The following is a 144,179-nucleotide window of genomic DNA, read 5'->3' as shown; positions in this document are numbered from 1 at the left end:
AGTAGCGGCCATCGAAGCCAGGAGAAGAACGTTGGTTTCCTGACTTCATTACGCATCCCTTCCATCACACAGCACATAAAATGCTATTATAACAGAAACGACTTTTGTTCTTATTATTAGCCAGGAAAGTTCAGCTGAGAAACAGATGACTGGTTGGGGAAGTTTGCCTACTGTAGGCACGAGGAAATCAAGTGACTTAATTGAAAATAGCCAGTAGCTCTCTTCTGTGTCTGAAAAGAGAGTGAGAAATGCAAGGGGAAGCCAGCATAAAGATTATTTCCTACAAGTGATTCCATTTTAGTTTGCTAAGGTGTGCTCTACTAAAGGATACTGGCTCTGCTACTCACTGCCTGTGTGACCCAGAGCAAGTCACTTAACTTCTCTGAGCCTTCCACAGCTCACCTCCTCTGAGAACACAGCAGAGGCACTGGGCCGGCCATTGGACACCATGATGATCTGTTGTCTTTTCTGGATGGACATACCCCAGATCAGTTCCTCCCTCCCTCCCTCCCTCCCTCCCTCCCTCCCTCCTCCCTTCCTTCCTTCCTTCCTTCCTTCCTTCCTTCCTTCCTTCCTTCCTTCCTTCCTTCCTTCCTTCCGTACTTCTTATAGAGCCAGGACATCCTTAATCTTATGTATTTTATTTTCTGTAGGTATTTTGTATATTGAATAATTGTCTTCCTGCTGGACATTCTTTTTTGTGTGTTTTTTTCAAGCATGGCTGTGTCTTTTTCTTTATCCTCACCTGAGGACATTTTTGCATTTATCTTCAGATAGAGCGGGAGGGAGAGAGGGAGGGAGAGAGAGACACATCAACTGGTTGCCACCCACAGGACCCCAACTGGGGCCAGGGACAAACTGCAACCGAGGTACGTGCCCTTAGCGGGAACCGAACCCAGGCCTCTCTGGTCCGCTGAGCCAAATTGGCCAGGGTGTGTCTTTTCATTTCTTTTCCTCCCCTATCAGTGCTGTCTTACTTATAGTGCAGGAGCCCAGTCCTGGGAAGACTCTCCCTCCGATATTTCCAGAAGCCTTGGGTGTCTCCTGTGGGCTTCCGTACCCCTGTTCAGCTCTCCTTTTCTCCTTCCTTCGCCCCAGGCCTCCCGGGACGGCACTATGGCCATTCAGCACCGTTGCATCTGCCTGGCATTGCTGGCACTTTACTGGGCACTGTTGTGCTCTCCTGTCACTGCTTCTTACAAGGGGCAGAAAATGCTCCAGTAGCTACCTATGTTTTCTTCCTTCCTCTGATGAGGGTGTGTGTGAGTTTGTATTTATAATTTACCCTCTCCCTTGCCCTCACTATTTATTTAGTCTCCAGGCTACTGGATCTCTAGATAGGATTGGGACCGCACCAGAAAAGGAATGAACATCACACAGAGGTGGAGGCACTGATCGATGAGACCTTGAGTCCTTCCTTTTGGGGAGAGGGTAAGTGCATTTTCATGTGTATGAGGATGAGTTGCATGACGTTGGGAAAACACATGCTATTTCTGTCGCCGCCATCTAAAAGTTTAATTATGGAAATCAGGCTATATGTGGATGTTGATTAACAAAGGAGGTGGAATGTTGCTCACTCAACACCTGTTCCAACCCCCTTTAGCGTGCCTCCCTGAGACTAGGAAGACGGGAAGCTAGAATTACATTTCCCACATTCCTTCCCGCTAGGGACCTTGCTTGAGACATGGTATGGCACAAACCTGGAATTAGATTCACTATTATGTGCTGCCTTGACATTTGGTAAAATTGAGAGGTCCTCAGAAGGTGCATCTCAAGTCTTCTGCCCATCCTGCCTCAGTGAATAAGGTCCCTTAACCAATCAGCCTTCCTTGTCCTGGGACCAGGCCTAGTACCTGCTTTGAGTCTCAGTTTCAATTTCCTGCCAGCCTGGGCACTTTTTCAATCAAGACAGTCACCTCCTCCCCTCACTGTCTTGTCACGAAAATCCTGTGTCCCACAGTCCCTCTGTTTACTCTGTTCCCAAGCACAGCCCCCGTGTGGCCTTGCGTGCTGTGCGGTGTCCTCCTAGCCCTGACTGTGTGTATGTGACTAAGAAACTGCTGTCCAGTTTATCTCTCCAGCACATGTCATGTGCTCAGCCATCCTCACAACCCTGGATCAGCCATCCCTCCCTCGCCAGCCTGGAGGGGAACAAACCCGTGGTTCTACCAAGTAGGCGCCCTTGCACGAGATTTTGAGGCAAGAGGGCGTGGTATGGGAGTAGCTACAAGTGGAGAGTGCAGACAGAGAGTACACGCAGAGGCGTCTGCTCTCCAGGTGGCCATGGAGGAGGTTCCCACGGTCAGACCCTGATGCCGGGCAGTGGGCGGGGCAGCACTCGCTGTCCCACGGCAACAGCCTGCCGTGTGGTGGGACTTTTCTCCTGGCTCTGCTGTGTCTGGCTGCCCTTTTCCTGGCTAAGCAGAATCCTCAACAGGTTCTCCAGATTTCTCGAGGTTCTATAAGCTAACTAATGTATTAAAATTTTTTTTTTCTTTATTGATTTCAGAGAGAGAGGAAGGAAGAGGGAGAGGGAAAGAGAGAGAAAAATATCAAACTGGCGACCTGTTGGTGCATGGGTCGACGCTCAACCCCCGAGCCACACCAGCCGGGCTAACTAATGCATTTTAATAAACCACTTTTTACTTAAATTGCCTGAAGTAGACTCTACTGTCTGCAATTAAGAACTAGATGATAGAGCCCTGCTTGGTTCGGCTCAATGGTTAGGGCATCGGCTCTAGGACCAAAGAATCTTGGGTTCGATTCCTGGTCAAGGATATGTACCTTGGTTGCAGGTTCAATCCCCAGCCCTGGTTGGGGTTGTGCGGGAAGGCAACCAATAGATGTGTCTCTTTCACATGGATGTCTCTCTCTCTCTATCCCTTCCCCCTTCCACTCTATCTAAAAATCAATGGAAAAAAATATCCTAAGATGAGGATTAAAAAAAAAGAACTAGATGATACAAGTGGCTTAACAATAGAGGGTTGATTGTTCTCATAAAACACCAAATCTGGAGGCAGGTTACCTGGGATGGTACAGCCCTTAGTTCTACAGTGACATCAGTTTGCCAGTCCCCTTCTGTCCTTCTGAAATGCATTCGTCCTCACGGTTGCAAAGGTTGTTGCTCCTTGTCCAGCATTATGTCTGCATTCTGGGCAGGAAGAATAAAGTGACCTGGGGATATCCCTTTGCTTTGGATGGGTAACAGACAAACTCCAAAATCTAGTGGCTTAAGACAATCACAACTTGTCAGTAGCCGGGTGGTTCTTCAGGTCTGGGCCAGCCCCGCTGATCTCTGATGCATCCACGAGCATCTGCAGTCACATGGCGGGTTGGCTGGAGGCTGGATGATCTAGTAGGCTCATTCATAAATCTGTAGTTGGCATGCCGATGGCCAGAGCACTGGGAGTACTTGGGCTACATGTTTCTCATCGTCCAGCAGGCTAGCCCTGGCATCCTCCCACGGCAATCTTAGGTTTCCGAGAGCAGCAAGACAGGGCAAGCTCCACTGCGCGGTCACATGTCTCTTTTGGTTTACATCTTGTTTCGCTATTGTACACTGGCCAAAGCAAGTCACAGAGCAAGCCCAGAGTCAAGGAGTAGAAAAATAGCCTTATCTCATGATGGGAGGGGCCACAAAGTCAATTCCACAGGCACAGCAATAGGAAGAATTGTGGCCATTCTTGCATTTGACCATGGAGAGGCACCTAATCAGAAGACCAGAACTTTCTCCAAATCTCCAGTAGTTCTAACGATCTCTAACTGGTTAGAACTGCAGTTTGCCTGTGATCATCCCTGACAGCACGGGAGACTGTGAATATAGTTTATCCAGGTTGTTCCTCCTCCTGGAATGAAACTGTAGTTCTCTGAGTAATAAAGGGTGAGAGGATGGGAATTGGGTTGGTGTGAAATAATAAGAAATATGTATGTATTGGTCTCTGCTGCTGATTCTTGCTACCATTTGGTCTTTGACCCTGGTTCCGGACACAGAGCTCCTAAAACCTTGTAATTTCCTAAGTGATAGAAGTGTCAGATACAGTGCTCCTAAATCCCTTGGAATTACCTGATTGACAGGAGTGTTCAAATTAGGTGGCTCTTGGTGGGTTCCTCTATGGGGACTGGTCACCAGAAACACCAAACCATGGTTGGAAACTTGGAACTTTTCAGCCCTACCCCCATTGACCAGAGCGGGGAAAGGAACTGGAAAATGAGTCAATAACCAATTATGCTTATGAGATGAAGCCTCCATAAAAACCTCAAAAGTATGAGGTTTAAAGAGCTTCTGGATTGGTAAACACTTCTACATGTTGGGAGGATGATACCCTCCAATTAGTGAGGACAGAAGCCATTAAACTCAGGACCATTCCTGATCTTTCTCGTGTATCTCTTTATCTGAGTGTTCACCGTAGCCTTCATTATATCCTTTATTATATGATAAAATGGTCAACATAAGTAAGATTTTCTTTGAATTTTATGAGTTGTTCTAGTAAATAAGGGAACCCAGGATGGGCTCATGGGAACCTTCCATTTATAGCCAAGTAGGTCAGAAGTTGCGGGTAGCCTGGGACCCACTACTTCCGACTGGTGTCTGAAGTGGGGGTGGGGGGAATCCTGTGGGACTGAGACCTTAATCTGTGGGATCTGCCCTAACTCTGGGCAGTTAGTGCCAGAACTGCTTGGTGTGGAAAACCCACACATCTGGTTGCAGAAATGTCCTGTGTGAGTAAAGGAACACAGGACAATGCATTATTTCTAGACAGTTCGATATTAGCAGTGTCTGCCATACGTAATATGAGGAGCTTCTTTGAAACTACATTTTGCTCTATTTTCCACGGAAGACTGAGTTGGTGGAGAGACACCGGGTCTCTTCCTACCACTCAATGGCAAAGGCTTTGCAACTGTGCAACTCTCCTTGGGGCCTCAGGTATTTGGTTCACCAGACAGGCTCAGGTGTCAGAGTTGATTGAGTTGGTCTCTCTGCCCCCCAAAACACACACAAGATACATCTGCCTCCCTTCTACCTGCCCTCCCACAGCTGGCACTCGCCAAGCACACGGCCGTGCACCAGACCTTGATGGAAGGGTGATGCTGCCACGTCGGTGCCATCACATTCATGGCACAGGCCTGAGGCTGACGCTAGTGAGTTCAGACGTTATTGTTAATCCTGCTGTTTCACAGTTGAGACACACAGCCTCATTCGATCCTTATGAGCTAGAGGAGCTGTGTTCTTTTGTCCCAGAATCCAGCCTCTTTCTTTGTGTGCCCTTTTGAAAAATTGAAATGTTCTCGAAGTCTGGAGACAAACTTCCGAGTGAACTGCGTCTGAACTTTTAAAATTCTTTTTTCCCCCCTTGGCTAAATCTCAGTGGAGCTGGAGATGGTCATAATTCTCATGAACATAAACTAAAGGTTTTGCTGTCTGTTGAGCAAAGTAGCTGCTTCCTATTGCAAAAGAACTGATTCCAATTCCTATTGCGTTGGCGTTTTCATTAAAATTTCCATTATCCTCTTCCTTCCAATGTAGTTTTAGATGAAATTATCATGACCATGCTTCGCAAGCAAAATCACTCCTGACTCAAAATATATGAAAAGCACGTAGGAGAAGATCCTCACTTCCCCAAATATAGATCTTGGTAAGGAAAAAAAATGTTTTTGTCCTGGCCTTCATAATCATTTTAGATCAGCATTATTAGCTTCATCAGGCACACAAGGCCAAGGAAAATAAATCCGGGTTCAGATACAATGCTGGTGCAGAGGTAGAAGGGATGATACCTAAAGATGCTCTGATAATGATGGCAACCTGTGTGTTGAGGGTCTACACTGAGCCAGACCCTGGCTCCGGAGCCCTGATCTCAGAGGTGCAGACCACGGCACTTCATACGCTTTGAACTGGCCTCTAACAGGCTTCTCAGGGAACTGGAGGGGTAGACCTGTCATAGTATCGAGTGACAATTCTGACTCTGCCTTGTGCTAGGTGACCTTGGCCAGTGTTGTACGCTCTCTGTGCATCTAGAAACCAACGCTAATCCAATGCTCAGGATACCTTCCCCGTCTTCTGCTTTACAGGGTATCATCAAGCTGAATGCCTTTGAAAGTGCTTTGTCCCCTGGAAAGCTCTACTCCAACATTAAAAAGATGGATTGCCGAAGGTCGGAGCCAAAATTGGTGTGTGAATCAGACACCCTCAACACGACCAAAGTCGAGTGTCATCTCTTCCTCTACTTGGAGAGCGGTGCCAGCCCTGTGCTCCGGCACCTCTACCGGGGAGTGAGAAAGAGGAAGTGCGAGCCCTCTGCTTCATGCTACCTTCGCCATGGCTCCGAGCGCTTCCTCCCAGCCAGGAAAAGCATTAACATGCGTTATTATATAACCCTTAAAACAAAACGACTGTTCCTGTCATGTAGGCAAAGACACCGAGGCTCACACAAGTTAGGCAACATCTCATTCTCAGAACACAGCTAAGAGAGGGGCTGGGTTTCCAACCACTGCTTGTCTGGCTTTATAGCCTGTACTTGAACTACCATGAAGTACTTATTTCTACTGGGGAAGGACAAGAAACTACTGCTTTTGGAGAAAGAACTCAGAAGAGCAGAGTCCAACTCATTCTGGCTCAACAAAACAACAAACTCTTCTACTCCATCGCCCTTTGGAAACAAAATCCATAATGAATTTTTTTCTTTCAAAATCTCTTTAATATAGTCTCATTTTTACCAACACTTATTGAGTGCTTATTAAGTATCAAACATGAATTCTGTGTGTGTGCGTGTGTGTGTGTGTGTAAATCTATTTAATTCCCATGTTAATCTATGAGGTGGTACTATTGTCCCCACTCTATGAATGGCAAAACTGAGGCACAGAAAGATTATGAAATTGTCTAAGGCAACACAGCTACTAAGTGACAGAAACAGGCCCGAATCCAGATAGTCTGGTTTCAGAGCCCGCGTCACTACATTTTATGCATAGTGAAAGCTTGAAAGAATACAGGCCAAATTATTAGCAGTCATCTCTGGCCATTGGAATTGGATGGGAAATACAAACAGATAGGCTTTCATTTTATTTTGTCTTCACATAGGTACTCTTAACATTTTTACAATGTATGTATATATGTATACTTTTATAATTAAAAAATATACCTTTATAAATGTAAATATTTTTGCCCTCCATATAGTTTGGGCATTAAGTACAAATTACCGATTTGCAATGAGAGGGCTGACATTTTCTAGGGTGTTCCAGAACTCTGGAAAAGCTGCCGAGAGTGGCTGGGTTGTAATGGGGCCAGAGTCTGCATCTGTCAGGATCCAATGTTTCCTTCCCCCACCTTTATCCCAGCGGGTGGCCAGCAGACAGGGGGCTCTATAGCTGCATTCTGTGGATTTATATCCATTCTGAACCAGAGGGCAAATGGAAAAATGTAAATTTTGGCAGCTGCTTTTGTGGGCACAGACCTCACGGGACTCGTTCAGTCACAGACCTCACCCTGGGAGATTTCCCCACATCCGCTATAATTTATCGACATGAATTGTTTCTCTTCCTGAGGCTGGAGGAATCGCCCAGGCACCATTTAAACAAAGCTGCACAGGTCAAAGCCATGAACTGAATCACCACTTCCTCGTACCACCAGCCCTGCCCAGGGTAATATCTCTCCCTTCATCCTCATTTTTGAAGATGCTGGCAACACAAATCATTTCCCATTGTCCCTCTGTCAGCCTCAAACAAAGACAAGTCACCATCTCCCAGCCTTGACCCAGCCAGGAGCTGAGGCCACACACCGCTGTTCCATGGCGCCGCAGCACAATCTTGTTGAGATAAGTGATAAGCGTTTCCAATAGTACATGATGTCAACTTAGAAATACATAGGTTTCAAATTTCCCTGCTGTCCCAAATGTCGTAAAATTGAGAAGACTGTATCTTTCTATGTTTTGGACTAATGGAATCACAGGACATTATTATCATTATTTCCGGGGAACCTCAAGATATGGCTCCCTGTCCAGGTTATGATTGTAAGTTTGTTTTGTTCTAATGGGGACAAATGCTACCATTTGAGTGTTTCTCTGAATGTCACTAGGCATTCCGTAAATGACCACATTTTCTGGTAAATCGAAACCCCATTCTATGTCACTTGACACTGTGGGAAGTTGGGTTCATGATGAGGAGGAGGATGATAATTATGATCGTTACCACGCAGTGGATTCTTATGGGTGCCGGGCAGAGGGCTAAGCACTTCTACCGAAGGTCTCCCAATCCTCACAACAACCTTTTGAACTTGGGGCTAGTATTTCCATGTCACAGATAAGGAAGAGGGGTTCTGGGAAGTTAAGGCCTCCCAAATTATAAATCACTTGTTTCAGAGAGGGACCAAATGGGAGTTTACCTTCACACTATGAAGAGTTTCGGATCAAGCATTTAAAGGTGCAGCCTATTCTTATGTTCTCTTAGAATTCAAGGTGTCCCATCATCTGGCTTCCTCTCTCTGCCCCTTTGTGGCAGGGGACAGTTCAGCATGTCCTCCAAGGCTCTATGGCTGTGCTCATACAACTCCCTCTGCCCGGATGGCCCTTCCACTCCCTTTCTGCCTGGGGGACAGATTCGTCTCTCAAGACCCAGCTCCAGCACCACATCCTCTAAGAAGCTGTATCACTGTCTCTCCCACACGTCCCAGTAGACTTGACCATGTTGTTTTCTTGTACCATTATCCTCCACACAAAAGTTTATTACAAAAACCATGACACTTCCTGTTGGTGTTTATTTTTATGCCTCTCTTTGTACAAAAATGTCAGCCTTTTCAGACTAGACTGTATTGTCTTCATCTTCCCACAGCCTAGACTGATGTCTGGTAATTAGTAGGTTCTCTACAAATATCTGCTTTATAAATGAGTGGATGGATGAAGGGATGAATGAGTGAATATCACCTAGAACTTAAAGGAATTAACATATAGGCAATCAACACAGTAATGTACATTTGCTGTATTGTTTGAGAATATTCAATTCTACTTGAGAAGACCAGAAAACAGTAAAATGGATGAAACTCATCGGATACCTGAGAATAGATAATGAATAGCGAGTTGCTCATGAGACATAGACAGAATTCATAAAATGGGTTAGGTGTAGATTAATAAGTTAGTAACCCATGAGACAGATTTTACATGGATGAAGATAGTATATCATGGATTACTGAACATAGCCAGATAAGGCTGGATGGATCAAGAGGCAACAAATCTTCATGAACCTCTAAATACACGTGAGGAATATGAGGCATTCAGTGTTCATGTGGTCTTAATTTGACCACCCATTAGTGACATCCTGTTTGGCATCACGTACCCTTTGCCTGAGAAATGTAGATAAAATTCACAGCTGCTTATGGGCTGGTGGGAAAACCACAGCTATTGGTCAGGGGACTTGCCCCGTGTCTCTCTGACTGAGCAAACTTTGTTGGTATCAGACACCTTCGGGCTGAACTCTCTTGCTTAAACCTCATCTCTCATCTGCAAAACTCACCGTCAGTGGGGAGGGCTGATGGGGGCACAGAGAGAGACAGGGTGTATGAGCATTGTCTAACTGAGGATCAGGTAGTGTGGTCCCTCCACCCCACCTGCACACTACCTTAAGTGTTTCCCTACCTTGTATGTCCCCTCTTGCTTCTAGCCATGTAGTTAAAAGAATTCAATAAGATATGTTTCAAGAGTATTAGTTTGGCGTGACCCCTCTCTGTTCTGTGATCTCTGGGATAGCTTGCCTGGTAGCAAGCGTACTTGTAGGCTACCATTGCATCCAAGAAATTTCCAATGGCAAGTATGTTTCCTACCAACACCACTAGAGTTTCCCTCCTTAGGAAGCCAAACATGGTTGCTCCTTGTTAGATGGATGAATCTTTTCTACAATGTCCATAAGAAAAAAGAGAATTCACAAAATAAAGATCTCTATATCCGGAGTGCACAGCAGAAATATTGAGGTTATAGACACACTAAATAAACATTCTTTAGAACTCAGGCAAGGGTTGTGGTCCTATTTTTTATGCAAAACATTTTTTGAGAAATCTAAAAAGAAAATTGTCAGGCTCAGATGCTTTATGATTAACTAATGCAGATGTGAGAGACTCAGAGTCTTTTCTCCAAGAATCAGTAAGTAATTTTATTTTTTCTCAGTGTCCAGGCAGCCCACACGAGTATGCCCTTGCAGAATTCCACAACTGCACTCAATATAGCCAATTTGAATTCTTATGCATGTGGACCAATAAAGACTTATTATCTGACTGAGTGGGATATTGGCTGTCTTTGTTGGTTCCTTGTGTGTGGTATTATTTCAGACTTTTATTCTTGTTGATTGGCCATTGATAGTATTATAAGTCCTGTTTATTGCTGCTGGTTCACATAGCTCAAATTCATGTATTAAAAAAATGCTCTATCTCATGAGTCACATTTAAATTTATTCATATTGAGTTCCAGGACTTTTCCTTTCTTTGGACAAGAGCTATGCTAAATGGATCTCTAGAGCTATTCTTTCCCCCTAATCCTATCAAATTTTTTTTTTTTTTTGGTGTGTGTGTGTGTGTGTGTGTGTTTAATGAATTTGTTGAGCGTCACATTGTAATGGTGCTCATGAAAGGTTAAAAGCTCTTTACATCCAAGATCCGGTTAGTAACTGAGAAAAAGGGAGGACGGAGACAAAAAAAAAAAAAGAAGAAATGTCTGCATTGGATCTTGTATATTGAATTTACTTTCCATTTTGTAATAATGGGATGATATTCAATCTCTGCTAGAACAGCACTGTGGCATCTATGACCTGGAGGATGTATAATGCTGGGAAAATAGCCTATGGGGCCTCAGGGACCACTGATGTGTCAGTGATTGTGTAGAGCTGCTTATTGGCAATACATAACAGGGTTGGGGTGCGCTTTTATATGTATATTGGTGAAAATAAATGGCACTTGGTGTTACTTGGGACTTTTCATCTTCAGATCTCCATGGGTTTGAAATGCAAAGACCATGCAAAATATCCATTTGGAACATTTCTCCTTTGGTCGAAAGGTTGTGTATTTACAACCCAGTGAAAATTCCTATGGCTGAGAGGCAGACCTGCATGCACACTAAGGTCCGCGCGGCCAGCTGCTGAGGTGATGTGGAACTGGCTCCTCTATAGACCTCAAGAAGAAAGACTGAGTTAGAGGGCACGCCAGCTCACCCTGGACCAGAGCCTGGATCCCACTCAGTGGATACTCTCCAGCAGCATCCAGACCAGAACCCAAGTCCTGCGGCCTCCCAAGACACAGCCTGACCCCCAAGGCCGCCTTGGTACCTGGAAATGGAAGTAACTGGCTGCCAGCTGAATTCCAGTGGCCACCTCCCCTTTCCCAGCATCTGCCTAAGTGCTCCGCCCAGCCGGAATTTCCCTGGAGACTAGTCTTTCACTCTGCCCTTAGAAATCAGCCTTAAAATTGAAATGTGCTGAGGGAGGCAACCCATTGTCTTTGCATCACATTAAGATGTAAATGACGGACATCAAGTGCTTTCCTGACAGCTGATTTGCTGGGTGCCTCTGGGCTCTATGAGGGACGGCATATGCAGAAATGGATGTCCCAGGTTGAAACAGTTAATGTTGCCCTCTTTGTTCAGAACTTCTCTGGGGTGTGTGGGAAAGGTGGGGTGAAGGCAGGGTGTAGGAGTCTCTTGGTTACTTACTCTTCCCTGAATTGAATGCTCTGTTTATGGCATCAATTTTACAGCCTCTGTTTGAATCTCTGCCCTCCCTTGCCCTTCTAAAGAGGTCATTTTGTAAATGACCAGATCTAATGTGCACAACCTGAAGCATTTCCCCCTTAGATTGCATCTGCCTCCACACCAGTTCTGCCTTCCTCTGGGATTTCTCTTGCTTTGGAGATTTATGGTTGAGATTTTTACTTTGTTTAGACAGAGGCTGACATGACTTCTCAGGAAGAGGGCTAGGTCTCAGTTCATCCTCATTCTACCAGGGTGTGGGGACAGGAACACTGGAGGAGGGAGCCTCCCTCCACTGCTCCAAGCAGGAAGGAGGGGTCTGTGGTCTCTGAGCTGAGCTAATTGGTGCATTTCTCAAGTGCAGGAAATATAGTGAATGGGGCTCCCACTTTCAACTGGTTTGCTCGGAAAACTGTGGCTTCTCGTCCATTTAAATTAAGCTGAAGAAATCAGCCCGCCCCAGGGCTGCCACTGTGAGCCACGGTGCTCCCAGGTCTCTGAGCACCTTCCCCACCTCAGGTCATCCTTTTTCTCCTCTGGGTGCATGTCCCCTTGATCCTTCTCAGACACTCACTGCTCTGTCTTTTCTTGTCAAATTATGCTCACAGAATAGGATGTAAAACATGTTCTAGTTACATTATAAATCACCCCAAGAGCTTCAGCACTCACCTCTCCCAGGTATTACATTTTAACAAGGAGCAAAGGCTTAAATTAAAAGAATTAATCTCTCCTTGGGGGATTTCAGCCGAGGAGATTTCAATCACCAGGCCTTCCCAATGTTGCTGAAATCATGGACTTTCGAGGTGACGTGGAAAGAGGGAACAGAAGCTTTGCACTGTTCCTCATCCCTGTATCTGTGATGATATTTCCAACCTGTAGTCACTTACAGCCCCTGCTTCCCTTAAAAAAATCATCCAATCCCAACTCCTAGACGATGCCTGAATCTTAACTAGGACATTTCAGATTTGTGTTTAATCTATAGTGCAAAAGTCAGAGAATTCACACTTTTCCTCACCAGGCCAGCCATTCACAGACATCCCTAAAGATTAGTTCATTCTCCTCAGATATTTACTCACTTGTCCTTAGTTCTATGCTTGAAGCCTCGTAGGTGAAATCTGTTCTCTCATGCACGTGACAGTCTTCCAAGAAGTTGAAGACAATAGTCACAGCTTTTTCCTTCTACAAATTGGGTTACTCCAGCAGAGTGAATTGAGCTAAAAACCCACAGAGAGGACATGGTTCTTGGGGTTGCAATTGCTTTTAAATATGGTCACACATTCACTGACATATATCTTATCATAAGATGACATCTATGTTACCTCCTCATGCTCTGGACAGGCTTTGACCAGTAGAATGAGGTGAATGCTCCGTGTACCTTTCATCTTGTTCTCTAGAACACTCGATCTTGGAGCCCCAGGTTGCCGTGTAACAAATCCAACTATCCTGAGCTACCATTCCATGAGGAAGCCCAAGCCGCATGGAAAAGCCCAGTGGAGAGTTCCAGGTGAGCCCAGACTTAGGTCATCTCAGCCCGGACATTAGACCGGTGAGTGAGGAAGCTTCTGGGTGATTCCAGCCCCCAGACATCTGAGTCACCCCCAGCCATTCCAGTCCTACCATATGAAGCCTCATGTATTGTGAAGTAGAGACAAATCATTCCTGACATGTGTTGTTCAAATTCCTGGCTCATAGAATCCATGACTATAATAAAATGATTGTTGTTTTACCTCACTGGGCTCGGGTTGGTTTATTATACAGCAAGAGATAGCTGGAACAGAGATCAACCCCTCAATCACCTTGGCTATGGCTGCTTCTGCCCTTGAGTAACATTAACACTAAATTCCCTTACCTCTTAAGTTTGGCTATTAAATTTATTAATCTAGCATTTAAATGGCAACTTCCTCTAGAGGACTAGGGAAAAGCGGAAATCTCATAAACTGCAGGAAGTAATCACAGAAATAGATAATGCATCAAAAATAGTGCCAAGAGGTTTCAAGTCTCTAAATGCTGTATCTTAGATCTTTCGGCTTTATATTACACCCTCAGTGCAAACTGGAAGCTTGAGCTCATTTATTCAGAGAATAAAGACTTTTGGAATCCTCATTCAATCATCCAGTGTTAATTATGCCATCTTTAGCCTTGTATCTTCAGAGAGAGGGAAGTCAATTTGGATGCAAAATCCAGGTAAGTCCAACCGCCTGCTGTGCTCTAAAATGAAAGTGATGGTAACACCCACCTTGCAGAATCATGGTGAGGGTGAGGAATCAAGGAAGGAGGTGGCTCGTTCCTTGTAGGTACTACTGTTGCTCTCTGCGCCTTGCGTGTCTTCATCCAGGTTGTTGAAAAAAGCACTGGGCAGGACATGGCCAGTGCAGGCCCACTGTGACCATCTCTGAGGCGGTCATCAACTCTTTGGTTCCATAACTGAACCAGCTTCCAACAAAAGCTCCACAGGGGCGGGGATCTGAGACTGTTTTGTTGAATGACGTCCCATGTAATTAGAACAATGCTCAGCACATAGTAGGCACTCAGTAAAGGTTTGTTAGATAAATGGATGTAATTCTGTCAGTAGCTCTGTCCTTGGCCTCATCACATGCCCGGGAATTCCAGGCTATGGGAACAGCCTCCCTCAACCTCTCGGCTCACAAAGGGACAGGGCACAAAGGTCACACACAGAGCTCAGGAAACTGACAGCTCCCTCTGCTACACCTATTTTCCACTTCCTAATTGCCAAGATGTTGAAACTATCACATGAATAGCCACATTAAAGCCATTTGTTATATGTAAAGCAGGGGCCTAACACTCAGATAATTAAGGCCTCCCTGCGTGCCAACCTACCCGCTAGAGGTATAATTAAGTATAAGTACCTTGTAGTTTGCTAGCCATTATTATTGGGCTTAAACATATATTCAGACAGTTATTAGTGAACTCTATAGCGTCCTGAGGAACTATTGTTCTAACGAAGGGAGTAGGAATTTTCCAGCGGTGCCATACTTGCTCAGCTGATCCTCGTGGTACAATGTTCTGGTGTCTGCATATTTTCCACGGTCAGTGTGGAAAACTCAGCTCTTGACCGCTATGAGACGACAAGAACAGCCTCCTGACGCCCCTTCTGAGTCACCTGGGCCATCCGAAGAGCCGGGTCCTTCTAGATTCTGCTGCTCAGAGCCTCTGCTCCATGCAAAACAGGACACACTCCAGGATCCCAGTGCTCTTCACATTTGGTTCCAGGAATAACGGGCTTGCAACCTCGTGAACAACATGTATTAATTAAGGCCTTGCTATGTCCAAGGCCCTGAGCTAGGGCTATGCTGAAAAAGTATGTTTTTTACTTGAACTAGCATTATAACCAGCATATTTTAATATTTCAATCTCCATCCATTTGGAGGGAAGCAGAAAAGCAAAGACAGTGAAAGAGGCGAGGTAGCTGACTCCTTATTGAGGCTTCTACTAGAAAATGGGAAGAGTGAGCCTTTGAAATGAAGGAAACCCCCAGAGAGGAACGGAGGCCTCCCCATCCGCTCCGAGACTGGCAGTGCCAATTTCTCTTCTCAGAAGCTCAAGATGCAGCCCTGGGACTTCCCTGTAGGGGGCGCTCTGCAACGGTTATCAGGAGACGATGTGTTTTGAAGCAGCAGTGCTCCAGTGAGCACCACGGTGAGTACTTGAATCATTGCTTGGAGTGACTCGTTGGGTAACAGAATTTGAAGGAGTTAATGGGGCTCAGGCCACCTCTTAGAACAGCTACTACAGATCCCTGGCTGCTGGGGGACAATGGACCAAGCCACCCATCCTTGGGTACTCTATTTCCAGTGCCAGTACTCAGCGGAGGCTAACTCCACATTTGTGGAAGGAACCATACCTCCCATGAGTAAAGTGGTAGCATTTCTCCCATCCGCCATCAGCGACTTCAGAGATGTGTGTGCAGATGGCCACCCTGCTTCCTGGAAGCTCTGTTGCTTTAAGAGCCAACGGGGGAAAGGGTGCTAGGGGACAGAATAGATACTGTGCTATTGCCTAAAAGGAAGGCCAAAGGAGAAGTGGCTTAGAGAATTGAGTTCAGCAGGCATTGGGAACAGCCAAAATGTGCTGCCCAGAGGTCCCCTGAGGCTGAGCCCTAAGCCGGTTCCATGCGTCAAGGCTGCATCATGAAAATGAGAGTAGTGACCTGGAAGGATGGAGCTGGAGGCTGCTCGCTGGCCTAGGAGTGATCTCTTGCCACCCCTCGCAACACCCCTTCCACGGCCTCTCTCTGGGGCTGGCTATGGGCTGAAGTCTTAACTCCTTCAAATACTTCCACCATCCTCCACCTTACAGAAGCCATCGCTAATCATGTTCTCTGTGTGTATCTTTTCTTCTTAGAGACAAACAATGCTCTGCTCCCATGAAGAACTTGGTCCCTTGTGAATTATGTGCTAAGAAACTGAATTACAGGAAGTGGGATGGAAGGTGAGAAGACACCTTAATATATGGCAGGACTCCGTTCTGGGAGTTCCACGGGGATCATTCTCTTTGATCTAATCCCACGGGATAACTGGTGTCTTCTTGACATGTCAAAAAACTAAGCATCATCAAAGTGACTTCTCCCGTCCACACGACGAATGTTGTGTGTCTGAATATGCCAAGCAAACGGCGAGGTGCTGGGGAGGCACCTTTGAAGAAGACAGATGCAGACGCCACCCTCAGAAAATGTATGGTCTTGCAGGAGATGTGGACAGGGACACTGTCGTCCCACCGAGCGAGCGGAGGGCGCTGTCACAGAGAGCTGTCTGCTGGGCCGCTAGCCCACAAAGGAAGTGGTATCAAAACAGACACAACAGGGCAGAGTTTCAGGGGCATCAAGGGCGAAGAGCGGGACAGTGAAAAGAGGAAAGGGCAGCGAGTTTTCCAGGCAAAGGAAAGCTCATGCAGAGAGATGCAGGCTTGAGGGAAAGTCAGGGCAGAGTCGCTCAACCACCCCTCTTTCACAAGGCTACGAAAGCCGGAGTAAGAAGGCATAAATCAGAGGAAGGAACTTAAGAAACTAAAAACAGTTTTAAAGGTGGAAATTTCGAATGAAGCCAAGAATAAGACTGAAGACTGCATGCAGTGATCATAAGTATGATTGTTACAAGGGAGCCACTACTCCGACCCTGAACTTTCTAGGAACCAACCCTGGAAGGAGAAGCTGGCTGCCTCTCCAGATGAGCCTTCCTCAGGGGAGGAGCAACCACTGGACCAAGAGACCTACAGGCCCGAACTAAGCCTCAGGATACTGTCCACCGACGGGAGCCTCAAGAGCATCTCCGTGGTGGATGCCCTGCCTGTTACCCCGAGGCACCTCTCATGCACACAGTTCCGCCAGTGGCCATGCAGCATCATTCAGGAGCCCTGCTCGTGGCTCCTGTGACTTAACCCCAGGGAAGACCTTAAAATAACCATAGAACTGAAGAACTGCTTTGTCCTCTTCTTGCCAAGGTTTTGGAGTTTATTAGTTAATGATAAGCTACAAAGTATGCTTTCCTAGAAATAGTTGGGATTCAGCTCACCTATGTTATCCATGAACTGCCGAGCCATACAGCCAAGCGGAGGGTAGTGTGTGCCTGGATGAGACAGCCATCTCTCTCCTCTCTTCCTTCAAGTCCCTCTTAAATGTCATCCTCTCCACAGAGCTTTGTATGTTTCCAAACCAAAAACTACTCCTCCACCCCCTAGCCCAGTGATTTTCAACCGGTGTCCACAAGAGGCACACAGGTGTGCCGTAAGAATTTTTAATACATGCGATTCCTGACTCTTTAGTCAGGGGCACTGACTTCTTTTCCCTTAGACTGTCAAAGAAAAAAATGACACTAGCTATCCGGTGTGAATGAATAAAAATTATACTGGTTTTATTTTTTTGTCAGATCAACAAAAAAATACAATATATTTTTTGGTGTGCTACAGAATTTTGGTAATTAGTTTGTGTGTGCCACGAGATGTTAAAGGTCGAAAATCGCTGCCCTGACCTCTCAGTGGGTTGTACCCTTTTAGAGGCACTTATCACACTGGGTCTGGTGCTGTGTGCTTCAGAATTCACCTCCCCTGAGGTGCTCAGCACAATGTCATCTTCATACCCATGATCAATAAAATCTCGTCGAAGGAAAGCAACACCCTCCAAATAACAACTTTAAAAATAACCTGTTCTTCACATCACTACCTTTTATTGAGCGCATAGATTCAGCCACTTATTGGGAAGACATACACAGTGGCCTTCAGTTTCTTTTGTGCAACGGTTTGTGTTGACTATTGAGCTTCTTCAGTTTGCATGAGACCTTCTGTGACCTCCTCATCTACAATGTAAGGTCATGAGTAAAGGTCATATCCTTTGAGGAAAATGTAAGAGCAGATGGAACAAGAAACTGGAAAAAAATGTAATGCAGGAAGCAGCCTTGACCTCTGGCCCTGACACACAGACTGACTGGATTAGAGATGCTTATCGGGCAACTGGACCTGATGTCTTAAATTCAAAGGCTAACATTTAGTGAGCCCTTGGTATGTAATAGGGATTGTGCTAGACTTCTTAAAAAGTTTTAGTAGTCATGAAGTATACTATTCAACCTCCACGATAACCTTTGCATTATGAGCATTTTTTAGGTGTGGACAATGAGGTTCAGGGTAGTTAAATAAACTACTCAAGGTATCATAGTAAGTAATTTGCAGAACAAGGATTTGATCTCAAATCCATCTGACTTCAAAGCTCAGGTCTCTTCCAGCTGAGAGGGGTCAAATCCCAGTTCCGCCAGTTGGGAGACATGGGACATGTTATTTAACCCCTTAGTCACTAAAGCCTCCGTTCCCTCATGTAAAAACACAGGCATGATACAGTATTTATCTCATAGGATTATTTTGAGGACAACAATGAGAAAATACATGCACAGTACTTGGCAAATAGTAAGTGCTCAATAAAATTTTGTTATTAATATTACTAAGCTCTGCTATCCACTTTAACCAGGAAACTTGTATGCACTCAGAGTGAGCCGTTCTAGCCAAAAAAAGAACCCAAATTCATCAACATCTTAGAGGGTGTAGTGGTTGCCATAACAAGGTAACACGGACTGGGTGGCTTAAACAACAGAAATTTATTTCCCCACAGTTCTGGAGGCAAGAAGTCTGAGATCAAGGTGTCTGCAGGATTGGCTTCTTCTGAGGTCTCTCTCCTTGGTTTGTAGACAGCTGTCTTCTGGTGTCTTCACACGGTCTTCCTTCTGTGTGTGTCTGTGTCCTAATCTCCTCTTCTTATAAGGACACCAGTCATATTTGATCAGGGCTTACCCTAATGACCACGTTTTAACTTAATCTAACCTCGTTATGTTTTTAATTACATTTTGGGGGGTGACATTGGTTAGTAGGATCATATAGGTGTCAAGTATACTACATTTCTATAATACATGATATTGCATAGTGTGTCCAACACCCAAAGTCATATTATAATTACCTCTATAAAGACCTATCTCCAAATATAGTCACATTTGGAGGTGCTGGATCATTTGAAGTAGAGCCATGTCGCCCCAGCCAAGGCCGTCTCAGAGGACCCACTCCCAGCTGGTCTTCAGCCGACCTCAGATGTGCCAACATGCCGAACCCAGACCTGTGTGACCTTGAGTGAATGACTTAACTTTGCAAAGTATTCCTTTTCTCTTCACACACACACACACACACACACACACACACACATACACACACACATACTGGAACAACAACCTTTTTCCAGGCCCTAGATACAGTAATGGCATTGAAGAGGGAACCTGGTGGATGTTAGATGACAGTAGAAAGCAATAAGGAATTTGTTTGTACTTTACAAAGAGTAAGATATATCCTCCCCAAAAGATGGTTTGTAGGACCATAGACCTTGGCTGGGCTGATCATTGTGAAGTTTTTATGCACAGGTTTTAAATTTCCCTTGTAAGACATCAAATGTAGTTTTGATGGTAGTACATCCATCCTGAAGACTTCTTCCAAGTTCCATTACACAGGAAGTCAGCTGCCCGAGGCGGTTGTGTCCCCTGCACCAGGAACTGTGAACCAGAGCAAGTCTTCAGGATGTGTGGTCACACACCTTGACCTCTTTATGGCGAATCTGAGGCCAAACCTCTAAAAAAAGTGTTCCCACAGAAACCAACTAATCCATTCCCACCCCAGGTTGTCACAATACCTGGGACTTCTAGGTCTCCAGCTTCTCTCTTTTGTGTGGAGGTCCTGGGGTTAATCAGTTTGACAGACATTTTCTAAGCACTCAAATCTACCCTTAAAGGTCCCTAGTGTTCCTGGGACACCTTGCTGGCATCAGACCAGGGCCTTGCACTCTACCACTCTACCTAGCCAAGGTGAAGGAAAGTTGTCCCAACAGGGAGCGCGCGTGTTAAGGAAGCTGAGGCTGTGAGAAAGTAAGAAGGCCGGGACATCTGAAAAACTCTTGTGCTGTTACCATAGCAACCCCCATTGTTCCTGGACCAGCTGTTTCTCTTCCCGTCTGCATGTGCCCCAGAGGGTCGAGCTGTCGATTCCCTGGTTCCATCCCCTCCTGCGCGCCCCTCCACACTCTGCCTGGGCTCTCTGAGCAATACCCACGCCCATGCAGAGCCTCTGGCTGCCGGCCACCCCTCCCCCCTTCTGTTTCCTCTCTGTGCCTCTGCATCTTCGCTCAGACGTCCCCACTGCCTGGATTCCCCCTCTGCAGCTCTTCCGGGCAAACTCCCACTCAGACTTAAGACGAGAGTCAACTGTCAACTCGGTTCCGTCCTCTGTACTATATCACCTCTGTTCTAACATATTCCAAGATACACATCATTTTTCTGCTTCCATCTCTACCTCTCCTCCCAGATTAGCAGCTCCACAAAGACAGGAACTGTCCTTTTTTACTTTTTTTTTATTCCCAGATCCTACTGGAGCCTCTGAGATTGAGGAGGAACTTGTCCAAGTTCACAAAACAACTACAACGGAGAGTCCAGTTCAGGATTTCCTGCAAAGTCTTAACTGTACCGATCTCATCCTCCTACCCTGGCTCTCATCACTAGCAGCACATGCTTCCCAATAGTATACTTCTCTGTGAAACGGAAATGACTTCTGAACAGGAAGGGACATTCATAAGATGCACCCTTTTCTTATTAGCACCCCGTCACTACCTTTGTTGCAGGGAAAATTGCAGGTGATACAGTAAAGGAGAAGATAAACATTTGTTTAATACATTTAAATTCTGCCTGAAAAGCAAAAAGTGCTTGCCTCATAGCAAAACCCTAGGGCGACGTCCTGCACGGTCAGCCACGTGATGTTGTGCAGTTCGTGTGTGCTTTCAAAGAAGGTCTTCTTACTTGATGTGAAAGCAAGTAAAAGTGGAATTCTGAAACCAAACAGGGTCTAAAGTAAGTCACTGGAATAGCATTAAGGAACTCAAGGCTGAGGGGTATGGCTGGTGTTAGAAAGCCTGAGTCTTTGGGAAAGTAGGTGTCAAAATTTATGGCCAGTCACGCTGCAGAACAGTCTGAATGGGAGCTGCTGCTTGCCCTGTCCTCGGCATCCTGAGTGGAGTGAACATGCCCTCCTACAATAACTGCTGTGATAAGGGTTTTTGGGAGCTTTTAGCCAGGCTTCCTCCCCCAGGCGTGGAGGATCAAAGAGGCCAGGGCGGCTGAGACCTGAAGGCCTCACAGGGTTGGCCTAGGAGTGTGGACAGGTGTGTGTGTGTGTAACTGAGACCTGAGGCCTCACAGGGTTGGCCTAGGAGTGTGGACAGGTGTGTGTGTGTAACTGAGACCTGAAGGCCTCGCAGGGCTGGCCTAGGAGTGTGGACAGGTGTGTGTGTGTGTATAACTGAGACCTGAAGGCCTTGCAGGGTTGGCCTAGGAGTGTGGACAGGTGTGTGTGTGTAACTGAGACCTGAAGGCCTCACAGGGTTGGCCTAGGAGTGTGGACAGGTGTGTGTGTGTGTAACTGAGACCTGAGGCCTCACAGGGTTGGCCTAGGAGTGTGGACAGGTGTGTGTGTGTAACTGAGACCTGAAGGCCTCACAGGGTTGGCCTAGGAGTGTGGACAGGTGTGTGTGTGTAACTGAGACCTGAAGGCCTCACAGGGTTGGCCTAGGAGTGTGGACAGGTGTGTGTGTGTAACTGAGACCTGAAGGCCTCGCAGGGCTGGCCTAGGAGTGTGGACAGGTGTGTGTGTGTATAACTGAGACCTGAAGGCCTTGCAGGGTTGGCCTAGGAGTGTGGACAGGTGTGTGTGTGTATAACTGAGACCTGAAGGCCTTGCAGGGTTGGCCTAAGAGTGTGAACAAGTGTGTGTGTGTGTGTAACTGAGACCTGAGGCCTCACAGAGTTGGCCTAGGAGTGTGGACAGGTGTGTGTGTAAAACTGAGACCTAAAGGCCTTGCAGGGTTGGCATAGGAGTGTGAACGAGTGTGTGTGTGTGTGCGCGCGCGTGTGTTTGTGTGTATAACTGAGACCTGAAGGCCTCACAGACTTGGCCTAGGAGTGTGAACAAGTGTGTGTGTGTGTGTGTTGGGAGGTCAGTTGATAGGAATTACTAATGAGCCTGACCCCAAAGGACCTTGGGAACCATGCTCATTCATTCATTCCATGAATATTTACGTTGCTACTATAATGCCATATACTGTGACCAAACATGTTACAATAACTGGGTTTATTCCTAGAGCACGTGGGTAGCCCCCAAGATTTGCACCCCCTGGAAGCTTCAGTGTGGGAAGAATCTGAGAATCTGAGGGGATAGCACTCCTGTGTGATTGATTATATTATGTCACATAACAAAGAGATTTTGCAGATGTCATTCAGGCTTCTAATCAGTTGGCTTTGAGTTCATCAAAGGGGGAATTATCTGGGTGGGCTTGACGCAATCACATGAGTCCATTAAATCTGGATCTAGAGACCCAAAGATTCAGTACATGAAAAGAATTCAATGCAAGGAAGCGTTTCCGTTGCTGTCTTTGACCATGGAGGTGAACTGAATGTAGCTTGTAGGAGCCAAGAGTGGCTCCCTGCTGACAACTGGCAAGGAAACAGGGATCCCGGGCCTGGGACCACAAGGAATCAAGTTCTGTCAACAGCTTGCATGGGCTTGGAATAGGATCCCAAGCTCCCGATGAGACTACAGCCTGGCCTACATCTTGATTTTCGTCTTGTGCGACCCTGAGCAGAGAAACCAGGGATGTCATGCCCAGACCTCTGGCCTGTGGAACTGTGAACTAAAAAACAGGTGTGGTTTTAAGCTGCTAAGTGAGTGATAAATTGTTACGCAACAATAAAAAACCAGTACAGAACACTTCACCACACATTCAGACTTGACGAATTTTTGAGCATCTCCTGTGTGCGAGAGGTGGTGTTGGGAACGTTCATATATGCTAAATTACTGAATTCTTTTAATCCTTCGTGGATGGCGCTTTAGTTAACATCACCAGCATGCCCTTTCTCTACCGTGAGGCAGCTTGCTGGTTGGATGGAGTCCTCAAAACAACCATTCAAACTCAAGCAGCAATTCCTTCTCTTGCTACGATGGCTGGTATAGAGAAGGACGTACGACACGGACCTACGACCACTGGGGCATGGTGTTCACCTGGCCACATGAACACATGATGTCAGTCCAGTCAGTGAGGTCCAGTAACTGTGTTCAGTGACTGGGGAAGAGAAATTCTCTGCCTTATTCTGGGCAAGCTGGGAGGCCCAGAACCGTGGCCACCATCTTTTTTCCAAGAGGAAATCCAATGAAGAAGGGCAGAACAAGAGACTCAAAGAGTCTGGAACCCTGATCAAACTATGCCTGAAGCTTCTGCCACTTGTGGACTTTTTGGTAACCATTAGCTAAATCATTTCCTCCCATATATAAGCCATTTTGAATTAGATTTTCAGTTATTTGCAAGGAATACCATCCTTATGCATTACATTCCTGTTGGCTAGATGATGAACTGAAACTCAAGGAGGTTATTCTCAGAGGTCACGGAGCTGGTGACAGAATTTGGATTTTAAACCCAATCCTTCAGCCCCCATTTCATTACACAAACTGCCTCCCCTGATTAATCTTTGTCCCACCCTAACTGGTAGAATACCTTCACTTCCCTAAGAAAAAAAATCACTCTCATTCGAGCAATTTGCCCCTGCTCTTCATTGTTACGAAGAGACCCCTCCCAGCTCCACACTCTAAATGTTTCCTCATCTCGGTTTCCAGTACCACCTTCTCTCAGGCCCCCAACCACATTTACATCCAGTAAGGCCGGCACATATCCAGGAGGAGAACTCGCTTTTGTTCACTCACTGCTTTTTCCCTCCAGGGGTCACAACACTGACTCTTACGGAAATAGCATCGCACTTTCCGGTTAGGTGGACAATGGGGTCTTTGCCAAGCACAGCAGGTGAGGAGAAGCGCCTGGCTCAGTGGTCCCTAAACACCCAGGCAGCCGAGGCTCGAGGCTCGGGAGGAAAAGCCTCAGGAGGTGGGCAGAGAGCGAACAAGAGGGAAAGCCCAGAGATAAAGGAGGAGCCCACTCTTTAGCAAGAAAATGTCCCATTAATCAATGTCAAGACCTCCCACAGGACCGCATCTGAAACAAAATCAAGTAACCAAATACAAGTTCCTTCCTGTCAGTTGAAGGCAATATTATTAATGAATTAGCAAGCATCAATGGTAAAAGAAAATCAATGGATGTGAGAGTTTTACAAAAACAGGAAAAAGGATGGAACTAGCCACAGAAAGGAGAAACGTCCCTTACAACGCTTGATGTTTCTTCAGCGGAGGTTATGGCAGCACCGGCTTGACAGCCCCCCACGCCCCCACCCTCCTCACCCCCTTTTCAAACGCTGCAGTGGCCCCCTCTGCGCTGCCCTGGGAGCTGAGCTGAGAGTATCTTGTTGACTGCGGGATGGCTGGGCCAAAGTGCAGGAGCCCCCTTGCCCTGGGGGGTGGGAGGTGAGACTTTTTTGGGACATCTTGTGAAGTCATCCTGGGCTGCGTGTGTGGTGCTGGGGGAAAGTGTTGATCTGATGCCCCAGTGATCTCTTCTTCCAGCATATCCCCCGACCCCCACCCCCACCCCCACCCCCACCCCGAATGAATGGCCCCGAAGCCAGGAAAGAGCCTTCAAATGACTAGTGCCAAGGGGGTCGTCCAGCTTCCTGTTTTGGGAGAAGTCGGTGGACATCTGGGTTGTACAGGGAACAGCGACAGAACAGAGACTGAGCTGTGAGTCAGCAAGAGGGGCTTTGCTTTCCTATTCTTTCTCTTTCTTTCTCTTTAAAAATCTGATAAAAGTCACAGACCCTATTGTTAAAATTTTTCCTCTGAGGATTCACACACACTCTGGGGGCCCAATTACTTCAAAGGGGCCCGTCTTAAGAAAAATCACTTGGCTCTGGAGACAGGCCCACCTGGTATCCTTCTCAATGAAGTGCAGCTCAGGGCGTGAACCTGGCACTCGGCATCAGTGAGGCTGAGGTCGCTTTGAACTAACAAAGGGGGGCTTAAATCACGGAATGGAGCCTACCTCCTTCCGACATCTGGAATTTTAATGAGGTAGGATCAGGCAGAGCTAGAGAGCACGCTTTAGGGCTCATAGAAAAGGAAACTGAGCACCTCGGTTGATTTTTCAGGCATACAGCAGGAACTCAATAAAGGGTTTTGAGAATGAATTTGTTTCGTTGACTCACAGAGACCGTTAGCAATGGCCTCCTCTGGGGATTGGGAAAGACACTAAAAATCCCCGCCTTGTTTTGCTTCTTCATCTCGATTTTTTGCCTCCTTTTATGCCTGGCTTTCCAGGTGAGCCCAGTCCTCTCAGAGGCTGACTGGCACAGGCAGAGGGACTGGCACAGCTCAGAACTGCCAGCCCCACACACCTGGAATTTCGTTCTGTCAGGGGGACAATGTCAGGAGCAGGCCACTTGTTCTGACCCAGCCCCGTCACCAGGATGAGAACAGAAAGGCAAAGACTCCCAGGAACTCACCCTTGCCCTCTTCGGTTCGCGCTCTCTCTGAGAAATGCCCACACCACACCGCCACCCTTTCTTCCGCCTCTCTGCGTCCCGACTCGGAATGTCCCTTACCTGACTCGGAATGCCCCTTACCTGCGGATGAATCACTTCTGTAACGGGAGTATGCAGAAGGGCGCTCTGCTTGGTTTCCCTGATCAAACCTCCTCTCTGCTCAGAACAGGCTCTTTCCCTCCTGCACGGCCAGACTGGCTCAATGCCCCGCCAATGCTCCTCTCCCCTAAGGGCATCAGGGCAGTGGGAGGGGAGAGAAGGGCAGTGGGCATCCCACTGGCTAATGATGTCCCACAGGCATCCAGGAATGGGGACAATTTCTGAGGGCAGGTGCCAAAAAGCTGGAGACTTTTCTCTTCTTCCCCCTAACGAACGCCCAGGTCTGGTTCTACAGGGCATGTTATCTGGACTGCCGTGTGTGTGACCCAGTCTCTGCGTCTGAGTCGAGAGATCTGGGGACCTGTCAGCCCCTTCCGGGGCACGGGGCTCCCACAGGAAGAACGGCACTCACTCCCCGGTGATGATACAAAGCTTTGATAGATTCAAGACCACAGAGCCTGAGAACAACTCTGCAAATTGCCTCCCTGGAGGTCTGCATTTGATGGGTGAGGAAATTGAGGCCCAGAGTGCTTAGGAAGGAAAATCTATTTCAACCTTTGACATAACCACTCACCTGACATTCACGTGCTTTCCAGCGCCGGGCTCAGGTGCTACATCTAGGTCTTTTCATTTAAAAAATGTTTATGGTGAGCAGATTTGCTGAGATGGCTGAGGGGCTGGGTGGAGCTTTGTAAAATATTATCCAGTGCAGTTAGGAGACTGGCCCAGAGGAGGGGAGATGCCTGTCTCTCTACCACAGATAAAATATAAGGGACAAGAATGAATTATAGTCAGGAGCATGTTACCAAGAACAGCCAGTTAAGCGGAATCTCGCTTCAGACTTCCAGTGGAGTTTTTCATATATTAAAACAAAAGAAAACAAAACAAAACATATCTTTATTGTTGAAAGTATTACAGATGGCCTTCCTTCTTTTTTTCTCTCATTGACATCCCCCCCACCCCTTCACCTCACTGTTGTCTGTGTCCATTGGTTGTGCATATAGGCTTATAAGTTCTTTGGTTTTTCTCTTCCTACGCCCCCACCCCCCTTTCTTCTGAGGTTCATTAGTCTATTCCCTACTTCAGTGTCTCTGGATCTGTTTTGTTCAACAGCTTATTGTGTTCGTTATATTCCACAAATAAGTGAGATCATGTGATACTTGTTTTTCTCTGACTGGCTTATTTCACTTAGCGTAATACTCTCCAGGTTGCTCCAGGTTGTCTTAAAGGGTAAAAGATCTTTCTTCCTTATAGCATAGTATTCCATTGTGTATATGTTCCACACGTTTTTTATTCACTCGTCTACTAGTAGACACTTTGGATGTCTATCATATCTTTTGTATGGTTAAACTGAAACCAAGGTCTTGGGCAGCCACTGTGAATGTAGTTATTTTTCAAATGGAAACAATAATTCTCCCTGTGAGTAGGAAATGAATGATCACAGAATCTGGTCCATTCCAACAAGGGCAGTGCAGGTAACCATGGACCTTTGGGAGTTGGTAATAAAACCTCTAGATGAGTAAAAGGAGTTTTAATGTACCAGTGAAATGTTAACAACAAGCTTTAAAAAATAAAATAAAATAAAATAAAATAAAATAAAATAAAATAAAATAAAATCTTGTGGTTTAGCCAATAGAACAATCTAATCAAGAGCACAAAACACTCCCAACTGCTTTCGCTCATTTCTATGGTGGCAGCACCCGGTCCCAGCCAAGGTCAGGCGCAGTACATTCTCCTTGCTCCCGTAGACAATTCATCTTTTCTCTTCTCACTCTATCCACAAATGTTTGTCTGGCTCCAGACCTTTAAAACAGCTTCTCAGTTTGGTCTTCAGTTTTCTCCATAAGAGTTTAGCTTGAGCTCAATCACCAGAAGTGCAACGAGTTGGTCCTCACTGTCCATGGCCTTTGGCCACAGCTTGGGAGAGTCCGGCTCTTTATAGGAGGACTGTGGGCCTTGGGACATGCCGGGGGTGGGGGATGGGGGGGAGCCTGCAGTGTCCACCCTTAACCAGCTTGGGAGTGAATAAAGAACAGCTGGAGCCCAACCACAGGCCTCAACCTGGCAGCCACATGCCCCCGTGGTGTTGACCCTCCACCCTCCCGACCGGTTTCGCATTCTGTCTCCTGAAGGGCAACCCTGCGGTTTTCACTAACACTGACTAATAGAAGTGAGAGGTTTCCAATGTAATCTGAAGAAGGAAAAGTGTTTCGGATGCTTCTGAGTCAGCATCAAGAGACCTGCAGGCTCACCCCCATGCCAGTCACTGACTTAGTTGCGAATCAGCGTCTACGTGGGTATAACACCTGCCGTGTACCAGGCACTGTAGACATGAGTACATGGATTGAACAGATCCTGCTTCCAAGTGTTTGAAATCCAGTGAAGAAGATGGACAAGCATGTCTTTGTAGCATCTGGGGATTGCTACAGTAAAGGATAAACAGAGCATAGTAGGACCCAGAGCAAAGACCTCTGCCTGTTCGGGGTGACGGGGGGCATCTGAAGCGGGTGGCACTTGCCCCCAGAATGAAAGGGTGACTGAGGCTTCAGCACACAGAGGGGAGGAGGATGTGGGTAGAGCAGGGTGTGGAGGGCATGCCAAGCCAAGGAAGGACACGACACATGCTAACCCACAGACATGACGTGCATGACAGCGAGAGTGAGCCCTGTCCTCTTCCTCCTCTCCCTCGCCATCTGGCTCCTTCCTGCTCACCTTCAGGTTTTGGTTTAGAGAACAGTTTCTTGGAGACGCCTTCTCCGACCATCCCCACCCCACTTCTTGGGGCTCCCTCCGAATCCCTCTCTTCCTACTGCCCTGCCCCTCCCTGGGCTGTGTTCCCCGGGAAGACAAATAGTTTAGCTCTAGCGCTGAGCACGCTGGCGTGATGAACATGGTGCGCAGTAACGCCTCAAGAAACAGCTCTTGTATGATTAAACCAAAACGGCTGCAAACATTGCATTGTACACGTTTTCTAGCAGAGCAACAACCAAAAAAAATCCACTGTGCTCAGGAAGTTCGTGGCTACATACAAAGTAAATGATCAAACATTTGCAATCCCCATTATGTGAGCTCTAGCTGGGAAAACAGTCTCGACACCAGTCCTCAGAGCAGGTCCTGTCTCCCACCAGGCAGTTCTGGAAGCAAGGGCACCTCCCTTCCCTGGGACCCTTCTCCTCTGCAAAGTGAAAGGATTTCAAAACTGTATTTACCGTCATTCCCACCCTCACCCATGACTCTTCACTTGCGTATGAAGCCTGTTGGACATGAGTGAGCTGACAAAAGTGCCTGCACCGGGGTGATGGCACCAGGAAGCAGACATCCTGGGAAGCGGCCCTGACTCGCTTCCTCACTGCCACACGAGCTTCCGGGGGCCGCGGGGTGAGGGGATCCTTGGCAGGATGTACATTCCAATGTGTTTTCTCCGAGAGGAAGTAAGTTTTCTAGAACATTCTCCAAGGGGATGACTGAGAAAGAACCATATTCTTTATGGATAAGAAAGACGATATCCCTGATGCTCTTTGTCACTTGCAACAAGAGGACTGAGCCACAGCCGTCGCCGTGAAAATCTTTTACTAGATGTTTATGCAGCATCTACCACGTGAGGATAATGAGCAGATACAGGTTTCCTTCCTGGAATGTCCAGTCTCGGAAAGGAGAGAAGATAATTTGTATAATAAAAAGTAGAAACTGATACGCCCTGTAAAAGATACCATGGAAATGCTATTAATAGTTCAAAGGAAGAAATTTTTTTTTTTTATGTAACAAACATTTATGTAGTACCTACTGTGTGCCCAGGCACCGTTTTAAGCACTTAATATGTAATAGCTCATTTAATGCTCCTAATAACTCTTGAGGTTACTATTCAGCGTACTATTATTATCCTCATTTTACAGATGGGGAAACTAAGGCACAGACCTAGTGAGAAGCTTGACCAAACCCCTTTGGCTTGCAAACGGCAGAGCTGAGACGTGAAGGAACTGTGGCGGCCGGGCCCCAGACCCTTCCTTCTGCCACTGCCCGGCCACCTTACAGCTGAGGACCCAAGGAAGCTCTCGGAAGGGGAGATATCTACGCAGACCCCGAGGAGGGTAGTGGCGCTGGGTGTGCAGACACGGGAGGAAGCTGGGCAAAGTGAACAGGGAGAGGGAGGCAGGGGTCCCGCGTGCTTGGGACTGTCGTTTCCTGGTAAGGCCACCAGTAGCCCTGCAGCCTCAGCACCCGCTCGGGTTCAGAAAGGATAACTCACCGGAATAAAGGACCCAAGTAAGGGTCAAGTATGCGGGACAAACAATGGCTGAGAATCTAGTGTCTTGAACTTCAGTCTTTATATATATATAATTCTATATATCCCAATCCTTAGCTGAATAATTGACTCCAGAGGGGGACAAGGGTTGGATAGGAGCAGACTTACATTCGGGCACAGTAAGCAGAGTGGTTCAGATCCTATCCCGACATGGCCTGGACCCACAGGCAGGGTTAACCGTTGTCCCAGAAGCTCCAGGTTTGGCATTTCCTGATCTTTCAGGAGCGGTAAACAGACCACCTTTATTTTTACATATCCTAGCGCAAAGAGGGCAATGCTGGGAGACCAGGGGTAATGTTCTCTTTCCTAAGAAAAATTCAACCCTATTTCAAAAGTAAGATCCATTCTCTGCTACCAGGGCACCTCATGGGGCTCTAGAAGCAACCAGATCATAATGGTAGCACGCTTTATGAGCAACGAGATTACTCAGAGTACTAAGCTTGAAGAAACTGCATGATATTTCCTTTCATTGGTGCTGATTCGCTTCATATCCAGATTCCGAGTTAGGACCATGATTAAAAACCAGGAAGACTGAAGAACAGGGACATGATCCCCCCAAAGCTGGGTCAGGACAGTGAGTCAGTCTGCTGAGGTTCTGGACCCTTCCCTCCTGGGGTGAAGTGGGTAGGGCTGTACTTCTTCTGACGTGGGTACCAGCCTCCGGCTTGTGTTTCAAAGCCCAGAGAACGGCCAGTGGGCCTGGGCTTTGCCCCTGCAGCGCGGTCCAGCTCACGACCACCCAGGCCTTCTCCTCGTTTGTTGATTTCACCTCTGTAGAAGCTGAAACTGCTGTTTTCTCAGGAGCTGTTGGAGCCAGGAAGTTTCTGACAAGTCGCTGAGTGTTTATCCCTTACCCAGAGTCAGGACGCCTGGGCTATCATTCCTTCAAGGTTTCTTACACCTAGGGATGCTAGGAAGGCAACACAGCTAAGGGGAAAGCATGGCTTCTTTGTACGCCTGGCTGAGGAAAGAAAACGCTGAATTGTGAAAGTAGGTACACTTGCGTGACAAGCACTTCTCAGAGTGCAAGGACCAGAGCACGTTAAAGGTGAAGTGAGTTTACAGTTAGCTCGAGTGTATGAGCCTGGGGACGAAATGGCTAGTTCGAGGCCCAGAAGAAATACCAAAATATTAGCATAAGAAAGATGACGAATATAAAATCAACATTCTAATTTTCTATAGGATGTTTATCAACTGCGCTCAGGAAAATTTTCTGTATTTCTGATTTGAGAACCAAGAAAAATGTACAGTACATTGTTAAATATTTCTAAATAACTTAGCTTTTCCATTATAGTAAGGATAATACATGTTTACTGGTAAAATTTGGAAAACAAAAAAGCACTGTTAAGAAAGTAAAAATCGGCTGTTTTTCCTCTTCTCTGGGCGGTGACTTCACCTGTGGTTCGCGACGATGCAGCTCAAACCCATGGAGATTAACCCCGAGATGCTGAACAAAGTGCTGGCGCGGCTGGGGGTCGCCAACCAGTGGCGCTTCGTGGACGTGCTGGGGCTGGAGGAGGACGCGCTGAGCTCGGTGCCGGCGCCTGCCTGCGCGCTGCTGCTGCTATTTCCACTCACCGCCCAGCATGAGGACTTCAGAAAAAAACAGATTGAAGAACTGAAGGGACAAGAAGTCAGCCCTAACGTGTACTTCATGAAGCAGACCATTGGGAACTCCTGTGGAACCATTGGACTTATACATGCAGTGGCCAATAATCAAGACAAACTGGAATTTGAGGATGGGTCAGTCCTGAGACAGTTTCTTTCTGAAACGGAGAAGTTGTCCCCCGAAGACAGAGCAAAATGCTTTGAAAAGAATGAGGCCATTCAGGCAGCGCACGACGCCGTGGCGCAGGAAGGCCAGTGTCGGGTAGATGACAAAGTGAACTTTCACTTTATTCTGTTTAACAACGTGGATGGCCACCTCTATGAACTTGATGGGCGGATGCCTTTTCCGGTGAACCACGGCTCCAGTGCAGACGACTCGCTGCTGCAGGACGCTGCCAAGGTCTGCAGAGGATTCACCGAGCGTGAGCAAGGGGAGGTGCGCTTTTCTGCCGTGGCTCTCTGCAAGGCCGCCTAATGCCCTGTGTGGGCACTGAGCTCTTCTCCCCTCTTCCCTTCACCATCGAAATGTATCCCTGCCCAAGCAGTCTTAAAAAGCTTCGGTATCGTAGAACATAGCTATTCTCCTTTGGTTCTGTAGCTATAGCCCTCAGCCACACCCAAGCGCTAGTGGAGCTCAGCTGTCCATTGAGCAGTTTGGTGTAAGCTCCAGACGGAGAAGCATCTCCCCATTGTATGTCTGTACCTCAATATATCACGCTTTAAATGGCTACTTTGGTTTGTGTCTGGAAGTTAAGGTCTTGGATGTGGTTTAAATTGTTTGTCCTTATAAGGAATAAAACTTTTCTGCTGAAAAAAAAAAAAAAAAAAAGAAAGTAAAAATCAACCTTAATTCTAGAACACCAAGATATAGTTGTTAGCATTGCACTCATTTTTCTGCTGCGTCTATGTATACATAAATGTACTTACATAATGGAGGTTAAAATATACATAAAATGCTATCACTTGAACTTTTAAATTGATATAGCATTAATAATTTTGCATACAATAACTGCCATTTCCAATTTAAAAAGTAATGCATTCTTTTGTAAATAATTCAAAAATTAAAACATATAATCAATTCAAGTAAAAATCACATCATTGATGAAGGTGATATTTCAGCTGAGGAAAATAATAATGTATTCGATATCTATCAACAATGGAATTTACAAACAAAATGAACAGGTAAAACAGAAACATTCTCATAGATACAGAGAACAGTTTGTTGGTTACCAGATGGGAGGGGGGTTGGGGGAATGGGTGAAAAAGGTGAAGGGATTAAGAAGTACAAATTCATTGCTAGACTGACAAACCTCAAAGGGAAAGGGGTTGGGAAGGGTGGAAGAAAATAACCAATGGACACAGACAATAGTGTGGGAAAAGGCGGGAGGGGGGCGGGAGTGGGGAGGAGGGGGTCAATGGGGGAAAAATGTGGAACATCTGTAATACATTCTACATTCAACAATAAAGATTTTTTTTTAAAAAAAGAATAATATATTCGATTATTGGTGTTAGGGCAATTGGCTATTCATTTGGAAATTTTTAAAATTAAATCTTCATCTTACACCATAAACACAAAGAAATACCAGATGTATTATATACTAAGTATAAAAAGCAGAACTATAAATACCATTAGAAGAACACATAGGGACCTATTTTTCTGATCTTGAGGAAGGAAAATGTTACAAAATTTTAAATATGTTACAAAATATCAACAATCAGGTTAAATTTTGTTAAAAATCCTACAAATCATTAATGAAAAAATAAACAACATGACAAGAAAATGAACAAAGAATAAAAACACTGATTTCCCAGAAGAAATGTCTAATAAACATAGATCAAAGTGCTCAATCTTGCCAGTCATCAGAGAAATGCAAATTAAAACAACATAAAGACATCTTTTCCTCTCTGTCCAACCAGCAGCACATTACAAGATTAGCCATATGACAGATCAGTGTTGACAAGAGACTAGAGAAATAACATTCTCACCTAATATTAGTGGAGGAGTAAGCTAGTGTCACCTTTGGAAAAGACAGTCTGGCAGAAACATCAATATTTAAAATGTATATATTCTTTCATGTGGCAATTTCACCTCAAAACATTTATCCAGAGAACTCACAAGGTGGCCACAAAGTGAACCAGATAAGATGTTACTGCAGCACTGTAGTTTGTGATAGCAAAGGTGTGGCCCCACCCTAAATCCTCATTCATGGGCTGTGATAAAATAAGCAAGAATAGATCTATCTAGGTAGCACATGCATGTTATGAACTATTGTGCAGTAGCTAAAAGGGACAGAAAAGATTCATACGTACTGATATTAAAAACACTGATATGATATATTATATTGTTAAATAAAAAAAGCAGCCCTGGCCAGTTTGGCTCAGTGGTTGAGCGTCGGACTGCGGACCAGAGAGTCCCAGGTTTGGTTCCTGCTAGGGGCACGTACCACACACACACACAAAAAAAGCAAATTGCAGAACAATGTGCACAGACTAGTCTAGTCTTTGTTTAAAGAATGTACACTAATAAAATTGTGTCTGTCTACATGTGTATATGTTTTTACAAGTCCAGACACAGACACACAAAGCTGATGGCTATCTCTGGGAAGAACAGCAGTGTTTGGCGAGGTGGGAGGGGGAGAGAATGAAAGGGAAGTTCTACTTTTTATCTACATAGTTTTCCCCATATTGTTGGAAGATTATACAATGAGAATGTATTCCTGTGTTATTTTTATAGTTACGGATATGTAGCTGGGGAGGAAAGAATTGGAGACGAGGGAAGGGGAGCATCCAATGCGCAGAGCCAACCACCGCCAGCCTTCAGGGGAACTATCTTTCCCGATGTCCCTCTATAGTACATATACAGATACAAATAGAGATGCATAGCATACAGAAATAAAATTCATTTATTTATTTGTTCATTCAATAAGCATCTTTGAATTCCTATGATGTTCAAGATTCTAGGTATGGCAGTAAACTTATTTATTATTATTATTTTTTTTTATCCTCACCAGAGGACATTTTGCATGTATCTTCTGATAGTGCGGGAGGGAGAGAGGGAGGAAGAGAGCGAGAGAAACTTGATGTGAGAGAGACACAGAGACTGGTTGCCACCCACACAACCCCAACTGGGGCCAGGGACAAACTGCAACTGAAGTACGTGTCCTTAGCGGGCACCGAACCTGGGTCTCTCTGGTCCCCAGGCCAACACTTTAACCGCTCAGCCAACCGGCCAGAGCAGTGCAGCAGTAAACTTAAATACCTTGATCTTACGTTGGTGAGGATTACAGATAACAAATAAAAAATATATCATTTTGAGTGGATATAATTTCTATGAAGAAAATAAATGAATGCTTGGGGTACTAGAATACAACCAAAGTAATCTATCCAGTGATATGGGACTCTTTCTCTTTTGTTGAATGTAGACACACAGCAATATATTTATGGCTATGAATTCCATTATCTAGATAAACCATGGTCTATTTAAACAATGGATCATGGGTGTACACTTGAGTTGTTTTTACTATTATATGCATCTCTGTGCACTGGTTATTACCTTCAGATAATTTCTAAAAGTAGAATTGCAAGATGTTTTCAGTAGTAAAAGAACTTCTTAGTTCTGAAAGTGCTACCAAGAGTAAATTCTTTTTCTCTAAGCACATGGGTCCTTACCTGCATTTCTTTAAGGAGTTTTGTGTCTCCATTATTCAGAACAGGGACAGAAATTCTGTCACCCTGTTTTAGCAGGTGTAATGGCGATGGTACAGAATGGAGGGCATGGCCTGACCCTTTGGGTTGGCCCTGTGGCAGGACCAGATGGCTCTTTTATTTATGGTGTAAATTGAGCATTAAGAACATTATTATGGCTCTTAAGTGATCTGACATTTGTAGGCTAAGATACAAGTAAACCATCAATTCTCAAAATGTCAAGCACATTGATAAAAGTCAAACATCTTTGCACCATCATAATATCACATCATCTCACTTACAGTTTACAACCTACAAGTTCAACTAATTTAAGTGACCATCTGGTGGTCAACAGAAAAAGAAAAAAAACAAAACCCTTACAAGGTAATTTTCGGTTGGATGACCCAAAGATTTCACCGAGGATTTTCATGAAGATCACTAATGATTATACCAGCAAACACTCATATTGATGCAGATTCAAAATGTGCCATTCACTGTTTTATTTTATCTTATTATTTTTTAAAATCTTTAAAAATTATAGTTGACATACAGTATTATATTAGTTTCAGGTGTCTGACATAGTGATTCAACAATTATATACCTTCCAAAGTGATTACCACAATAAGTCTAGTAACCATTGGAGGGCCATTCACCATTTTAACTGCTTTACAGATATTAATTTATTAAATTCTCATGACAAGCCAATAGGTAGGTACTTAATATCCGCAACCGACAGACACTAAAAGTGAAACAGATTATTTAAATTGTACCGTATCACACAGAAAGTATGTGGCAGAACCTTAGAACTCAGGCAATCTTATGTGAAATCCTACCTGCTTAACTACTGCTCTGTGCTTCCTCTCAACATATTGGGTCAAAGAGGTGTATACAGAATTTTAAATTTTTATTCATTTTGCCAACTGGCCTTTCAGAAGGATATTATCACTTTAAAACTTACAAAAGGTGCTTGAGAGAGTTAGTTTTCTTAATCTCTGTTCAATGTTGAGTATTGTGTTGTTTTCATCTTTACCAATCTGATTAGGGTTTTCAATAATCTCCTTTGTTATTAGCGTTCTATATAATAAAGACAAACAACTTTTCAAAGGTTTATTCACTTTTTTACATTACATTTTTTTACATAAATAAAAAAATTTTATTTATTTATTTTTTAACTTATCTTTATAGTTGAATGTATTACAGATGCCCCTCTTATTTCCCCCTTGACCCCTCCTCCCCAGTCTTGCCCCTGCTTCTGCTTTCCCCACACTATTGTCTGTGTCCAGTGGTTGTGCACATATGCATAGAAGTTCTTTGGTTTCTCTATTCCCGCCCCACCTCCCCCTTCCCTTTGAGGTTCATCAGTCTAACAACCAATTTGTACTTCTTAATCCCTTCATCTTTTTCACCCAATTCCCCTCCCATCTGGCAACCAATAGAAAGTTCTCTGTATCTATGAGTCTGTTTCTGTTCTGCTTGCTCACTTTGTTTGTAGATTCAATTGTTGATAGATATGTATTTATTGCCATTGTATTGTTCATAGTTTTAAAATTTAATTAATATATTTATTTTGTTACAGATGTTTCTCCTTTTTCTCCCACTGATAACCCCCACCTCTTCCCTCCCGGCCCTGTCCCCAGCTTTGTTGTCCATGTCCATTGTTCATGCACACATGCATACAAGTTCTGTGGTTTATCTCTCTCCCACCACCCCCTCTTCTGGGGATTGTCAGTCTGCACCTCACTTCCACGACTCTGGGACTACCCCACTCCTCAGACTGTTATGTTCATTATATTCCACAAATAAGTGAGATCATATGATACTTGTCTTTCTCTGTTTGGCTTGTTTCGCTTAGAATGACACTTTCCAGGTCCCTCCATGTCGTCTCAAAGGATAAGAAATCTTTCTTTCTTACAGCTGTATAGTACTCCATTGTGTATATGGACCACTGCTTTTTTATCCATTTGTCTACTGATGGACACTTGGGCTGTTTCCAGATCTTAGCTATCATAAATAGTGTTGCTATGAACATGGGGGTACATATATTCTTTCTGATTGGTGTTTCAGGCTTCTTAGAGTACATTCCTAGAAGTGGGATCACTGGGTCAAATGGCAATTCAATTTTTAATTTTTTGAGGTAACACCATAGTGTTTTCCATAGTGGCTGCACCAGTCTGCATTCCCACCAGCAGTGTACTAGAGTCTCCTTTTCTCCACACCCTCGCCAACACTTGTTGTTTGATGATTTGTTGATGGCGGCCATTCTGACAAGTGTGAGGTGATACCTCATTGTTGTTTTAATTTGCATCTCTCTGATGATTAGTGATGTTGAGCATTTCTTCATATGTCTCTTGGCCATTTGTATGTCCTGTTTGGAGAGGTGTCTATTTAGATCCTCTGCCCATTTTTTAATTGGGTTCTTTGTCTTCCTTTTGTTGAGTTTTATGAGCACTCTATATATATTAAAAATTAACCCCTTATCTGATATATCATTGGCAATTATGCGCTCCCACACAGGAGGTTGCCTTTCCACTTTGATGATTGTATCTTTTGCTTTGCAGAAGCTTTTGAGTTTGATGTAGTCCCATGTGTTCATTTTCTCCTTTGTTTCTGTTGCCTTAGGTGATGTATCAGTGAAAATTCTGCTGCATATGATGTCTGAAATTTTGTTGCCTACAGTTTCTTTTAGGATTTTTATGGATTCATGAGTCACATTTAAGTCTTTTATCCATTTTGAGTTTATTCTTGTGTATGGTGTAAGTTGATGGTCTAGTTTCAATTTTTTGCATATAGCTGTCCAATTTTCCCAACACCATTTATTAAAGAGGTTGTCCTTACTCCACTGTATGCTCTTGCCTCCTTTGTCAAATATTAATTGAGCATATTGCCTTGGGTCCATTTCTGAGTTCTTTGTTCTGTTCCACTGGTCTATATGCCTGTTCTTGTGCCAGTACCAAGCTGTTTTGGTTACATTGGCTTTGTAGTGTAACCTGAAATCTGGTAATGTGATCCCTCCTACTTTGTTCTTCCTTTTCAAGATTGCTGTGGCTATTCAAGGTCTTTTTTGGTTCCATATGAACTTTTGAAGTATTTGTTACAGTTCTGTGAAGTATGTTGTTGGTATTTTGATGGGAGATTGCATTGAATCCATAGGTTGCTTTGGGTAGTATGTATATTTTAATGATGTTAATTTTTCCAATCCATGAACAAGGTATGTGCTTCCACTTTTTCATATCTTCCTCTATTTCTTTTTTCAATGACCTGTAGTTTTCTGCAAATAGGTCCTTTATTTCTTTGGTTAAGTTTATTCCTAGGTATCTTAATTTTTTTTGCAGCAATTGTAAATGGGATTGTTTTCTTAGTTTGTCTTTCAGTGAGTTCATCATTGGTGTATAAGAATGCCATAGATTTCTTGACATTAATTTTGTATCCTGCTACTTTGCCAAATTCATTTATTGAGTCTAGTAAATTTTTGATGGAGTCTTTAGGGTTTTCTATGTAGAGTATCATGTCATCTGCGAATAATGACAGTTTCACTTCCTCCTTTCCAATTTGGATCCCTTTTATTTTTTCTTCCTGTCTGATTGCTGTGGTTAAGACTTCTAGTACTATGGTAAATAAGAGTGGTGAAAGTGGGCATCCCTGTCTTGTTCCTGTTCTTAAGGGAAATGCTTTTAGTTTCTGCCCATTGAGTATGATGTTGGCTGTAGGTCTTTCATATATGCCTTTATTATGTCGAGATATGATCCCTCTATTCCCACATTGCTGAGCGTTTTTATCAGAAATGGATGCTGGATTTTGTCGAAGGCTTTTTCGGCATCTATTGATATGATCATGTGGTTTTTATTCTTCATTTTATTTATGTGGTGTATCACATTTATTGATTTGCAAATATTGTACCAGCCTTGCATCCCTGAGATGAATCCCACTTGGTCATGGTGAATAATTATTTTGATGTATTGCTGGATCCGATTTGCTAGTATTTGTTCAGGATTTTGGCATCTATGTTCATCAGGGATATTGGTCTGTAGTTTTCTTTCTTTGTAATGTCTTTTTCTGGTGTTAGAATTAGAATTGTGCTGGCCTCATAGAATGCGTTTGGAAGTCTTCCTTCTTCTTGAATTTTTTGAGATAGTTTGAGGAGAATGGGTGTTAGTTCTTTTTTGAATGTTCGGTAAAACTCCCCTGTGAAGCCATCTGGACCTGGGCTTTTGTTTGCTGGGAGAGTTTTGATTACCTTTTCAATTTCCTTAGTTGTTATTGGTCTGTTCAAGTTTTCTATCTCTTCCAGGTCCAGTTTTGGGAGACTATGTGTGTCTAGAAATTTATCCATTTTGCTTAGATTGTCGAATTTGTTGCCATATAATTGTTCATAGTAGTTGTTAATGATCTTTTGTATTTCTGTGGTGTCAGTTGTTACTTCTCCTCTTTCATTTCTGATTTTGTGTATTTGGGTTCTCTCTCTTTGTTTCTTGGTGAGTCTAGCTAAGGGTCCATCGATCTTGTTTATCTTTTAAAAAGACCAGCTCTTTGTTTCATCGATCCTTTGAATTGATTTTTTGGACTCTATGTCATTTATTTCTGCTCTTATCTTTACTCTTTCCTTCCTTCTACTTGCTCTGGGGTTTTCTTTTTGTTTGCTCTCTAGTTCTTTAAGTTGTGAGGGTAGATAGTCTATTAGAAATTTTTCTTGTTTCTTGAGGTAGGCCTATAGTGCTATGAACTTCCCTCTCAGAACTGCTTTCGCTGCATCCCATAGATTCTGTGTTGTTGTGTGTTCATTTTCATTGGTTTCCGGGAAGTTTTTAATTTCTTCCTTGATCTCCTCAGTAACTCACTCATTGTTTCATGACATGCTACTTAGCTTCCATGTGTTCAAACGTCTTTGCATGTTCTTGTTGCAATTGATTTGTAGTTTCATGCCATTGTGATCTGAGAAGGTGCTTGATATGATTCCAATCTTCTTGAACTTGTAGAGACTTAGTTTGTGTCCTAACATGTGGTCTATCTTTGAGAATGTCCCATGTGCACTTGAGAAGAATGTGAATTCTTTAGTTTTGGGGTGTAATTCTCTGTAGATATCTATTAAATCCATTTGGTCTTGTGCTTCATTTAGAGTCTCTGTTTCCTTGCTAATTTTTTGTCTAGAGGACATATCCAGTGATGTCAGGGGGTGTTGAAGTCCCCTGCTATGATTGTATTGCTATCAATTTCTCCTTTGAAGTCTTCCAGATTTTTAATATATTTTGGTGCTCCTATATTGGGTGCATATATGTTTATCAAAGTTATATCTTTCTATGGATAGATCCTTTCAATATTATGTAGTGCCTTCTTTGTCTCTAGTTATGGCCTTCATTTTGAAATCTATTTGATCAGATATGAGTATTGCTACTTCAGCTTTTTTTTCTTTCCATTTGCTTGGAAGATTTTTTTCCATCCTTTCACTTTCAACCTATGTGAGTCTTTTGTTGTGAGGTGGGTCTCTTCTAAACAACATATAGATGAGTCATGCTTTCTTATCCAATCAGTTACTCTGTGTCTTTTTATCGGAGCATTCAATCCATTTACATTTAAGGTGATTATTGATATGTATTTATTTATTGCCGTTTTTGTTTAGTGTGGTTATATTTTTCTTCCTATTTCACCTGCTAATTACAGCAGTCCTTTTAACATTTCTTGCAGTGCTGGTTTGGTAGTAAAGTATTCCCTTAGCCTTTTTTTTTTTTTTTTTTCTGGGAAGTTCTTTATTTGACCTTCTATTTTGAATGATAGCCTTGCTGGATAGAGTAGTCTTGGATTCAGATCCTTGTTTTTCATGACTTTGATTACCTCATGCCATTCCCTTCTGGCCTGTAGTGTTTCTGTTGAGAAGTCAGCTGAGAGCCTTATGGGATTTCCTTTGTAGATAATCTGTTGCTTATCTCTTGCAGCCTTTAGGATTCACTCTTTGTCTTTAATTTTTGGCATTTTGATTATTATGTGTCTTGGTGTGGGCCTGTTTGGGTTCTTCTTACTTGGGGCTCTCTGTGCTTCTTGAACTTGAATGCCTTCTTCCTTCACCAAATTTGGGAAGTTTTCTGTCACTATTTCTTCAAATATATTCTCTAACCCTTGCTCATTTTCTTCTTCGAGGACTCCTATCATGCGAATATTATTACGTTTCCAGTTGTCCCACAGTTCTCTTAAGCTATCTTCCTGTTTTTTAATTGTTTTTTCCTTTTGGTTTTGTGATTGGTTGATTTTTTCTACCCTGTCTTCTAATTCACTGATCTGGTCCTCAGCTTCCTCTACTCTGCTATTCAGACCTTCCAATGTGTTCTTTATTTCTGATATGTCAGTCTTCATTTCTTCTTGGTGGTTTTTAATTTTCAGCTGGCTGATTTTCAACATTTCTATGTCTTTACTCATGGTGCTCATGTCTTTACACATGCTGTTGAGCTTCTTCAAGATCATGACTCTGAATTCTAGTTCTGTTAACTTGCTTAACTATACCTCATTTATCTCATCTTCGGTAGAGGTCTCTTGTTCTTTCATTTGGCTTTTATTTCTGTGTTCACCATTTTGGCTATCACAGTGGGCTTTGGAGGCTGCCAAATTTTCCCTGTGGGTGTTTTTTTCTGCTGTTTGTAGCTCCCTCTCCTGGGTTTGGATGAGCCAGGGAGGACCCACCTTAAACACCACTGTCAAGTATTACTTTCCTGGTTAGAGTTGCTAGCCCAGTAATGATACAGTTATCCTCTAGCCTTTTGCCTGGAGGCTATTAGTAGAGGGTACTTGAAGAGCCTTGGCTTCTCAGTTGAATGAAAAACTCCCTCAGGTGTTCTGCATAAGGGGATTTCCTGAGGGTGGGCAGATACTGGTTGTTAATGGGCCTCAATTTGCATTTCAGTGGCAACTGGGTGGGGTTGAATCTTCGAGGGAGGGGCCACTGCCTCTTCCCAGAGCCCTGGAAAGGAGTAAGATGACCACCGTTCTTTGTGGCCACAACTCAGCAAAAGCTCTGAGCGCCCTCCAAGTCCCGAGTGTCCCCACACAGTTCCAGTCCAGTCTGCCCTCCCTCTGCCTGAGTCCAAGGTAAGTGGCTGTGGCTATTTTAGCCTCTGTTCCAGCTTTGCACTGTGGAGCTGCTTGGGAGTGTAACCTGAGGGCCCTGCTCCCAGCTAAGGCTGCTGCTCCTAGCTAAGGCTGCTGCCGAGCTGCTGACCATGGGCTCCCAGCCTCCCTCTCGTGCCTCTGCAGTCCTACCAGGATTGAGTCAGTGTCCCTGGTTACGTGGACCTCCAAGCTGCCTTTCTGTTGCTTTTTCCTGATGATTTGTCTTTATTTTTATTGTAATTCCAGTTTGGTCCTAGGAGATGGTCTGTGTAGTTTCCATTCACTCCACCACCATTTTGGAATCCCTCTCTCTCTCTCTCTCTCTCTCTCTCTCTCTCTATATATATATATATATATATATATATATATTTTATCTTCTTCTTCAAGAAGTTCCGTCAACATTTCATATGATATTGGTTTGGTGGTGTTGAACTCCTTTTGCTTTTTCTTGTCTGGGAAACTATTGATATGTCCATAGATTCTAAATGATAGCTTTGCAGGATAGAGTAATCTTGGTTGTAGTCCTTGCTTTTCATCACTTTAAATATTTCTTGCCACTCCCTCCTGGCCTGCAAAGTTTCTTTTGAGAAATAGGCTGATAGCCTTATGGGAGCTCCTTTGTAGGTAACAAACTGCTTTTCTCTTGCTGCTTTTTGGATTCTCTCTTTGTCTTGAACCTTTTGCATTTTGGTGATGATGTGTCTTGGTGTGGATCTCTTTGGTTCATCTTGTTTGGGACTCTCTGTGCTTCTTGGACTTGTATGCCTGCTTCCTTCACCAAGTTAGGGAGGTTTTCTGTCATTATTTTTTCAAATAGGTTTTCAATTTCTTGCCCTCTCTCTTCTCCCTCTGGCACTCCCATGACGCGAATGTTGGTACACTTAAAGTTGTCCCAGAGGCCTATAGACTATCCTAATTTTTTTTTTTTATTCCTTTTTCTTTTTGCTGTTCTGATTGGGTGTTTTTTGCTTCCTTATATTTCAAACTGATGGTTTGCTTCTTGGCTTCACCTACTTTACTATTGATTCCCTGTGATTATTCTTTATTTCAGTTATTGCCTCCTTCATTTCTGACTGGTCGTTTATTATGCTTCTGAGGCCCTCAATAAGTTCATTGAGCATCTTTATAAGCAGTGATGTGAACTCTGCATCTGTTAGATTGCTTATCTCCATTTTATTTAGTTCTTCTCCTAGAGTTTTGTTCTGTTCTTCATTTGGGACCTGTTTCTTTGTCTCCTCATTTTGGCTGCCTCCCTGTGTTTGTTTCTATGTATTAGGTAGAGTTGTTATGTCTCCTAGGCTTCCTAGGGTGGCCTGTAGGGTCCAGGCGGACAGCCTCCCTGATCACCCAGATGGGCCATTGGGGTGCACCCATTGTGTGGACTCTACACCCTTCTGCTGTCATTGAATCTTGATTGCTGTTGGCATGTCAATGGGTTTTACTCAGGCTGATCAGCTGCAAGGACTGGCTGTGCCCACTAACCACTGACCTCTGACTACCTCGGATGATCAGCTGTGGAGGGGCCCCCATACCCAGAGCAAGACTTACTTCAGCAGTGCTCTGGTACCCCCTGAGACCATTCCTTAATTGTGTCCTTTGTGGAAGTGCTTGGGTGGTGGTGCTTTGAAATGGTCTGAAGCTATCCACTGGGTGTGCTAGCTCTGATGTAAGGTCATCCATCCACTGCCTGTGTTCTATCCGGGGCCCCCAGGCATAAGTTACAAGGCGATCTGGTGATGGCTGCTTCTTGTGCTGGCTTGGAGGTGTCCAGGTGAAGCCAAGTTGTGAACCAAGGCTGGTTGCTTCTAGTGCCAGGCCTGGGGTCACTTAGCTAGAAGTATGGGGCTGGCTGAGGCCAGAAACTGCTTGTTTGAGAGAATTTAGGAAAATCTGAAGCAGAAGCCAAAACAGACCAGACCTATGGTAAAGCCACTGGAAACAGCTTGAGTGGGCCCGGAAGTTGGGTGGGGCAGGGCCTCAGGGAATCACCAGAGTAGGGCAAACAGTGTGACCTAGGTTGCTGGAATCCCAGAAATGGCCACTATCTGCTTGACCTGTGTAGGAAGGGCTCATCAAAGGAACAACGACCTCCGCCAGCACATCTGTCCAGGAGAAAGCTGCCTCTCCAGTCTTCACCAACAATGCCAACTCAGTTCTTCCTTGTTTGTCTCTGGTGCCCCTCAAGTTGCCTCCCCCATGCTGGAGCCCAGAAGGAGCAAGTCTGAGTAAGATTGTGTGTGGGCCCTTTATGAGGAACTGCCTGGGGCTCCAGCAGCTGCAGCCTCCCTCAGCCTCAGTTCCACAGCCAGAAGTTATGGGAACTTCTCTTCCTGGCCCTGGAACCCTGAGCTGGGCACCTGGTGTGGGATGGGGACTGCTCACTCCTCAGGGAGGACCTTCACAGCCGAGGTGTCCTCCTGATTTTTATCTGCCACACATGGATGAGGGACCAGCCTGTCAACCTCTGCCCTCCTACCAGTCTCCATGTGGCTACTGCTTTAACTCTGTAGTTGTAGGACTTCCATTCAGCTCAATGTCAGGTGGTTCTGCAGGATGGTTGTTCTGTAGTTCAGTTGTAATTCTGATGTGGTTGTGGGTGGCGGTGATACTGCGTTTACCTACTCGCCATCCTGACTAGAAATCCCTGGGATTGTTTTTTAATATATTCCATCATTTTCTTATTTCCTTCTACTGTTTTTACAGTTTTATATTTTTATGCATGCAAACTTTTAATACATCTAGAACTTATTTTGATGTAAGGAGCAAATCAAAGATTCAGCTTGATTTATCACAAAATCGCAAGATAGTTGACTCAATGTTAATTTATGTGAAAGAAAAAGAAAATTATGAAGACAAGCCAAGAAAAAAGACACATTAGAGAGGAACAAAGATAAGAATTACAGAAGACTTTTCATAAGAAACTATACAAACCAAAAGATAATATAAAATATCAAAAGGGAAAAGCAAAATGTATTAACCCAGAATTCTATATTTAACAAAAATATCTTTCAAAAATTGAGGTGTAATAAAGACCTTTTTAGTAAAACAAAAGCTGAGATTATTCATTGTCAACAGACCTACACTAAAGAATTGTTAAGGAAAGTTCTTCAGGCCCTGGCTGGTGTTGCTTAGTGGTTAGAGCACCAGCCCATGCACCAAAGGGTCAGAGGTTCGATTCCTGGTCAAGAGTAGTACCTGGGTTGCAGGTTTGATCTCCAGCCCCAGTTAGGGTGCTTGCGGGAGGCAACCAATTGATGTGTCTCTCACACATCAATGTTTCTCTCTCTCCCTCTCCCTCCCTTCCACTCGGGTGCGAATTAACAAACAAACAAACAAGCAAACAAACAAAAAAGAAAGTTCTTCAGGCAGAAGGAATATACTAACAGGTGGAAAACTGGGATCTACACAGAGAAATAGAGTACTGGAAGTTGTAAAAATGAAAGTAAATGTAAAATACATTTTCCTTATTTTTAATTGCTTTAAAAGATCATTGATTAGATAAGGAAAAAATAGTAACAGTATTACAGGTTTATAATATATGTAAAAGTATAATGTATGACAAAGATAGAAGAAATTAGTTTGAAAGTAAACTGTTGTCAAGTTCTTACACAATGCAATAAATGGAAGGATATTTTTGGAAAGTAGACTGTAATTAGAAATGATGCATGTTATAAATCCTAAGGCAACCACTGAAAATTTTTTAGAGAGGTATAACTAATAAGCTAAATATTAGAATTAAATATGATCATTTAAAAATATCCAATTAATGCAATAGAAGGCAGGAAAACAGAAATAAAGGAACAACGAACAAAGGGACAAATGGAAAACAAATAGCAGGGTGGCAAACCCCAATCCTACCCTGCCAATGATTCCGTAATTGTAAATAGTCTAACACACCACTTCAAAGAGATTGATTGGAAAAGCAAGAGCCAAATATACACAGTTCAAATGAAATGAACTTGAAGCATACGGATACAGGTAGGTGAAAGGTAAAAAAGGATACACCATGCATACACGAATCAAAAGGAAGCTAGAATCACTATATTGACTATTGTAAAGCAGATTTCAGAATAAAGACTATTGCTGGGGATAAACAGGGACATTACTTCATGACAAAGAGGTCAAGTCACCAAAATTCTATGTACGTTGAAGCTCTGTCGTCAGGTACTTACAGATACTATTTCTAGGCTTGTTATAGTCTCTTGGTGAGTACACCAAACAACGAAATCTCAAAATACGTGAGGCAAAAAGTGATAGAGCTGAACGGAGAAACACACAAATCCAATTATAGGGAGAGATTTCAATATTCTTTTCTCAATAATTGATAGAAAAGTAGACAGAAAATCAGCAAAGATATAGGAAACTTAAACGATTTGATCTAGTGGACATTTATAGACTACTCCATCCAACAAAAGCAGTACACAAATAAGCTTCAAGTGCCATATAGAACATTCACATAAGCCCTTTTCTGAGCCATAAAATAAACCTTAACAAATTTAAAATAATTCAAATCATACAAACTCTGTTTGCTGGCTACAATACAATTAAGCTAGATATCAATATCAGAATAATATCTGGAAAATCCCCCAAATGTTTAAAAGTTAACCAAAATTAAATTGCCCGTTTGAGAACAAGAAATCCCATCATTTATTCAGGCCTTCTTTTATGTCTCTTTGTTTGGTTTTATTATTCTCTTCATATATCATGCATATACTTTTAAAGTTTATACTAGGTATTTCATTTTATTTTATTGTTATGGTTGCTTTGGTGAATAGGTCTTTAATTACATTATATTTTCTAACTGGTTATTACTTGGCTCTAAGGACATTGATTTTGCTTTTAAAAAATTACAGCCACCTTATTGAACTTAATATTTCCAATAATTTTATTTTATTGCGCTTTTCAACTTTGCGATCAGATCGTCTATAAATAATAATAATTTCCCCTACTTTAAAGACATTTATATGCTATTCCTTCATTCTTTTGTCTCATTGTATCGACTAACACTTTTGAAACAATGTTAAATCAAGTCACGGTGTCTGGGACATTGTTTTTTGTTTTTGTTTTTATCCTCACCCGAGGACATTTTTTGCATTTATCTTCAGGTAGAGCGTAGAGCGAGAGGGAGAGGGGGAAGAGAGAGATGTCGTTGTTTGTCCCTGGCCTGGAAGGGCTCCGAACTGGCTGAGAGCAGCCCTGGGGGAGGAGGGCAGAAAGGCTGCGAGGTACTTGTTGCTGGCTGTCAGGAGTGGGGAGAAGGATGCTCTAAGGACTCAAATACAAACCTCTTTCTTTTTAAAAAATTTTTTTTCTTTATTGATTTTAGAGAGAGAGGAAGGGAGAGAGAGATAGAAACATCGATGAGAGAGAACATCGATTGGCTGCCTCCTGCAGGCCCCCCACTGGGCTTTGGCCCACAGCCTGGGCATGTGCCCTGACCAGGAATCAAACAGGCCACCTCTTGGTGTGTGGGTCGTTGCTCAACCCCTGAGCCACAGCCGCCGGCCTAACCTCTTTCATTTCACAGTGTGTCTGAGGCTTCCCCACCCATCCCGGGGCCCTGGAACATTATCAAACCTCGGTGAGGAAAGTTCACACCCCAGAGGATCTCTGGGTGGTTTGATCAAAGAGCCCACAGCGTCGCTGACGCCAGCCGAGCCTGGCCACTCTTCCAGGTGAGGGCCTGCGGTCTGCGGTGCTGCAGTGGAAATCGTGAAACGCTCTTCACAGGAAAGGCCTGAGAGTAATTCCATCACACAGTCCCCAGGCCAGTGCTGGGCATGCTGTTGCCTTGCCCTCCCCTGTTGACTAAGCGGAAGGACTGTCCCGATCCTTTGTGAACATGGGTCAGGGCCACACGCTGTGTGCACAAGTCTTTGGTTTCTGTGCAGTTCCTAGAACTCGGTGGTTAGTGTGGGGCCAACCCGGGGTAGTTGCTACAGTAATGGAGGGGATGAGAAACATCCGCTGTGTTACTACCTCACGTGATACAGACTGTGACAAAGCCACAGTGGGTGAGTTGTGTCCACTGGGGCAGTGGGACAATCCTAAACCCCCTTGTGTTTCTCTGTCAAGCTGCCATACTACTCAGGAGGTTTCTGGGACAGAATCTCGCTCTCCTACAGGGACAGCAGAGACAATGGTTAAACAAAAGAAGCTCCCCTTTGGGTCGCCGAGTTGCTGCATCCGACCTTGGCCTGGTCTCGGTTGGGATGGTGGCACCACAACGTCCTCAGAGAAAGCACTGGCTGTAGCTGCACTCTGTGCAGTGACACCAGTCTCTAGCGAGAGATAAGAAATACCCCCGCCCCCCGCCGATCTTCTCTCTCGGTAACTTTTCTTAGGGGAAGACTGAGTTCCCTCAAAGAGGGGATCACTGGGAGCACTGGATGAAATGGGAGAATAGCTCCCCGGCTTGGGTCTGAATAGCACAGTGTTGGCCACGTGAGGAAGAAGGTTTCCCTTGTGACCTCCCTGTGCTGTGACAGATGCAGCCAAGAAGGGGCCAGACCTGGTCAGAAGGCGGCTCCGTGCAGAGGAGGAGGCGCCCATCAGTGGGGGACCGCAGCCAGGTAGTTGGCAATGAGAGGGGCGCAGAGGGGCTGTGGTCACAAAAGACCGAGCTCTCGGAGGTGCTATGGGCCACCCCCAGGCCCCGGCGCAGCCAGAGGGCCCCTGAGCAGCTCGGATGCTCTCGGGCTGGTCCGACCTGAGAAACATCTGGCTCACACATCTTCCAGGAAAAGGCGATGTCAGTCTCTAGAGGCCATGCATAAATTCTCAGTTTAATAACTCCCCCGCGAAATGAATTCCTGTTACAGTAACATTACTGGTACTCTTTTATTATTCCTAATGTTTCAGGGGCCAAATTTGGAGACAGAAAAACCCTCGTATCAGAAACCAGCCACACAGGAAAGCAAAACACCCCGCCGGCCAGAATGTCACGCGAGGTGGGGCCACGCCTTCCTGACTTGGTTTCCTCAGAGGGAGAGCCTGTGGGGTCAGCAGGCCTACCTGCTACCAAATGACCCAGAAAAGGCAGTAGCAGGAGGCAGAACACACATCACTGAGTTCCAAGTGTGTCTAGAGGCTGACAGGCCTGTCACTTGCAGTTCTCACCTCTTTCCCCTGGCACAGCTCCCCTAACAGTCCCAGGGACCGGCGGTTTGACACAGAGGACACCGGACGTGACAGAGCACAGGTAGGTGGTTCTGCCCCCACATGGGTTTAGCCTGTTATACGAAGCAGCCACCTCTGTGCCTGCCGTGAACGTGGCCCTCGGAGCGCACCGCAAAGAGAAGGCTCGAATGGAAAGAAACACGTCATCCTCCTGAAATAAAAAATAGAAGACAGAATAAATGAATTCTCCTCCACACGCAAACAGCTTTTCCCTGCACGGCGGCCCAAAGACCTGTCTGCCTTGACCACTTCTCTGTTTAGCCCGGAGAGCAGGCCCCGGGTCGCTGTGAGCACTGCGGGGGAGCAGCTGGGCAATCTACCAGTGAGTGTGGAGACCTTCGATCCGGCTGATCAAATCACTCCTCTGGGAAGCAGGCAGCAGGCAGCCGGAGAGGTGGCCAGCCAGTCCTCAGGGAGAGGAGACGGCCGTCCCCCCAGAAGACCACCCCGCTCAGGGACAGTGCCCAAAGATTTTCCATGTCCCTGGATCCAGCTGAGCTGGGGTCTGTGAAAAACCCCTGACTCTTTATAAAAAATAACCCTCATTTTAGGAAACATACTTAAAAAAATAGCCAACCCTGTTGAGTGTCGAAGTGACTGTGAATTGGGCATCTGTTTGCTACTAAAAAAATCTTAGCTAAGACAGAAGTGATAGTCCTTTAACCGGCTGCTCACCCACGTCCTTGACTTCATTTCCCTTATGTGTGGGGTTGGACCCTCCACCAGCCACTTTCACCTTTTGGGGAGGAAGGTCCCCAATTCTGAGTCACCTCTGACTCCGTAAGACAAGGAAAAGCCACTTGGTCTCGTCACGTCTGAGCCACTTCTCTGAGATGACAGGTGGCCCTGTGCACACACGCTGGTGGGAGCGCTCCTTGGCCCTCGGGACCCGTGAAGCGGGATCTCGCACAGGCAGGATCGCTGTGCAGAGGAGCCCGGCATTTACTGCACTAGCCAGAGGATCTGCGCTTCCACCACCGCGCGCTGGGACCTCTGTAACCCTGCTTCTTTCCCGACACCCAGACCAACGGCACAAGAGCCTCCTTGTAAGAGGGAAGTCTAGCGACCCGAGAAGTCGATGGACGGTCCTGCCCTCTCCGCTGGCCTGGGGCCCATGGACGGGAGTGACGGAGTTGAAAGAGAAGAGAGTTTGGAATCAGGAGCCCTGGTTTTCAGAGCTGCCTCCCGCATTTGCTGGAAGTTATGACCTTGGGTGAGTCAGACCACCGAGCATCTGTTTCTAACTCTGTGTAATAAAGGTGGAAATGATCTCTCCTCTGTGGCATTGTTGAAGATGCAAAGGGACAATATTCTAAAGTACTTTAAAAGCCACAAATCCCTACTCAAGTCCTGGTGTTGTTATTAAGTGTTATGGTAGCAAAAATTACTTTTCACACTACACTGAGATGTGCAAAATAAATATAACATCTTATTTTCACAGCTGACCTAGTCACCCCCAGGAATGCCACCTCTCTGGGGACCAATAGTCACATGAGTATCAACCTGTCAATTCCAAACGTGTTATACATACTACGGAACTCGCACAGCAATCTATGGTTGCAGAGGGGCCTCCGATGCTGCTGTGCCCTCGTGCCACTCTCTGTCCTGTGGGGCACAGCACCTCTCTTGGCCTGACGTTGCCAACACCTGGCAAGGAGGCTGTGGTGGCTCCTAGTCAGCCAGGCCTGGCATCTGCCCTCCTGTCGCTGTCCCACATGGTCTCTCTGGTGCTGAGGGTCCTCCTGACACTGGTTAAGGACATGATACCCCCTTCAGTCCAGAGGGTCCTCCTTGCAGTCTCCATTATGGCCACACTCACATTAGTTCACCATTCAGTCCCTCCACTCATCCACATCCCTGCCGTAGGACTCAGATACCTGGATGCCCTCCAGGCCACATGGGGGAGCTCTTTCCAGAGGCAGCATCCTATCAATTTAACTAAGGTTCACCCTAGAAATATGTATTGAGCACTTACTATGTTCCAGCCACTGTTCAAGGCTCTTGGGATTAGTGGAAAACAGAAGAAAAAAAAAAGATCCCTGCCCTGGTGGAGCTGACATTCCATGAGAGTGGAGGGGACACCCTTAGAGAGGTCTCCTCCCAGATTCCCAACCATAAGTGGAGCAAAAGCCCATCACATCTTGGCCTCTCTCAACCTACATCTCCCCTCTCCTGGAGAGAGAAGCCAGAGCATCTCAGACCCACATCCTTCCCACCCTTCAGAGAGCCAGAAGGGGTTGGCATTTTACTTTATTGTCCTCCCTGGCAAGGACTTTCGCTGCCCCAAATCCCCCTCCTCTGGACAGCAGGGCTTGATTGTTGACAGGACAGAGGGAAATCCCAGGAACTACAAAACAGTTCCTCTCTCCACAGGCCTGACCTTCATGAGTAGCAGCCTGAGACACAGGCAAAGAAACTTTGAGACTCAAAGTTAAGTGGAAGTTCTTTGTTCTAGGGGTCCCACCTTGTCATTCCCTGGGTGTGTTGCCTCAGGGTTCAGTACACAATGACAGGGAGCAAAAGCTTTAAGGGGAAAGTGAAAATCCATGGCCAACCTCAGGGACTCACCAGGACAGAGACATCATGGAGCCTAGCGTCTGTCTTCTGACACTTACGCTGAAAGTAGTACTCAACACAGCTTCACCATAGCCCTCATGACAACGCTGGCGGGCTGTGAAGAGACTGACCCAGAGACCCCTCTGTCGAACGAACAGAAGAGCTAGTAGGGAACATACTCGATGTTATTCATATCAAGGAATAAAGGCTGAAGGCCCCAGACTACGGTCATTTCACAATGTATTTAACTTCTACCTTATGCCCAGCCTGGAGGAGCAAACACAGAATCTTGCCTATGAGGAAAGAGGGAAAACTAGCACATACATGAATCAATCGCTGACCTACTCATTCAGTGGGATGGACTGTTTGAGGCTCTTCCTGGAACGGTGAGACCAGATACGCAGGGAAAGGAGGTAGAGGCAGGCGGATGAGCAGGCACAGAGCAGGAGGGCAGGAGCGGGCACGCTGAGCGTTGACAGAGACCCGGTGACTGGGAGCGGAGTGCCGGGAGATAAAGCCAGGTGGGCGACAACTCATGAGGGACCAGAACCATCAGGGAGAGGAATTTAGACTCCCAGTGGGTTAGGCTAGTCTAAGGGGTGGAAATACATAGACCCACATATGTTCAAACACAATACAAGTTTACTTCGTGCTGACACAGATAGAAATCCAATCTCATTGGGATGTCTTTCCTCCTCGCAGTCATTCAGGGAACCAGGCACCTTTCATTTTTAATGCCGCCCTCTCTGACCCCTTGATGTTTGCTTATAGCAGTGCTTCTCTTAAGGTGTTGGTCATTTTATTCATGTCCCACTGCCTAGAACCCAGTTATATGCTACATTTAAATACATGGGAGCTGGGGAAACATAGGCTAGCCGAGTGCCTAGGAAGAGGAAATGGATTTTTGGTGCACAGGTGGAGTTCCTGCTGCATATGACAGTCCTGAAGAGCTGCTGTAGCAGTTCTTGACGCCGGTCATCATCTCGTCATCCTAGCATGACTCAGTGAAGTTTGGGAAGGGACATCTCAGATGCAAATCAGCAGCCAGGAGATCATGCATGATGTTATGAAGGCCCGATGCTGTTTGATGGCAGCAGAATGCACACACACACACACACACACACACACACAGAACAATGGAATCGGGAGGGAAGGGGCAGGACTGCTTTTAAGAAATAAATAAAGAGTCTCCATGAATTTACTAAATCCAAGGGGACTTCGAGGTCTGTGACCCCAGAGCCAGAGAGAGATGGTACCTATGCCAGAAACATGGATGGTAGATACTAGACTGAGGGACTCCGGAGGGAAAGAAGGGTGATGAGGTGGGAGACCAGGTGTCTTGCGAAGCCAATAAGAGGCCATTTCAGTGAAAGAGATCAATGCTCACTTATCTCAGCTTTCTTCTAGGGACTGAGACTTCAATCGCTTGGGACTCTGTTCTCCTGTCCTCAGTTGATAAAGGAAAAGGTCATAGATCCACAGAGCTACGTGTGAGATGAACTAGTGCCACCTACACCTTCAGATTGGCCCTTGACAATTAAAAAAAATTGTTTTTCTTTTATTTATTTTAAAGAGAGAGGAAGAGAGAGATAGAAACATCGATGAGAGAGAACATCGATTGGCCACCTCCTGCACACCCCCCACTGGGGATTGGGGCCCACAACCTGGGCCTGTGCCCTGACCAGGAACCTAACCAGTGACCTCTTGGTGCATGGGTCAATGCTCAACCACTGAGCCACACCACCTGGGCACCCCTTGACCATTTTAGACACAGGGGATACTTATGCTCTTTTTGGAAAAGGTCAGAAAAATAGATACTTCTTTTACCATAAAGTCTAACACCACTCCCCCACTGCACTGGTAGCCTCTTGCTCAGCATCCTTTCCAAAGGCAGTAGTTCTGTAAGGCACCCAGGGGGCACCAAGCAGAGTCGCCCTCCGAGAGAGCCCTCACTGAAACACACTGATGACTTTCCTGAATCCAAATGATCCATTGTTTGCTCCCAGACCATACTTAGCAAATGGCTCCAGGAGGTGGTAGGTCGGTTTGCTCTCTGAGACCTCTTCTCTCCAACCCAGTCCCAGCAACGCCCGCATGCACACAGGCACCGCCCCTTCAGAGAGGGCCTCCTTCTCCCCTGGTTCAATGACTAACGCTTGATTCAGCTGTACTCTCAACCTGAATGTCATTTTTTCTACCAGTACATCCACACATTCTTTTCTCCCCACGTCACCCTGGGAGATGACTCACCTGCTGTTAGCTGTGCCCCAACTCCATCAACCTCCTCACAACCCTCAAGGCTGAGTGCACTGGAGTGAGTAGCAGAGGGATGGACTCCCTGAGGATAATGGTGCCCACAGCAAACCCTCCACAGAGAGAGGCGTGGCCTGATGTGGAATGAGTGCACCTGGGGAGGCTCCGGGCGAGGAAGGGGGTGGATGGCAGGGAGGCAGAGGAGAGCTAAGGGAAATGCAGGGACAGAAGCCTGACTAAACCATGAGCACATGAGATGGTGTGAGCGTCCTTCAGGCCCTGCCTGGGCCTCTCCACAGTGCCTGAAACAGCCAGGTAGGCTCAGTCCCGCGATTCACTGTGTGCATTTTCATGGTGGTTGTGCGGAGAAGATCTGGAACAATGGGAAAGCCAAAAGGGGAACATTCGAAGGCAGCCTGTAGGATGCCTTGGCCATAGCTTAGGAAGTTTTATAAAGGTGACTTAGCTGTCACAGTTACATGAGAGTTGTATAAGCTGTCCAAGCTCTGCTGTGACCTGCCCAAGGGTAAACCCATGCCCAGGGCCAAGGTATAATAAAGGAGAAACGCTGCACCCCCCTGGGCAGGGACCGCATGGCCTGTTCGTGGCACCGAGCCCTTGCTGGGCCGGGGAGTGACTGGAGGTCCGGTGCAGCACCTGCAATCACTCAGCGTGCCTGAGCGCTTGGTACCTACCGGGCACACATGCAGGGAGCCGCACCAGGGACCACATGGCCTGTTCGTGGCACCGAGGCCTTGCTGGGCCGGGGAGTGATTGGAGGTCCGGTGCAGCACCTGCAATCACTCAGCGTGCCTGAACGCTTGGTACATACCGGGCACACACGCAGGGAGCCGCACCTTCAGAGCTGGAAGAAGCTTGGAGACATGCGCTCAGAGGGGCCTCGAGAAGCCGACTCACTTGCCCAGAACAACTCCTGGTCACCGAGCCGGAAGCAGGGCTCCCACTCTCTGTTTCTCTGCATGACCTTCTCTACACCGTCTTCTCTAGGAAATGATTTCATAATAAATCCAACATGTTTTCCCAGGAAGCCTCAACACTGAGGGCAGCAAAGAGAAAATGACTAGGAGCCCTGGCCGGTTTGGCTCAGCGGTTAGAGCGTCGGCCTGCGGTCCTGAGAGACCCGGGTTCAGTTCCCACTAAGGGCACGTACCTCGGTTGCAGTTTGTCCCCGGCCCTGGTTGGGTCGTGCGGGTGGCAGCCACTCGATGTGTCCCTTTTACACTGATGTTTCTCTCTCTCTCTCTCTCTCTCTCTCTCTCTCTCTCTCTCTCTCTTCCTCCCACTCTACCTGAACAAAAAATGGAAAAATATCCTCCGCTGAGGATTAAAAACCAAGAAAATGACTAGGAGCTGTGCCGTGAGTCACAGGGGCACTCAGGTTGACCTTGCCCATGAGGAGAGGCCAGCAGCCCCTGACCTTGTCCTTTCTCGTTGAACACAAGCAGGCCCCTTCCCCATGTTCTCTGCAAGGCCATCTCCGAAATTCATCGCTATCCCTAGCATCAGGCAGCCAACCCCACCTGCTTGTCCCTTAAAGGTGACCAACCATGGAGAAATCCAGGAAGGAAATCTGGTTTCCATCTCCCCAACTTTCTCTTGTTGCTGTGTCCTTGTGCTCACCTCACTCCCCCATTCCCCCCAGTTAGCGGAGCTCCGATACAGGCAATGAGCATCCAGTCATGACTCTCGGAGCTCACGCCATGAAGGAGCCGCATCTACAGCAGGCAGGAGCCGTATGAGCAGGAGCCAGCTATTCAATCTCCCCGCCTGGGTGTTATTTACAGGTTGAAACTGATCATATCTGGAAGTGCGGTGGGAGCCGTAGCGCGCGATGGCGCTCAGTACGTGAATGCAGCGCAAAGGAAATTCGATGATACACTCAGTTCTTAATCCGACAGTCTGCTCCAGTCTAGTCTGGCGCTCTGTTGTTGTTTGTTAAACCACAAGGTCAGGGCTAGAGCAAGAAGGAAGGTAGAGATGACGAGGAGGAAACGCACCCTTCAGCCTCCTGACCATGGTGCCGTTCCCAGGTGGCGGCTGGCCTCCCCCTCACACCATCACCAGTCGGGCTTTCTTTTCCCCTCCTGACCCCCATGTCCCACGTGAGGCGGCCCAGTCACAAAGGCCCGAGTCTTCCTGTGAAGTGGCCATGCCCTGACTGGGGCCTCTGTACTCCCGTAAGTCGCCATTCGCATCTCTGGGCTCCTTGAGCACAAGGCCCGGTCAGGAAAGGGTGGGGGCCTGAGGAGGAAGTGTCTTTGTCTGAACTCAGTGGGCTCTGAGCTTGCCTGGGGCCCAAAGGCGTGGTGCTCTGTTCCCCTGAGAATGTGGCAGTTGTGTTTTTCAGAGCGAGTTGTGATGATTAATTTGATGTGTCAATCTGACTGGGCCATGGGGTGCCCAGTCATTTGGTCAAACACTACTCTGGGTGTGTCTGTGAGGGTGTTGCTGGACCAAGTTAACATCTGAATGGGCAGACTGAGCAGAGCAGATTGCCCTCCTGTGCGGTCAGCCTCACCCAGTCCCGGAAGGCCTGAAGGAAACAAAAGGCTGAGGAAGAAGGAACTTTGCCTGTCTGACTGCTAAGCCAGGACGGCAGTCATTTCCTGCCCTTGAACTAGAATTTACTACTACAGATCCCTGGACTTCTCAGCTTCTGTAACCATACGAGCCAGTTCCTTATCATCCATCAACTAATCAATCTCCTATTGGTTCTGTTTCTCTGGAGAACCCTAATACCTGCCAGCAGCTACAGCCATTAGGACTTTTGATCCCATCCTACTCTCTGTCCCTACTAGGCACCTTTGACACTCGTCCCCAAGAGGTGGAGACTATATTTTCTCCCTTTGAACCTGGATGGGCTCATGGTTGCAGCAGAAATGACACTGCAGCTTCTGCCTGGTTCTTTTATGATCCTTCTCTTCCGTGTAGCACAGGGAGGTTCAGAGTCCAAAGGTTCAAGGAAACTGGAGGCAGGGCAGGATCCAGGTGCAGTCCCCACTTCCCACAGCCTGGCCCCGCCCCCACAGGTAGCTCAGTCAACCTCTCCTCCACCTGACCTGAGTCCTGTAGGGGCACAATACCATGCGGAACAGAGGGCCGGTGCCCAGAGTCAGTGTGGGGAATGGAACATCTTCCTGGGACAACGCTACCCTGCAGGAGTGATGATGTGGTCTTGGAGCTGGGTCCTCTCACATTCATTCCAAGGCGTCTGCACGCTGCCCTTCCTCTGACCTTGGCCTCTCCTGGGATGCGCCTTCCACCAAGGAGAGGGAGAGAGAGAGAAATGACCTCCCCGTGGTAGGTCAGCTTTTATGTGTCCGTCAGAACACTGTGGCAATCCAATTCAGGGAGGCAGAGGCAGAGACAAGAGGAGACAGACAGACAGATAGACAGAGGAGAGCACGAAAGCTGAGAACCAGAGGCCCAGGAGATGAACTGGACTCAGCCAGAGTTGACGCAGAGCCTGCCCTTTGCCAGCTCTGCTGCACTGAGGGTAAAAAGATGCCAGAGCCCCTGTTCTGCCCTCGGGGCACTTGGAATCTAGCCAGGATTTGACCCCTCTGTGAACAAATTCAAATGACGTGCTAAGCCTGCTGAGGTCTGTCAGGAAGGCTGCCGGTAGGGACAGCCTGGCTGCCTCAGGGCTCCGAAGGAGGAGGTAGAGAGATGACTTTGAGCTGGTTTGAAGTTCTGTCAATGTCTCTCCCAGCCCTGCCTTTGAAGTTTTAACAAATGTACCATATTCCTGAGCCCTTGCTATGCATCAGGCACTGTTCTGCACCTGTACTTATTTGACATCATTTAATCATTAAAAAGTCGACATGAACACTGTCTGGTTTGGTTCAGCGGTTAGAGCATTGGCCCGTGGACCGAAGGATTGTGGGTTCAATTCCTGGTCAAAGGCACATACCTTGGTTGCAGGTTTGATTCCGCCCCTGGTAATGGTTGTGCGGGAGGCAACCACTCGATGTGTCTCTCTCACATCGATGTTTCTCTCCCTCTCTCTCCCTTCCACTCAATCTAAAAAGCAACGAAAGAATATCCCTGGGTGGGGATTAAAAAAAATAATTTTTTAAAAGTCAACATGATTGATACCTTGTGATGCCCATTCTACAGACGAGAAAACCAAGGCATAGGAAGCATGAGATCACACTGCTGGCAAATCAGAGAGCCAGGATCTGAACTCAGGCATTAGGGCTCCAGGGCCCGTGCTGCAGCCCTTCCCTACTGGCCTGTTGGAGATGTTCACAGGAGAGCAAGGCAGAGGGACCTTGAGAAGTCTTCTACGTCTGTTTCCCACACTGCCTGACCCTTCAGATCACAGCAGTGCTCATAAACAACTGAGATGCCCGAGGCCCTCTGCAGAAAGTCGGATCCAGGTGGTCTGACGTGAGCTGGATTTTTACCATTGACCTGGATGGTTTTTCTGCTCAGACACTGACCTAATTCCATCTGATTTACCACTGAATTTAAAGGTGAGGAAAGCAACTCAGGGGAGTTCAGAGCAGGGCCCAGGATCACATGGCCGGTGGAGGCTGAGCCAGCTCCAGAAGCAGGATCCCTCAGCTCCCCCCACGCGCCGCCTGCTCGATGAAGGAGGCCTGCTTCAGGAGGGCTGGAGCCAACGTTCCTCTCCCCGGGACTGACTTCTGGGGTGACGCTGAACAACCTCTGCGGACCCAAATACATAATTCACTTTCGATGTTGGTCCCAGGTCCGCTAGTCCACGGGGTCAGCCAATCACAAACGTCCCATGATTCAAGGGCTCTGAGGGACATGCCCCCAGCACGCAGTCCACCACAGTTCTGAAAGCCCCTCCATCCCAGAGAAGGCCACCAAATGACTTCCCTGGAAATAGTAGGATGCTTATAGCCGATGGGGCCTTTGTCGACAGATCCAGACCTCAAAGAGTCAAGGCAAAGCTTAGCTGAGCTCTGATAGAGGAGAATGAGGAGGTGGAAGTATGGAGGCTGAGTATGGACACATGAGCTGGGTTCCCAGGAAGGGGGGAGGAGGCCACCAGAGACAAATGTCCCTCCCAGTCTTACTTGGAACCCTGTCTCCTCTCCCAGCCGCAAAGCCAAGGGGAACAGTACACGTAAAGCCTCCGCCGCAGCATCCCTCCCGCGGACCCCGACAGAGGGCGCAGAGCTGGGAACGCGGCCCAGGCGGCCCGTGGAGCTGCGGCGTCCCGAGCGTGGCCAGTGCTGTTGACCAGTGTTTCCTGGTATCTGCAAATAACCCCCCAAGGAGGGCCAGCTCTCAGGTAACTGCAGGAGTAGCTAACGCTAGACAGTTCCTAGGAAGACTCACGGCCTCTGGGAAGGAGACCCTGCCGGTTGTCCAGTGCGTCCGGCGGAGAACTGAGGGCGACTCCGAACCACCGCACACGCCTCGTGCACCTCCCATGGCTGCCGGCGACCCGATGGTCTACACCCCGCCGCAGGCCTGTGTTTATTCCTTCTGTGCTGCAGGGGAGGCCTCTCACCCACAGTCCCCCCACACCAGTTCTTCAGTCACACCCTCCATCCTCTGGAAGGAATGGCTGAAACCTGGCCAGAACGCAATTCATTACTTCATTAAAAAAGTCACTAAGTGCTCAGTTCTGAAAAAGGCATCTTGCTCCATTTCAGGAAAAACATTCCTCCTTCATCCATAGTAAATCACCCAAGCGACTCAAAGGACGGTAGACTGCACCGGCCCCAACCCTCCAGGGGTCAGGGTTACAGCTCAGCGCCCCACCCCTTGCTGGAATGTCACCATGTCCAAGAAAGGGAAGGCTTGAGAGAGCTCTGGACCGAGGGCACGAACTCAGGGCTCACCGGAGCCAGGTGGGGGCCGCTGTGACCTGCAGAGTCCACACCCCATTCAAGGGACTAAGGTGCTCAACGTACAGGTCCTCTGACTCGAATCCCACGGCCTTTCGCCGTAGGCCAGGCGTATTCCTTTCCTACAGCGTCCATAGCAAAGTACACAAACTTAGTGGCTTAACACAGCAGAAATGTATCGTCTCGCAGTTCTGGAGGCCGGAATCAAGGTGTCAGCAGGGCCACATGCCCTCTGAAGGCTCCGAGGGAAAAGGCTCTGGTTTCTGGCAGCTTCTGGTGGCCCCCAGCATTCCTCGGTGCCCCGCTGTGTAACTCCAACCTCTGGCGGCTCAGCCTTCCAGTCGCCTCCTCCGTGCGTCTGTCTCCTTCCGTGTCATAAAGACGGGGCAACCTAAATAGTCCAGGATGATGTTATCTGGAGATCCTTAATTACATTACTTCTGCAAAGACCTCCCCTCCCCCAAATAAGGTCACGTTTCCCATTCTGGGAGTTAGGATAGGGACCTATCTTTTAGGAGGCCAACATTCAACCCACACCAGGCTAGAGTAGATTGAAAAGAAAATAAATGAACCCCTCTAGGACCTGCAGATGAAGTTTAGCAATGCAATTCCCTTTCTCTAATTTTTAAGAGGAATTTTTCTCCACATTTGTTCTTTTACCTTTATTAGCTGAGTGTCTCCTTAAAACTTCTGCATGACGTCAGTGGTAGTAGGCATGGGTTAACTAAGAATCCAGCTATCTTGAACTGCTACAAATCTTTTTTTCCCCCCATTATTTTTATTATTCCAAAACATCATAATCACCCCAAATAAAACACCATACCCATTAAGTAGTTACTCCCCATTTCTCCCTCCCCTCCGCCCCTGGCTGCTATATCTTGACTCACATTCTTCTCTGGTTCTGGCAGCCTTCATCACTTTTCCTTTTCATGGAGAACGCCTTTCTGCTTTTCAGTCCATCCCCCACTGTTCCCTCCTCCATCCTCGCCACTCCTCCCCCCACCCAGGGCTACCAGGACTGTCTCTTCCTCATTCCAGAGGGCTCCTAACACATTTTAGCATGCATCAGAATCACCAGGAGGACTTGTTCAAGCAGATGGCTGGCTTCCCCCCTCAGAGTTCATGATTCAGTAGGTCTGGGGTGGGGCCAAGAATCTGCACTTTTATCCCAGGTGGTACCGGTCCAGGGGCCACGACGGGAAGCACTGCCCGGGCTCTGCACCATTCTCTGCTCTCCAAGTAATGTTCAGCTTTTACTCTTACCCCATCACCACATCTACCTTCCTCTGCACCTGATGGTCACTTAATCCATCTGTTGGAGTTATCTCCCAAACTGGAGGCACAGTTGATCCAGTTTCCGTCAGAACTTACCACTTCACACCTTTGATACCGATCAAAACCCCTTCCTCCATTCCTCCGCCCTCTTACTTCTCCAAGTCAAAGCTAAGGGAACCCAAGTGACTAGGACTTATAATCAGGAAGCAGGAAAATCCAGTCCCAAGCAGGGGACATGCAGCCTTGGTGATAAGTCTGACTTGAGATACTCTCAATGGACTGAGAAAGTGGGCAGTCTGAAGCTGGCTCCAGGCCGGTCTGGGATGATTGCAGAGAAAACATTCAGCCCCATCCCCACCCACCCATCCACCCATGCTCCCCTGTCCTCACCAGTCCCACGTGCCCCAGAGTACTGCAACACTTCCCCAGGGGGAGTGTCCAGATGCCAGCAGACTGTCTTCCCAGGACGTTGAGCAATACTGGTGAGGTATTTCCAGCACTCATGCACTCCCCAACAGCCTGCAAGACATTTTCTCTAAGGAATTTCAACACACATAACTAGTGCTTTGTGCCGATGTGAATGAGGGTTTGTCTGGGTGCCAGTATTTCACCATACAGGAGATTAACAAACATGAGCTGAAGCCTCTTAGCAGCCACATTTCAATCTCAATGATCTTTCTTCAGATCCTGCAAAAATGTCAAACCACTCTGGAGAAAGAATGGGAGGGGGCGCCCATCCTATTTGGAGATCTAACTCATCTAGACATTCTACTGTTATAAACCCCTTTCATGTCAAGTGCTCACTGTCAGTTTTGCTGAAGACCACCTGAACTCAGCACGAGGCCGCATACTCTAGCCAGAATCCTGCATATACTGTGTTGACACTCAAAAATTCCCCACGTTTTCCCCGTGCCCTCACAAATGGAATTTTTTTTGAAGAACTAAGGGGTCAAGAGCTAATGGTGCTAGTTCACATACAGCTGTGCTGTCCCAACTGAACAGTTGGCTGCTCGCTGAATTGAGACCCAAGAGGCACTGGGTTACTTGAATACAAGGGACCAGCTGAGGTTGGGCTGAAGGTCTACTGCTAAGATGGAATGTCTGTCCCATATCTCATTCCTTGTCCTGTGGTCTTAGAAAGTTTTATGGAGGGATCTATATGAGTTTCTCTGGCTGCCATAACAACGTAGCACAGATGAGGTGACTTAGACAGCAGATATGTATTTCTCCACAGTGCTGGAGCCAGGAAGTCTGAGGTGTTGGCAGGATTGGTTTCTTCTGAGGCCTCTCTCCTTGGCTTATGGGTGGCTGCTGTCTTCTGGTGTCTTCACATGGTCTTCCCTCTGTGTGTGTCTGTGTCCTAATCTCCTCTTCTCAGAAGGACACCATTTATATTGAATTGAGGCCTATCTATATGGCCTAATTTTACTTAATTACCTCTTTAAAGACATTATCTCCAAATACAGTCACCTTCGGGGGTATTGGGGGTTAGAACTTCAACATATGGATTGGTAGGGATGTAATTCAGTCCACACGTGTATTATTATTTATTTAAACCATTTACCACATTTCAATGATTGTAAGATCCATCTTTCTTCGTATTTTAACATCTGAGAAATCAGGCCCCATCTAACTGTGATGTTCAAAAGTTAATTGGTAGATATTTTTCTCTAATAATGGTATACTTTACAATGGATGACTTCTTGGATTCATGGATTCACTGAAGTATAATAGTCCTCACAATACCCCCATTGAATTTGTTATTTTTAAAACTCCCTTTTTACAAATTAGGAAACTGAGATACACAGGTTAAGCAGTTTGCCCAAGGACAGTAGTCAAGAGCTGGTGGAGTTGGGTTTCAAACCCAATCAGTCTGACTCCAGGCTCACCCTCTTCACCACAGCTCTGGACTGTCTTGTGGGGTTACTGTGAAGCCAAATGAGTTAGTGCATATGAGGCACTTACTGCCTGGAGCAGAGTACACGCTCAGTCAATGTCAGCAACTACTACTCCTTATTTCAGGGAACTGTAAATGGTAAATGTATACCTTATATCACAGTGAACTGGACATGCGTTCCTGCTAGCAGGGTCGTCTCCACAGTGACATGTGACCCTGACGCCTTCTCCCTTTATAAGCAAAACTTTCAGTTTAATAAAAATATAATGAACATTAACCTATCCTTTAACCTGAATCTATGCTTTCAAATTATCTACCATACACAAGGTTTGATGTGCTATGAAGGATTAAAAAAAAAAAATCCCTCTTTTGGAGGAATTTTTGTGTTGAGCAGGAAAAAAGGCAGGTAACAAGTAGGTATGCATCAAACTCTGTGTGGTATCAGGGAGTCATGATCAGAGTTGACAAGATGGGCATTGCTTCTAGCTCCGTGATGAGGCATGTGGTGTCTCAGAGGTGGAGGCATTTGAGCTGGGACTTACACGTTGAATAGATTTCAAAAGGCTAAAAATGGGCCAAGAAAGTGGATGGAGCCAAATAACAACATAGACAAAGGTCCAGAAAAGAAAATGTCCCATGGGAAGAGCTGGCTTAATTGAACAAAGGTTATATGAAAGGGAATTGAAGGTGAGCTAGTAAGCAGATAGGACTAGATTGCTGGGGGCCTTGAATGCCACAGTAATGAATTTAAACTAATTAGAAAGTAAAGTAAGTTCTTGAAGGTCGAAGGTTTGAGGGTCAGAAACAATTATGCATGGGGAAATTCAATCAGAGATGGTGCCGGGGCTGTGATGATGTATAGAGAGGAGAGACTGTGGGCTCTGAGGCTGACCTCCTCCCTGTTGCAGTGGTCCTGGTGTAGGATAACCAACTCGTCCCAGCTTTCCTGGGATCATCCCAGTTTTTAGCTGGAAAGTCCTTCATCCTTCACTCCCAGGCACACCAGGACAGTTGGTCACCCTATTTGCGTGAGAGAAGGGTGCTCTAAACTTGGCTGAAGAAGAGGGAGGAATTCTATCAAGCCTAGAGATACAATGAAGGAATCATATACCCCACGAGGGAACCGGTTAGGTGAAGCGCGGGATAGAAGACAAGAAGGATTTAAAAATATTTCAAAGTTTGTGAGCCTGGTTGTTCAGGAAAAGAAATGCGTATGTCATGAAGGGAAGCTGGGTTTGGAGAAATAGATGAGGAATTTCATTTCAGATGCTCTAATTTTAGGTGGTTCGGGGCCATCCAGATGGGCTGAGTGTGTGGACCTGAGGACAGTCAAAACTGCCAAGAACTGACTTGGGAGCCATCCCTGGAATTCAGCCACTGCCCAAAGTTGTGATAAGCCTGCCAAGGGCACTCAGCACAGCTCTCAATCTGTACAGGGGACAGAATCACCCAGGGAAGTTGCATAAATGCAAACTCCAAACCAAATCAGGATTGAAAGTTCAGGATCTGACATCTTTAGAACATTCTTCGTTGTTCTTTGCAAATGGTCTCAAGCTACAATTTGAAAAACTCTGGCCCGTGGGTGAGGGGTCAGAGAATAGGCAGTGATGTATCAGGTCTCCAGACCCTCTCTGCCCTCTCCCACCTCCCCATTTTCTGATATGTTGATTGTAGGCACTGGCTAGCAGTGCCTCTCTCTCCTTGGCTGCCTTATGTCTGATTCTTAAGCAAGTAGGGCCCCTAGGTCTGGTTGTGCCTGACACCCAACTTCCTGCCCACTTCCTGCTGAATATCAGTTGATCCCTTGCCCTCAAAAGACTGACCTTGTGTGTCTGGATTTTATCAAGATGGTAATTGTAGCCTAAAGAATTACCTTAGGGTTCATCTAGCCAGGTCACCTGTTTGAGTGAGTCACTCATCAGTCACTATAGCCAAACATAAAGGGGTATCTGAGAGAGTCACAGTCAGGCAGAGGTAAATCATTGATCTAAGGTTCTCCAAGGGGTCACATGTTCAGATCACCAGAACAAGTTCAGTAACTGGCTCAGAGCTGTGGCCTGAAACAGACCATAAACAACATGTGTGGGAGGTAGCCAACTGGCTCCACTCTGTCGCTCCTTCATCAGCCCACGGAATTCAATCAGACCTATATCCCACTTCTCAGAGACTATCATAATATCCATGGACTCTATGCCTGGAAAAGGATAGAAAGGGAGGGAGCAACCATCATCTCTTGCCCCTGGTCTATAGATAGGGCTAATAAACCCATAGTCCAATGCTAAGTACCCTATGCAGTAAACAGTAATCACCTCATATATGCCTGTGAGCATTATAGGCTCAAGAACAACATACTTTCAATGAATGTACGGTAAAGGAGCAGAGTCCCCCTTATTACTGACTTTGAGGTTGATTTTATTTAACTTTATCTAAAAGTATCACGGAAGCTTCCCTACCTAAACTCAAACTCTCATGGACAAAATGTCTCACCTAGTAACATCAGGTCACTATGTGTTACCAACAGACAGCATCAGTGGTCACATAAGATTATGTCATTCTCAGCCAATCGCTTAGGCCATTGTGACTTAATCTGTTTATTTTCTTTCATTCAACAAAGATTCATTGAGCACACTCTACAGGTCAGGCAGTATTCTAGATGCATGGGCTGAATCAGTTAACAGCTCAGAAAAAAATAACCTCTACCCTCATGAGGGTTATATTTTAGGCAGGGGTAAGGGTGGGTCTGGGGAGACATAAACAACTGACATGATAAAAAACTAAATCATATATATGTTAAAAGGAGGTAAGGGCTATACAAACAAAATAGCATAAATGAGGAGGATGGGTATGAACAATGGGGCAATAGCATGCAATTTTGAATAGCATTGTCTGGGTAGGCTTCCTGAGAAAGTAACATTTGAATAAAGACTTGACGTTTTTTGGCCTGAGAGTACAGAAAGATGGGGTTGCTATCAACTGAAATTGGGGAGCCTGGAGCAAAGCTAGTTTGGAGAGAAATGTCAAGAGCTCAAGTTTGGAGCATGGCTCCACAAAGTTCCAAGTGGAAGTGTCAAGAAGGCAGCCGTTTTTGTTTTGTTTTGTTTTGTTTTAATCTGGGGTCCTGGAGCAAGGTCTGGGAGTCCTTGACCTATAGATGATTTTTAAAGCTTTGATACTTGATGAGATCACCAAGGGAAGGAGTATGGATAGAAAAGAGAAATAGGAAGTGAGCCAGTGTCAGGAAGAAAAGGAGAAGCCTGCAAAAGACCAGAGTCTATGAAGGAGTGTCCAGTGATACAGGAAGAAAGGCAAGAGTTCGTGGTTCCTGGAAGCCAACTGAGGAGGTTGTTCCGGGGAAAGGACTGGCCAGCTGTGTCAAATGCCACAGATACGCCAACTGAAGTGAGCAGTAGTGCTGATCATTTGACTCAGTAATGTGGCCTTAACAAGAGCTCCTTCTGATGAGCACTGGGCATGAAAGTCTGTCTTGAGAGAAGTGAAGAGAAAATGGGAGTGGAGAGATTGGATATAGAAAGTATGGACAGTTCTTTAGAGAAATTTTGTTGCCAAGGAAAACAAGAAATGGGGCAACAGCTGGTGATGTAAATAGGATTAAAAGAAGACTATTTTTTGCCCTGACCGGTTTGGCTCAGTGGTTAGAGCGTCGGCCTGCGGTCCAGAGAGACCCAGGTTCAGTTCCCACTAAGGGCGCGTATCTCGGTTGCAGTTTGTCCCCGGCCCTGGTTGGTTGTGCGGGTGGCAGCCACTGGATGTGTCCCTTTCATGTCGATGTTTTTCTGTCTCTCTCTTCCTCTCTCCCTCCCACTCTCTCTGAACAGAAAATGGAAAAATGTCCTTGGGTGAGGATTAAAGAAGATGACTACTATTTTTTAAGAGAGAAAAAATGGTGATGTGAAAGAGAGGGGTGGAAAGTTCTAGAACAATAACCTTGAAAAAGCCAAGGGTATTAGATCTAGTCCAGAAACTGAGCTATCTACTTTAGATGGGAGCGCAGAGTCCATCTGTGGCAGTTGGGAAGGCAGCGCACATGGGTACAAACGTGGGGAGGAGGGAGGCGGGGTGGTAGAGTAGTAGGCAGTCATTCCCTTCTAGCTGCTTAAGTCTTCTTGGGAAATAAACAAGGTCATCAACAGAGAGTGAGATGAAATAGGAGGGCTAGAGAGAGAAGAAAAACCCTGAGCTGATTGTTTAGGCTCTGGAAGAGTGATGGAAGTGTGCGATACTGTATTTCCCTGCGAGCACTGAAGGTCTTCCTAGGACGTAGTCACGACTTCAGCCTGAGAGCAGCGAGGCTGAGGGTTTCTCTTTGGTCATGTTCAGGTGACAGATGCAGATGTGGGTAGGGAGCCCCCCACATGGCCAGGGTTGTGGTTTTGTCAAACTAGTACTTTGTAAGAGAGGGAGCTGAGGATTTTCAAGGAGTGATTAGCAGTGATTAACCTTGGGACAGATGTAGATACGGAGGGAAACAGGACACCGAGGAGGTGGAGAAGAGTGAGCACATGGTAGGATAAGGTGATGGGAAGTTAGAGAAGAGCTGCGGACTCTTGGAGTTAAGCTACTAGAGGGACTGAGTGGGACAGGTAGGAGGTGATAATGTGACCTTGAAATACAGGGGAGTTGCAGTTGTTAGTGATGACCAGATCTGATATGACATGGGAATGACTGGCTGACATGGAGCAGAGAACAGCAGTGTTGCAGGAGAGGAGGTCAAGGAACTGAGCGGCCAGTGTCGGAAAGACCATGTACAACAATCCTGAAATCACTCAACATTAAAACAAGAAAGAAGCTGAAAAGAGTGACAACAAACCAGGAGCTAAAATCTGTAAGTAATGAGGGCGAGTAACCACCTTGACACATGGCAGCAACAGTAAGTGTACTGAGCGATGTGATTGGATATGGGTCAAAGCTGGTGGTGTCTGGGAAGGAGACTGGGGAAGGGGCTTTAAGGGGTCGGGGGATTTGGGAGAACACCAGCTCTCCTCCAGGCCCAGTGGTACAAAGACGACAGAAGAAAAAGAATTGTTCCTTGAGGGGCTCCAGGAGAAGCACTGTCCTCAGGGGAGATTCAGGAAAAGACAAGAGATTAAGGCTCTGTGGGATTTTGCTGATGATGGACCAGGAGTTTCAGAGACGCGTCAGGAGAGGTTCAGGAGTTAGGAAGAGGAACGAGATGGGGCTAGAATAGTGGGTATGTAGAACCCATGGCATGTAGGGTGGGAGATGGAAGGTGACCTGGAGGCCTGGGGCTCTTTAGGATAACTAAAATAAACATGGACAGAGGGCATAATGAGGTTAGTCCTACTGGATTTAAGGCAAATATCAATGTTGAAGCTCTAAATATTGAGAGATATCTCAGGCTTCTTCCCGAAGAGGATAGGAGGCAAGGTCTTAATTCCTGAGCTCAGGAACCATTTTTACGACCTATAAAGGACACAGAGTACTGAGTCTCCCTGTCTCCCCTTGGCGCCTTGCTTACCAAGGTACAGACATTCAGGAAAGCCAAGAGTTGCTCCGAGGTGAAGTTCCCTTTTGGCCTCTCTCAGTAAAGAGTGCAAGGCTAGTTGTTTTTTAGGGATTTTGTAAACAGTATTAACCCCATCATATTTTACATAATCAAAAATATTAAGTGTTGAAGGTCCTGGTAAGAAGGGAGACATTTTAATGAAACAAATATAAAAATAAGAATTTTCAAAGTGGTGAGAAAATGTCAAATGTTGCTTATTTAGAGAGACACTTTGAACTTGCAAACAAATAGATTGAAGAACTACCTGAACCCCTGGCCAGTTTGGCTCAGTAGTTAGAGTGTCTGCCCAAGGACCAAAGAGTTGTGGGTTCAATTCTGGTCAAGGACATGTTCCTTGGTTGTGGTTCACCCCCAGCCCCGGTCGGGGTCGTTCAAGGGGCAACCGATCGAAGTATCTCTCTCACATTGATGTTTCTCCACCCCACCCCCCACTCTATCTGAAGATAAATGGAAAAATATCTTCCAGTGAGGATTAAAAATAATAAAAATAAAATTCAAGAGCAATGGTGGTTTTCAGGGACTGTGGGAAAGGGGGAGTCGCTAATCAATGGGTGTAAAGTTAGACAAGATGAGTAAGTTCTAGATAGCTGCTGTATAACATTGCACTTATAGTCAATAATGCTGTGTTGCACACTTAAATATTTGTTGTATTCTTACCACAATAAAACAAAGTTAAAAAATAAAGAATGACCTTAAGAACCTAACCTGTTTATAAGTAAAGACATTTCAATAGGCTCTGTAAAATCATCAGTCAATATTCTCAGCATAATGTGTCCTGCATATAAGAGGCAGGTAATACAGCATAGCTATTATTGCAAATAACAGGTCTTTAATTCCACATGACTGCTGCTCTTGAATTACTTTCTGATGTTAACGCAATCAGAGGAAGAGAAGGAAACCTGTTTGGATGATACAACTCGGACCTAAAAGTGGTTATTGTCAAATTCATACAATCATGGATCTAAAACAGTGTCTAAGGAAATCATGTAATCCAACTGCCCCCTTCTTCCAGCTCAGAAGAAATTCTGCCACTTACACAATACTTAGTCACGTATCATCTTAGGAGAGCTCAGCTGCCCTAGTCTGTTTGGGCAGTTCTAACAGAGTACCATAGACTGGTGGCTCATGAACAAAAGTTTATTGCTCACCATTCTGTGGGCTGGACAGTGCAAGATGAAGGCACCAGCAGATTCAGGGTCTGGTGAAGACCCCTTCCCGGTCCACAGATGTCCGTCTTCTCATTGTGTCTTCACATGACTGAAGGGCAAGGGAGCTCTCTGGGGTCTCTTTTGTAAGGGGATCGGTCACCTCCCAAAGGCCCCACTTCCAAACGCCATCACATTAGGGGCACAGTTTCAACATATAAATGGGGCTGCAAACACTTCAGTCTACAGCATCGGCTTATACTTGTATTGCTACTTACTTTTTCATGTATTTACTTCTTTACCTTTGCACCTACCCATAAAGTTGTTCCTTTGTATACACATGATGAACAATAAACGTTTGACAGTCAATTACTCTGGTCTGACCTCAATCCGTAACTCCGAGGGACTTCATGCTTCCAGTCTGTGTCAGTATGTACATCGACAGTATTATTCATCAGTTTTACTCTGGAGTCCCTGTTTATTGTTTGGAGTTTTGTGTTTTTTGGCCATTTCTAAGGTGACACTCTTTTTTAAAAAAAATTTTTTTTCTTTATTGATGTTAGAGAGAGAGAGGAAGGGAGAGAGCGATAGAAACATCCATGAGAGAGAACATCGATTGGCTGCCTCCTGCGCGCCCCCCACTGGGGATCAGGCCCACAACCTGGGCATGTGCCCTGACCAGAAATCGAACTGGTGACCTCTTGGTGCATGGGTCGATGCTCAACTACTGAGCCACACCAGCCTGGCAGGTGATTCTTAAATGAGCGTGAGCCAGTTGGAGCCAAGGTAGGGAAGAGACTGGAGCAGACTTCCAAAGGTTGGGAGGACACGGCTGGGAAAACACATTCCCTGGTATGACTCTCCTCTGCTCTTGCCACATTCTCTCTTATTTATGGTAAGAAGATGTTCAGATTTCTGTCATCTTGAATACATGGGACAAGCACAAGGGACAGGCTCCAAGGGGATGAAGCATCCCTGACAAGCATGGAAGGAAGAGTCGGTGTCCTTCCCCCTTCTCTGATTTTGAACTCTTACTTACCCTTTAATGTCCTGCCCTAAGAGAGCTTCTTCTCTAAATTAAAATGTTATCCCCATCCCCCCATCCCTGGGCTCCCATAGTTTTAGTGTCTTAGTGCGTGCTTCATGGGAGACAGGTCTATTCAGTCCTCCTTGCACCAATGTGGGTGACAGGCATCACATCCCTGGGTCCAGGGGTTGCTTCTAGCTGAGGGCCATATTCTGCTCTTTAGAATAGTAAACGTGTGTGTGTGTGTGTGTGTGTGTGTGTTCTACTATAGACTGCAAACTTCTTGAGCACAGATACTTCAGGTTTTTTTATTGTCTTTGTTTAAATGATAGCCCGCCGGCCCCAATTGTTTGCTTAAGAAAATCCTGTTTGTCTCTTCAATGCCACTGGCTCTGTGACACCTGCTTAGGCACACCCAGGCCAAAATAACCCCCTGGTTTACTTATCTCATAATGACACTGATATTATACATAATGGTGTCATGGGTTCTTTAGTTACAAATTGGTTATCTCTTCGTGAAAAGCTGAGACTTTGATATTACTCATCTTTATATCACTAGCTCTTTGCCTAGTGTCTGGCACATATTAGAGCTAGGGAGAGAAAAAAAGGAAAGAAAGAAAAAGAGGAGGAAAGAACGTTGACCTGAACTGAAGATATTTCACAAGTAGAAGCCCAAGTAAATATGGTCAGAATTACGTACTGTGACCTTTGGAGGCTGGAAGAGTTTTCCTTCCCCCTTCGGTTTTTTTTTTTTTTTTCCTTTCTTAACATCCTACCAGAGCAGGAAACTGCACCAGAAGGGCTTGGTTTCTTTAGGTCTTAGGCTTAGATTGTGTCACAGTACAGCTCTCCCGGGATGGGGTTCCATTTAAAACTGCCCCATCTCAGGACACTTGGAGGGTCATGAAGACCTCAAGCATTCAGGGGTCCTGGGGCAGGACACACCGTGTGTACACAGTTTGTTCAGGGTCTTAGCATCAATACCATAGTTCCTCAGAAGCAGCCCAGCCTAGGGCCAGGAAGCACAGACTGCTCAACCAGGAGGAACCTTTGGAGGAAGGAAATGGGCTACAGAGAAGAGAGCAGTTAGCCCTTCACTGTGCAATTCATCTGCAACTCATGCTACCACACCCTGCTACCAGTTCTGATGTTTAAATACGTCGCCCTAAAATGTGTAAAATGAAATCGCTTCTCACCTTGCAGGGCATTTAACACACATTTAGAGGAGGGACTCTTTAATGCCAACTCTCCTTTCACAATTTAGAGATAAAAATCGGAAACTGATCTCACCTTTGACGGAGTTGTGCCGACTGCTTTGGGCAGGACCAGCGTAGGCTGCCACGCCAGTGATAAAGGGAAGCCAGCCTAGAAACGGAGAGCAAAGTGAGATTCTGTCTGCTTATGTAGAGGCCAATGCCACGGTGCTCCATGGGCTGACACACCATTCGAATGGTGACTACAAAGCTATTCAAGAGGTGACCATTTCTCTGTGAGAACCGCTGACTCCGTTCTCAGGGTCACAGGCCTAGGAGGAGGTGCTGGGATTTCCCTCGATACATTTGTTTGCTGTGGAATCTAACGCTGCAAAGAAAACTCTGCAAGTCACGGTGTTTTTTCCATTGTTCAATGTGTTTTCCAATAAAAGTCCATTTTAAATCAATCCCTTTCGATCAATTTTACAAAAAAGAAACCCTCAAGTATTTAATGAGATATTTTCTCTTCTTTTTTCCTCCTTCTTACAAAGTTCCCACTCCCAGCCATTCCCCAGTTCTGAGGGCAAATGTAACCCGCTCAGTGAAAACCACAGAGGTGACAGATAGCAGGTGTTAGGAATTGCACAGGCACAATTATTTGGTCAACTCTTTTCAGGTATTATTTGCTGAGGATCCTCAATGTGTCTGGAACACTCTTGGGTGCTAAAAGGCTGGGAAACAAGCAAGTGCTACGCTACCTGCACTCAGCAAGCCGCATCCTCACGAGAGAGTCAAGGCTCCCACGCAGGACACCTGTGGTGTCTGATGAGTTCCAGCCCTGTCCATGGGCCTGGACCTTCTCATTAGAAAGAGCCCAACATCCTGGGTCTTTGGTGTTTCCACCTTCATATCTTATTAGAACCCTGGGGCTGGTTGATTTCCTACACGCATGTGGTTAGCAACCTTTATCTTCTCAGCGCAGGACACGCAACCCCTTCTGAAACATCCCACAGCTCGTTCTGCCAGGGGACCTCCTGGACACCGCCCCTGCTGTCCGCGACATCGCCGTCACCGCCCAGGTGTGAAGTCTGCTCTGCCCCCAGAGGCTCCCCCTCAGTGCAGCCCAGGCCTTCCCTCCCGGAGTGCTCCTTGTCTTAAAGTTCTTCTATCAGTTCTGCGTTGTGCAGGCTGTGTCCTCAAGGCTGTGTCCTTGAGCCTGTGTCTTTTAGACTGTGTAATCTAAATTTTGTCCTCTGAAATGTGTCCTTGCCCAGTGTCCTCTAGCCTGTGCCCTTCAGTGTGTGTCTCTGAACCAGTGTCCTCTGGAACGTGTGCTTGAACCAGTGCCCTCGAGCTTGTGTCCTTGAGCCTCCAGACTACTGTTTCTCTCTAAACCAAATCTTTCTCATCTTGTTTATCCCCCTACTCTCTTTCCACCACCTCTTTTTATTTATTTTCTTAAGTTTTTTTCCCCTTTATTGATATGAGAGAGAGAGAGAGAGAGAGAGAGGTAGGGAGAGGGAGAGAGAGATAGTAACATCGATGGGCTGCCTCCTGCATGCCCCCCACTGGGGATCGGGCCCACAATCTGGGCATGTGCTCTGACTGGGAATCGAACCAGCAACCTCTTGATGCATAGGACGATGCTCAACCACTGAGCCACACTGGCCGGGCAATATAGCTTATTGGGTTCAGTCTCAGCTTATTAACAATCTGGGTGCCAGAAGCCTATAGACACAGTGAGGTTGAGAATTGCAACAGAGAGAGTTGATGGAGCAAGAATCTAAAAGAGATGAGAATTAAGAACTGAGATGGAGTTTTTAGACTTGAACTTATTTTCTGACTTTGGGGGGGAAAAAAACAGGCCAGGGCAACATGATATGTGGGAGTTCTAGCCCAAGAGCTTCAACATCTTTCCCTAAAAAGGAGGAAAGTTCATCTTCTGAGAACAAGGGGGAAAGGGCCGAACTGAGAATTAGGGAAGCTTTTGAAAAAGCATAAATGATGGGGGAAGGGTTGGCTGAGGACAAGAACAGAACAGTCCGTCCATTGTTCATGATCCAGCTGAGACGGTGTGCCTCTCAATCAGGCACCTATGGGCACAGCTGTCTTGAGTTTCTGTCGCTGTACTCGGCAACTTCTACAATCTGTACTTGAGTGGAAAAACAATTTGGGGGAGGGGGGTTGCTTGTTGGGTTGTTGACCTGTTTGTGCTCACTGTCATATATTCTTGTTCTAGACATGGATTTGTCTTCCTTGCCTGCCATGCTTCTGCCATCTACGGCCTTACTCAATATCTTCTACAGACTTACTCAATGCCTTTTTCATCATCACTGCATCCCACACAGTATTGCCTCTCTCAAAGAACGTTGTTTCATGGAAAAAGAAGCAAGGCTAGGTGATCACACTCACAGGATTTGCTGGTCTCACCACAGGACCTTCGTCCAGAAACGGGTTGCCTCCGAGAATGGGGTAGGGCCCGCTAAGGCCCCGTTACAGCGTGAGCTGGGCACGATGACTAGCCTGGCTGAGGGCGGGTGTGTGTCCTCCAAATCAGCAAGAGATAAGTGGTGATGTTCCTTCCAGAGCCAGAATAAGTGGCCTGGGAACTAAGCAGCAAAACATCTCTCATCCCTACATCTGACGACCCCCCGGCAAATCTCTGCTTCCTGCTCCTGAGACTTTGAGCTCTTGCGCTTTAGAACTCATCATTCAGGGGACGCAATAGTTGTCGCACTGAAATAAAGTTGAGACTGCCATCTAGCTACTTTGGGCTCTTTGTGCCATCAAAACAACAGGAAAAAAAGGAGTTATTTTGTAGCCAGGGTGATTGGTCTTGGTGATCAAGGTCAAAAAAGCATGTTGTTACACAATAGGGACACAGAAAAATATGTCTGGAATGCAGGGGACCCTCTGGGGCACCTCCTAAAATAGTGTATCTATGGCAACAATTACTAAAGTCTGTAGCAACCCTGTACAGGCGAGACCATCCTGGGCTAGTTTCCTCAGGAATAACTGTGGTAAAGAGCCCTCACTGGCTGAGGCTTGGCTGATGGTAAAGGAACTGGTATAGAGTGAAGAAACTATACATATTAACCCTGCTTGACCATTTACAGAAATGAACACTATAATAGCTCTCCATCCCCCCACCACACACACACACACACACACACAGAGTTTCTTCTATCCCTTCTGTTTCTCCTACCGTTGTGGTTGCAACGTCTGTCTTTCTAATTAATTCCTTAGTTTAGAGGACAATAACATTGGATTGTACATGAACTAAAGGAATAATAACCATTACTCAGAGATGGATCCTTTGGCCAATTAGACTTTAAGGAGAGGGTAGATACGTGCATGTGTTTGGTCACACAGGAACCAGTTATCATTAAACCATATGAATTTGCCATTTTTAAGTCAAAAAGTAAAAAATCAGCCATGTCATGAGATGCAACCTAATACCTTAGTTTAGGCAAGGACATCTGTTGTTGCTGTCGTTGTTTGGAAAGTATGCATGTTGATTGCAAAGTGGCGGACTGTGGCACTGCCAGGGATTAGCTTGCTCAATATCCGTCTCAACCCTCCTGTGGATGCTGGATTTCTCAGACTCCCTAGTAGTAAAGATTCTGGGTATGACCTGGGCTCTGTCATTCAACTGCACTTGTATTAGTCTTCAACTGTGAATCAGGTAGGAGGAAAGGCTGGGTGCAAGACATTCATTCTTCTGAGGTCGGCCAGGGTAGGGAGGCATGTTCCTGGAGCCAGAAGCTACAGTGATGCTTTCTGATTTGGCCTCTGCGTCTGGGGACTCTTTGATCCTATCGAAGGCAGTGTAATTCTGGATCCAACACTATCTCCCCATGCAGAGGCTGCAGACCCCTTGGCAGTTCAGTTCTGCAGTGTGCTTTTTGGAGGTGTTCCTCTCAATGATTCTATGAGCTACACACCCCTTTAATGAAACTCTCGGTGGTTAAAGTCTCTAGGGTGGAATCTGTTGTTTGCTTCTAAGACTCCTATCTGATGTACACAATATCCACCTCTCAACCGGAGTTCTGGCCCAGGGTTCCCAAGTCTTTCCATCCACAATGTATGAGACTCTGACATCCAGGAAAGGGTACCCCCTGCTCTTCTCTCACCTCCTCTTTCCTGATCCCTTCTCTCCACCTTGCATCTCGATGTTTCACAAAGTTAGGAAATGAACAGCACTCTAGTCATCTAATCTTGTCTCAAAATAATCAGTCTAAATATAATTTCAATTCATAACTTATGAAGAAATCATTTAAGTTCATCTAAATCTAAATACATAATCTAAAAATCTGATTATTTTATTCAGCGATCTTCAGACTGTGCTTTGGAAACCTCAGTGAGCACAGATAAGTCGTAGGACTTTTCGCTAAAGTATTTTTCATCAAATGCTGAAGATATAAATTGCCCAATATAACACTATTTGTTCAAGACCATTTATCACATCGAGATTCTACCTAAAATTTTCTTTGTAAAAGAGAGTTCTACCCCTCTGTCTTTAAGCCACCGCTCCAGTTACTAACTGCTGCCCTGAAAGTCAAGGTGACCCTGGGATCTGGTTGAGGCTCCAAAGCAAGGACTGTGGGTCTCATTACTCTAAAGACACACAAATCACAATGATCAGTGACCCTGTTTCCCCCAGTTACATATCGATCTCCTGCAGTAAGCCCCACACAGGTAGCTACTGAGGACACAAAGGTAAATCATATATAGTTTCTGACTTAAGGAGCTTCCAGCCCAGTAGTTGCATTAAAATTAAAGCTGTATTGAACTTCTTTCACACTACTTAATCGAAGTGCTATGTTTTCTTTGAAATCCAATGGAAAGAGCTCTAGGTTCACAATCAGGAGCCCCGAGTTCTAGAACAAACTCTCTGTCTCTTCATACCTCAGTTTCTCGTTGGTGATGTGCAGCTAATACCTCACTACAGTACTGTGGGAGGCAAACGAAAATAGTGGATGTTAAGTCATTCTGCAAATGCCCAAGTGTTCCACAAATGGAAGGCATTCTGCTTATTGTGGCTGAATCTTTCTTTAAAGAGTCAGAGTGAAGAATCCGGAGGCCCCAGCTCACCCTGATGTCCATCCCCCTGGGCGCCGTAGCCACCAGCTGTGGGACAGGGAACAGCAGAAGCTCTGACATAGCTTCTCGCTTCTGCGCTACCTGTTCCTTCCTACCTGTGTGACCTCAAAGTGACGTCCCTCAGTTTCCTGATCACTGAAGTAGGGCAGTACTTCCTCCTTTGGAGGCTGCGGTGCATAGAAAGTGAAATCGTGCACATAACACACCTGTTCAGTGGCCGGCACGTGGCAACTGTTGAGAAGAAATGCCACCTGCCGACCTTCCCAACATCCCCTGACCCCACAGCACTGCCACGTGGCCCTATCCCCTCCACTGCACTAGGGCAACAGATAAAGAGAAGTCTGTGGCTTTGCAGAACACTTTGCACATCGCTTCTATTGAAGCTGGACTTGCCGTCACATGGAGAAATTTGTGTAAGTGGGTAAGCGATCCAGAAGCCGTTCCATTTATCCGATTCACTGGGCAAATATTTATCGATGTCCTCTGTGAGCTTCTCCCAGGGACTGCTAGAGCAAAAACAAAAACTTCAGGAAAGAGCATATTACTAGTATTTCTCTGGCAAGAGCTGTAGAGCGTGAGAACACATCGCTTGATAAGCCTGTCAGAAGACAATTGTTTCCAAGTGGTTAGGAACAAAAGGGCATCTCAAGCCTCTGCCAGGGGGCATTGGCTGCCTCCTGGGCAGCGGAAATTTCTTGCCAATACAGCACTGACACAAGCAGGAAGCCAGCTCGGTCCAGCAGACCACACCAGGGTTCTCAGTGTGCCAGGAACATGGGGCACTGAATGAAATCCAAGCCCTGCACCTGGGTAACAGAAGGTGACCACACTAGAGGCAATGAGCGTGGTCCCCAGGGCCCTAGCATCCTCCCTGTCATTTGCATCTAAAAGGTTTGGAGAAGGGTGAGTTAGGCAAGCTGTTGGCTACAGGAAACACACTTTAACTACCTTGGGAGAAAGGGAGGGGCAGCCTCCCTGTGCGTAGTATACAGGATCCGGTGCTGCCAGTTCTTCGGACACGTGTCAGGCAGCCATCCATCCTGGGAGCATCCTGCCACCACTGAGTAAACACTGCCCATTCCCTGTGGCCACACCGAGAGCTCTCCAAGCCACCAGCAAAGGCTGTGTGATGACGAATACGACCCACGGGCTCAGCCAGACTTTGCAGCTGGCTCCTTGGCTGGCACGGACCTCAAGGAGGCCTGTAGACAATCTGCAAGTTCAGTGACTTAACTCTAGAAATGGCGACCTGGCACTTGAGCATCCTACCAAAAAAAAAAAAGAATCTGAAAACATTCAAGGCATCATTCTGAATTTCTGTGAAGTTCAGGTCTCTTGTCTCTTATATTAGCAGTTTATTATCCTTTTGATAACTCAAAAAGGTGTCGATTCACAAAGAACCAAGTGCAAATATGGCTAAAATGAAAAATCCTTGAGCACAGCTATCATCTTAGTTGTAGTCAGACACAGACAAGTTAAAACTCTCTTTAACTTAATGGAACCATTAAGCTACTGGGTGTTTCTCTGCACAATTCTAGATCAGCCCATTTCTGCAGGACTCCGTTGTGATCATTAAACATCACAGGAAAGAGAGAAAACAATGAGCCAGTCCGTGGGGGTTGGATTTGGGGGAGAGATTACAGAACAAGACATTTCTGAAAAAGGTCATAGAGGAGGTGAGACTTGGCAGGGATTTTGAGTCAAATAGGTAGAAAAGAGGGTAGAAAGTGTTACAAGAACTCAAGGGTTTGCTCGACGTGTCGAGTCACTGGGAAGAAAGAAGAGGGGGGACAAAGGAAGCCAGTAGTTCCTGGGAGCCCAGCCCTGGGCAGGTTCTCTCCACAGGTGTTATTTCATTTAATTCTCCAATAACCGTATTAATTCCTATTGCCCATGTTTTACAGGCAAGAAAACCAAAGCTTTGACAGATTAAGTAATACCTATTTTGTTTTGTTTTTGTTATTGTTTTTAATCATCACCGGAGGATATTTTCCCATTGATTTTCAGATTGAGTGGGAGGGAGGGAAGGAGGGAGAGAGAGAGAGAGAAAGAAACATCGATGTGAGAGACACATCGATTGGTTGCCTCCCGCACGACCCCCGACCAGGGCTGGGAATCGAACTGCAACCGAGGTACGTGCCCTTGATCAGAATCGAACCTGAGACTCTTTGGTTAGAGGGCCGGCACTCTAACTGCTGAGCCAAACTGTCCAGGGCATAATATCTGTTTTTACACTGCAGATTACACTTAGGGAAGCGCTACTCCAGAGTTCTCGATGGAGGAGTCAGGGTTCCGGACTCACAGGTTAGCGCCGAGCACTCGTTTCCGAGGGTATCGGGTGAGTGTGGGCTGGAAGGACGAAGGCACTTGTCTTCCTGGCTTCAGGAACACTAGTGTCTTCAGTCCACACCACTGAGCTGCTTTGGGCATCACCACATCTGCAAGACCATCACAGCCACTTCACAGGCCAAGCAAAGTGCACGGTGTCAAAGCCCTAAAGAGGAGTCATGGGGTTGAAAATATTTGACACCCTCTCTTTCTATGAGCATAGAAGCCTGGAAAGAAAATGAGGCTATTAACAGCTCTGTTTCTAAATAGAACGATTCTTACACCTCCCCTGGAGCTGGTTCACAGGAGACCCTGTTTCATGGCTTTATTTAGACTGTATACATCTAAATTCACACTAGAGGCATGTTCAAAGCTATTCAAAGTCCTCAGTCTTAATAGGAATGGAACCCAGCAATGCAGGGAATGAACAAGCAGGTTACTGGGGTCCTTAGTCATTGATGCAGACAATCGTGCACTAAGTGTCTTCTATGGGCAGCACCTTTCTGGGCAAAATACAAAGAGAAACAACTTAAGGTCCCTACCTTGAGTGAAAATCAGTGTCTCTCTGCGCTCTCGCTCTCTCTCTCTGTCTCTCTCTCTCTCTCTCTCTCTCTCTCCTTCAAACACTTTTGTTCCCTCCCCAGTAAGCAAGGGAGCTGACACAGTAATATTTACAGGGTATCTTCCCCTATGAAGAACATTCAGCCTGGGCCCGGCTATACCCTCAACATTTTTCAAACTCACTCCCAGTTTCACTCCTGGACTGAAGTTTTGAAGAACAGGTATATCAATGGGTTAAAACAAATACCAGTGACGAAACAAGGAAACGCTCTGCTGGACTTTGCAAATCCCAAACACAGTTTTCTCTGTATACAAATGAACACGGAAGCAGGGACTGGAACAAAGATGACCCTGTAATACAATCCTCTCTGTGCAAATAAGACTGTGCGAACGGGGAGGTGTACTCCATGACCGAAACCTTTGTTCAGGGGAGCTGGGTCAGGCCTCGGCCTTGGACCACAGTTTTGTTGGAGGTCAGCAGCATCTCAAGGCCTGAGAAACAGAATGAGCTACTAGAAAAGAACTTTCCTAGTGCAGGATCAAAATCAAGGCTGCTTTTTTTGTGTGTGTGGCAGAGAGTAAAGAACACTGAACTAGGGATCAGAAGGCTTTGATTTGAATCACAGATCTGCAGCTCATTGGCCGTGAGTTTCCAGGCAACGAGCCCTTGGAGCCTCAGTTTCCCTATTCTTAAATGAGAGCAGCTGTGGTAACACCACCAATTCTGATGATTACAAAGCCATATTGCAAAATTCTAAAGAAATAATGTATTTGAAACCATGCTATAAGCTGCCTGATGCATCACAAATATAAGAAGTTCCAATTGCTATTGGTATAATGATCTCCAGAAAAGTATGTTTAGAAAATTCACGTAGTCCCTTTATGATTTCTGTTTGTCTCCTACCATTTCCCTTCTGCAGAAGTAAAAAGTAGCTAGCTGCTAAATAGAAGGCATGCCCAACGAAGAGATGGGCAATTAATTGTGAATTCTCTTGAGTCTAACCATCCTGCTTCCATCTAGTGTCATAGAAATGCTAGTCAATTAGCAGGCATGCTGCTTGCTACGTCAACTTGGACTCTGTTTTCATTCTTGCCATAAATCTGTGTTTGCTTCTACTAGAAGGGGCAGAGGAGCCTGCAGGAGGGAGGCCCCATGAGACCAGGAAGGAAGCCCAAAGCTTACTTCTGTCCCAGAACTGTCACACTGATGTCACAGATAGCCCTCAGAGGAAGCTACAGCTGAGCCCCTACTGTCCCTGCGAGCCTGCCCTGGGCTCAGGAGCCCCACTCCTTGGAGCAAGCGGATGGCTGCTGTGAGGACAGGTCATTTGGCTTCACAGGGGGCTTTCATCAACTCCATGCTTCTTACTTTATGATGAATAATTCATCCTTAGCTTCCAAAACACATATAAAAATTAATGAATAAAATCCCCATCCAAATACCACATCAGTGGTTTTCTGTTGTCCAAAGAGCAAGCCCCAATTTCATAGCAAGGCATGCAAGGCCCCTCACAATTTGTTCTCAGTCTAGCTTCCCAGCCCCTTGTCCAATTACATCTGTCTGTCTATCTATCTATCATCTATCTATCTATCTATCTATCTATCTATCTATCTATCTATCATCTATCTATCTATCTATCTATCTATCTATCTATCTATCTCGCTATCTCTCTATCTAGCTATCTGTATATGTGTGTGTGTGTGTGTATATCCATATCCATATTTATATCTGTATAAATAACTATATGAGAGGAAACTACTTCAAGTTCCAGGGGGACACGTTAATGTAACTTGTATCTGAAACAGGATACTGATTTATGCATTTATTGACTCACAAGCATATTCATATGCAAAACATAGTTGTTCAGATATTACACATACACTTTCAATGTGGGCAGAAAATGCTCTTGGCAGCATTTTCTTCTCAGAGAGGCACTATTTCTTGTTAGGAAAGATGGAATTTCAGTCTGCCTTTGGAAATTGTTCTGACTGCAACAATCTCCACTTGCCTCGTAATTCTCAAATACTCATCTTCTTTCACAAACAGTTTTATGTCATCTCTTCGTGGGTTGGATGTGCTCTTTCTGTGTTTGTTGAACTTCTGGTGAGTTTGGGTGCTCAGGCAAATGGTCAGGGGCTTCAAGTATGCATCTGCCTTCCCCAGGAAGCGCCCAGCTTGTGAAGACTTCCCTGCAACAGCCATACTCCACTTTGGGGTCTACTCCAAACACCTCTGCAAAGTCATTCTCATACTTTCATCTCAGACACACACTCAAATGCCTACTGACCAAAATTTGCTATAAATCATGCATTCAGTTGGTCACCTCCCTAGTTCACATTCATCTGGAAACTGAGATCATTTTCTGCTCTCATTAGTTCTTTGCAGATACCCCAGCAAGCCTTGGGCACGTCTTTGGTCTGTGAGTGACATCTATTTATATTGTTGCACTTTACTGCCTTTGATATCAGAATGCTAGCTCCCTTCCAAACCCAGCATAAATTCTCTTCCTCTGAGAAGCTTTCCCTAGCCACTCACAGCCAGCTCTGATGTGGTATAGGCAACCATGGCCCTCAGACCGCTTGCCCTGGATCGGCACTTAGTGTACTTCTATCTACCTGTTGTTAGTCTTTCTCCAGTAAGATGATAGTGTCTGGAGGTAAGGACTGTCTGTCTGTACATGGCACTTTGCTCTTGGTGAGTACCTCACTGTACATTTCTGGGGGAAATGCCACAGGAATCGTGCCAGACTGAGCAGCTGCAATGCAGAGAGCTGCATGGAGAACCCTTGGTGGGCATGAGCTCTCCCGTGCGCCTGGGCGAGGAGTTAGTTCTGGAGCCCAGGAGAGCCTCGATGGTAGACTCCTTTACTGGAGGGCTCTTTGGAGAATATAAAACTACCCTCCCCCCAACTTTTACAGGGTAAAGATAAGGGTGACAGGTTCACATTCACACATCTAGTTAAAAGCAGAGCTAAAATTAAAATAAAATGAAATGCCACAACAATCTAGAACAAGTAGAATGAAGTTCATTTCTTTACCAAACCATTTGAAGAGTAGAAGAACATCTTCCTGAACAGGGACCATCACTGTCATCAGCATTTCTTGAGAGCCTTCCAAATCCAGTCTCATTCTGAGTATAGGTCATGAAGGGGGAAAACATTTACCAAACAAATCTATCCCTAGTTCGACAACAGAAGCAGGGTGCTATCTCTGTGCAGGGCCTGTCCAGAGACCCCTGAGGCAGAGGAGCCAAGGGAAGCATTGTGGACAAGTGAGAACTGGTTGTCATTGGGATCCGTTCCAAACCAGCTGTGCCATCTTGGATTAGTCCTTCAACCACTCTGCACTTTGGCTTTCTTAGCTGTAAAATAACTTTGTCCTTTCTAGCTCTCACATTCTGAGACCATTTCTCCTTTAGTGTATGAGCAATAGGACCTCAAACCTTTCATCCTCTGGCAAAAACTAAGTGCCTGGTGGAGCCAACCTCATGCTTATGTGTGGCTGATGTTTACATTAAAGTCTCTGTCCTAGGACCAAATGAATGTGAGGAAGGAGGCACTCACCCATGTCATCCTTGACATTCCAAGTCTTGTCTTAACCTAATCTACTTTTCCCTGGTCTTGGCCCTTAATTTTTTTTCAGGGAAGAGAAATGCTCAAATGCTGCATTCTCTATATTTCTCAGTTTACGCTACATCATCACCGTGGGGCCCTCAATAAGGTCCCTTCTCCTGCCTGATGTGTTTATTTCGTGTCTCTTAGCCCAACTTCTCACAACCATTATAATGGGTTTAATAGATTTCATTTTGCTCGAATACGCTCTGGTAAAGTGTGGAGTTTTGCTTTGTGAGCATGCATTTTTAAATTTCTTTAAATGATGGTGAGTCGTATTTTTCTGTTTTGCTGGTGAAGCTAACAACAGAGTCCCCACCCAAATCTCCTTCCTCTCCACCACTGGGGATGTCTCCAAGCAGAGCCTTTCTAAGACTCCACTTTCCCAGGGTGAAAGAGCACATATTATTCACCCTTTCCACAAAAGGAAGGGCAACAACATAGCACAGTGATTAAGAACCCAACTTCTCGAGTCAAACACACTTTTGCCTGAATCCTGTTTTTCCACATTTATCTGACATTAGGCAAATTACTCAGCCTTTCAAAACTCTGCATGTCTTCATCTGTAAAATACAGACAAGAATAAATCATGAAGTTATTATAAGGATTAAAAAATATTGGCTTAGAACAGCAAGAGGTGGCGTAAATTCTAGATAGATGACAGCTGAATTATTAATAAATACTTACTGAGTGTTCACAAATGCCAAGCCCCACGCGGCTCATGCAGGGGAGAAACTGAGCGTGAAAGACAAACCCAAAGGTAAGAACTTTAAAGACACATCTAAGAACATAGGAAAATTGCATAATTAAAACCTTATAATCCTTAACCCTTCAAGTCTCTGGGATAAAAGTTCCCAGTGCAGATGCTTATAAGTGTTATAGCCGGTTATTTTCTACACTAGGCTGAAGAAAGGAAAGGAAAAACCTCACCTTCCCTGCGTAGAACTTCTGTTTTTTTTAAAGGTTAAAATATGTGCTTTGAGGCATGTGCTTTGTCTCAACCTAGCTTCCCCCACCCCCAAATGAAAGTCTCGCACATATGTAAATTCTCATCTGTCTGGTCTCAACTTGGTCAAGGGTGTTGGGCCAGGCTAATCTTTCCTCTGAGATTTACTGTTCAAGGAAGCTGAGCGTTAAAGACAGTTGGTCAGAGCCAGGGAGCTCCTCAGAGACCATCTGCCAAGCCCGTCCGTGACCCGCGAGGAACCTGAGAAGACTAAGCTTGTGTTATGGCACATGTTTCCGTGTTCCACGCTGCCGTAGACATACAGTGATCATACAAATGACCCCTTTGACTGACAGCAAGTTCTGGGGTTACCTTGAAGCTCCCAGGCTCCTGCACAGACACACTTGGGGTGATGCCTGATCTTTCCTTAGGGCCAAGAAACACTCTAGAATAATCTCTGGAGCCAGAATATACTGGAGAGGGATGCAACCTAAATTTAGCAAGTCACATGGTCCTGAGCCCCAGTCTGTCCCATCTCCCTCCCACCCCCACATAAACTTTAAAGGCCATGCCCTGTGGAAACAATGATCTCAGTCATTGCCCTCAGCGGTGTGAACCCCCGGACTGGTGTCCAGCAGCCAGAGCCAGGTGAGTCAGAAAGTGATTGTAGCATCATTGTGAAAACCCTGACCTGCAGAGTTAGCTCAGGGAAGCGCGTTGAGTACTTCCTCAAAGAAATGTCTTTTGACTGGCCTAATGATTCATAAGGGATCAGAAAATACGTTATGCTTCTATTCTTCTGTTCCAACCTCGCTTAACTGCCCGTAACAATGGCCATGTGTTTTAACACATGGAAAACTTATCTATTGACTTGTAGCAAAATGATCTGTGAAACTTATCTTTTCTCTTTGTTTCTCAATATAATCGTTGTGTTGTTGCTTTCAAAGACCTCCTTTTAAACGTACTGTCAGCATCCACCGATATCAACCCAGAAACTAAAATTAGAAAAGTCAGTATATACATAAGTAACAATAAAGAGCTGTCAGAGATGGTCTGTTGTCACAACTGGTGTCAAAGGTTTGAGAAAAGGACAATTTGAGTTTATACTGTTCATGTGAAGGAAACCAGAAAGAACAAATGTATGGAACCTTGTGATTCTAGAATTTGAAATAGATGCGTTTCAGAGTTTTAGGTGCCTCAGGACTCTGCCTATAGCAGATATATGTAGAGAATTCCTAAAATGTAGCTTATTTTTTCCTGATTAGTTTCAGGTTCTATAAAGTTATGCCTATCAAATAAACTGCATTTATTAAGACATAATTAACTTATTTTTACATTTTAATCATCCAAGACATAAATAACTATAATCACAGCTTCAGATGAGCATGATAATCAATGTTATCAAACTGAACTAATGTAACTCTAATAAAAAGTGAAAATACCATGACATTCTAGTTAATTTACGTAATTTTATTTTGAGAAATATGAAATTTCTGTTGGACTTTTTGAAACAATTAAAATAATTCAAAAATCCCTTTTGCTTCCTTCAAAGACCCCCTCCCCCAAGGACTCGAGAATCCAGGAGGGGAACCTGACTCAGGGCCTCATGAAGGGCCCAGCAGTTGAGGTCACACAGCCTCGAACCGGAGAGGGGCCTGCCTTTTATTTCTCTCCGTCCCTGCCCCAAACTGGGCTTAACCAGGACAAGAGCACAATGCTTATCTTTTGCTTCAAGCATTATCTTATGCCGTGTTTCAATTTCCCTCTCTGAAAGTGGGAATAATTAACAGACAATTAAAAAGAAAGAGAAGGAAGGAAGGAAGGAAGGAAGGAAGGAAGGAAGGAAGGAAGGAAGGAAGGAAGGAAGGAAGGGTTAGGGGGAGGGGCACAATACTATAAAGAGAAAGAGAAAGTGGAAATTTACACACTGAGTATGGAGATGGCTCCCCCAACACCTCCTATCTCCCGCCCAGATCTCTTGATGAAATGTTAGCAGCCAGGCGTCGGGCTTGCTCTACTCTCCAAACAGGATATTAGAATGTTCTGCATTAGGGAATCTTACCAACCAGGAGAAAAGATCCAAGCGTGCTGCCAGCCAGTTCTGTTCTCCAGCAGAGACCCCAGGCCAACCGGTCAGGATAACAAGTGACTGGGGGTTGCCCTGGAAACAGGGGAAGGAGAGCTGGGACTTCCATCACTCAGCGTGCAAACTGCCATAAAATAACTGTTTTTTGGCCTCCCTGCTGTGTGAAATCTCCCTACCAAGGTGGTAACTGGGTGTCTGAGGAATGAGGGCAGAGGGAGGCTTATTTCTACCTATGCTCTCTTTTGTAATTTTGGAGTTTTAATATAAACATATGTTATTCACTAAAAAACAAACAAACAAAAAACACACAATTTTTTTTTTTGTAAAAATTTATTTTTTTGTACAGACAGAGTGGGAGGGAGAGAGAGGAAGAGAGAGAGAGAGAAACATCGACGTGAAGGGACACATCAAGTGGCTGCCACCCGCATGACCAACCAGGGCCGGGGACAAACTGCAACCGAGGTACGTGCCCTTAGCGGGAACCGAACCCAGGTCTCTCCGGACCGCAGGCGGACACTCTAACCGCTGAGCCAAACTGGCCAGGGCACACACAATTTTTTTTAATCCTCACCCCAGGATATTTTTCCCATTTATCTTCAGATAATGTGGGAGGGAAGGGAAGAGAGAGAGAGAGAAACATCGATGTTAGAGAGACACATCGACTGGTTGCCTCCTGCACAACCCCGACCAGGGTCAGGGACCGACCCACAACCGAGGCACGTGCTCTTGACTAGAATCGAACGCGAGACTCTTTGGTCCACAGGCCGAGGCTCTAACCACTGAGAAAAACTGACCAGGGCAAAACACACATTAATTTTTAAGTGCTCAGTAAAGGGACTGACAAATAAAAGTGAGGAAATACCCTTCAAAAGAGCAATAATAGAAGAACAGAGGCCAGAACTTTAGAGAACCGAATCTAGAAGTCTGACATCAATGAATAGCAGTTCTAAAAAAGGAAAGAAAGAAGCAAATGCAAGAGAGGAAATTGTCACAGAAATAATAGAAAACCCAGAACTCGATGTGAGTGTCGGACTGAAAGTAACCACAATGGATGAATAAACAACGAAGAAACAAAAAGCATTTAGTGAGAACAAAACACAGTCACATACAAAAGAAATGAAACCAAAAAGGCATCAGGATTCTCAATAGCAGCATTGGAAGCTAGAAGACACCCAGCCAGTATTCACTTCGCAATTCAGAGGGGAATATTCTCAGCGTAGAATTCTGTTACCAGGCAAATGACTGAGCAAGTGTGAGAGGAGAGGAAGGACGTTTGCAAATACGCAGGCAGTCAAGAATGTGAAGTCCAGTGCACCCTTTCGTAATAACCTTCTGGAGGATGTGCCGCGGAAGAATATGGAGTGAAATCAGATGATGTGGAGCACAGGAAAGGTATGGGGAGTCCAGGGTGCAGCTGGGCAGCAGGTCCAGAGTACAGCCACGTCCAGGTTGAGGGAGGACGGAGGTCCGGGGAAGGATGCCTTTAGTGCAAATATAATGGATTGATGATCAAAGATACCTGACCAATTAAAAGTAAAACAGGAGGGGGCAGATCTGAATGATATGGGGACAAGAAATTGAAGGAAATGAGACAAAAAGAGGCAATTATCCTCAGGAAAAACAAAAATTTTTGAAACAAACAAAATGTAATTATAGCACATCACCTTGTTGAACAATATATGCACAACCCCAATACAGTAGATACCAAATATGATGTAGCCACACTGTTTTGATAGAATTAGATACATGAGAAAGGGCGTATACAAAAGCTAAATTTGGTTGCTACAATATAAATGAATGTCTAAAATTGATAAATTAAAAAATAGTGATATAAGCATATTATTTAGAACCCAGGAGGTCAATACCAAAATGATGAGCTAAAAGAATAGACTAGAAGAGATGGCCTCTGGACAGCAGGACCACGAACCGGTGTGGAGGTGGGGAAAGCTGTCTGCGCTGCCTTTAAAACACCATTCGGTTTTTAACCAGGTTATGTGTAACTTTGATAAATATAAACCGTAATTTAAAATAAATAAGTACAATAAAATAGAGGTCAAATTGCCACCCATTAGGAATACTCTAGAGAATGATTCTGGGAGGAGTCATCACAAAGAGAGCTAAGACTTAAATCCTGCCACCCCCTGTCTGTGCAATTGACTGCCAGGTGCCTCCTGAGGGGAGTCAGTGCCGCAGAAGCGACATTCTTTGAGTCCCCCTCCCCCTTCCTTCTGGTTTATGCTCTAGAGCCCATGATCACAAGGCACTTAAAATATTAAAATAAATTTCAATTTTTCAAAATATCCATTTCTTTGCAAGTGTTTCAAAAAGTAAGTATTTTATGACTAAAAATTGTGTAAACTACAAAATGATGATTATTTGCTACATAAAATTTGTGAAAAGTCAGAAAACTATGAAGAACAGATTACTCTTCTCCCCCAAGGTTCATGTTGAGCAGGTGTCTGGAGCAGGGCAAGGTGGTTTGAAGTCTACAGAAACAAAGACCAGGGGGTTACAGAGCCCTGTTTCGTGCTATTTAAATCTTGAAACTTCACCATGAGAGCAAAGTCACAGTTTCATGTCAACATGCTTCCCATGTCTAGGAGTGTTACTTCCCCACATATGGGCAGGAGACCAATCACACTAATCATTTTGCAGGAAGAGTAGGTACTACTACCACCGCTGTCCCAATTATTATGGTCCCTGAGCTACCTGGGCAGGTAGTCCCAAGGAAAGCAAGCTGGTTGTGGTAACCCAATAGACGAGTTTGAAAACCCATCAGCCCCCTCAAGCTGGCGTATGCTAGATTGGTTTGTGAGAAACCATGACATTTTCTCAGATTCCACATATGTGACAATGTTCTCTCTCTCCCCTAGATCCGTTGCCGACACAGCATTCTCAGTAAGAGCCCTGAACTCCAAGAAGGCTCATGCATTACTGTGGTAGGTTTCTCATCCTCCGTTCCATGCAACAAGTACTCTTAGGAATAAATACCTTAATGTTCATGTATTGAATACTGCGCTCACACACAAATCCACTTATCATTTACAATAAGCAAGCAGGATAGTATTGTTACCTTTATTTTAATAATGATAAGAATGAGGGTCAGAGAGGTTAAGTGACTTGCCTAAAGATCACACAGTGAAATCCAAATAAGTGGTATTCAAATCCAGCTAGAGTAACAGATTTCTCTACTATCCGAACTGTTCTTGGTTTCTCGGGTCTGCAAAAATAAAGCTATAATATACTTAGATGATTCAGACCGGTGGAATATTTTTCAAAGGTCAGATGTCTCTTCTTCGCAAGCAGGTGCACAGGCCTTGGCATGAATCATTACTTTAAAGAATGGATTGAGATGTATTCTGAAGCAGAGAATGTCTTGTCTTTCATTGAAATCCTATATGCTAAAGGTCAGTCTAACATTATGAGCATTGTCTTGCGGGGTTTGGAGAAGGAGGCAAAAGGTGGTGTTTAAATCACTTAAATTACCTCTTCAGTTTCCCTTAGTTACAACATAATTCCTTAGTAAGTTGATGGCATGTCCAGCTTTGAAGGGTTTTTGCATACATTTGATGTTCTGCAACTTCCCCTCCTTTGAAACATTAGTTATTTCCTAGACTGCTCTGGGAACATTTTAGAGATCTATGCATCTTTGGGGGGAAATGGTTTCTTCCATGAAATATTGTTTTAAGCATTTAAACTGGCTTTGTTAATCTGCCATTTCTCAAAAATTGGGTCATCACAGTGACATTATATGAAAGTAGTTGTCTATAATTTGCACAGCTAAATTTGGTTTCCGGATTGTCAAATATGCAAGTGTATTGTTTGGAATAATAGTTAATAATAGTTTCCAAGCAAGTCGGAAATAGAGTCACTATCGTTTAAAAGCTAGAGCCAAAATGCAACTGCCTCTGCAGAGAGATAATGAGTTAATGAGGAGGACTTCTTTTAAACCAATGAACAACACTCTCATTCAGAGTTATCTGGGAACCCACTACCTTGAACTTCAAGTTGCTAGCCCATCACAGTGTGATCATTAAGAATAGACCCATTACTGCCTCTCCAGCAAGGGCTTGAGCTGAACAGCTGGGACTGGTATCTGGGTTCTGCAGGAAACGATGACTACAATAAGAATAAAGTTCTGGGTTTATGGAGTCGCTGTTAAAAACCGAGGCAAGCTGTTGGATTACAAAAGGGAGTGAGTTGAAACCTCTGTGATTCTAGGTCTCCTTTGATGCTCTGCCCAGAAAAGGCTTCCCAGCACAGGTTCTGCACTAGATGGTTTGTCTGTCCTCCAAACCCTGTCCTTTCCTGCTCTGCACTGCGCCCCAGGAGGCTGACCTGGGAGAGAGTACCCACACAGCTCCAGTGCCCTCTCTGGCTTCCTGTGGGTTCAGGCCAATGGGAGGAAGAACCAGGAAGGAAGAGGAGTAACTTGGTGATTGGAGATGGGGGGTTGAAACAGAGAAAAGAGGCAACACCTTGAAAGTACAGGCAAGAAAAGCCCAAACTAGAATATCTTCCAAGCTCGATGACAAAATCATCCATGGTTTGAGGTCATTGAGTAGACATGAGCTGCTTGCCATGTGACCAATGTCCTTCTATACTCAACAGATGTGTCAGGAATATTAAAATTAAACAAACTGAAACTACCCTTAGGGTGTGCTCGTGTTATGATACCAAATCAACCAAACAGAAATGTATACGGAGAGAATGTATGTGCCAAGCAAGGTCCCGTAGGCTCAGGGTCATTCCCTCAGTCACATCAGGTCCAATCACAGGTGACATGGCAGAGGCCAGTTCTTGACCACTGCCATCTACTGAATGAAGACACGAAAGTGCAAAGGACATGAGACCACCAGAGCTGACTTCAGTGACTCAATTTCTAGGCATAAATTCTCTGCCCCACCGCCGAAGCCTCCCACTGCTGGGCTCACAGTGGCTGGAAAGGAAATGAGCTGGGCCTACAATGGGCTAGAAGGGGCCCACAGGGGGCTTTGCGTTCCCCTTGCTCAACTGTAGGCAGTGCCAGGAAAACACATTCCTTGACTGTGGTTCATCCCTGGCCCTGGTCAGGGTCGTGTGGGAGGCAACCAGTCAATGTGTCTCTCTCACACTAATGTCTCTCTCTCTCTCTCTCTTCCTCTCTCTCTCCCGCTCCCTCCCACTCTATCTGAACATACATGGAAAAATATCCTCGGGTGAGGATTAAAAAAAAAAGGTGCCACAAACCAGGTGGCTTAAAACAACAGACCTCTGGTGTCACAGTTCTGGAGCCCAAGTCTGGACATCGGTGCTCGGCCTGAGGCTGACGCCAACCTCTCTGCCTGTCTTCACAAGGTGTCCTCCCCCGTGTTCCCCCTGCGTCTGCTCTCTTCTTACAAGGACGCCAGTCACATGGACTAGAGGCCCACCCTACTCCAGCATGACCTTACCTTTACTTATATCTTAATTACATTTGCAAAGACCCTATTTCCGAATAAGGTCACATCCACAGGTACCTGCGGTTAAAATTTCAATATATTGGGAGGGGTACAGCACCCTGGCTCCCCGCGTTCTACTGAGAGGGGTCTCCACTATACCAACAAGTGTTTTGTGTCATTGGGATGGCACCCCACAGCAAAATGTTCAGGGTAATCTCATCAAATGCCTCTCTCTCACTGCAGGAAAGGATGGTATGAACGAGGGGTGCAGAGGGAAGAAACCCACTTCCTTCCACCTTGGGGAAGATGAGCAAAGACCAAATGCAGAGAAGGGGCAGAGAACCCAGCCTGCGATGATCAAAGGTCTGCTTTAATACCGTCTGGGGTGATGCAGACCTGAGGGCTGTGGGCTGCAGGGTGGGGAGACAGCCCTGCTCCACCTCGCCCTCTGCGGAGCTGTCTAACCTTTCGGATCCCTGGTTTCCCTGACTGCATAACAAAGGGGTTGAACTATATTGCTCATGTTCTTTTTAGCTTGCAAATGTCCCGATTTCATGGTGACATTTGGGGATTTCCTGCCATCAGAGCCTTGGTTAACCAGAGAGAGCTGACGCGGGTATGGCAGGGGCCATCAGACTGGTAGGGCTGCTTAGTGCCCTCAGCACTCAGCACTGCCTGGGCTTGAAGACCCGAAGCCTGGATTGGCAGAAGGGAGGTGGTGACCCCCCAGAAGTGTGTGGAATGCAGCTCTGCAGGACACAGGCTCAGCCTCTTTCATGCTCCCGTTAGGGGGTCATTTGGAGATCTTCAACTCATTCTCTCTCCCCAGCCATTGTCCCTGCTCACTGGCCCTGCCCTCAGAACCCAGCTGAGTAAGGGAAGTAAAAAAGACCAATTAGACATCCTGCCTATTAGCACTTGATTTAGAGGGATGTGGGCAAGGCCTTAGATTTCCTGAAACTTGACCTCTCAGCATCCCCACACCTCTGGCATCCCAGTCCTGCCCACCCATTGCCCTCCCCTTCTCCAGGTGCCCTCTGTATCCGTGTGCTCTTCCGTACCTTTGGGTGCTGGGTTCATCCCATGGGCGTGCATTCATTTATCCAATCTGCAGGCTGTATCATCATGGAGCATGTGAAGAAGATACCCTCCCCACCCCCAGTACTATAAGGAAGAGTAATTCTTCTTCTCAGTGACTAGTCTCTCTTCAGAAGAGAGGCTCCAGGAGGACAAGGGAGCAGAGGGCAAGGGGGCTCGTCTGATATTGCGCGTTCCAGATTAGAATTTGAACTCAGGCCACTTAAGGCTTTGAGGCTTTGGCTTGGGGGATGGAGCCAATTGTACTGAGAGCCCCTGCATCTGATGAAGTGTCATATCCCTTAAGCCATGTCTCATTAGAGTTGGTGATGCCCATGTTCCTGAATACTCAGCCACTGGATGAATGTGTACCCATCTGTATCCCTGTCTTCCCTATTCCAAGGAATGTTTTTCTCTGGCAAACATTCTTGCTTTCCCCGCCCCTCCACCCTCCAACAGCCCCCATGGATCAGGACCGTCCCAATTGTGTGCCTTCTCCAAAGTCAGTGTCGACATCCAGTGCTTATGATCACTCTTGTTTCATTCTTTTCTGCATTGCAACACAAGCTTCTACTCAAGATTGATCTCTTCCCTCCACTGTTACCGTTTCTCAAGTCTTGTGTCCACATTGATTTTATTCCAGCAGCTTTGTTTCAAGTGAATCAAAGCAGACTTCCTCTTTCAACTTAATTCAATCTTAGGGGAAACTGGCCTTCAAGTGCATTAAAGAGCTATTGACCCCTTTAAATGTAGAGAATGCACTTTCTCCTTATTTTTGCCTTGCTGGCCTCCAACCCAAGTTCACTCTTTCTGGGTGCTCTGGTACTGCTCTGTTAAACCTCTACCCGTCAGGTCTGAGTAGAGGAGTGCCTGGCTCCCCTCTTACTCACTACTTACATGGCACTTCATGCAACTGTCAATCAGCCCCTATTGTTCTCATTGTGTACTTCTGAGCGCAAACCACTCTGAAACCTAGTGGCTTGAAACAACTATCATTCATTCATCTCACAAGTGTCTAGTTTGGGCAGGGCTTGCAAGGAAGGCTCATGTCTGCCTCACATGGTATCAACCAGAGGTTGAAGGATCACTTCCAAGGAGCCTTGTTCTTCTGCCTGGAAAGTTAGTGCTTGGTGATAGGGTGGGAGGTCAGAGCTCAGGCCAGGGGGCCTCAGTTCCTTTCTACGTGGGCTTCTACCTAGCTACTCAGCTCACTGTCATGGATGGGTTCTAAGAGTAAGTGTTCCCAGAGGACGTGGCACTTTTATGACCTAGCCTGAGAATTGCTAGTGCCACTTAAAGCATACTCTGTTGAAACAGGATACATAGTTCCAAGGAAAAGAGACCCCACACTGAATGGGAGGAATGTCCGTGTCACATTGTAAGAGGACGTGGGATGAGCTATAGTGTAGTGGCCATAACAATTCACATCCATGTCACATACAAAATACATTCACTTCCTTCCCTAATGCCCCAAGGTCTCGTCTGGCTATGGCATCCTCTTGAGAGTCCAGGATCTCATTATCTAAATCCAGTCTAGGTGCAAATGAAGCTCCCGGTTCCAATCTTTGATTAGCTCCTTGCAAACTGTTTACGTCTGCCTGAAGACCTATAAAAACCTACGAACTAAAAAGATAAGTTACTAGGCTCCCCCCACCCACCCCTGTCACCCACACAACCAAGATACAGCAGTAGAATAGCCATAGAAAAACCGCTCTAGACTTTCACTCAGGAAGGGGAGGGATGAAAGCTCACGGCATCCCTGGTTCGTGGCACTGCAGTGCCAGTTCCTTGATTAGGGCTCAACACTACCGCCGAGGATTGTTCGCTGTGGCTTTCAGCTCTGCCATCTGGGTGCTGAGTTCTTCCCTCTCAATCATTCTTTTTCCCAAAAACTGTAAGCCTATGTTTGCAGCTGAGTCGTTTTCTCAGCCTGTTTCCAAACATTAGTAGTTCTTGGATCCAAAGACCTCTTTTCATTTTGTAATCTAAATCCTTTTCAATTCAGGCTGATGTAATTCTTGTTTTGTGGGTCAATTTACAAATTCATACCAGTAGATAAAGGCCACCACCACACATCTCTGAGTTGAATTCTTTTCTACTTTGGACTCCCGGTGAGGCTTGTGTAAAACAATGCCTTAATATTTTTACAAACTCTATTTCTTTAATAAATTAAATCTATGGAACATACCCTCAAGATCCTTACAAAGCCTTTTATCTGTCTGAAACTTTTTATGAGACACTGCCTTACAGCTTTCGTATGTCTTAACAAAGAATCTCAGAGGCCTAACATGAATCTGGTCTTTGTCTAGAAGTCATTTCTAAATTTGAAAATAGTTTACTATCTGGACAAATTGAGGATAAAAAGATTTTATTTTTTAACTCAGAAAGCTCTGACCTACTTATACTTCCTCTAGATTTTGTTTGACAACTGAGCAGCTTTTTTTTTTTTTTTTTAAGCTCATTTCTCTCTGATTGAATTTCACTAAGACCAGCCAGAGTCAAGTAACATCTCCAAACACTCTACCCAGAAAGCTCTTTAGCCAGAACATCAAGATCATCAGGTACATTTCCTCTTTTCCAAATTACTGCAGGTGACAATGTTGCCAAACTTTCCACCCCTACATAACTAGGGTCCTCTTTTCTCTGGCTTCCAATAATATTTCCTCTGCTTTCTTTGAAGCCTTCATTAACACTGTCTTCAAGTCCTTAGGCATTCATCTACTGCCCAGACCCAAGCCAATGCCACATGTTTTAGGATTGGATTTGGCAGTAACCTATTCTTAGGATGAAAATCTCACCCAGTTATCTATTGCTTCATAACAAGTCATCTGTACACCTAGTGGCTTAAAACAACCATCATTTATTTAGTTTACCAATGTGCCTTTGGGACAGGGCTTAGTGGAAAGCGTTACTTCACTCCACGTGGTATCAGCTAGAACAGCCTGACGAGAGGTTTGAAAGGCACTTCCAAAAAGATTCCTTCCCACGCCTGACACATTGCTGCTCTTTCCTGAACACTCAGGCAGAAGTAGGTCCAGAAGCTTTCGTTCTTCTCCACATGGACTTTTCCACGACCCACGTGGCTTCCTCAGAGCAGAGTAGCTGGGTTCCGAGAGTGAGCATGCCAAGAGAACAAGGTGGAGGAACATGGCATTTTTAGGATCTAGCCTTAGGTGCCACATAGCATCACTTCCATCATACTCTTTCAGTCAAGGCTGTACCACAAAGGTCCACCAAATTTACCCAGGTTCACAGGGAGGACATATAAACCCACCACTCGATAGGAAGACCATCAGCATCACAGTGTAAGAAGAATGTATGGGATGGATGGATGGATAGATAGATACTACATATATACATAATCTTTGAAAACCACAATCTATGCTACTCATGAAAATTTAGAAAAATAATATGTAAAAATAGCCTCAGGAGACCCAGACATCCGGTTTCACCTGAGGATGTAAGGCACATATTGGACATGAGCTCCTGTTTCTGGACTCACTTTGCTCTCATCACATGAGGCACATGCTTCCTCTCTATTTTGGTCCACGATCTGTAACCGTCTCACCACATAAAACCAGTAACTCTAAAACACACTCTCTCTTCCGATCTGCCTGGTTTCCTTGTCCTCTCCGCCCATGCCTCTCCTCCTTCTAGGCTTTTGCTTGTGCCATTTCACTTGCTGAATCTCCTTCCTTACCTCCCTCCCATCTACTCAAATTCTCTGAGGACTAACTCGTGTCAGCGTCCATCACGCCCTTATTGAGTGTTTGCTGTGTTCCAGGCTTCTGTTAGGCAATGGGATACAACAATGGAAGGCGGGGCCTCTACCCTCAAGGAGCTAATCCTCTTGTGAGTACACCAGAAAAAACAAACAACAACAAAAACCAACTATAATATCCTAAGATAATTGCCATAATGGAAATATGCATATTCAAGGAACCCAGGGGAAGAAGCCCAGGCCACTGGGGAAGTTAAGGCCGGCTTTACAGAGGAGGCAAGATTGGGGTTCAGACTGGCCAATGGGTGGGCATCTCTAGGATGTCAAAGCAGCAGGGGCAGGTACAACAGAGGAGTGGCACATTCTTAGAAGATGAGAAGGAGTGGGGCTGGGATTGATCTCCGCCTTTCTCTTCTCTAAAGACTTGTTTCCATGGAAATTCAATTCCAGTAGTGGCTCCCAGCTTTTGTTTCCTGGAAAGCAAGTTGGGAACAGAAACTGACATCCCTGAGATGTTGCCCTCTGTGGCAAAATCTTGGAGGAAGGGAGTAGCTAATCTGCTTTGTAGTGGAAAAAGAATTTGGAGAAAGTAGGGGCCAATCCAGGGTGAAGAAAGTGAGGCCCAGAGATTAGGGGAGGGAGCGACAGAGGATGGCAGGAAACTGAGCGCATCATGATGGGGTCCCATCCCACAAACATCCCCAACTTTGAGTAAGTTCTGCTAAGACTTGGGACATGCTTGGCACAAGGGAGTTCCTAATGGAAACCAAGCAAAAGGTGGGCCTCAGTACCCCATGGCTCAGCTACACAGAGGCAGAACAGCTAGACAGACCAGGGGCCCTCAAAGCCCTCCTGACATCTGGTGACACACACAGACTCATGTTCAAGTTTGATCAGAAATGGCTCACATGTACACCTGAGGTTTCTTAGCACAGGCAACAATATCTTCAAAAGTCACTTCCGTCCACTTGTACTTGTAGTTTCTCTGTGCCATACCCACCAGTGCCCTGTTGTTTCAGGCCAACAATTTAATTGCTTTCTTTGCAGTGGCTCAGTTCTACAGACAGTCTAATTTGAGGTCTGCTTAAGTCTTTTTTGTGTGTGTGGTATATGCCCCTAGCAGGAACCGAACCCGGGACTCTCTTGTCCACAGGCTGACACTCAACCGCTGAGGCAAACTGGCCAGGGCCTAAGTCTTAAATATATACCCTTTCACTGGATGTAGGAAGGGAAGGGGTGCAGAACCAGTTCAGGCATCGAAGACGAGCTCATCCATGCTCCTAAGGCAGACCTGGAAGGGCCAGCTGAGGACCCCTGCTCTGCTCTGGCCCTCACTTAAGTGTCACTGCCAGGACTTTCCGTCAACACCCTGTTTTTGCTGGATGGATTCTTCTGGTGTTGTCAGTATTCAGAGCAGCTGTCCTGTGATTTGCTGTTGTCCCCCGGGATTTGGAACTGAATCGTTGGACAAACTGCAGCTGATTAGTTTAAAGCTCACATTTAAAGAGAGAGAGACAGGGCTTTTGAAATCAGTAATGAACTCCAAGTTGGGTCCTCCATTGATCTGTATCCTCCAGGGTTAATAGTTGAAAGGTGACTGGGGTTTCTGGCCACAAGGAAAGCTGCCAGGAAGAGTCTCTCCTAAGTCCCCCACCCCCACCCCATTCTTTTAATACACGACTTCCTCTAGCACTTCCGCTGGCTTGGGGAAGAAGAATGCAAATTTGTCTGACCTCTGAAAAAACTTGTGGTATGTGCAGCGAGTGTTTCAGGCAGAAAGCAAGCAAAGAGACCTGAGGCTGTTTCCGCCCACGCGCCGAGCTCAGCCTCCAGAGAACACCATGCGGTTTGTTTGGACCCTCCCAGAGTCTCTTCCAGATGCTGCTGGAAAAAAACCCGGGCAGCAAATGTCACAGCCCAGATCCCCGCGCAGTCCCGCAGCGGAAGCGCAGGCACACCGAGGGCCCTAATGGAACCAAGCAGGTGCTCAAGCCACATCCTCCCTCCTTTGAATCTTAGAGCGATTTCACTCAGCGAGGCATGGGGGATACCTACAGATCCGCCGCAATAAGGTGCGTGGGTGGGAAGCTGAGAAATGACTGATGGCAGCTGGGCCGGTTACAGCCACAGCATACTAGTGACTTTATTGCAAGCAAAACCACCCCACTTGCCCAGGGTCTCTGGTGACCAAGTAACCATTTCTGACAGCTTTCGTGCACTGGGCCATTTGTGCAGATGGTAAGTAGGGCCTGTAGCTCAGAACACACCATATTCGGATCTTGCCAATTATTGCTTATTTCAGGACACTGAAATGGTCCTCTTTTACTACTTGCATTTATTAAGAATGAACGGGTTGGTTCTACTGCAAAGGATCTGCCTTCAGCTCCTGTAGTTAAGACAGACTCCAGCTTCTGCCTCCCTCCCATGCTTGGCTGACCCCAGGCCCACCCTGGGGGTAACTTGTCCAGGTGTGGCCACCCTGTGGGAAAGGCTGTGACACTAGGCGGCCAGGGCAGCCTGGGAGGTCCTTCCAGGCAAGAATGTGACCATCTGTGCCTCATCACCATCTCCAGAGAACTGTGGAAATGCAGATCCCTGGGTCCCAGCTTAGAACCTTTACTATAAGCAAGCTCCCCAAGTACTTCTTATGCAAATGGAGTTTCAGAACTACTGTCACCACTTCAGGAATTCACGAAATGCTTGTGAAATTAATAAAGCCAACTAATTTCCGCTAAGGTAATAACTAAACCCTCCCCAAAAAGGATGCGTTTTGTGGCTTTTTTAAAGGAACTCTTAAGATTCTGAAACTAAAATTAAACTGACAGAATATTGGGTGTGAACTCTCAGGGTGACAGCCCGGTCACGATCCCCTCAAAGTACCACGTAGGCCCTCTCTGCACAGGTCTGAGATCCCATCAACAGACTGGTGGTGTTGAGTGCTAACCATTTTCTCATCTCCTACCAGGTGTCTGCCAGGTACTCAAAAAATATATCTCAAATTTCACATTGTGCATGGTGCAGTTCTCAATTTCCAGACCAGGAAACTGAGGCTCAGAGAGGTTAGGGAATTTGCCTCGTCGTTAATGCTCCTACGTGTCAAGGCACAGATTCAAACATAGTTATTGAGGCCCAAAAGCTGTGGGGTCTGCTTTACCCACCGAAAAACGTTTCATAAATTCCATGTGGTACCAGAGAATCTTACACTCTCAGGTCAGCAAGGACATCTGGGCTTATCTAATCCAACCTTTTCCTATACAGGTCAGAGACAATACAGTATAAATCTGAGGTTCCCTGCTGTTTGTTTGGCTTGCTTAGTGTTTTTAAGAAACTTAAATTAGTCAACATTGAAAACTCTGGAGATGTTACATTAAAACCCAGGCTTTTCCTCTAGAAAAAGCAGAGGCCCATTCCTGAGTCTATCAGTGGTTAACAGTACAGGTTTTGGAATGCATAGACCTGGACTTGAGTCTTGGCTCTAGGCCTTATTGGCTGTGTTACCTTGGATAAATCATTTAACCTCTCTAAGCCTCTTTCCCTCAACTGAAAAATGGATATAATAATAGTCTCTACCTCACTGGGTAGTGTGAACATGGAATGAGATGATGCATGCTCAGTGCTAAGTGCTTGTGCTTAATAAACATTAGTCAATGTATGCTTAGAGAGAGCAGGCCTTGACCATGGCGACACACCCAGTGCACGGCAGCCGACTCACACCCAGACGCCGCTTCCACTGCGTCATTCTACCGTCCACCCCTACCCCCATTCCACCACTTGCCATGAGCCGCCCAAGTCATCATAAAAGCCATGAGAAAACCTCAGTTTTCTACATGTCTTACATAGCACTAGCTAGATACAAACCATTTACCTCAAGAGACAAAGTGGTCATGGTATACAGAACATTCAATTGAGATCCAGATTGTAGACTCAGCCGGCTTACTGACCCCTAGCAAGTCACTTATACTAACTGGGCCTCAGTTTCTTCGTCCGTATGATGGGAACTATCTGTGTTAAATTGTATCCAACCTAAAATTCATGTATCGAAGTCTTGATATATGAATCAAGCAAGCATATATAAGCGACAGAAGCAAGCATATTTGGAGATAAGGTCTTTGAAGAGGTGACTGAGTTAAAACGAGACTCTCAAGATGGGGCCCTGATCTGACGACCAGTGTCTTACAGGAGGAAGAAGAGGCGCAAGGCATGTGTCATGGCAGAGACAGACCTCGGAGGACCAGCCCTGGCAGCACCTTGATCTTGGACTTCCAGCCTCCAGAACTGTAAGAAAATCAGTTTCTGTGCTTTAAGGCACCCAGTCTGTGGTGTCTTGTTATGGCAGCCCTAGCAAATTAATACAGTGTGTTTTACAGAGAATTGTTGAAGAGCCTGGTACATTGTAGGTATTTGACAGGGGTTAACTATTGCCCTTACACAGTCAGAGCAGGGGGCACGGGATCCCCCTGATGGAGACTTCTCTGTCCTCCGAAGCTGCTCACTGGGCCCGCCTTCTCGGCCCATGGAGTCCGCCTGCCAGGCGCCTGGGATGGGAACTCGTCTGCCTGGAACACCCTCTGCCTTGGACAAGGCTGGAAAGATAACGATGGCTTTGTCAGCTCTCCTTCATGCCACGGCCTTCCTGTGTGTATTTGTCATCACACCGAACCCTTTCTTCATTCAAATCTTTCTTAACATGCCTCGACCTTGAAATATCAGCTCAATCACCAGGTCATCCTTCAAGATTGCTCTTAATAGCCAGAAGGCTACTTGGACTCATGAGGGAACTATTTCTCAAAGTAGAATGGATTACTCATAGGGCACCTTTATGGTTTTTCTCACCCCTAGTATGCTGATCCTGCTAATTCTAGGGGGCCTGCTTTTCCGTATTTGACTGCCCTGGACTATTCCTGGCCTTGTCGCAATGGTTCCTTGTAAGTCAGAGGCTCTGCATCTGGTCTCCTGAAGTTTATCTGAACCTCCAGCCCATGACGCAGGCGGGGTGGGGTGGGGGGACAATTCGTATTTTTTTCTTGGCATCTTGTGTATCCTTACCTGTATCTGTCAAACTGTTTAAAATGGTTATTCATTCAACTCCAAAATACTATATAGTACGCTTCAAAAAGCAATAGACATTGATTTCTCTTGTTTCTGAGAGCAATACACCCGTTCATCTATTGTAGAGTAACCCCTGTAAGTCAGTATTACCATAGAACGATGTCATGGTATGCTGTTTTAAACAATTAAAAGATGTTTTTAAATAAATATGCAATAGACATGTTTTTCATTATATAGAACTGCTCTGTCCACTGGCCACATGTACTAAGGAGCATTTAAAATGTGGCTAGTCTGCATTAACATGTACATGAAGTGTAAAATACACAATAGCTTTTAAAGACTTGATACGAACAATAAGAATGTAAAATATCATTAATTTTTGTATTGACTATACCTTGAAATGATAGTATTTTAAATGAGTTGGTTAAACAATATATGTTCAACTAATTTTACTCGTTTCTTTTTATTCTTTTAATGTGACTCCTACAACATTTTATATTGCCTATGAGCTCACATTCTGTTTCAGTTGGACAGCGCTGGCAAAGAAGAAAGACTGAGGCCCAAGAAGACCTTGCAGTGACTTGCTCTGGGTTCCAGGGGGAGTCAGAACTAAAACCGAAGTCTGGCAGCCTTGGCAGGACTCAGCCCCTGGAGGAATACAATCCCATGAAATAGAATGGCCCGGTCTGGCATGAATCTCTGAAAACATCTCTCCAAAACTGAGACCTTCATTCATCACTTTGCTTCTCCTGAGAAGGAAGTGTGCGAAGATGAAGTCAGCCGGAGGATGAACAGAAAGCCATGTACCTACGCGTCTTGGAGGGTACACTGAACGCTTAAGAATTTCCAGTCCCCCGTGTCTAGAGCAGTCATCACACGATGTTTAACTCCCACTACCCCGTGAGAGCATACATGACTAAAAGAATTACTCACTCAAGTGACCAGTGTTTTCACTCTGTTATCTCTTCTTTATCAACAGCCATTGTGATCACTCTACAGATCCCCAAATGCAATCACCTAAGGGACTGAAGGGATCATTATTATTCAGGGGACTCACCTGGGCATGTGCATTGCATCTGAGTGAAAATAGAAGGCAAAGATAGGGCATCTCAACCGATTTCGTCTCGGCTTCGAGGAGGGAAAGGCCATGCACAAAGACAGCCAGCACCCCGAGTGCAAGCTTCACTGAGCTGGGAACCTCGGTTCCAGCAGGGAGCCCCCTGTCTCACCCTGATCTGCCCCCGCCCTTAAACCGCCAGCCTAGTTGGAACCACTCAGGAAGACCCCTGACTTACCCTCTCCCACAGGGTAAAATACCTTCTCATCTGGAGGTCATGTAGGACGGGCAGGAACCTTGATGTAAGACTAAAAGGAAAACAGGTCTGGGCGCAGCCTGAAGAGCCATCAGTTAAGTTTATAAGAATCTCATTAGGTTCTTTCCAGAGCTTATTGATTCTTACTTTACCTATGAATATAACAGAGCGATTTATTAGTTTCGGTAGAAACAAGGGGAAATAAAAAGGAAGAATGAAGTACTTCCAGACAGACTCCAAAAAGATGTCAAAACTCAAGAAACAGAAAGATGAAAAACTCGAGAAGCACAGCAGCCTCGAGCGGTGGGTGTGACTACACAGTTCAACCTGGTATGCCACCACCAGGAGAAAAGAAGAACGGACAACTCCATTCACTACCTTTAGAAATTGATATTCACACCAATGACCCAAAGGCATTCGTGGATGTTTATCTTCCACGAGGGATATTCCATTTTCAAAGACATGAAGATTGGTGATCCTTAGAAATCGTTTGATTAATTTTTCTGAACTGTTTAATCATTGGCAGGGGTGAGCTTCCGCCATCGCTCATTCCCCCGACAAAAGAGGCTTTGTTAGAGAGCAGATACTTAGGATGTTCCCGGAGCATATGTCTCAGTAATCCCAGACAGAAGTCAGTTGTCTCATGCTCAGACAGGGCCCCTAACAAACCTCCCTGCACCCCGCGCGTGTCACTTGTTCGTGGTGCGTGGGCCAGCATCCTGGCACTGGCTCAGGGCAGCGCCGGGCCTGGCTGCCGCGGCCCCCCGCGCGCAGCCCCCCGCGCGCAGCCCCCCGCGCGCAGCCCCCCGCGCGCAGCCCCCCGCGCGCAGCCCCCCGCGCGCAGCCCCCCGCGCGCAGCCCCCCCGCGCGCAGTGCTCGCCTCGCCCCAGCAGATGGACCAACCCTCAGGGAAAGGAAGCTCTCCTGAGACCCTCCTGTCTTCATTCTTCCCAAATGGGCTTTGCAATTAAAAGCAAATTAAACAGCCATTGTTCCTTTCCTCCACGAAGCTGGCAAAGTAACATCCGGCCACTACCACGGGGTGGGGGTGGCTGCCTGCGACACCCGCGGCTGCTCCCGGCAGTAAGAAAAGCGCCCCCTGGGAGCAGGTGTCTTCAGGCCCAGCCCGCCTTTCCCCTTGGGTCCTTTGTGGTGATGCCATAGGGTGGGCAAAAGTAGGTGTATGGTGGTTTGTATGGAAAATACAATAATCAATAAATGATAATACAAGAATAAACTATTTTTTTACCCAGCCGGTGTGGCTCAGTGGTTGAGCGTCGACCCATGCACCTAGAGGTCGCCAGTTCAATTCCCTGTCAGGGCACATGCCAGGTTCTGGGCCAAATCCCCAGTGGGGGGGCATGCAGGAGGCGGCCAGTCAATGTTCTCTCTCATCGATGTTTCTATCTCTCTCTCCCTCTCCCTTCCTCTCTCTCTAAAATCAATACAGAAAAAGAAATTTTTTTAAAAAAATAAACTATTTTTTGCCCTGGCCAGTTTGGCTCCGTGGTTAGAGCATTGGCCTGCGGTCCAGAGAGAACCAGGTTCAGTTCCCACTAAGGGCATGTACCTTGGTTACAGTTTGTCCCCGGCCCCAGTTGGGGTTGTGTGAGTGGCAGACAGTTGATGTGTCTCTCTCACATCCATGTTTCTCTCTCTCTCCCTCCCTCTCTCCCTCCTGCTCTATCTGGAGATAAATGCAAAAATGTCCTTGGGCAAGCGTTAAAAAAAGAATAAACGATTTTTCATGCTCACAACTGTAAACCTACTTTTGCCCCACCCTGTATAATGTGCAGCGGAGAGGGGTTTTCTTTTCACCTCTGACCGTCTCCCAGCCTGGAGAAGCAGTCCCGGGCTTCACGAAGGCTGGGAGTTACGGTCTAACCAGATCCTACACACTGGCCCGTGAGCCCCCTCCCTGCGGAAGCGGGCTTCTCAGAGAAAGCCGGACTTCACTGTGGTCAGGAGCCTGAATCACCCCGTGGTCAAAGCCAACGATGGGAGGTGTGAGTGTGCTAATTAACGTGCTTGTGGTTAATGTTTCACAATGTGTGTGTATATATAAAGCTATCATGCTGTACATTTTACATATCTATCAGTTTTTTCTGTTGTTGTTAAATAGACCTCCATAAAGCTGGGAATAAAAATAATAATAAATGGAAATACAAAGTAGTCACCCCAGCCCGCATCTAAAGTAGAAAACATAAAGTACTCTCCAAGAAGACCGACAGCTGAGACTAAGATGACGGGGACGTTCTAAGCGTCTGTATGGCATGGCCCTGGGAGGGGGAGAGTACACACGTCACTGGTCCTCCAGCAGCTGCGACTCTGCAGAGAGAAGACAAACTGGAGAGAAGAGAGAGAAAGGGGAGGGAGCGCGTGTTGGAAGAGAGAGAGGAGAAACAGCCTGTATTTCTCACACCGTGGCCCTTGTCACGCGGTAAGGTCATTGCTTGTAATGCTCTCTCTCCCCCTTACTATGTACATTCCAGGATTTACATTTTGGGCCTGTGTTATGTATAAAGTTTACTTCATATTCACTGATGTCCAACATTTATCAACAACTCACAGAAAGTGCTGACATCCTAGTGACCCTCGGGGGTAGTCCCTGTGGGTGTGGTCTCAGGCTCCCTCGTGGGCTTCCAGAGATAGCAGCGCTGGCTGAAGTCCTGTGAGTGGGCAGAGCCGTGTGGGGTGAGCGGAGACCCCTCGCTCACTCTCGGATGATCCTAGGAATCCCGTTAACCACGGATCTCTGTCTGCTGTAATTAACAACTTACAATGAAGAGCTCAAACATTCAGAAATCCTAAGGCAGGAACCCCAAGGCAGAGTTACATCTCCAGTAACCCTCAGGGGTGCCCCAGGCACAGGGTGCCGGAGAGGGAAGAGCTATGGGAGTCCCGGGAGGAAAGACATGGACAGCAGGCGTTGAGCCCAAAGGCTGAAACTGTTCAAAAGTATTTATTCTTCCATCTTTTAGAGTAAAGGTCTAGAACGTGTATTTTAAAAAATGAGTTTCTGTAGAGACACATGTACCATTGAGACATTTCACACTTACTGGTCCTTTAAACCATTACCAAACTGGGGGTGGGGGTGGGGGTCTCTGAGGTTCCCGACGTCAGCTCTCACGTTAAGGCTTTCAGACTGAAACCTCGGTACGTGCTTCCTGAACAGCTTCTCTGCGTGGTCAAGCGGGCTTGTTTTCAGAAAGGGAGCGACACTTCTGGTGAATGAGGGGCCAAAACAGGAAGCGAGCGGGTGCGCGTCCAGCAGAGGGTGTGGGTGGCGTGGAAGGCTGAAGAAGGTCTTGAGGTGATGCAGCTCCTGCTCCTCCAGACCAGGTTCCCCAGGTCTCCCCTCAGCCCCCTGCATGAAGCAGCCGGCCAGTATCTCCGTGACCAGGGGCTCTTCTCAGCATCCTGGCCTCTATCTGATGCTACAGTATGGACCAAGTTAACACTGTAGGGGAAGCAAATCACAGTAGATTCTTACAGCTGCTGTGACAAATGATGACAAAGTTGGTGGCTTAACCAAGACGATGTGTTATCTCACAGTTCTGGAGGTCAGAAATCTGACGTGGGTTCACCAGGCTAAAATCAAGGTGTCAGCAAGGCTGTGGTCCTTCTGGAGGCTCTCGGGGCAAACTGTTTTCTTACCTCTTCCAGCTTCTAGAGGCTGCCCACACTCCTTGGCCTGAGGTCCCTTCCTGCGTCTTCAAAGCCAGCAAGGGCAGCTTGAAGCCTTCTCATCCAATCACTCTGGCCTACTCTTTGCCTCCCTCCTCCACTGTGAAGGCCCTTGAGTTGACCTCGGACCCACGCAGGTAATCCCGGTTAATCTCTCTACTTCACATTCAGTTGATTAACAACCTCAATTCCATCAGAAACTTCAGCTCCTCTTCGTCGCACAACCTACATGAAACGGGTGTAAAATGGGAACTACGCCCTCGAGATTTAACACACATGAACTATCTTGAAAATGCCAGGAAATAAATGCAAAGTAATCGGTCAAAAGTGAAGAAACAAACTGCACCATCAATCCAGGGCCAGAAAGCTCACTGCGTGTCAGAAGAAGTCACTGACGAAATCAAAGCAAAATGAATGCCCAAGAGACTGATCAATGAGAACTGGCAGGCACCTCGGGAGGTTAAATGGCTGCCATTGCCGGGCTTTCGTACAGTTGTCTGTGCTCAAACGTCTGCATGGTCAAATGTTTCCAAGCAACAGTTACAGGTAGGAGAAGATGCAAACCAACACCAAGCAACTGTCAACCACTGCAGCACTCCGTTTGCACAAATGTCCGTGCGTTTCACACTATTCACTGCCCCCACCCTTTCTACTCTGAGTCACAGTTGAAAAGAACTCTTTGTCCTGATAGCTAAGGAGATAAGGTCTCACATGTCCCAGTAAAAACATACATATATATTGTCAAGAGTTTGCATGCAGCAAATTGATTCTCCATTAACCTATGTGTCAAACTGGATGTCAGAAATCTGACAAATAGTTACATTGCCCAAGGGCATCCCTGAGAAGGGCTGAGGGATACCTGTGTATCTTTGCACACTGATGGAGGCCCAAGAACCTCTCAAGTGCTAAGTCAAAACTTGCATTCAGTTCTCCCAGCAACCCTTGGTGGAGGGTGTACTGCATCCCCGTTTGGCAGACAAAGGACAGGGATGTTCCGGGAGAGCTAAGCTGGAACCGGGTCTGTCCTGCCCCTGAGTCTGAGTTTTCTCCTGTGTTTGACTCTGACTCCTCTAGCCTGCCCTGATGGCTCTCTAGCCCGATAACATTGCAGGGAAGCGAGCTCCTGACTGTGTACTATAAACAGTATGTATATGTTCTTCTGGTGTGCACGTTAGTGTCAGGAAATGTATCTTTGTGTCTCCTCCAAATTTTCCCAAACACCAAATTTCATTATTTTTAGTTTGTCTATAAAATAAGTTTTCGATAAAACGTTCTTACCCTGTCTTCCTCTCTCTCTCTCTCTCTCTCTCTCTCTCTCTCACTCTCTCTCTCTCTCTCTTTCTCAGTGTCTCTCTCAGGTCCCTTTCCTTTAGAAATTCACCCCAGTGCGTCACATTCACTTTTTGTAGTCAGGAAGAGACAACTTCTCTTTCATGGTAGAGTTTTTGGGGATTTCCTCATCTTAAATCACCTCATTCATTTCGCTCTACCTCTCTCTAGCCAAACAGTCTCAGGGTGAATCTACTTCCCCTTCCTAGTATGACTACAGCTCTGGTCCCGCACCCATCAATTCACGTCCTCAGAGACTCCTGCCGTGCCCTTCGTTCATTCATCTCATCCACGTTTGAATGCCCTCGCCAAAGTGTTCTCAGGAGGATCTCAGGAGAGAGGCTTTTCACCCCAGACGCCCATCCACTCTGCTCCTCCCCTTCCCCACCTGGTAAACTCTTCTCCTCTTGCAAAATCTCCATCTGTCCGGCAACATTGTCACAACTGCACTGTTTTAGCAAACACACGCTTCCTCTAGGGTGGTGGGGTATGTCGGTAATACCAGGTTGCAGCCTTTTAAAATCAAGTCCAGAGAAATGCGCTGACATTATAATCCCTGAATGGAAATTCATGCAAGACCTGGAATGTGTTCGTCAGCGGGGACTCCTGTGTGTGGGGAAGGGGGGCGGGGGTGGAGGAGAACAAGTCTTATCTAGGTCCTCAGGCACTCACTTCGCCTGGCTGCAGACCTGTGCAACACCCCTCCCATGGGAGCTTTTGCAAAGGAGCTTTGTTCCAAAGGCTTCTGTGCTGGAAACAGCCCCAAGGTTCAGAAGGACGATGAAAAGACGATGGGGAACTGAGGCGAGGTGAGAAGAGGGAACAGATCCCGGCCCCTGGTGAGGCAGGCAGGTGAGGGAGGAAAGGGTTTCGCAAAGACCAGAGCTGGGAGGGGCAGTGCCTGGCTAGTGTGGAAACCCCCCACGGTCTTTGTACCCAGGGAGGGACAGCACTCCAGTCTCGCCCCAAGGTTGCTTTAAACGGAGGTGTCTTATCCCATTGTCTGGCTGTCAGCTTTACATCTGAAAAGACACCAAAGGGGTTTACTGCCCAGAAGGGCTAAAGTATTTTCTTTCCATCATTAAATCCAAAGTGAAAACTGGATCAGAAAATGGTTGAAACAATCCAGTCAAGGCAAGAACTTGATTCGACATTCGGCGACCAGCTTCCTGAGCAGAAAGGACAGCCCCATGTGTGCGGAGGCACACAGAGATCCTCAGAGTGTCACGACACCCCAGAGGAGAGGAACTGTCATTTACTAAGCAACTACTGTGAGCTAGGCATGAGTCATAGCTCTAAAAATTACTGTAATCTGACAAGAAGAAATACTTTATGACCATTTTACAGTTGTAGAAACTAGGGTCTCACCTGCTTAGAAGATGGTAGAGCCCGAACTCAAAACTAACTCAACCTGATTCCAATACGACCATGGGTTAGCATTTCGAGGGCCGAGAGGAGCAGGAACCCCCCGGCGCACTGTGACCCAACACACTTCGGATGGGAAGTCCAGTTGTTCCCACCTTTAGGGCTTAAAGTGAACAATTGTCCCAATTCTAATGCTTCTCTCCACAGTCCCTTTGAAGATCGACATCATCTAACCATTTCTCTTGATGATATTTAGACAGTAAATGCAGGTATTTCAACATTATTAATACACAGAATGAAAACTTCAACTGGAAACACGGAACAGTTCTTTCAGAGAGATGCTAACCTGATGATTTCTGATAAGACTTTTGAAGATCAGTCATATCCGTGGTTCCCAAGCCTGGCCACACATCAGAGTCACCTGGGGAGCCTTTAAAAATAAATGCCCATCCTCGTTAGTATGGTGGCGAGTAAAAATAACTAAACGCCCAGCTCCGTGCCCAGGGATTCTGCTCAGTAGGTTTGGAGCAGGGGTTGGCAGTCTGTACTTTAAAAGAAAATTGCTCAGATGGTTTTGATCTGCAGCCAGGGCTGCTACCCACAGAAGCGTGGAAAAACAGACTTCAGATTTCCTCTCCGTTCTGTCACTTGCAAATGCAATCACAATGCAATCAAAGAGAGTCGCAAATCCCTAATCCAGAAACTCTCCCAAAGCAACACAAAGCAATCACAGAAGAGGTTTTTTTTCTTTTTTTTTTTTTTAATGAAGGCCACAACTAGGCATAACTGGAGCAGGAAACCACCAGATGTGAATATATTAAGCTTTATTTTAAGAGATCGCAATTGGAAATTGTTTACATACTACAGACAGTGCCGTGAGCGGACAGATGGCGACGGCACCGGAGAGGAAGGCAGCCTGGCCCCGCAAGCGCCACCTGATCCCACCGCCGCTCGGCCTCCATCGTGGGGATGCTGTAGAATGCCCTCGGCAGGACCGCTCTCTGGCTGCACCTGAACCATCCTCATTTTAATCCAAACTTGATCCTTTAAAATAGACCGGGCCTCCGATGCTACCATGTTTAGAACTATGATCTCAGCAGGAATACCCCGAAATGTATCACGCAGTGGTTCCATGTTCAGAAACACATCATGACCCCCAGTCGCCGCAAAGCCATCCGTTTTAAACCAAAGGCACAGACTGCCGGAGGAACCACGGACATGCTTCTCGTGGGCCGTAAGATGCCGAAAGAACGCACCCTGCCTGCTGTCCTCGCTGCAGTAGTCTGAGGTCGGCGTCCCCACTCCCGGGCTCCCCTAGAACCAGAGCTGCATCTGCCCGCCACACAGCACCGTGCTCTGGGATCCATTAGGTTCGTTCCAAAGGCCTTTAACTTTTTTTATTATTATTATTATTAAAGTACAGTTGGCGTACTACGTTATATTAGTTTCAGGTGTCCAACGTAGTGACTTGACAAGGAAAATCAAGGAAGAAGCTTTATCTGAGACAGAAATGAAAAGACAATGAAAACGCAGAAGGGGAAGAGAAATCAACGGCAGTGGACGTGTGGAGGGGCAGCAGGGGGGCTGCAGGCCATGTGACTGTGCCTGTGTCTCTGTAACTTACCCACACATCCAGGCTTTCCCCTAACAGCCCCTCTTGTCACGACAGCTTTGTGGATCTGTGCCGGCTTAAGGGACACTACCGAAGAATGATGCCACTTGTTGGGGGACAGTAAACCTCCAGCTATAAATTCAGGAGGGTGAGGGGGCCTCAGCCTATACCCTTTTCCACATCTTTCAGCCTTTTCCATTAAACCCTGTCAAACATTTAATGTTTCCCTTGGCCCCTGATGAAGGTCTTAGAACTCAGTCCACGCTCCAAATACAAGAGCTTCTCTAAACTGGGTGTATCAGCAGCAATGGCAGCAGTTCCCAAATGTCAGGCCTGGCAAGGTGGACACACAATAAATACTGTTCAGGAAATGACCCAACACATGGCCAGGCCTTGAATGCCCATTGGTTCTTTTCCAGGATGGGAAGCACGGAATGATCAGAGACCAAGGTCTGTGTACACACTGGCCTTTTCAGAAAATCAAATACTGTCTTCCTTTGAGAAGAGTAATGAGCAGGCTCACATTTTCACCTCACTCTAGCAGATGGTTTAACATTCTGCCATTTGAGCTAAGAAGTTGAAAGATATCTGAAGCCAGAGTTTCCTTGGCTGCCCCTGCGCCTCGCTAAGCATTTGACGGGTCTCGAGAATGAAATGAAACACGGTTTGTAAAGCATTTAGCACACTATCTGGCACACAGTAAAGGCTACATAAATACTACTTGTGGTGGTAGATTTTACCATCATCATTGTTGTTGCTACTTACACGTTCTACTCAGATGCAATAGTTAAATTAACCCTCCTGCCTCAGCCTTTTAATGAGATCCATCTGAATAAAAAGTCTTATAATAATCCTTTATCTGGACCTGCAGAGGCTTTTCTGAGATGGTGTCTAAGCACAACTTAAGCTTTTAAACATGGGGAGAATTTAGGAGGGCTTTCTGTGCAACAAAAGCATTTAGGACTTTACAAAAAAAGAAGCAAAAAAATCACACACAACAAACAACCTTTCCTGAGCCCAATACAAGGCTGAACCTTCTAGAGAACAGTGAACATTTGGCCATGAATGGTTTGCACCAAAATCAAGGAAAGAGGCCCCCCTGAGCCAGCTACCTTCTCCCCCTGCAGGACTCGTGGCCCCTTGAGCAGGGTTGAGCCTTGACGCCTTCCTCTTACACATACCCCAGAACTCTACCTCCCTTCACACAAATTGTTCTTGGCTTCAGAGACTATTCTCAAACCTTGCAGAGAGAGATCAGGAAGGGTCCTGACCCTTTGGTCTTATTTACATGCTATAGCCATGTATTGGCTCAGTGTATGGCATTTGAAAGTCAGAATAAAGTTTTGAGTTTTCACAATGGCTCCCCAAATCCAGGCACAGAGTATTTGGTAAATCTCACTGTATTACCTGACACTGAAACTATAGGTTAATGTATTTAATACAAGTTCAGGTTAAATCAGCAAAATTGTACCACAGAGTTTTAAAAATTTTATTGAATATGCTTGATGTAACATTGTGTAAAATTAAGGGGTGGAATGTGTTACTCCAATACATTTATATATTGTGATACGATTGCCGTTGTAGTGACACGCAGTGATACCTGTCACATTACATAATTATAGTGCAATGTTGCTGTCTGTACTCATTACACTGTGCATGAACTCACTAGGGCTTATTTACCATTTCCTGCAAGTTTGTAGCCTTAAAAAACATCTGCTTCTTTAAGGTAGAATTTGTGGGTGTTCTTCTCAGTGCCTCCTCTGAAAGGAACAATAGGATTTTCCTCTCCAGTTTCATTCTTTTTTCCTGTGATCATGCTGAGCCTGCAAAAGAGAAAGCAAACAGGTACTTGCCCGCTGGGCTGGAATGAGGAACCTTTCCTTGCTGTTGCCATTTGCTCTTTCTACACACACACCTGCACGTGTTCACGGAGCCCCACCGGCCTCCTGCTCCCACCGGCGCCTCAGAGGCATACCGCCTTACACAGACCACCCGGGTTCCTGCCTCTACGACCCCAGTGAACCCCAGAGCCCTCTCACGCCTCTGACTCTGCAACATTATTTCCTCCTTTCTTGCCTCCTTTTTCTGAGATGATAAAACCTTGCCCACTAAGGAAAGCAATGTGGTGTTTCCTCAAAAAATTAAAAATGGAACTGCCATTGACCCAGTGATCCTACTTCTAGGAATATACCCTAAGAAACCTGAAACAGCATTCAGAAAGAATATATGTACCCCAATGTTCATAGCAGCACTATTTATAATCACTAAGATCTGGAAACAGCCCATGTCCATCAGTAGATGAGTAGATAAAAAAGCGGTGGTCCATATACACAATGGAGTACTATGCAGCTGTAAGAAAGAAAGATCTCTTATCTTTTGAGACGACATGGAGGGATCTGGAGATTATTATGCTAAGTGAAACAAGCCAATCAGAGAAAAACAAATATCACACGATCTCACTTATTTGTGGAATATAATGAACAAAACAACCTGAGAAACAAAACAGACCCAGAGACATGGAAGTGGGGTGCAGATTGACAAACCTCAGAAGAGGTGGACGTGGGGGGGAAGGAAGAGATAAACCGTATAACTTACATGCATATATGCATAAACAAGGACATAGACAATAACGCTGGGGGAGGGGTGCGAGATTGAGAGGAACGTGTCAACGGGGAAAAAGGAGAAACATCTGTAATAAAAATAAATAAATACACATTAAAAATTAATAATAATTAAAAAAGAAAAAACCTTGCCCAACCACTGATTCACCTGCTCAGAGACACCTGTGGCTTCCATATCAGCTGTCCATGGGAAAGGTGACAGGGCAGAGGCCACAGCAGCACAGCAAGATGTTGGGGGAGCTTGCAGGAGGAGAAGGTTGCTCAACATCCTTAAGTAGACTTCCTATCTTCAGTTGCCTTTCCATGAAAGTAAAATCTAAAGCATATTCTTCATAAAGCTATTGAGAAGCACGGACATCGTTCTAATCATTTCTTCTCAGAAGGTCATGGTCCTGGCTCCCAGAACTCATGACACCTCTGCACCTTGAGACTTTTCTGGGGCATCGTCAGTGAGATTCATCAGTGCGCTGGAAAGAATCAGGGGGCCTGGATCTAATTGGTCTGTCCCTTTACCTCTTTGCAGCTCAGAAAACCTATCTTTAATTCTTAGGAAACAGACTAGATGTCCCTAAAGACCCTTTTAAACCAGTGATTATTCTAACACTAAATGAGTAAAGAAGAGTGTCTTAGACTATGCTGAAGACCAAGAACGAGAGAAGGTACGGGTCCTTGGGTGTTTATCCTGAGACAACAACACCTGGAAGAGACCAGTACGAGGGAAGACTATGAAATTCATGGTTTCATGTTGACCCCAGTACAATTTCCATCATAGTCAGGATCTTAAGTCAATACTAATAAGCCCCTGGAAGAGTGAATGGATTCATTTAGTCAACCTAAACTTGATTAGATTAATGCAAAAGGAAGGGCAAAGGAAATGCTAAAAATGTACTCCACCATTTTCTGGGTACGCCCTAACAGTCCTGCTGAGACCTGGGAGAGAGGTTGGCACAGTCGTGTGCGACACGTCAGATGTGGTTCCTCTAGATGAGCAGTGGGAGATCATGTCTCTGGGCCACCCCCGTTCCCTGCTCAGCTGGGGCTTCGGAAGGCCAACCGCGGTCCATCCTCCACCCACATCTGCACACAGCCTCTCCCGACCTCATGGGGCACCCTGTGTACTAGTCCTCAGAAAAAGAGAACAGCAGTAGTGTTCACACCAGAGAAGGGGTGTCAAGGACCGAATGCTTGTGTCCTCCCCACATTCATGTGTTGACGTCTGGATCCCAATGTCACAGTATTAGGAGGTGGGAGGTGATTAGAGTTACATGAGGTCATGAGAGTGGGGTCCTCATGACGAGATCAGTGTCCTTATAAAAAGAGGTACCAGAGAACAAACTGCTCTCTCTTTCCTCTCTCTCCCCTCCATGTGAGGGCATATCAAGAAGACAGCCCTCTGTAAGCCACCAAGAATCCCACCATGCTGGGACCCTGATCCTCAGACTTATCCTCTAAAAGTCTGAGAAATAAATGTCTGTGTCTGGTACCTGTTATCCCCAGCCAGTCGTGTTTTGTTAAAGCAGCCCAAGCTGACTAAGATGGGGGAAATCTCTAAATAAAATACAAGTGGGTCCAACCCCCTTTGCAGTGCCCTTTGAGCCCTGGCAAATCAACAGCCACCTCGTTCTGATCCAATCTAACCCTCCAGAATTTGTGTTTCTTAATTCTCCTACTTGGCCTTGATACAGAAAGAGGAAGTATGTGACTTTTGCCAGATTAGATCCTACTAATTTGAAAGACCTAAGTCAGGAAGGACCTGCCAAGTGGCCCGTGGTCCTTCAGGCAGCTACCCTCTTACATACCTGAGCTCCTGGGATCTGGGCATCAGGTAGAGGAAGAGCGAGTCTGTCTTGGAAGGTGATGCTTTTCTAAGGATCTCAAACGGAGGCAATGTCTCTTCTAAGAAGTCACTTGGATTTCATAGATTGACTCTAATGTCCTTTACCAGAACCGACACACGTGGCCAGACGCCCCGTGGAGTATGCTCTACCTGGTACAGAAGCTGCTCTCATACCAGACACAAGCCTGCGTCAGGGCAAAGGGAGAAGGATGCAGCCACCCCGGGGGTTAAACTAAACTCCGACATCAGCCCCAAAGCCCCTCAGAAACATAGGTACAGAATTATGTAAGTTAGAATCTCATGAGCCCTCTGTTATGAGCTTGTGATCCAAAAGGTTTCTGATTAGGATAGGGTCATCTGATCTACTGTGAAGTAACCCTGACCCAGAAGCAGGTAGCGTACAGATGATTTGCTCGTATCCAGAGCCAATTCTGAACAAATCGCATCCAAGTAGCCGTTCTGCTGAGTTTGTTTTTTAGCCACTTCAGTGGCGTTGGTGGTCCTGCTAGGCCACACAAGCCACCCAGGCCCAGGTAGGGTACTCGGGACAAAGCACAGGAGTTTAAGTGAGTGAGAAACTAAAGAGAAGTAAATTATCGCTTCTGAAGTCCCAATCTTCTTGAACAAAAAGAATTCACTTGATGGATTTGACATTTTACAATATTTAATTTTCTAGTCTATAAACATGAACTGTCCTTCCACTTATTTAGCTGTTCTTTAATTCTCTGATAATATTTTGTATTCTGTGCCTTGAGATTTTGCACATTTAAAAGATGTGTTGTGTACTCATACAACTCAACAAAAGGAAGACAAAGAACCCAATTAAAAAATGGGCAGAGGAGCTGAATAGACACCTCTTCAAACAGGACATACAAATGGCCAAGAGACATATGAAGAAATGCTCAACATCACTAATCATCAGAGAGATGCAAATTAAAACAACAATGAGGTATCACCTCACACCTGTCAGAATGGCTGCCATCAATAAATCATCAAACAAGTGTTGGCGAGGGTGTGGAGAAAAGGGGACTCTAATACACTGCTGGTGGGAATGCAGACTGGTGCAGCCACTATGGAAAACAATATGGTGTTACCTCAAAAAATTAAAAATTGAACTTCCATTTGACCCAGTGATCCCGCTTCTAGGAATATACCCTAAGAAGCCTGAAATACCAATCAGAAAGAATATATGTAACCCCATGTTCATAGCAGCACTATTTACAATAGCTAAGATCTGGAAACAGCCCAAGTGTCCATCAGTAGACGAATGGATAAAAAAGCAGTGGTACACATACACAATGGAGTACTATGCAGCTGTAAGAAAGAAAGATCTCTTATCCTTTGAGATGACATGGAGGGACCTGGAAAATATTATCCTAAGTGAAATAAGCCAAGCAGGAAAAGACAAATACCATATGATCTCACTTATATATGGAATATAATGAACATAACAGTCTGAGGAATAGGGTAGACCCAGAAACACGGAAGTAGGGTACAGACTGACAACTCTCAGAAGAGGGGGTGGTGGGGGGTGGGAAGAGATAAACCACAGAACTTATATGCATGTATGCATAACCAATGGACATGGACAACAAAGCCGGGGACGGGGCAGGGGGGGATGGGAAGGAGGGTGTCAATGGGGTAAAAAAGGAGAAACATCTGTAACAAAAATAAAATTAAATAAAAATAATAAATAAATAAAAGTAAAAGATATGTCGTTAGGCATTTCATTGGTTTATGCAATTGTAAAAGTAACCTTTTAAAAATTTTTTTTAATTCTTACCCGAGGACATTTTTGCATTCATCTTCAGATAGAGCAGGAGGGAGAGAGGGGGGAAGAGAGAGAGAGAAACATCGATGTGAGAGACACATCGACTGGCTGCCACCCACACGACCTCAAATGGGGCCGGGGAGAAACTGCAACCGAGGTACGTGCCCTTAGCGGGAACCGAACCCGGGTCTCTCTGGTCCACGGGCCGACATTCTAACCACCGAGCAAACTGGCCAGGGTTGTAAAGGTAACCTTTTAGAAATCTAATATTCTAATTGATGGTGGCATATAGAAATAGAAGTAATCTTCAGATACTGACCTTTGAAACTGCAGATCTATTAAAATCATTCATCATTTCTAGAAAAAAAAATTCACTCCATATAAATGAGCACGTAATTGACCAGAGGGAAAGTATTTCTAAATCTATCACTGTTATTGTGTAAAAATGGTTGTGTGCCAACACCACACAGGTGCTGCAGAGAACAGGAAGAGGGCATGGCTGTACCTGCCGTTCCAGTGGTCCGGAGACATGACTCTCACAATGGAAAGTGGGTGATCTCCACAGAGAAAATCTGGCTGGCTCCATCCTGTCAAGAAGGAGAGATGGATGTCTGCCTTTGCTGCATCCCTGGTTCTGAGTCGTGGTGTGGCTGTATTTGGAGGTGGGGGCAGGGGAGACAGAATTGGGATTTAATACTTTCTGTTTCCTCCCAGCAACCATTCGAGAGGAGCTGTAGGGCCTTCGCGTTTGGGAAGGCCCGTGAGAAGGGCAGAGCTCAATCACATCGTACACGAGGATGCAAAGCAGTTGAGAGAAGCAGACGAGTGAAATGAATGTCCAGCTGTGGCCAGACCAAGGGAACGGAGACAAAATGTTAGTGAGCAGCAGTGAAGCCCATGTGCTAGAAACTGAAAAGATTGGGTAAGTTTTGTTTTTTCTCTCTGAGCAATGGCAGGAGTGGTCTGGCTCTCTTATCTAACTTCTAATGTTCTTACGCTATAATAAATGCCATAGAACACACAAGCATCAATGCAACCATCTTCATTTTATAAATGGCATAATAAGACACAGAGTCCATGGACTGATCAAGGTAATCAACCAACTCAGTAGAAACTCCATGCTAAGCCAGTACAGGCCTCTAAATGTCCGAGAGGGGGTAGTCTGAATCACCTGCTTCCAGCAGATGTGCTTCTTGGGTGTTGACACGTCACATGAGCAAACACCAGTTAGAGTTGCCAGATACAATATAGGACACCCTGGTACATTTAGATTTCAAATAAGCAATGGCCAATTTTTAGGGTACATTTGCGCAAAATATTACAGTGATACCTCGGTTCTCGAACGCCTTGACTTTCGACCAAATCGGTATTCGACCAGGAGATTCGAGAAACTTTTGTCTTGGAATCCGAACAAATATTTGGAACTCGAACTGCCGAGATGAGCCGAGTTGAGCCGAATGGCATTCATTCGGCCCAGCGCGCCTTGCTCGCGTCATCGGTGTGAGTGCAGAGAGAGAGTCACGCTTTGTGGAGAGAGTCACGCTTTACACTGAATTTAACCCTTAGACATACTGTACACTTTTATTTCTTGTTGAGACTTACGTTTTTCTACATATTATATACAAATTAGGCCAGTAAATAGGCATTTTCTGGGGCTTGGAACGAATTAATCCAGTTTCCATGATTTCCTATTGGTTTCATTGCTTCGGTTCTCGAACAATTTGGTTCTCGACCGTCCTCCTGGAACGAATTATGTTCGAGAACCGAGGTATCACTGTATATGTGTCAAACATGGGACATATTTATACTAAAAGTTTATTTATTACATATCTGAAGTTCAAATTTACCTGGGCAGCCTGTGTTTTTGGTCACCTATTCTCACTACCCTAACATCAATGGCCTTTTCCTCCCTGCTCATTGTGGTCCCCCTGCTAGAAATGCTATCCCAGCCCTGCCGTCGCCTCCCTTGTGTGAAGACCTATAATATATTCTCACGGAACAGCAAAGCCAGCCCGAGGCACGCTGCTAGGGCAGTCTCAGCCTGTCTCATCCGCTTTCCTCTTCTCTGTCCATTGATGTTTTAAACCATTTGGGTCAAAACCATGCTTGAGTCTCACTTTGTATCCTCTGTTTCATCTGCCAGTTTCAGGACTAGGCAGAATGGTCAATAGCTGATGGAAAATTGTTTGATTTAGGGCACACAGGGAAATTACCAAGGAGGAGATTAGGTTATCACTTTCTCCCTAGTTTCCCCCAGGTGTGCAAAAGACAAAGGATGAAGGAGGAAACGTCTAGAATGCTCAAAAATGAGTCGCACCTAAATTAAAGATAACACGTGTACGTGAGCAAGAAGCCACAGCCAGATTGTGAACTAGGGTGATCACAGCGGCAGGAGGTACAGTGACTGTGCCTTTGCTTCTGTGGAAAGCATCTGCCCCATCTGAACATGGTTCCTCTCCCTGAGCACCACGGCAGCGAGACTTTAGGTGTCACCTGGGCCAGGCTGTCATCATGCAGAACAAGAATCTGCGGCCTAGAGCAGAAAGTCACCTGTCCGTGGTCAGACAGGGAGCTGGTGACAATATCCTGGTCCGCAGGCCAAAGCTCTTTATGTTTGTCAAACTGATTCTCCAGTCCTGATGGTCTCGTGCCAGGGGGGCAGGCTTTCAGCCCTGTTCATTCAAGAAAAATAACATTTATCGTCTTTTTGTATGTATAAAGGTATTTACTTTTAGTAAGAAATCCAGAAACACATAAAGATGAAAATTTAGCCCAGCTGGTGTGGCTCAGTGGATTGAGCGTCATCCCATGGACTGAGAGGTCCTGGTTCGATTCCCAGTGAGGGCACATGCCTGGGTTGCAGGCTCGATCCCCCATAGCGGGTGTGCAGGAGGCAGCTAATCAATGTTTCTCTCTCACATCAATGTTTCTATCTCTCCCTTCCTCTCTCTCTAAAGAAATCAATAAAAATGTATATTTTAAAAAATTTTTTCTTTATTGAGTTCGGAGAGAGAAGAAGAGAGAGGGAAGAGAGATAGAAATATTGATGGGAAAGAACATCGATTGGCTGCCTCCTGCATGCCCCCCACTGGGGATCTGGCCCACAACCTGGGCATGTGTCCTGACTGGGAATCAAACCAGCAGCCTCTTGGTGCGTGGGTTGATGCTCAGCCACTGAGCCACACTGGCTGGGCAAAAAACAACATATTTTCTTTAAAAAGATGAACATTTAACTTACTCACCTACCAGTAAAACCTGCTATGAATATTTGAGGAATGTACTGCCAAGCCTTTTCCTATGCATATTAGAACAGAAACTCCAAGGAGGCGGCGACGAAATTCATCTCGTTTGGCTCTATATTCTCCGTTTCAAGCACTTGTCTGACACATCAGAGACACTCATCCATGCTTGTGGAATAAATTGCTATATAAATATGCACATTTATGTATATTATATGTACATACAATTATGTAATTTAATAAATTGAATTCATACCATTATAGTTCACTCAGTGTCTTTTCACTTAATATCATAGCATAAATATTTTTCCATGTCAGTAAATATCCTTCTATATAGGTTTGAAATAGCTGTTTGATTTTTTTATTGTATAATTAAACCAAAATGTATTGACCCATCTCCAATCAATGTGCACTTAGGTCATTTCCAAATTAGTGTGAATTACAAATAGTGCTATGATAAATACCTCTGGCCATGAATCTCAGTAGGAATCCGTCTGTGGGGAAATTGAAACTTTACCTTCACTGGGATAAGTTTGAGCAGTAAAGCGATAGCAAGTCGACTGCCTGGGAAAGTCTTATCAGCCCTGTCTAGGTCCCTGAATTCAGCTTCCCGCACAAATCACTGGTCAGAAGTGACGGTCTCTGACTACAGGCATCAGATTATTTATTTAAGTATTATCTCACTTGCATCTTACATGGAAAAGTCATCCATGTGGGCGAGATAAAGATATCTGAACCAAAGGGCATTCTAGAATTGATTTCGTCAGTCTCACTCTTACCCAAAGAGACTCAATTATAAATAAATAAAGTGCCTTCCTCTCCCCATACAAGTTCAATGATGTATTCCACCAGGAATGTGAGTTTAAATTCAAGAAAAATAAAACAGATGACCCAAACCTAAACCTCAGTAACACATGTATTTTTGAATCCAATCTGTGTCCACAAGTCCCCTGTACTCCCACACGTGGTTGAACTTTCTTGCCATTGTTTATTACACATCCACTGACAGCCAGCAACCCGGGGTTCAAGCTGCCCCTTCAGTTTTTCCTTTCGGTCGAAGCAAAGCTAAACCAGAGTAGATCCAGAAGTCTCTGTTCCACAAAAGGGGTCTTCGCGGTGTCATTTACGTCCTGTTCTGAGCACGGGGTCAGAGAAAGAGCTCTCCTTCCAGGGAAGAGGCCAGGAGAGGGGTTCCTTTCTCACCAGCATCGCCAGCTCGTCTCTCCCAGGCCAGCCTTGCTGAGCTCCAGGTCTGCGGAAAGGACATCAGATTCCAGGACCGGGCTGCTGTACAGGCAGAGAGCGTGGGTAACCTCTCTGTGGCAGGTACTTGGACATGAGCAGAACAAGAACAGTGGGCCAGGTGCAGAAGGTCACCAGGGCAGAAAGTCCCAGGGACCTAGCAAGGGGCAAAACTGGGAAAACAAGGACCTCGCCCCCAGGGTGACCTTTTCCCCTAGCATATCGCTGGTCATGCGGTTTAGACCTGACTTTTCATGTCACTGGCCCTGCAGCTCGGACCCTCCCCTGACCTCTCCTCCCCCAGCGTGTTGCCAGCCATGTGGTAGGCCCTTGGAGGAGGAACAAGGGGCCGAAGAGTGGTCTCGTGTGACTCCCACAGGGGCCTTTGCATGGCCACTCCCTTACGCACTAACCTCCAGGGATGACATCGAGGCCTCAGTTGTACTTCAGCTCCAGGCGCAGAAAAGCAGCCAAAGCAGACAAGCGATGCCATGGCTGCCTCAGGACCAGCTGCAGGACTAGTGATCCTGGTGCCTACCCACCACAGAGACCACGGCCCTGGAAGGACACATCTGGAAAGCTGAGGAATGTTCTACTGAGATCCTCCTGCGGGACGGCCGCTAAAATCCCTGCCCTTGAGAGCCCTTCACACTGAGGACCCAGCGCACTCTCCCCCGGGGCCTGCCGTGCCTCTGTCCCGCCCCCTCCTCTTCCCCACAGGTGTGTCCCTTTACCCTTCTCTCTCCTGAGCTCCAAGGGCCCTTCTTCTGCCTCTGTCACGTGTTTCCTGCCCATTCCTTCTACTGCTCACTTCTACCCCTGTGACTTTCTAAGTAAACTTTCTCTTACAGATTGAGTCTTGGCTCTGAGTTCTTCCTTAGCCAGAACTCAAGTACCACAGATGCTGAACCCAGGTCTGGTCTGAGCCCACCTGTCTAACCTGGCGCCGTTCTCGCTGCCATCCTTTCTACTGTGAAAAGTTTAGGCAGAGACGTTCTGGGTGCGACTTCAGACCTCATGCAGTTTCAGGACCGCTCACTCCTGCTGGCGTGGACATTGTTCGGGGAACCAAGTCACAGTGGGGCACGTAATGTCTCTCTGACTGCTTTCTGGTATGAACCCACCTGATGCAGAGTACTGCAGTCATTTCTGGTCCCTACCTTACACACTACTGAAGATTTAGAAGAGACTAGACTTGTGGAACAAGAGCCTCGGTTTCCCTAGTTGGAACATAAAGAGATCAGACAAGGATGGTACAGATTATGAGCTAGTTGTAAATGACTAGTAGTAACCTGCTATCCAGAGCACAAAAGATAAAGTGTTTTAAGTCACAGAGCGACGGGGCCATAAAGAAATCTAGCACACGCAAACCTCAGGCCTGCAAGTCCCTGAAAAGCAGGCTTTTGTCTGATTCATCTTGTCACCTCAGTGGCTGACACAGTTCCTACTCAATCATGTAATCACTGAGTACATGATTGAATGAATAAACAAATACTATAAGACTGACCACAGGGCTTGCTTTATTTTAAGCTGTCACCGTTGCGTACAAACAAAAGGGAACATATTACCAATCCTTCATAGAGAGCAAAATGAACCCTACAATGACAGACACCTCGCCAGGGACTGCTGGGGAGTCGGAGCACAGACAGGAGAGTGGATATGCTATCTCTCCTCCACCTATGCTCAACCAGAAATGTGCTGTGTGTGGTCAACAGGTAAAGGCTGTACCCCACATCCGCTGGGGACAATACTCCTGGAGCAGAACCAGCTGGGATAAATGGGAGCCTACAAAACTCATGGTGTCATCAACCTACCCTTCCAATTCTCGTCCTTTTCTTTGACTCTGTTGGACACCAACCTCATTTTAAAGAGCTAAAACGTCAGATACCTTCACAACCTCTTCTGCAGTCAGAGCTTGAGCCCTTACCCAATCTAGAGGGTGTCCTCGTCTGTCAAACACTGCTGGTTGATAGATGATGCCCCTGCAGCAGTGGTCACCATCTTCTAATCATGAGGGGACAATTGTACGGACACAGCCAGTACAGAGAGAAGTGTGGAGGAGAAAGATGGAGAAAATCCAGGTGTTTGGTCATACTGCTGAATGGCAGAAGTGGACTTGGAAATCTTGGGCAGGAAACTTTTGTAGAGTATGGTTTTAAAATAGTATTATTTAAGCCATTTTTAGTTGGATATTCTGATGCTTTCTGTCCAAAACATTCTACTGGATACACCCAAGTTCCACGGCTGCAGAAGGGCGGTGATAGGCATGACTCTGAATCCTACTCACCTCTTGGAATTTATACCAGTTCTTTAATACCAGAGGTGGAAGTTTTCCCCTCAAAGCCCAAGGGAGCAATTGCTACAACCCAAGGTTGGCTGGGGAAGTGCATTTCAGGTTGTGAAGGACAAAGGCAGAATGAGGGGGGAGACAGGTCTAGGAAGGAGTCATCCATGGAAAATAAAGAAGACGTTGAAATTTGCATGCTTTCCTGCTTCCTGACTTTTCTTGAGGCTATGGGGGGAAAATCAAAGGTCACCAGAGGGAAACAGACTACTGCTACTCTATTTATAGTTTATCGGTGGTAACCCCGCTAGCAACACCGTCTACAGCTGTCCTTTCTTTTCTAATTACCATTTTTCTAAGTAATTATCATAACACAGTGTGTCATCAGCAATTCCCATAGGCAAAACTGGAAACACTTCAGCGGTGAATAAAGGTAAATTAGAAAGAGGCAGTATTGTCAGTCTACAAAGGCGACCGAAAGAAAGAAAAGAGAGAGGAAGGAGGGAGGAGGGAGGGAAGAGAACCCAAAGAAAAGAAGGGAAGGGAGAGTAGGAGAAAGAGGTTAAAGGGGTCTCTTATTTCTAAATTCTCAAGTGAAACAAGTGATGCAAAAATAAGTGTGGGCTTCTGTCACGTACTTTTGGGTCCCCCGGGACGATTTCATCACCAAAAGGACTAAAACAATCTATTAGGAAGAGGCAACGTGTGGGGTTTCAAAAGAAAGGACGTAGCAAATGCTGGGGGAAAGCCAAGCAATGAAACCCAAGGCGGCACCACTGTATTTGGCATGAAGACGCCTGCATGACCTTCACCGCATGGTCTCCGCGGGGCAACGGGAGTGGAAACCTGCTCACAGCGGTCGAAGGAGGAACGGAGGTGAGGAGTCGCGTCCAGAGCGGATGGTCAGGCAGCGAGTAGCCAGAGGGGTGCTGCGTCAGGGGAGACTTTCCACTTGTTCACTGTTCCCAGCAGCAGGTACCTAACCATGGTAAAATGCTGAGATGAAAGAGCGAGGCGTGAAATACAGGTTTCATCGTTTTCGTAATATAGATGAAAGGAAGTGGGTGACGCGGAAACCAGAGGTGAAAACGACGGCAGTTCGAGGAATAAGCCTCAGACAAAACGCCGAAGGAAGAATGAGCCCAGTTTGAAAGAGTGAGAGTCGTTGCCAGTGGCCTCCATCATGATGGTCATGACAGTGACTGTGCTGGGATTAACACTCACTGGGCTGGGGAGGCCAGACCAAGTGCTGAGACAAAGAAGAGGGACAGCCAGCCGGGTGCATGCTGCCGAGGGCCCCACTGGGCTTCGAGACCCCGAATCTGCAGTCACCCCCACCTGTTTCCCCCAGCTGGGTTAGTGCTGGAAACACGGCTCTAAGGTCCAGCATTTGCACCCAAAGCCACCACACAAGGCCAGGCTGGCTGATGTATTATTTTAGCAGCAGCCAGTATGAAATCGACTTCAGAGGGTTTTAGCGGTGCCTGCCAACCTAAGCGCGTGGTCTGGTCATGATGGTGCCGAAAGTCCGTGGTTCATCACACCCCCTCTGTTCCAAATGTGTAAAAATGAGAGAGAAAATATCAAAAGAAAAACCCGGTAAAACACAGCTGGTCGCAGACACACACTACATATCTCTAAGGACTGAAAGCAGATGGAACCAAAGCAATGGGCGGACCGAGAGCCGCGAGCCCACCGTGATGGTGCCTAGGTCAGCTGCTTGGAAGAACAGGGATGAATGTGTTCCCGACGGGCAGAGGTGGAGCCCGGCTCGCCGCTCGGTGCCGCTCACAGGAGGCAGATGAAAAACATGGCTTTGTAAAGAGTGGAGACTGTAGTACTTGGAGATAAGATTTAGCCCCAAGACTAGGAATTGAATCAACAGTCTACTAACTGGGAGTCTGGACCTGTCACACGCGGAAGTCCCAGGGCAGGAGGGAGCTCCCACCCAAATGACTGCAGCTGGGAGAGTGGACCTGGGTGGAGGTCTCTCAAACTTGCTAAACAGATGTGAAGAGAAAATAGCAAATGGGGGGCCTCGGCATGCTTGTGCAACTGCAAGGGGCCAGAGTTGGGGAGGCAGAGAAAATACGGGGGACAGTGGCAGGAGATGAGGCTGAGGAGCAGCCAGGGGCCACGTAATGCAGGACCCAGTAGACAGTGGTGCTTGGGACTGTGATTTCAACACAAAAACAATGGGATTTGGGGATGGGGTGTGTATGGAGGAAATCTAGGCAAACTAAAGTTAATATGAAAAAAATTTTAAGCCAAGTTATCCAAGAATATTTAAAAATGTAGGACAATGGAGGTAGATTTAGCCTTACTAAATATTAAAGTATAAAGTCACAAGAAATAAAAAATATCGTAAAATGGCAATTCAAATCTGGGGGAGGAAATATTTACAATTCCTATTGTAGACAGAGGCTCACTCCACCAGAACATAAAAAGATACCAACATTTCAAAGAAAAACAAGCAAAAAATGTCAACAGTTCATACACACACACAAAAAGGAAATCCAAGTGGCTCTTAAACACATGAAAAGACATTCAAAAGAAATGAAAAATAAAAACACATTGAGATGTCATTTTTCATCTACCAGATTGGCAAAGATTAAAGCATTGGACGACATGCCACATTGGTGATCTTGCCAGTCATTTTTCTATTTTCCTCTCAAAATCCACTGCCAGCCCTGTTCCGCCTTGTTGGCTTTGTACCCTATCACAAGAAGCATCTAGCAGAATGGCCTGCTGGACGCGCAACCATGCTCCAGCTGGGAGACAGCCCCCTGTGCTGTTGGGAGGCTGTCCTAACAGGATGCAGTACATGCTGTGAACCAGGACCCAACACATGTGCAGTTTCCCCCTGGGCGGGATACACAGGGCCGGGAGCAAGGAGACGGAGTGACTCCTCTCGCCATGCCTGCTGGCCCCTCCACACGATGCTTCCAGTCCTGCAGCGTGGGCTCTGCCCCATCAGGGTGTTGACTTCCCAGAGAGGAGAGAGTGCAGCAGGATGCAGCAGTGGTCTCATGGCATTGGAGGTTGAGGCTGCCATCACTTTTCACTGAGCCAATGGGCAGACAAATGTTATCACAGTAGCCAAGGAGAATAGCTTTGATGACCCAGAGGAAATTGTGTCCCTGATATGTAATGGGGGAGGGAAGCCTATGTTTGGAACAGAAGGGATGCTCTCAGGTGCCTCTTAAAATTTCCTGACGAATAGTAAAAACCAGTGGAAGCTACTGTGCCCAATGAAGACAGGATAGTAAAAATTCCAACTGTCACCCTGGCCAGTGCGGCTTGGTGGTTAGAGTGTCAGCTGCACAATGAAGGGTCTCAGGTTCTATTCCAGGTCAAGGGCGTGTACTTGGGTTGCAAGTTCAATCCCCAGCCATGGTCAGGGAATATGTAGGAGGCAACCAATCGATGTGTCTCTCTTATATTGATTTCTCTCTCTCTCTCTTCACATCCCTCCCTCGGGTGAAACACCAATCAGGAAGAATATATGTACCCCATGTTCATAGCAGCACTATTTACAATTGCTAAGATCTGGAAACAGCCCAAGTGCCCATCAGTAAATGAGTGAATGGAAAGCTGTGGTAAAATACACACAATAAAAAAGCTGTGGTAGATGTACACAATGAAACACTATGCAGTTGTAAGCAAGAAAGATCTTTGACCCTTTGAGGTGACATGGAGGGACCTGGAGAGTATTACGCTAAGCGAAATAAGCCAGTCAGAGAAAGACAAGTACCACATGATCTCACTAATTTGTGGAACATAATGAACAAAATAAGCTGTTGACAAAGAGAGATCCACAATCATGGACGCAGGGAACAGACTGACACACCTCAGAGGGGTGGGCTGGGAGGGGTGGGAAGAGGTAAACCAAATATGCACAACCAGTCGACATGGACCGAGGCTGGGGAGGGCAGAAGGGGGATGGCAGCAGGAAGGAGGGGGTCAATGGGAAAAAAAGGGGGACATCTGTAATACTTTCAACAATAAAAATAAATAAAAAATAAATTTAAAAAATATCCTCGGGTGAGGATAAACAACAATAAAAAATTCTGACCCTTTGGGAGTAAGGATTCCAGTCACTCCAGCAGGCCGGGATTCCCGAAGAGCCGGGGCGACAGAGGACAGAGGGAACATGGAATGAGTGTGGAGAAGAACGTGGTAAATATCAGCTACAGCCTCACGGCCAGGTACAGACATGAAGACTGAACTGCTTTGGCAGGTATGTATCAGCCGATGTTTTCTTTTCTCTCCCCTGGTGATTGTTTTTTTCTTAATCCTCACCCAAGGATATTTTTCCATTTGTCTTCAGGTAGAGTCGGAGGGAGAAAGAGAAAGAGGGAGAGAAACATCGATGTAAGAGAAACACATCTATTGGTTGCCTCGCACATGACCCCCACCAGGGCCGGGGACCAAACCACAACCGAGGTACATGCCCTTGAGTGGACTTGAACCCAAGACTCTTTGGTCCACAGGCCGACGCTCTAACTGCTGAGCTAAACCGGCCAGGGCTCCCTGGTGATTTTGTATGAGGGATGCTGATGATACTTGAGTTTGCAGTCAGGAGAAGGCATCCAGACTGAGTGGAAGATCCCAGACTGGAGATGCACGAGGTGAGTGAGCGCTGTATGCGTCTCCATGGGGGGAAAGGCCTCATGTGTCTGGTGGTACAAAGGGCAGCTGCATTCTGCCAAGCAGAGCACGGAGTCATTGCTGCATGGCAGTTACACAGGGGTGGGGGGTGAGACTAGAGCTGAGCAGTGAAAGACTGGACTGTGCCCTTCATTTGCCTGTTTTGCTCCCAGATCCACTCATTCCCCCATCCTTCTCTGCCCTTGTTTATATTCATAGGAACATACATTTCCCAAACTCTCTTGCTAAATTCAGGTCACTTTCAGAAATAGGAGGCATTGGCAGAAAAACAAGAGGGCAGAAGGAGGGAAGCCAGGATATCTCTTCCCTTCGCCCTCTGCCTGATGGGACATCTTCTCCAGCTTCCTTCTGATGGCCCCTTCTTCCATCCTGCCAGCTTCTGCCAGGCAGGTCTGCTGGTCTAGCTTCCTGCCAGGACCCTGGCTCCTGGAATCCAATCAGACTGCTGCTTTGGCTCTTCAGGCCTCGGGTGGATGGAGCTTCCTGCTCCCTGTTGCCCCTGGGCTCCTCACCACCCCACTTGGACTTCTTAGCTCTTCCATCACTGGGTGACCAGTTCCCTGTTTAAGATTTGCTTTGTTTAAAACCCCAAGCCATGACTCTTGACTGGCCATTGTCTGATAAGGTGATGAAGTAGGAAAACCAGCGGGTGGCATTTAGAATGAATTAGAACATTCTTGGCCAGTGGGAATGTAAACTGGCAAAAATCTATTGAGGGTAATTGGACAAAATCTATCTATCTATCAGAATTACAAAAGCATACGCCCTTTGTCCCAGCAGTTCCATTTCTGGAAATTTCTCTCATAGATATACTTGCACATATTTAAATAATGTCTGTCCAAGATTATTCATTGCAACATTGTTTGTAGAAGTAAAAGATTGGAAACTACCTAAAAGTCCACTGATGGGAAATAGGTTAAATAGATTAGAATATATTCATGAAATGAACTAATATGCAGTCACTCAAAAGAATGAGGAAGTTCTTTACGTACAGTTAAGGATTAATCCCAAAGAGAAGAAAAGCAAGGCATGGACCAGTGCATATAATGCCACCATAAAATAAATAAGTATACAGGATAGATTTATTTAGCAAAAAACTAATAATATTGGCCACTCTGAAGAGAAAGACTGGGAAGATGAGAAAAGGGGGTGAGAGGGACATTTTTCACTGTTAACTAATATATTTAGAATTTGGTAATACATAAGTGATTTCAAGAATACATTACTTTTTTTCTAAAATGCAGCTCTACACTGCTTATAAGAGATACATCTAAAATACAAACATGTAGCCTGGCTCGTGTGGTTCAGTGGTTGAGCGTCGATCCACGCACCAAGAGGTCGCTGGTTTGATTCCCAGTCAGGGCACATGCCCAGGTTGTGGGTCAAATCCCCAATGTGGGGCATGCAGGAGGCAGCCAATCGATGTTCTCTCTCATTGATGTTTCTATCTCTCTCTTCCTCTCTCTTCCTCTCTAAAATCAACAAAGGAAAAAAAATTTTTTTTAATAAAATACACACATGTAGTCAGATGGGTACTAGACTTACCAGGGGGATCACTTCATAAGGTATATAAATGTCTAATCACTATGTTGTACAACTGAAACTAATATAATATTGTATGTCAACTTTAATTAAAAAATAAATTTAAAAAAGTTTAAAAACTAGATTATAAAAAAATAAAATAAAGTAAATAAAATGTACACATGGAGAGAGAGAGAAGAAGAAAGGAAATTTGAAAATAAATGGATAGAAAATATATACTATGAAAAATTAAATAAAAAATAAGAATCGTGGGGAATAAATCATAATCAGACAAAGTAAAAAATAGAAAAAAAGCATTAATAGTGACAAAGAATGACATTATGTAAACTTTAATGGGAAAGAATCTACCGATCATAAATATGTATGTATCTAACCACATACTCTTATTTTATTTTTATTTTTCCTCACCCGAGGACATTTTTCGATATTTTGTTCAGACAGAGTGAGAGGGGGAGAGAGAGAGAGAGAGAAACATCGACGTGAAAGCGACACATCGAGTGGTTGCCACCCACACGACCCAACCAGGGCTGGGGACAAACTGCAACCAAGGTATGTGCCCTTAGCGGAAACCGAACCCGGATCTCTCCGGACCGCAGGCCGACGCTCTAACCGCTGAGCCAAACCGGCCAGGGCTCTAACCACGTACTCTTAAATATTTAAACCAAAAACTAAAATAACCACAGGAAGAAACAGGTTGTGCCAATAAAAAATAAGACATAGAAGTTTAGAATAATAAAATCAACAAATCTGATTTAGTAGCTATGCATAGAATGTTTTACCAGTAAATAGAGACTCTACATTCTTTTCAATCATACTCAAAACATACACAAAAATTGACCCTGACCACAGGAGGCAGAAGGAATTTCAACCCATTTCAAAGGATTCATGTCACACAGGCTTCTCTAACCACACGTTGATTAAAACACAGCAATCATTTTACAATATATTTGGAAATTTAAAAATTCATTCATGAATTTAAGTAGAAATGACCCCCCAAAATTTGCAGTCTAGCAACAATGAAAATTACTGTACTAAATATCAAATCTATGAGAAGAATATTTAGAGGAAAATTGATACCGTTGAATGCATCTATTAAAAACCAAGAGAAGCCCTGGCCGGTTTGGCTCAGCACTTAAAGCGTCGGCCTGCGGTCCTGAGAGACCCGGGTTTGGTTCCCGCTAAGGGCACGTGCCTCGGTTGCAGTTTGTCCCCGGCCCCTGTTGGAGTGGTGTGGGTGGCAACTGGTTGGTGTTTCTCTCTCACGTCGATGTTTCTTTCACTTCCTCCCTCTCTCCCTCCCTCCTGCGCTAGCTGAAGATAGGTGCAAAAATGTCCTCGGGTGAGGATAAAAAAAAAGAGAGAGGATTGAAAATAAATTAATAAACCATTCACCTCTTAAAGCTAATACATTTGTAGAACATACAAGAAAGGATTCTAATTTAGGATATTTGAACACATGCATCTAATTTTCCTCCCTCCAGAGATGCCAGTAAAAGCACAGCAAAGGGAATACTTCAAAGGACAGAAGGCACAGCACAGGGAGGACCAAAGAGGAGACAGCAGCAATAACACCGGGAAGCTGGGATGCAGATGCAGGGCTGCTACCTGACCCCACAGGCCTGCTCAGCCAGATCCTCAGCCGACGGGCCACGCTGTGAACAAACCCAGTGTCTAGGGCTGCAACCTCATAGGCTCAGACACCAGCCTAGCAGGGAACACTGGACTTGGGAAGAAAGAGGGTACTAAATTAAGATGATTTGGTAACAAGTTGTTTGGGAAACAGTTCATCCTGAGAGTCCCTCCTGTGCGCTACACTGCAGACTGCACCAGCCAGAGGACCAGAAAGTCTGCTGGCCTGGGGGCCGGCAAGACGCCTCTTTTGTCTTTTCTGCCTTTGACTTTGATGTGAGTCTGAAGTGTTTGGTTGGAAACTAGCTGTAGAACACACTAAAAACTTCTCCCTCTCTTTACCAGATTAACGGGCCAGGTTTTTACAGCAATGTTCTTTGGAAGCAGAAATGCTTTGTACCAGAGCACTGGACCGCATGGAGGAGAGGTTCCCGGGCCATCCCTGTTTCCATTTCTATATAATTTATAAAGAAAGATTTAAGCCATGTCGACTATTTTACAAAAAAAAACAAACAAACCAAAAAACAAAAGACATAGGGGAAGGCATGGGCACGTGCCCTCATCTGAATGTTTATGTTCCCCCCAAATTCCTATGTTGAAACCTAACGCCCAAGGTGGTATTAGGAGGTGGCGCCTTTGGGGGGTGATTAGATCCTGAGGATGGAGCCCTCGTGAATGGGATTAGTGCCCTTCTGAAGAGCCCCCAGAGCCCTCTCCTGACCATCTCACACGTGAGGACACAGAAAGAAGGCCCGAGAAGAGCCTGGCAGTGAGGACGCTGGCCTCACAGACCCTGAATCTTCCAGCGCTGTGATCTCGGACTCCCAGCCTCTAAAGTGATGAGAAATAAATGTTGTTGTTTGTGAGCCACCAGTTCATGTCCTGTTTTTTGGGGCAGCAGCCCAAATGGACTAAGACAATACCCTGCCCAAAGAAGGAAACTAAGAGGCTATTCAACTGAATGCTGACCTCGGAGCTCCCAGCCCCCCTCCAGTTCAGACAGGAAATTGCAAAGCTTTTCTCCAGGGAGTCTGATAGCCCAGGAGGAAAGATCTAAAAAGACAGACGGTAGGGGGTTTCTCCAACAAACAGCCCACCTAAATCACTCTCCGATGCAGATAAACGTTAACCAGCTTCACCATTTCCTCAGTACTTTCAACTGCCTGTTAAATGTCCTACTGTAAATATGAGTGGGCAGCCAAGGATTGCTTCCTCCAGAGGGGCTCCTACAGAGTCTCCAGAAACCAGGAGCCACCGCATGGCTTGAAGACTATCTTCAGCATGACCTCTCTGGCACAGGAAGCTTTGGAAAACCTACTTTCAAAACGTTTAAATTGGGAGATGTGTGTGTGTGTGTGTGTGTGTGTGTATGTTGCAAAACTATCTCTGGGAGGACTGATGAAATGAGGCAGATGCCCCCTGGGGAGAACCGCTCGGGCTGGTCTCGTATGCACCCCACCTAGATCCCTTCTCTGCCCATCACTGCCGTGCACTGGCCCTGGGGCGGCCACCCCTACAGACTGCATCACCAGGGCACCTTGCCCTCTGGCTTCCTTTTGGGTTTGATCGATGGGAGTTAATGAAAGAAAGAAAGGAGGAGAAGAAAGAGGCTGAGACATTCATTCCCCCACTCCCTCCCACTCTGGCACCCTTCTGCCCAGGGCTGCACCTAAGACTGTGATTCCTGTGGGCGGGCCCCTCTTCCTTAGTCCCAGGCCTCACCAGTGCCCCACCACTGCCGCCCCCTCAGCGGTGGAACTGGATCAGCAGGGGAAAGGGGTGTTTTGCAAAAAATGTTCTGGGGCAACTGGTGATCCTGATGAAAATCACAAGATTAAATCCCTACATCACACCACACACAAAAATGAATTCCCGGTCAATCAGAAGCCTGAATTAAGGTAAGAGGGCCTGTCAAATTAATGAAGAACGTGTAGAATAATATATTTATGACCTCTGGTGAGGAGTAGGAAGATTTCCATAAAAAGACAAAAAGGACAAACCAAGTACATTTTGTTACATTGAAACATAAATTCTTTTGTTCACTAAAAATCATATGAACCAAGTTAGCAGATAAGGCACCAGTCTGGGAAAAGATGTTTGTAACACTTAAAACGAACAAAGAATTATGTCCAAAATGTATAACGAATTCCTGCAACTGAATAAGAGAAAGACAAACATATCCATGGAAAAAGAGGCACAGCGTAGAAAGAGGCAAACCACAGAAGAAAATGGAAAATAAGCATATGGACAACGTGTTCAACAGCACTGATAATTAGGGAAATGCAAATTAAAACAACAGTGAGGTATCCTCAGATTGGTGAAAAATGTTAATGTAAAAGAAATGAGCTATCAAACCATAAAAAGACACAAAAGAATCTTAAAATCTTAAATTTAAGATTTAAGACTAAGCAAAAGACGCAATTTGAAAGGCTACTTACTGTGTGATTCCAACTCAATGACATTCTGGAAAAGGCAAAACTATGGAGACAGTAAAAAGATCAGTGGTCACAAGGGGTTGGTGGTGGGGAGAGATGAACAGGCAGAGCAAAGAGGATCTCAGGGCAGTGGAAATAGTGTGTATGAGTGCCGGCCGGTTTGGCTCAGTGGTTGGAGCATCCGCCTGTGGACCAAGGAGTCCCAGGTTCGATTCCAGCCAAGGGCACGTGCCTCAGTTGCAGTTCGTTCCAGTCCCAGTTGGGGTTGTGCAGGTGGCAACCAATCAATGTGTCTCTCTCGTGTCTATGTTTCTCTCTCTTTCTCTTCCCCCCTCCCTCCCGCTCTGTCTGAAGATAAATGAATGAATATCCTCTGGTGAGGATTAAAAAAAAATCTTTATGATACTATAATGATGGATCTGCATCATTATACATATCCAAATCCATAGACTGTACAACACCAAAAGTGAACCATGAACCCTAAGGTAAACTATAGACTTTGATTATGATGAGTCTGTACAGGTTCTTCTTTGGTAAAAAAAATACACACATGCCCTGGCCGGTTTGGCTCAGTGGTTAGAGCGTCGGCCTGCGGTCCTGAGAGACCCGGGTTCGGTTCCCGCTAAGGGCGCGTACCTCGGTTGCGGTTTGTCCCCGGCCCTGGTCGGTTGTGCGGGTGGCAGCCGCTCGATGTGTCCCTTTCACGTCGATGTTTCTCTCTCTCTCTCTGTTCCTCTCTCTCCCTCCCACTCTACCTGAGCAAAGAATGGAAAGATGTCCTCAGGTGAGGATAAAAAATAAATAAATAAATACATACACATATATATATATATGAGGGATGTTGGTAATGGGAGCGGCTGTGTATGTGTGGGGGCAGAAGGTATATGGAAAATCTCTGTACCGTCCTCTCACTTTGTTATAAATCTAAAACTGCTCAAAAAAAATTAGTCTTAAAAATATTAATGTGATAACACCAAGGGTTGACTGACAAGAATGTGGAGAAATGGGACCTCACACACATCCTGGCAGGTGAGTCTGTTTAGCAGTAGGAGTGGACCCCGCAATTCCACTTCTAGGTGTACGTGCTAGGAAGAAATCCTTCATCTGCACACTAGGAAACAGGAGCTAGAATATGTATTACAGTGTTTGGTAAAAATTACGGAGAAATAAAAGGAAACAGCATAAATATTAAACAAATGGAAAGCTGATAAATACATTGTTATATTAAAAATGAAATACTACACAGCGATTTAGTCAAAAGTGAAACAACATGGAGAAATCTCTGAAAACAAAATATTAGATAAAAAAAAGCAAGTTATAGAGGATAGTGCCGACTGATAGCATGTATATAGTTTAAAATGTGCAAAACAACGCTGTATATTTTAAAGGAGATATATACATGAAGTAATAGTGTAAAAATGCATGAGATCGCCCTGGCTGGTTTGGCTGAGCGGTTGGAGCGTTGGCCTGCGGACCAAAGAGTCTCAGGTTTGCTTCCAGTCAAGGGCATGTACCTCTGTTGCAGTTCAATCCCTGGCCCTGGTTGGGGTTGTGCGGAAGATAGTCAATCGATGTTTCTTTCTCACATTGATGTTTCTCTCTCTCCCCCTCCCTTCCTCCCACTCAATGGAAATATATCCTTGGGTGAGGATTAAAAAAAAATGCGTGAGATTGAAAAATACCAATTTGGGGATCACCGTTACCTGGGGGAGGGAGGGTGTGAGGAGAGAAGGGGCATGAGGTGGTTTCCAGGGATCTAAGTGTACTGTAGGGTTTTATGGCTTTGATGGAGTTGGGGAGAGGGTACATCAGTGTTCGTTATATTGTTTGTACTTGTTTGTGTGTTGAAATATTTCATAATGAATTTTTAAACCCACTGTGATCTTAAAGAATATGAACAGACATGTGGCCCATGAGGTGGACAGAGAGTCCCACTCTGAGCTGTTAGGTGGACACCACCTGAACACAGCATGTGTACTCAGCCCTCAGATACACATGCCACATGCAGGGACCGTAGCAGGGACCGGCACCTGTTGGCAGACACAGACTAGGTCAGAAAAGAAACAGGGGCATATACCTGGGGAGGTTTAGCCTGGAGTCAAGCCTTCCTGAAATGTTCCGAGCAGGGGGCCTGCAGCAGCTCCTGGGTGCCATCCCGGAGCGTGGCAGCCTGCCAGAGACCACTCTGTGTTCCTCAAAGGGTGTGAATTCAGACAAGAGTTAGTTGCTGTCTGGTTCTCAGCCTCAGCCTCCTGGCAGGGCGGCTCTGCCAACACACAGATTCGGCCTGAAGAGAAGAACCGCCCTTTCTCTGACAAGACACCTGCAGGTGCACAGAGCCGACCCTGCCAGGCCGTGCCAGAGGAGCACACCCCCTGGCTGCCCTTGAGTCCTGACCGGAGTCCCTGATGGGGCTGACCTTGGGCTGACTTCGGGGGCTGGGGGGTGCAGCGGCCCAGTGGCCGACTTGGAGTTCCTTGTGGGCTTTCAGAGCGTTGGTGTCTGGCCTGGGCCCGGGTGCTCTCAGTGCTGAGACGCAGCGATCTGCTTACGTTGCCTGGAGCTCACCCACGAGCGGGCAGAGAGCGCCCTGTGGCACGAAGTACAGCTTTCTCGCTACCACGAACAGTCAGCAACAAGCTCCCGATCCTTTCCATTCCATTAAACACTGCAGATTCAAGTCCAAGGAGGAAGCTCATTTCCAATGAAACAGAAGAATCGAGGGGCCCCAAATCTGTTCTCTAGTTTTTGCCCAGATGGCCGTGTAGGCACACACTCACAAGCCAACTCACCCACTTCAAAATATAACAGAGCAAAACACGTAAAAATAAACAAGTGACTAGCTCCCGGGTCATGTGCTCCCTTGCTATGATCGCCGTCATCCGTTTGGGGAAGAACTCAAGGGGCGCGATTCGGGTGCTCTCGTGTTTGGGGGAACGGTGCTTGAAGTGGGTTTGCTCCTGACTCCGCTCCTCTTGCTATGGTGCTAGAAGGTTTTACCACAAATGCCCAGAAAGCCCCGAAGCTACCTTCCGCTCGAGCCGATATTACCCTCTGCCAAATGAGAGCACTACACAGACATTTCACACGGATTTATTCTCCTTGAATATAATGTGTCTCATTAATCTCTCCATCTGTTGTTTATGCGTATGAACAATTCTAATGGGAGACATAAAGCACCGACAGAGGATTTGCTGCCGGGCCTGGGAGTCCAGGTTTAATTTGCAAGGAGTTACTATTCCTGCAGATGGGGCCCAGAGACCTAAGCGCTGGCCTCCCCCGGGTCACAGAGACGTTTGTGAGAACCTCCCTGTCTGCCTGGGCAGCGTCCCCAAGGCCAGTGCCACACAGATGCTCGTGTGCCAACCTATCCTGGTATCATCAAAGCCAGAGGCAGAATAGGATTTCCAAGTCAGGAGCAGGGGGCTGCCCACGCTGTTATTCAGGCATTTCTTCCCCCTCCCGAGGCCCAGCTTGCAGATCATCCATTGTTTGGGGTCCCCTCCCCCAGGCTCTGGACAGCTCAGACGGATGTCAGTATGGGTCAGTTTCATACGTGGTAATAGCATAATTGAAAGGACCCATGTGAGAAGACCCTGACGTTAAATTGACCACACTGAGGACTGGGGATTACTGGCTGAATGGTCCTCCAATTCCCACATCACCAGGGATAATCATAATCTTTGAGGGAAAATTAACACCTCAGAGAAAGCCATGTGAAAACCCCCAGTATAATTAGATGAGGATTACTCAGCGTGTGTGTTTCTTCAACAAATGTGTGAGGCCCAGTATGCTCAATGCGTTATTCTGGACACTGGGTCATTCAATGGTACATAAAACAGGCACAATCCCTCTGTGTCTAAATTATTCGGTGCTGTTATGGGGTGACTTGTGCCCCTCCCCCCAATGCACATGTCTAAGTCCTAACCCTCAGAACCTCAGAATGTGGCCTTATTTGGAGATAGAGTCTTTACAGAACTAATCAAGTTAAAATAAGGTCATTAGGGTGGGCCTCCATCCAATATGACCAGTGTTCTTACAAAAGGGGGAAATTCAGACACAGACAGACATTCACACAGGGAGGATACCATGCGAAGATGTCGGCAGAGATCAAGGTGATGTTTCATAAACCAAGAAGTACCAAAGATTGGGCGCAAACCACCAAAAACTAGAGGGCAGGCATAGAACAGGCTTTTTCTCCAGCCCTAGAAAATCCAACGCTGCTAGCACCTCGATGCCTGACTTCCAGCCTCCAGAATACTGAGGCAGCACGTTTCTGTCACCTAAGCTACCGGTTTGCGGTACTTGGTTATGGCAGCCCAGCTAAACTAAATGCAGATGCCTTCTACAAAATAAGGTTACTTAAAAGGAAAGAACTCATGAAAAATTAGAAAAAAGCCTTCCTGATTCCCCTTCTGCCACCTGAGGTATCCAGCTTTCAATAAACCCAGCAGATGTCCATCTCCTGCGGCGGCAACAGGTGTTCCCAGCTGTGCACAGTCCCAAACACAGCTGCAGCCCAGCCACCGCTGAGGCAACCAGAGTGAGGGGGGCTCCTTGGGGTCCTGTGGAGAGGATCTGAAGGGTCAGCGGAATAAGAAACACTGAAAGGTGTTATCTATAAATCAACAAACAACAAGTGCTGGCAAGGATGTGGAGAACAGGGAACTCATGCACTGCTGGTGGGACTATTAACTGGTTACATCACTATGGAAGACAGTACTGAGATTCCCCCAAATATTAAAAATAGAGCTGCCATAAGACCTAGCAATTCCTCTTCTGGGTATTTATCCAAAGGGGAAAAATCCCACTAATTTTAAAAGACACAGGCACCTTTATGTTTCTTGTAGCATTATTAGTAATAGCTGTACACTGGAAGACACAGAAGCAACCCAGATGTCCACTGATGGATGAGTGGATAAAGGTGTGGTATACACACACACACACACACACACACACACACACACACAATGCAATGTTATTTGGCAATAAAAAAGATAAGAATGAAATCTTGCCATTTGCAACAATGTGGATGGACCTAGAGGGGTCATGCTCAGTGAAATAAGTCAGAGAGAGAAAGACAAATACTGTATGAACAAAACAAAATAGAAACAGATTCGTGGATATAGAGAACAAGCTGATGGTTGCCAAAGGGGTGGGGGAGGGAGAAGGGAATAAAAAAAGAATAATAAAAGGGAAAGAACCTCTTCAAAATTTCTCTAGGAGATCCAGGATTATCCTGCCACTTTATTGTCTCAAAAATCTTTGGCATGTGCTAGCTGGCTTCAAAGATATACAATTTCTAAATTAGTAGTTTTCACCTCAGTTCTAATCCCATTTATGTATTAGTGAACTCTGTGACCTCAGGCAAGTCTTGTCTCCTCACTGAGCCCCAGTTCACCCATTTGTAAAGTGGGAGTTGAGAAGATATCTAGGTCCCCCTTCAGAGTTAGTTGCTTTGCACATTGTAACTCATAGACTTGGGTAGTTTATGATGTTAATAATAATAACAATAATAATGTCAGTGCTTATTTTACCAAGTTTTATTCTGTACAATTTTTATTAATTAATGCATCTAGGACATGCAACTCTTTTATAAGAAAAGTAAAGCAAATTGCTCTGGGTTATTCTCAAACTTATCCACATACCTGGCTTCAGTGGAATAAAAAAAGTTGTCACAAGGAAGAAAGCCACCGTGTCAGGGAGCATATGAGATGGTCCCTAACTGTCGTGCATGCTCCACACAGGGACTACACTCAGCCACAGAGACCGTTTCCCGGGCCAACAGCCCCACCCCGACGCAGGCAACCCCGACTCTCCAAGGTGGGCACCGCGAAGAGACTGGGTGTGTTTTCATTTTCTCCGCATATACAAGAACACACACACATACACACTCCAAAAATGTAATCATACCAAACACAGGGTAGGCATCTTGCTCTTTTCAATCACTGTGTCTTGAACAATTTTCTATGTCAACATTTGCAGATTTTCCTTATTATATCTTTTAATAGCTTCATGGTTATTCCATTCTATATATGAATCATATTTATTTCTCCATCTTTTATTATATTTAAATTAGTTTGAGGTTTTTGTTTGTTTGTTTGTTTTGGTTTTTGCTACTACAAAGAATGTTGCAAAAAGTCTCTTTGTACAGGTCTCTTTGCACACTTGTGTGATTTATTTCTATGAAGTAAAGTTCCTAAAATAAAGTTGCTGGATTAAAGGATATGTGGTTTTTTTTTAGTTTGATGAATATTTTCAAAAGGTTGCACCAGTTTACCTTCCCAGACAGGTGGTGGTGTTTTGTTTTGTTTTTACAGATACAGAGTGTGGCATTGTTGCAGGTCTCAGTAAGGCCTCCTCTTGCCTATTTGGCTTAGAAGTAAAATCCTGGGGCCCCATTGTGGCTAAAAGTTGCTCTCGACCATTAGGAATTGAGCCAGTGTGCACAGCTCCTCCCATTTATTCATGGACAGGATGGTCCTCAGCAGTGATGGGGGAGGCGGTGTTTCAGAATCACAGAAGGTTGGCACAGAGGGTCCTTAGAGAGATGATTTAATCGACCTCTTCATTTGACACATGAGCAAATGGAACCGTGGGCGGGTGCTGTCTCTGGGTGTGCATCACCCTGTCCCCATCTTTCTGTGAGGTGTGGGTGTTCATCCGTCATCCAGAACTTTTGGGTCTTTCCAACGCAACCTCAGGGGAGGGGCAGGAACACGCTTGTGAAGGCCTAGACTCTGAGAAGTGTTCTCAAAGCGTTCGTCATGCCGGTGGGAAAACGTCCTACCTGCTCGGGGAGGAACAAAATGATGAAAATATGTTTGTTGAGCAACAAACTGAACAGTAAATCTACCTCCCGTGGCATGACTCACGTCAGCATGGATCTGAGGGCGAGGTCTGCCTCCTGGTTTAATATCTTAATTGGTGCAGGACTCACAGGAAGAAAGGGGCTTTATTAATCGGGCCTCTTGAAAGCACAGCATTCTCCCTCCAAGCCCGTGGGTTTAAAAGCTCGGGAACGGAGAGGTGGATCCAATTACTCACCTGGCAGGCGCTCAGTGGCTTCCGGCGTGCAGAAGCAGCTGGACCACGGGACCCTGGTTGTCTTTTCCCTCAAGGGGCAGGGACTAGGATGGATGGATATTCAGTTAGGCGATGCCCTTTTTACCTCAGCTGACAGGGTGGCAGCTAGAAACCTCCTGGAACATCAGCAGGCCTGTTAAGCAGGGCAGGAGTGCTGGCAAAGCCAAACTGGGAATAAAACTGTGAAACCAATATGCACACAACGTGCATGTGTGTGTGTGTGAGTAGGGAGGGCGGGAGGGGGGGGGAGAGAGAGAGAGAGAGAGAGAGAGAGAGAGAGAGAGAGGAATTAGAAAAGAATAATATAATTGAGTCATAGCTCTTGAATTGTTAGGAATGTTCCTAATATATTGTCAAGGAGAGGGTTGGGGGAATCAAAAAACAAATTGCAGGCTAATGCATTTACTTTAATTATATTTCAGTAAAAACAAACCAAAAAAAAATTTATCTAAATGTAAATATGCATTTGCATGTGTTTGAATGAGCCGGGGAAAGCTTGGACGTAGATAGCAGGTGTGAGCAGTGGTGGCTTGAGGGGCTGGGATTGGAGATGGGACCCAGGGAGATGATTTGCTTTTATTTTATATGTGTTTGTACCATTTCCAGAGCTACAATAACATGTATTACTTTCGTATTGAAAAACATCCATCAAGGAAATTAGATGAAAATGAAAAGAAAATGTTCATTCTAAATTAGTATATTTCTTTGTGTTTGTAGAGAGGGACTATAGAATAATGTATTTCATATGATCTATTTATAGGAACCAAAAATATTCACTCACATATGTGCTAGGATATACATTAAGATATTTCTTGGTACTGTTGAAAACCTTTGCCATGGGTATGTAATTCTTTCATTTGTCAAAAACTTTCATTCTATTTATGAATAATTTGTAATGCAAGGAGAAAATGCTTGTGATGCATTAAACAAAAGAGCAGTAAATCAAACTGCTAATACATGAAAATGTCACTAGTAAGGGAACAGTCTGGGGAAATGCACAGACCAAAGGCTAGATGGGAAAATGTCATGATGTCAACAGTGATGGCTAAATTATAGGTGGCATATTTAAAATTAAAAACAGGCCCTGTGGGTGTGACTTTACCTCTGACGCTTCAGGGTTGGGAAAGGTTTTGCCTGGTTGTGGATAAACACAGCAAGTCCTGGGAGCACAGCATCTGCGTGGTATCCCCTGAGGTCCCGAATGACATCGTGCCTGGGCTGGGACAGGTGAGAGACAGCACAAGAAACACAATGCTGCCACCACAGAGAAAAAAGCCCGCACCAGCCCCTGCCTCAATGACAGTCAGTACCCTATATGTTTTTGTTGTTGTTGTTGTTTTTACTACAGACAACATTATTAAAGATAGAAAGGACTCCATAGGCATGAACAGAAATTAAAACTAATTCTTGTTTAAATAGCTTCCTTTTCCTAGAATGATTCAGAATACCGACTTTGCAGTCAGACTTCTTGGACTCAAATTCCAGTGCTGTGGTCTAGACCTTAACCTGTCCGTGCCTAGACTTTTCATCGATAAAATGATAATAGTAACAACCTATGGCTCATTGGATTATTATGAAGAGTCGGTGAAGTAACAGCTGTAAAATCTTAGAATACTTTGAACGTAACACAACATGCTTGCTATTGTTACTGATGTTATTTAAAGAGTGATGGCACTAATACTCTATTTGTTGTCCTTGTTTTAATCATTACTACACTTCACCGGGGCTCAACGTTTGTCTGGAAGGCACCGGGCTCTCTTCTGAGGAAGGGCCCCGGGTCAACACAAAAGGCACTTGGAGTGAGGAACGGTGCAGTTTGGGAGCTGCGGGAAGCCTGTCCCCTGCAGGCTGGATGTGACAGCCTAGGCACCCTCAAGAAATGGCGCTATGGGGACAGGCGGTAAAGACAAAAGACACTCTCAACAGGAAACACCTCCCGCTAAAGCCTTGGCATTTCCCCGAGCAGGTTTAAGAACTTTTGTACTTTCAACTCCTAACCAGGCCTGGACCACTGGTCATTCAGGACATGGTCTGTGTGTTTCCTGCGGCCATCATACCACATGCTGCCTCATTCATGAAAGCCACCTACGTGGGCCACAGAGCACACTCTCCAGCGGCTAGGCCATTTGCCTCTCCTTGTATAAATGCAGAGGCGTGACAACAGCCCCACAAATAAAGGAGTATATGTACAATTG

General features: G+C 45.9%; 1 protein-coding gene across 1 annotated transcript; it reads left to right on the top strand.

Annotated features, from left to right (window-relative positions):
- The first annotated feature begins 31,493 nt into the window (after positions 1 to 31,493).
- Positions 31,494 to 32,520, top strand: LOC118622804 (ubiquitin carboxyl-terminal hydrolase isozyme L1-like). Its single transcript, XM_036250298.1, has one exon. The coding sequence runs from the start codon at positions 31,525 to 31,527 to the stop codon at positions 32,194 to 32,196; it is 672 nt and encodes a 223-aa protein (XP_036106191.1). The 5' UTR covers positions 31,494 to 31,524; the 3' UTR covers positions 32,197 to 32,520.
- Positions 32,521 to 144,179: the final 111,659 nt, after the last annotated feature.

Source organism: Molossus molossus, unplaced genomic scaffold (genome assembly GCF_014108415.1).
Source record: "Molossus molossus isolate mMolMol1 unplaced genomic scaffold, mMolMol1.p scaffold_m16_p_9, whole genome shotgun sequence".
Classification (NCBI taxonomy): Eukaryota; Metazoa; Chordata; class Mammalia; order Chiroptera; family Molossidae; genus Molossus; species Molossus molossus.
This window is presented reverse-complemented; position numbering and strand designations above follow the sequence as displayed.

Coding starts and splice junctions, on each gene's coding strand:
- LOC118622804 (XM_036250298.1), top strand. CDS start 31,525: ATGCAGCTCAAACCCATGGAGATTAACCCCGAGATGCTGAACAAAGTG.